General features: G+C 40.0%; 2 protein-coding genes and 2 long non-coding RNA genes across 4 annotated transcripts; 3 read left to right on the top strand and 1 right to left on the bottom strand.

Moving 5' to 3' along the window:
* The first annotated feature begins 10,921 nt into the window (after positions 1-10,921).
* On the top strand, positions 10,922-80,803 carry LOC117831694 (insulin-like growth factor 2 mRNA-binding protein 1). The gene is given in 16 exon segments (XM_034710488.1): positions 10,922-11,096; positions 12,177-12,237; positions 60,917-60,965; positions 66,321-66,350; positions 66,352-66,373; positions 68,277-68,340; positions 69,751-70,044; positions 71,055-71,189; positions 72,422-72,544; positions 72,969-73,104; positions 73,345-73,467; positions 73,610-73,726; positions 73,871-73,945; positions 74,842-74,973; positions 75,185-75,298; positions 76,985-80,803. Coding segments are annotated over 16 exon segments (1,791 nt in total). The 3' UTR covers positions 77,126-80,803.
* A 4,180-nt stretch (positions 80,804-84,983) lies between these two features.
* On the top strand, positions 84,984-89,033 carry LOC117832933. Its single transcript, XR_004635285.1, has 3 exons — positions 84,984-85,089; positions 87,959-88,041; positions 88,562-89,033. It is a non-coding gene; the product is annotated as an uncharacterized LOC117832933 (long non-coding RNA).
* LOC117832932 (proline-rich protein 15-like protein A) lies at positions 86,543-100,950 on the bottom strand. The gene is made up of 6 exons (XM_034712263.1): positions 100,576-100,950; positions 98,980-99,064; positions 97,053-97,112; positions 95,415-95,606; positions 93,296-93,421; positions 86,543-88,010 (listed from the first exon to the last, which is right to left on the bottom strand). The coding sequence occupies exon 6, from the start codon at positions 87,995-87,997 to the stop codon at positions 87,647-87,649; it is 351 nt and encodes a 116-aa protein (XP_034568154.1). The 5' UTR covers positions 87,998-88,010; positions 93,296-93,421; positions 95,415-95,606; positions 97,053-97,112; positions 98,980-99,064; positions 100,576-100,950; the 3' UTR covers positions 86,543-87,646.
* LOC117832934 lies at positions 100,675-110,832 on the top strand. The gene is made up of 3 exons (XR_004635286.1): positions 100,675-101,021; positions 101,473-101,528; positions 110,683-110,832. It is a non-coding gene; the product is annotated as an uncharacterized LOC117832934 (long non-coding RNA).
* The last annotated feature ends 21,765 nt before the right edge of the window (positions 110,833-132,597 follow it).

Raw genomic sequence — 132,597 nt, 5'->3', positions numbered from 1 at the left:
ATTAGTTTTCCCTCATCATGCAGATACTTAACACAAAAATGCTCACCGTATGCAGATGACAAATGAAACTCCCACAAACTCCCACTGGAGATGTTGTTGCCCAGTTAATTTAAATGTCTGTGACGGTTCTCTGTCATCCAGGTCATGGTAATTCAAAGCTTGATCCGTAAGGCAACTGGACTTGGTAAAAGTCCAGTTTCTACCAAGTCCAGTTGCCTTATGGATCAAGCTTTGAACTGGTTAATTTTGAGTTTGACACATAAATGATGAAACCTGTTCTGAATGTCGTCCGACCACAGCATAGTTGAATGTCATATCTGGGGCATAGCTGATCACAGGTATTGGACCACTTCTGTACTATCATTCAGAATATAGAGTTAGGGTATTTTTCAGTACTTTTATTCTTCAATGACAGAGTGATAACATGCAACAGATCTAGTTATACTCCAGCCAAATACTGAGTCCCCATAAGACATGGCATGGGGGCATATTAAAGTATTTTACATTATGTTTGTAACAACTGGCATATCTGGATACACTACATTACGAAAGGGAAATTCTGCTCAATAATTGTCCTGATATAAAGCATATCCATATTAAGTATAAGTATCATAAGTGCTCCAGGAATGATCCAGATTCTTGCAAGAACTGAAAAAAAGAGACAGAGAATTTCTTGATTCTTGAAGATTTTCCTCACTCAGGGTCTGTGGAATAACTTTTTTTTTTACCGTCACATTTTTATTTAATTTTTTTGGTGGGTATGAGGGGGAATTTGTGCCTTTATTGACAGGACAGCTGAAGAGAAACAGGAAATGTATGGAGCAGAGAGCAGGGCAAGACATGCTGGAAATGTCATGGTCGGAAACAGGGTCGATTTTAGGATCAGATTTTGAGGGATGCTGAGCCGGGCAAGATAAATTTCACTGTTTTGTACATTTTAATGTAATTTTATTCCCACATTTGTGAAAGAAAAGTACAACACTTTTTGGGATAGTCTGTGACTAAACCAGCAAACCTGATAAAGGTTATTTAAATGCTGAGCCACAGCAAAAGAGAAATGGATTGGAATCATAAAATAAACATTTTCTAATTTCTGGGGAAAGACAACTCATTTTGATACAGAAGCTCCTCAACATATACACCAAAAATTGACATTTGAGTTATTTTTTGGACTTTCATTTGGAATGCAATGCACAACATGTTAAACGAAGTGAAGCTGCTGTATTTTTGGTGTTAAAATATTACTTTTCAACCCAGTACTGTATAGTTTTGAAAAAATTCTAGCTTGTTAAAATGGACATACAGTAAAAATAGTTTTAAATCTCTCAATTTTAGGGTTGTTGGGATTCAATTTAGAGGTGCTTCAGCACCCCCAAAAATGGGCTAGAAACACCTATGGCCGGAAATGGAATCAGTGACCACTGCACCAAGGACCACTACCTCTGTACATGGGGAGCACCCTTGAACAGCTAGACGCCCCACCATCACATTTTTTCACTTTTAACCCAGAACAGAATTTAAGAGTACAACCTCACCTCAAGAGCTGTTTTAATGATAATAATAATAATAATAATAATAATAATAATAATAATAATAATAATAATAATAATAATAATAATTCATTTTATTTATAGGCGCCTGTCTGGACACTCAAGGTCACCTTACAACATAGCAATAATACAAACAAGACTCAACAGTACTAAAAAATACATACATTCGAATAAAGATACAATATTAGAAAAATGAAAGGGGGGAGGGGAAGTCATTCCAGTCCCAAGGAGATGGATTAGAGTGAGTATGCTCGGCGGAAAAGGTGAGTTTTTAGGCGGGATTTGAAGGTGGTGGGAGAGGTGGAATTTTGTATGTCCAGGGGTAGAGAGTTCCAGAGGCGGGGGGCTGAGCAGCTGAAGGCTCTTGACTCCATGGTGGTTTTGAAGTGTTCAATCATATCAAATGTCCTTTTTTGGAATATAGATGTTTGAATCCCCAAGAACAAAATGGACTTCCTGATGTTGAAGGTTATGTTACAGAATTGAAACCTCCAGGAGAAATTAATCAAGATGATTAAGAGTGTAGACATTTATTGAACTCAGATTGTCTGCGTTTGAAGTTAATGGGGTTAAGTCAAAAACATAAACGTGCATCAATGTGAATCAATTCTGGGCGGTGACTGCACATGTGCAATAAATACCGCCTGCTCTCACTCTCCCTGATTCCTGTTCACATGAGAGGAGCTTTAACATAATCTGCCACACTAACTGTTAGTTAAGTTTTATAATGAGAATGAGCTCCAAACACACATCTAACTGAAGCAGTAAATTCTGTTTTTTCATTTAAAGATTCAGCTCTGACTGTTAGCTGACCAACAGGTCAAACCGCTTCATTTCCAGCAGCGTAAACATGAAACAGTCTGTGTGTGGGTCATGTGATGGAGGAATGCCAGGGGGAGAAATAATGGGGAGAAAATGGACAGAAAAACATGCAGACACTAACAATGTGAGTCGGCTTTCTGACGGAGGACCTCATTGGTCTGGCAGCTAAACCTGTTTTGTTTCCCCTAATGGAGCAAACATGTACAGAAAACATTTGTATGCATACAATAAACATACAGTATATTTGAATATCTGAAGAGCTGAAAGGAACAGAAACCACATGACTGACAGGTGAGTCTAACTTTAAAGATAGAAAGCAGCACTGAATCAGGAGAAATTAACCTGTAATCATCCTGATCTGCATTACTTTGTGTTAAAGTGATGAGATATGTAAACATAAACTAATGTTTCTATTATCTAATGTTCCTTACATGAACAAGCATGTTTCAGCGGTGCAAATGTTGACATGCTTTGTTGAAGAAAAATAAGATCTGCTCATTGAGGTATAAAAACAGTCTGGATCTCATTATTTCATCTAAATGAGAGTTTGTCTTCCTTGTTCCTGTCTCAGCATCGTCGTTACTGTTCAGTCTGTCTAATGAGGACTGTTCCTCTCTCTCTGTGTTTGTTTCTGCAGGAAGCTATTGAAGTTACACAAGATGTTTTGTACCTGCAGGCTGCGGTTAGAAGAACACAATGCCTGCAGGAAAACGTCACAGAGAAGATCTGCCATGGAGTTCAAACAGTAAAAGACCACTTTAAAAAACATTCATTTTGCACTTTTTTAAATGATGGTGAAGGCTCATCATGGTTATTTGTTATTGTGAGAAATCGTTCCTCAGGTAAGTCTTACTTAAGTCTCCAAAAGAGCTCCTGGTAGAGGTGAAATTTTGGTCTGAACTGTAGCTTCAGTCTACCCCTTTGACATGTTTATCAATATTACATAAAACCACATCATGCCATCTCTTATCCTCTCTTACCATTTTGCATCGTCTTCTCAGCTGTCTCAAATGAGTTAAACTGGATCGTAACATAAATGAGTGCAACGTATCTCATTAAATCCTGTGGTACAGCAGTATCTTAATGTATTAAATCGTATGGTATCATTCTATTGTATGATATATCACCTCCTACCTTATTGAACCACACTCTTCTTTTATTGCATTGCATTAACTGTATGTAATAGCTTCATATCATATCCAAGCATTACGTACCATGGTACCATATCTCAGCCTACTACATTCTTTTTGTTGTATTTTATTACATTGCATAGAATTATATATTCCTGATTGATCTGTTTCTTGTTGTGTAAAGGCAAATCACATCCTACCGTAGGTATCATGAATCCTATTTAATGGTATCATATTGCATCCTCCCATATCATAATAAAGTACTGTGTTGTATGGTATAATAATTTCTTATTGTGCTGCATATCATAGGATAATGTATTGTATGGTATCATATTGTATCCTGTCATATGTTTAAGTATTGTACTACTACATCTTTTTTATACTATATCGTATTTTATTGAGATCACATCAGGCTCGGTGTTATCATATTGTACTGTATGCATCTTACTATATTGCACGGTATTGTATAGAATAGTACAGTACTAAATAGTGTTGTTTTTTCTGATGTTTTTTGTTTGTAGCGTTCAGGTCAAAAAGTATAATATTGTATGACGTATCGTATTGTAAGCACTGCATGGCATCGCCTTCTATCACATCATATTGTAAAGTACAATATTGTCTCATAATGTACATTATCGTATCGAATCGTATGGCACAATATCGTATTGGAACAAACAGAATCGTATCGTATCGTACGGTATCGCATCGTACAATATTGTTGATAATGATATTGATATTGTATCTTATCGTAATGACAGTATTGTATCATACAATATCGTTGATATTGATAATGTATCGTATTGTAATGACCGTTTTGCACACTATAGTATCTTGCAATATTGATGATATTGATATTGTATTTAAACGTAATGACGGTATTGTGCAGTATCACATCGTACAGTATCACATCGTACAGTATCACATCGTATCTTATCCTACAATATTGTTGATATTGATATTTTATCGTATCGTAATGACACTATTGTATAGTATCGTATCATACAATATCGTTGATTTTGATATTGTATTGAAACATAATGATGGTATCGTACAGTATTGTATCTTAAAATATCGTTGATATTGATATTATATCATATCATACAGTATCGTACAGTATCAAATCTTACAATATTGATGGTATTGATATAGTATTGTAATGTAATGACGGTATCATACAGTATCGGATCTTACAATATTGATGGTATTGTGGTATTGATATTGTATCGTAAAGTAATGACAGTATCGTGTCTTACAATATTGATGGTATTGATATAGTATTGTAACGTAATGACGGTATCGTACAGTATGGGATATTACAATATTGATGATATAGATATTGATCCGTATTGTATCGTTAAGACAGTGTCTGACAGTATCCTATCTTACAATATTGATGATATAGATATTGATCCGTATTGTATGGTTAAGACAGTGTCTGACAGTATCCTATCTTACAATATTGATGATATAGATATTGATCCGTATTGTATGGTTAAGACAGTGTCTGACAGTATCCTATCTTACAATATTAATGGTATTGATATTGTATCGTAATGTAATGACGGTATCATACAGTATCCTATCTTACAATATTGATGATATAGATATTGATCCGTATTGTATGGTTAAGACAGTGTCTGACAGTATCCTATCTTACAATATTAATGGTATTCATATTGTATCGTAATGTAATGACGGTATCATACAGTATCCTATCTTACAATATTGATGATATAGATATTGATCCGTATTGTATGGTTAAGACAGTGTCTGACAGTATCCTATCTTACAATATTAATGGTATTGATATTGTATTGTAATGTAATGACGGTATCATACAGTATCCTATCTTACAATATTGATGATATTGATATTGTATAGTAACGTGATGATGGTATCGTACAATATCGTACAATATCGTATAGTATTGTATCTTAAAATATCATTGATATTGATATTGTATCATATCCTAATGACAGTATCGTACAGTATGGTAATGTGCAATACGGTGTGGTATCGTACCGTATTGTATCGTAATGTTAGTCATGAAAACGCAGATGAGAAACATGGAGTGGTTTTACGGCATGCATCAATTGTTTCCAACTGGCACCAAACCAGCGATGTTGTCATGTGACCACCGGCTGTGATCTGCTCTGCCTGCAGCTCATTGCAGAATCTTTTGGTTCCCTTTAACTAAGCAAACCTTCAAAAATATAATAAGAAAGAAAGAAAGAAAAGGGAAAAAAACTTATAAATGCAGAGTTCCTGAAACAGCTGCCCACTGTAAGACACTAGAGGAAACAGAACATTCATCTAGACTACTTTCAGGGGCGTGAGATAAACCAGTGTGTTTATTGCGTCCTCCAGTGAAACGCCGAATTTACATCCTCCTCTGATTCTTCTGATTACCAGGTGGGGCAGTTTTTCTACCGACTTTGGGTGTGTTCACAATCTTTTCAGCAGAAGCAACATCGATGCTACTGATTATTTGCTTTGTATTGCTTAGAGAAAATCTACATCACTATGCATGTACTGTAACTGAAGTTTACAACTTCATACAAGATTAGAAATTATAATACTTCTATGCAATGTTAACTTAATATTTCCTCAGACTTTTAAAGGTGTAATTTAGACTTGTGGGACATTGCAGATATATTTGTTGGGTTAATTGAAGTAGACTTTAGTGACTTTAAGAAAGTGCAGCTCTGTGGGGCCAAGTAGTAGGGTGTAATTAGCTTAGATAAAAAAAACTACACGTGTTAGTAGATCCAATAAGTGATGGCTTGATCTACCACAAACATACAGATATCCATGCTTGTTCCAGGTGAGTCTATCTGACCTCTCTCTCTTGTAATAATAATTCAAATACTGAGAATCAAATAATAAAATGACATTGATTGTTTGTCCAGTTTTCAAGCAGTTGTGTGTTTTGAAACATTTCAGTATTAACTCATCATGCATTGTTTCAGAAACACATCAGAGTCAGAGTGAGAGAGAGATAACATCAGAACACAGGGATGGAATGACGACCGCAGAGGAAGAAAACATTAACATTAACCTATTTGCATTTCTCAAGCACTTTGTCTCCTCCTCCTGCATTCCCGCCCGATTCATCCTGTTTCTCTGCAGCCTTTGACCTCACCACCCCTCCCCCATCACACACGAACAACACACACATGCTCACTACCATGCATACAGGGGAAGGGTCTCATGATGCCGTTTGTTTAGGGAGAGCATGCGTACAAGACAAAAGAAATCACATTCTCTGAAGTGAGCCTGGGATGATGTAGTGAGGTGTATTTACTTGTGTTATGCAACTAAACTGCATTTAATGTGAGATACCTGCACTTTATACAGGGTTTCCATTGCAAGCTACTTTTACTACATAACATATCAGAGGGAAATACTTTGTAATCAATGCGAGATTAACCTGCAGCCAATGAATGAAGATATTTCTTTATTTGTATGCCAAAAAACAAAACAAGAGAGTTAAAGAAAACACTCTGGGGCTAAAGTAAGAAGTTTCTTGTATTTATTTTTGCACACACTTCAAAGTAAACATTTGTTGCATTAATCAATCAAGATATAAATCTTAAGTTGTTGCTTAAAAATTTATTTTCTGTACTTCCAGCTGCATCATTACAATGCTACACACACAAACTTCATCAGTGATAAGTTACCATACCTAAACACACTCATGATTACCTTTACTTTTCACACTTTAATTACATTTTGACATTACATGTTGCATGTACTTTAGAGACGTTTTTTTTTTTTACAGAGCAGGACATATTTTTTTCTTTTTTAAAGTGTATTTTCGCAACTTAAAGAGCTTTGAATTCCCTGTAATAAAAACCAAAACATTTTTCATATAGCACCTGTACAACAAAAGAAGAGGAGGGGGAACTCCCCATCACAAACTCCACACACATAAAGAAAACTGTTCATGCCCTGCAACTACATGGGGAAAATATTTTGCTTACAGTACTATAGGCTTCATTGACTCATAATTCTGATAAATCATGATGCTAAAAGTGAACATTTTGCATCTACATTTTGTTTGAGGTCTTTAGGTATCTGTCACAGTGAGGAGTTTGGAACAGTCAGGGCATGTTTGCAAAATCAAAACCTACAGGAATGAATAATCAAATCAACCTCAATCATTCAACTGAACCATACTTTATAGCAAACTTAACAACAGGACAAATCAGAACAGAAATCTTTCCTCTGCAATTTAAGTTTGAAAAGAACAGCAGAGGTGAGCAGGCGTGAGTAATCGAGGAGAAGTTGAGATTAAATCATGCGTACTTCTTCATGACTTAATTGTTATGACTGTCATGGATTAAATACCATATCAAATTCTTGAGATGTTTCAGCATGCTGACAAAAACAGAACATAATGAAGTAATTTTAAACTCCACTTTTTTCTCTAAAGCTTTTAGAATTAATCTGTTTGATTAATTTGTTTGTAATTTATACTCCTATCCTGAATTCTGCTCTTTGTTTATCTTACATTTTTTGTTTTGTATGTCTGTTTTGAGCCCATTATTAAAAATAAGTAGTACTGAGAAGGGAAGCTATTACTGGTCAAGAGATACAATTATTTGTAAATGGAATATACAGTGAGGCAAAGTAGGACCAGAAGAGATCTGTGACTACAATACAAACAATTTAAGCTTGGCATGTTTGTGGAAATATTAGTCCAAAAGTTTTGCTCAAAACATTGTAGAAAATCTTTTCGCATGTGATCATGTAAAAAATTAATGTGCAAAATAGTTAGGTAAAAAAATATTTCCAAATACTGCATAAAGAACAGCGTAGGGCTGTGCTCAGGTTAGAATAAAATTCATATTTTTGTTTTTAATTTAAATCCCTGTTTAATTTCATTCAAACTCATATTTACTATTTTCAACAGTCAAGAAAAGTCGCTCAGAACCAAACTATGTTACAGCTTTTGGGGTTATTTGACCCCTGGAAACACTAGCATGTGACCTCACCCACTGTGACCTGTGTGTGTATGTGTGTGCGTGTGTGTGTGTGTGTGTGTGTGGAGAAAGAAATAAAGAAAGGGGAGTTGGGGAGAGGAGCTCCAACCATCTCAGGAGAAAAAAAAGGGGGGTAGGACTTTAGGGTGGGTAGACGACATGGCGGGGGGGAGTTTCATAGTGGACATGTTATAGCTTCAATAGAACACGCCGTCCTGCAGCTATGATTATTGAATCGCCTAATTAAAGAATAACTGTCTTTATTCATCTAGCTGTGCAATCTAATTGTGACATTCCTGTATTCAAACATGCTGACTATAAATCAGATTAATTTCAATTAACTTGATGTAAACCTTTACACTCCATGTTGTCTCCTGTCTTAAACGGGCGTTATGCGCTCTCGGGGCTGTTACGCATGTACGCTCATGCAGACATATTTAAAACATTCTCATGATATAAAACAAAATGGTAAATCATGGCAAATAACATGGTCATTCAAAAAAAGGACACATCCACTGTTTTCATTCATGCCGTGGAGGAAAAGTTAACTTTTCAGGATAATACGTCTTTTTTGGTAAAATTCACCACCATGGGGGAATGGTGGGTGTGCAAACAGTTTGTATCCATTTTGTGCAGAGGAGCCATTTTCTAACCAGGCGAGCACACCACAGTGCCACGTTGGCTGTGGGCGTGTGGGTTTAGTGTGGCAACAAAATCTGAACTGCCTCCAGCACATGGGAGTAATGGGTGTACTAGTAATTCAAAACCATAATTGTGGAAATTTACACCAAAACAGGACTTAAAGGCACACGCTCCACACAGTCAGTGTATGTGCGGGGGGGGAGGCAGGCCAATATGTCAGCCTCTGCCTCCATTTTGAGAAGTCTTCATCCACGCGGAGGGGCGCGCAGACTGCGTGGTGCAGTATCCCAGCGACTGCGCCATTCTGTCACTTCCTCTGCGCCCCCTCTCTCAAATATGATTAGACAGAAGCTAACAGGCGGCCGGGTGGTGCGTTCATGGCTCAGTGTGGCCTGCTAAAAACCGTGACCTTACCGAACATGCCCCACCACCACTTTTTACGCTTTATGTCCAAAATAGATCCCGCTTGGCTGTTGTGTAGCTGTATCGCCGCCATGTTTGATTCATTGTTTCAGTTAATGGGGAGAGCTCTGGCTGTAGGCAGCATTCAGTGGAGGGTTTCCGCAGGTTCCAGTAGCACTACCCTCGAGGCCCCTGAGGCAAAATGGGGCCCCGGACCTTTTGTTCCCAGTTCCAAACACCCTGAGGTTCACTATAGGTCATTTATGTAACATCATGACATGACTAACTTTTCCACCGCGCACCATATTCACCCAGAGGAGGGGGCGGTAGATAGGCGGGGGTGTTGGGCCATATAGGATAAGGAGGCGGGGTATTATTTAAATGAAGTTTCTACTTCAACTAAAGGCCCCAGCAGCTCTGTGCGTAAATGATCATAAAAACATTCTCACATTTAAAAACTCCCCTTCTTTTAGATTCAGGCTAGCAACTCATGTGTGTCACGTACAGACTCCTTACTCCGCATATACACTTATCTAGGACTGTTAAGCGCATGCGTAGCTGCGTCGTGTTGCATAAAAACGCAAAGCACTGTACAGTACAGAACAGGGGTCTCTGCTGGTGTACCCACGCGCGTGCACATGTTCACGCGCTCATCTGGTGAATACCCTAGGATGAGAGGGGGATGCCCCTCCTCTTCCCTTCCTCCTCTCTAACCTACTCCAAACAGACCACGTGGTTTCCTCTGTGCAAAAAAAAAAAAAAAAAAAAAAAAAAAAAAAAAAAAAAGAAATAACGGTGAATTGGAGTCGGTGGAGGGGCGGCGTCACCCCTCTGCCGGCAGCAGGCGGACCACTGACTGAAAGAGGAAGGGTAGAAAACTAGAGAGAGAGGCGGAGAGAGAGGAAAACATTTTCCCGACCTGATCCCGCCATAGTTTTTCCTACTCTTCCACCACCACAGACCCATCACCAAATAATCCACCCAGTACACCGCACCTCCCGCACAGCGCGAGACAGAGGCCACAGGCTGCTGCTGCTTTACTCTGCTGGAGCCGCTGCAACTCCACGGATTTCTCCTCCTCCCGTTCTACATATACAACTGGATTTAAATTCAACCATCATCTGCTTTTACACTTTTAAAAAAACTCATTTTTCCACTTTAGTTTGCGCACAAGAACCTACATTTTCTTAGTTTCGAATTAGCTAATCCAGACATATTTTTCTGCAGTTTATCGTGAGTCCACTTTGCGTTAGTGTAGCAAGTGTGACAATATCTTGTTGCGCTATTAGCGGATTCACGGGAGAAACTTTTTGCTGGCTTCGATCTGAGATATTCTGGGCTTTGTTTTTTCTTTTCGTTTTTTTTGGGGACTTGGACAAACTGTTCCAACATGCACAAGCTGTATATTGGGAATCTATGCGAAAGCGTAACTGCCGAGGACTTAGGAAAAACCTTTGAAGACGAAAAGATTCCGTTCTCCGGACAGTTTCTCATGAAAACCGGCTATGCATTTGTGGATTGTCCGGATGATCAGTGGGCCATGAAGGCCATCGAGACGTTATCTGGTGAGTTAAGGTGGCCCTGTGACCGCCAAAGAGCCCCTACACCCCCTTTAGTTTCATTCATTCTAAGGGAGCGGTAGTCGCCGGTGTAGAGCCGCGGCTGCATGCACACCTTCGGCGGTGTGCCCCAGATTCACTCCCCGTCCACCGCCGAGGCTTCTGCATGAACACTCGGGATTAAAATATATGAGAATAATTATTTAGTTGATAGCAGCTGCATGCTGTGTAGGGAGCTGTACGCCCTGGGGAGCCATTCAACTTTTGCAGGGGGGAGGGACACACGTAGTGTAAACGTAAAGCTATACCGTTATGCCTGAGCCCGTGGATTAGTTACTATGACACAATAATGCCATTTAAAAATAATAGAAATTCTTAATCTTCACACAGAACACTTTTATAATTAAAGCGCATGTTTTAAGCTTACATTTGCATGTGAGTGACATTTTGACGCCTCGTATTGGACTGAGTGTGATATACTGAAGCTGGCTCCCCTCCCCCTTTAAGCCGGCTGCCCACTATGACAAAGATAGAAATATCTTACCTTGTTTTTTCAACCAAAAACATGCCACATACACTCAAGAACGTAGAATCACCGAAGAGTAGATGAACAGAAGTGTTCCGCCGGTGCTTTTCGGATGTTTATTCAGCACATTTCTCACAATTTGCTTCATTTGTAACGTGAGGAGGCAAGGTCGCCATGCCTGCCTTCTCCTTCTGCATGAAACCCAACTAAACACAACCTACACACACTGAGCAGACTCCACTGAGCACAGAACAATTACATTCATAGAAATGTCATATTATAACCCTATAACTGGATTTAGTGGCTTAAAACGCGAAAATTACGCACAGTCCACTTGAACCCACACTGGTCTGCTCTTTTTGGGCCTTTTGGACCTTCCACTCCAAATAAGTGTGGTTTGGGGTTTTTGTTTCAACACAGAAACTAAACTCAGAGGGGTTTTCCACGTTAGCTTTGTACCCACAACACAGCACAGCCCCCCTCTTCATAGGCCTGCAAGCCAGTAAACAGTTAGCATGTAGCATCAGTGTGATCTGAACCCCGTGTTTTTGTCCTTCCAGGTAAAGTGGAGCTTCATGGGAAACGTATTGAGGTCGAGCACTCCGTCCCCAAGAAGCAAAGGTACTAAACAGTCATCAGCACTACACCCCCCTCTTGCACATTCTCCCCCTCTCTGAAACCCTCTTTTTGTGTTGCATCACCTTGTCCAGGCCTATCTTTCATGGGTTTCTAACTAAAGCAACATTTCTCTGGTTGCTCTGCATTGAGTGCTTCTTTGACACACACATACACAGGTGTGTTTAGTGTGTGAGAAGCTCCCCCTTGGCTGTGTTCGTGGTGTTTGGTTGTTGAATGAATGTGCGGAGCCTCAACTTTGTCGGCCATTGCTGTGAAACTGAACTGTGACAGCTTTAGCTCTGTGCTGCCGAGCTGTGCAGCTCACTTCTGTTCTGTAGAAAATGCTGGTGTTGGTGAGGTGAAGCCTGTTAGCATGTTTAGATAATTTCTCTGCAGCTTTCTCACACAATGCTTCAAGCAGGTCGCACTGCCCTGCATGCATCACATTTTATTTATATTGAGCAGTTTGGACCCTGACAGGGACGAGTGTCGTAAGGACAACCAATGTCGTGTGGACGAGTCCTGAGTTTTCAGGCCTTTCAAACAGTCCACGCACACAGATTTAGTTTAATGAAGTTATCTCATTAGAACAGTTTCACTAATTTAAACTTACACACGTCTTAGTCTGAAAACAAAACAACTATTTAATAAATTACATTCATCATGGAGGATTTATGTAAAATACTCTATGAATTATTTATTTACTATGGCTTAAAATATCTTTGACCTACATGATAATGTGTATTATTTATACTGAATACTGTAGTTTTTTTATGTTAAGAGTATAAGTCAGTTATCATAAGCCTCCTGCTAGTATGTGTGAATTTATATTTTTCTTGCTTTATTCTTGATGGTTGAACAGTTGTCTTTTCTGCTCTTTTGTGAAGGAAAAATAGGACCATTTTTTATAATGTCCTGTTTGCATGACACAAGCATTTGCTTTAATCTCGAGCCTAAAGCTCTGAATAGGAAAACTAACCTGTGGCTCAGACACCAGTCTGTGGATTAAACTGGGGTCTATCGTTGATCAGCTGCCCTGTGCTCAGAGTCAGACTTGACCTGATTTAACAGTATTATGGAATCCGTGTATATACCATTATTCATGCCTGTAACCTTTGGCACAGATACGAGGTGAGCACAGCCCTCCATGCTCCGCCATTACAGGCCACATGTGTGCGTATTTCAGGATAGAAAGAAACCCAAAGTGCAAAAGCCTCCTGGTGATTTATTTTTGGCTTCAAATAAACTGTTATATTTTTTGTAAGTAGTCTGGAGGAGATTTTGCGCAAAATTAGCGACACAATTTAATTAAAGCGAAATTCGGTGCGCCCGTATTTCGCCACGAGCGCAATCGACTCAGAGCTTTTGCATTAAAAGCACCAGTTGACGTCATGTGTAGGTGGGGTTGTGTACTAAGTGTCAGTCAGCGAATTGGGACCCCACTTATTGTAAATCTGCACAGTCGAGGAGCTCGCCATGCGTTTAAGGGGACCAACATGGCTGCAGCGGGCTGAGCTGCCTCCAGAGCCCCCCAGCGGATCCTATATTCTGCTGGAGTTGTGTTTTTCTGTGCCACACACCTTCGCTGAGCTAACACTGGGCAGCCATCATGTTAAAGGTGATTTGTGAGGAGCAAAGGGGGCCCCTGTGGGCGAGCTGAGGCCTACTATGGCTCTACAACACGTGGTGCGCCCACGCAGCTCAGAGTCACTCCACGTCAGGCTGTGAGGGCAAAATGGCGAAGCTCGAAGTGACTATACAGGCTGCCGGGTTTTTTTTCTACACTGTGTGGAGTTCCGGGTCTCCTCAGAGGCCCTGTACACCCTACAGTGACACAACTGGTCTTATCTACCGGTCAAACTGCTTCAGTGTGATAATAAACACATGGGAGCGGATTAATATCATAGAAGGCTGGTTTTAGGAACCCTTTCTTAAAATGGCCGGTCATTTGTTGAGCCAGCGGGAGCCCAATTATCCAAATTACGCATCAGATTATTGCGCTTCAATTAAAATCGTGATCTACTGTATCTATACGATGTTTAAGGTAATCAAGATTGACCAAATTACCATTCATATGGTTATGACCTAGCTTTTTGTAACAGTGTTGATGTATTTATTAGTGAACGTTGATTGTTAAAAAAAAAAAAAAAGACGCTCAGTGTTTTCACGGCGTGGGTTATTCTGAAATATAAACTGATCATGGAAACATGTTTCCCCTCACGCTACATACAGGCAAAAGCTGCTTCTGTGTTTCATGTGTGTGTTCAGGGCAGTCTGCTATCTGTTTGAAACACACAGTAACGGTATATGGAGCAGATAGTTGCTCTCATGCAGTTTGTCTCTGACATGGAGCCTGTGTGGAGGTGTGTTTGCGTGGGGAGGGGCGGATATTCACAGGGAACGAACCCTTTATCCGAGGGGGAGGGGTCACTCTTGTAACGGGGACTTCTAGGGTTCAGTCCTTTTTTTCTGTTCTATAAGTGATTAGGCTCAAACCCTCGTATATGCTACAGGGGGCGCCGCCCATGGCCGCCCCTGACCCCCTGACCACGGCCACTGTGCATGTGTGTGTCTGCGTGGATTTAAAGTGAGCGCTGTAAGATGGAGACTGAAGGGTTTAAAATTACAGAGACAGTCGAAATATTCATCATGAAGTTGACTGAAATGTGTGTCAGGCTGAGGTCAGCAGGAGTGGTCGAGGAGAGGAGAGGGGGAGAGAGGGTGGAGGTGCATGAGTGGGGGTCGGATTGTGTTTGTGTGTGAGAGAGAGAGAGAGGATGGGGGGGGGGTCACTCAGAGGGAACAAGCCTTCCTCTCTGGAGAGAAAAATGTATAGAATTCCTGCAGAGAGGGAGAGAGAAGAAAACGCACAACAGCACCAAAATGTCTGAAACGTCCGCTTGTTCTGAGCCTGGATGATAGAAAGCTGCTGCAAACGTCCACCTGAGGAGTGTGTGCAGTTTCACTTAAATACAATAAAGTGGACATTGTTTCCTGTCTGCAGAAACACAGCAAATGCAATGGAAAAATGTAGAAAATTAAATGAATAGACACTGTAACGTGTAGTGTGGTTTGTAAAAGTCACACTGAAACACTCAGAAAACTAACTCCAGACTGTTTCACCTCCATGATGTTGGATTTGATTAGTTCAAATTTTCAACAGATTAAACTGATTTAGCATTTCTCCATCAGTCCCCATATTTGCAAAACTCCAAATCAAGCATGCTATAGCTCACACACACACTCCTTACTCTTGCTGTGTGTGTGTGTGTGTTTCGTAGTGTGTGTGTGTGTTTGTGTGTGTGTAGAGAGAACTGCATTGTGAACAGGAATCCTCTCCAGTGTTCTGGAGTTAATGATGGCACATAGAAAGGGTTAATCTGAGCATGCTCTAGAATAAGAACTTGCAGGTTTGCTCAAAATGAAGCACACAAAATTGTGTCGTGGAATTTTAGGATAATGTTTGCAGTATTATGGGATGTTAATATTAGTCATTATGTCTTAAAATGGCTGTGATAATCGATGCATTGCACAAAAAGTTGCTTTGAAGGCTGTAACATTTGCAACAAAGCGCTTAAAGAAGATATTTTTAGGGATTTGTTGTATGCATGCAATCTTCCCTGTGAGTATTTCTACTCCCTGCAGCTTTTGGACCAAATTTCCTATTTTTTAAAAATATTTATCCAATATCTGTTTGGATCGGACTTTAAAACATCATACTTTGACATTTCAAAGTTTTTCCATCACATTAATATACATTTTACGTGATTTTTTTTTATACCCCTGGCTTTAATGTGGTGCAATAGGTCTGTGATTGCTGTTTTAAAACCATCCTGTTGAAACAGAAACACCCTCCATGATGCATCTCTTCAGTCTCTTTGTTTTCCTCTGTTGGCCCAAAGTTTCAGCACAGCTCGGCTCCAGCAGGGTCACTGTGTGGGACTGAACATTTTTGGCAAAGCAAAATAATATTTTTCCGTTCATATATACGTTATGTAACATTTAAAACATGGGCTTTGTGTGTTTATTTGGTGCAGTCTGTGATTCACTTTCACCTGAGAGTGTGCTGACTTTTTTTTTACATCAGAGGAAAAGATTCAAATGGGAAAAAATGTTTTTTTTGCCTCTTATATTTCATTTCTATTGTTATCAGCTAAATGCATAGGCTGTGGAAGTCAGTGAGAACAATGTGGAAGTGAATGTCAGGCAAAAGTTCAGCATGTACCACAGGTTAATTTTTAAAAGCCTTGAAGATCCTCTTTCTGTAGCTGCAGTTTTGATCCAGATAGAGTATTTTGAATATTAAAAGTCTCCAGTGTACTTTACATTTGTTTCACTCAGCTGCAGAAGTGTCCAAGTGTTTAAACCTTGTTGAACCCTTGCATGAATCCGGTCTCCTTAGAGTTTAACCCATCACACTTTGGAGCTAATCTCAGCTTCAGTCTGGATTGGAGATTTATGGTATGGGTTCCTCTGCTCCAGATCCTGCTGTGGAGGGCCAGACCTCCTCTCCTCATGTGTGATCTGAACAGGAGCTCATGATTATTCCACCAGACTTCATTCAAAAAAATGTGTGATTTTAAACAAATAGATCAAATGTGATCACAGATTTAACATTACCTCATCTCAAACATGAAGAAGGAACGCGTTGGTGTTCAGCCGTCTTATGCAACCTCCTCTCATGTGTTAATCCTTGTGTTCTCGTTAACAATTCCTGCCCGCTCAGACAAAACCATGTTTTATTTAAAAAATACAGAGCAGATCTGAGAAGCCTGTGTATGAGATGCTAAAGCAGCTGAATGTCACTGTATATGCATAACTGTGTGTGTGTGTGTGTGTGTGTGTGTGTGTGTGAATCAGCCTTTTCTTAATGCCTGTGCACCCTCAAAGTGCACAGATGTCTTTACATCAGCCTGTGGTTCTGTCACATTCGTGTTGACACAGTTTTCAGACACTGTGCTCCGTCATCGCTCAGTTCTGTGTCTCTTGAAACGAAGAGGAGAGATAATTCTGAGGAGTAGGAGAAACGTGCAGATCGAGAAACCTGCCTGTTTGTGACTCTTCTGGAGGTTTTTGTGTGCACAGGGAGATTTGAAATGTTTCATTCTGACACATCTAGAGCCATCACTTCAGCATCTGAGCGTCTTTCTTCGTTCTTCTTCTTCTGTGTTCAATAATTGGAAGGTTTGTTCAAAAATAAAGAAACATGAGGAGGGTTTTCTGCAAACTGATGCATGTTGGTTTAATAATCGTCTCAAAACAAATCAGCGTCTGATTCTTACTCTTTAATTACATCAAACATTTCTCCTCTGCTCTCTCCACACGCTGACCAAATATTCTAGATATCCTTATTTTTTCACAATCTGGCCTACATATCTGTAATCTCAGTTTGAAATAGAGTTACTCAAAAGCATTTGACCCTCTACATTCAGCCAGTAAATCTGTCACTTCTAACCTTGTCGCTCCAGTATTAATGCCCACAGGTACTCTTGTGCAGATTTACTCAAATCAGCTGCAAATTAAAGAAGCACAGATATCCTGATCAGATAAACAGACACAGAAAAATCCCCAAATTGAATCACAAGCTACCTTGCATTACAAAAACAATGAGGCACAAAACAGACCTGAATTCCTCCTTTCATCCTCCAAGAAATACAGAAAACATAAAAAAAATGTATAGGCAAGGGCAAGGCAAGTTTATTTATAAAGCACCATTCATACAAAGAACAATTCAAAGTTCTTTGCAGAGTTAAGAACAAAAACTGAGTAAAGAGTAACAACCAACAAAAACATACAGCAAACACTTCAAACATTAACATTTAATATGCAGCCAGTTATGTTTAATCTACTCTCTCTCTGTGTACTTATGTAACTTAATGTACATAGTAAATAGTGTTGGGTCTTATTATTTATTTAAATTAGGAGGGATAATAATCACCCCCCTTCGCTGCTCTGAAGTCCTTAACTTGCAGAGTCTTACTGTCCCACCGGACACAGAATCACAACTGATCTTGTCTTAACCCTTTAATTATTCGATTCATATATCCTGGTAACATCTAGGGTACATGTTACACCTGCACAGGCATCTATCAGTTCATGTATCTTCATACGATGTGTAGCTGTTGATTTTATAAAAAAGAGAAGCTAAAGCTAAAAGTCTTCTGAACCTGAAATAGCTTTGAAAACGAATGCAGCGTCTTCCTCTCAGCCTCTGCTTACACCAGGTGTTACCACGACACATCCTCAAAGTGTGAATGAATCCTTAGGAGGTGTATTCACACGTGTCAAACTTTCAGAAAAACGTTCAGAAATTTCCAGTGTGAGAAGCATGTGTTTACGTAAACGGCCAAACCTTTCGTCCTGACTTTATTTGGACTTTTTCCCACCTACTGAAATATACCGAAGAAGTCAGGGTGCGTTGACGTGAGGAGAATTCACAAATTCAGAAAAATGTGGGGGGATGGCGTTGAAATCTTGCAGCACGTAACAGGACGAATAAAACCACTCAAAGTTGAAGGGGAAGAATCGTGTTCAAGATGGCTGTCACGTCTGTCTTTCATCATAGGTCTTTGTTGTGAACATTACACTGTGGCTTTCCCAGACTGATTCTGATGTCATGTCCCGTCCTCTGGGACTCATATTCAGCCCATCCCTCCCTCTGGTCCAACTGGGGAGACTTCAAACTGAGAGAGAGACATGTGTGAACAAACATCTTCAGGAAAAAATAAGGGGCAGAGCTCCTGAAAATTATTGAAGATCCAATCTCTACATCCCTTTTGCTTGAATATCAAAGCTACATGAGATTGGACACATTCAGAGTATCAACGAGTGAGTGGAAGAGAACGTGACGCTAGATGCATGAGATAGAAGTCACCCTCCGCACCTCTCTGGCTCGCAGTGAATTTTCCAGAATTCTCACATCGGCTCAACCTGAATATTGTCAGGAGTGAAGAGCCTGAGTGTGAACAGCTTTCGAAGACATTCAGAGCTGCTCTGGTTTATGTTAATGTGTAATGGACCAAGGGAAATACAGCACAGAGATTGTGGATATTGTGTAGTTTGAAGGATTAATCGAGAAGCGTCAGGTGACAGAACAAAAGATATTGTTTCAGTAGTAAGCCTGTTTTATGTCCTTTCCCTTTTTTTCTTCTTCATCTTTCTCCTGAGCCCCTCTGGGATGCTCCGAATGAAGCACATTTATTTTCAGATGCGATTATGATTTCATGTTTCTGGACGCTGAGATGGAGTTTGTTGGTTTTTTAAGTGTTGTGTTGGGAGATAAGTTGGGTTGAGATGTTAGCTGTGAGTAATGCTGTCTGCAGTCCTTTGTTAACCCGAAGAGCTGAAGTTCAAGAAGGAACATTTCTCATTACGGAGCGGGAAAACCCTTGAATGTTACTTTATTAACCTCCTTCTGCAGATGGTTGCTGTGTGGCTGTTTTGCAGATGAAAGAATGAAACAATCAGAAGAGATTTATTTATTTTTCAGCATAAAGTTATTTTTTTCTCAATCTGCTTTCTTACATTTATATTACATGCAGGGTAAAAAGTTCTCAGTCTGCTCAGAGGTCGTGTTCACATTCATCAGGCTCTTTTCACTGACTGCACAACCTCGTGTGTTTAATGAATAGTCAAGAGCAGATCTTTCTCAAACCTGTCTTTCAACATTTTTGGTGGACTAGTCTGACGTTTTTCTGGGTAAATTCAGGAGGAAATTCTTCTTTGATATCCTCGATGGATTTCACCTTTGCGTGTTCAGAAGACGGCGTGTGGGAGTTTTTTGCTTCCTGCGTCATGGCTGGATGCAGATGTGACTCTTGTGTTTTCATTATTCATGTTGCTCTGGCCGCAGCTTTGATTCAAAATCAGTTTGCACTTAGATTTGATCTTTTGTGAAGGTGGGGTTCAAATTCAACCTATTTTACTCCTATTATTAAGCATGAAAGAATAACAAAGAATGGGAAAGCCTCTAACATGTTTGTGAATAAAAACATCAGGATGTCCAGCTCTATTTGATTCTTGTTTCTGGTGCATTGATTTCACCGAGCTGTCAATCATGTAGCTGTAGTTTCAGCTGCCATCAATATTCACATTTTTCATTACACAGTGCCCTGCTACAGATGTCAGAAACAGAGGGTCAGAGTTCATTTATATAACAAGAGGGTTTACCAAATGTATGCACACTGTATGCATGGTAAGAAAATAAAAGGACTCAACTTGTAACTGTGAATCTGATATATCAAAGACAATGAGAACAAAAAGCAGCAGGAGTAGATGTTTGCTGCCCCATAAAAACAGGACAGGAACATCCTTACCTTTGCAACACAGCGCAACCAGATCTGCCGACATGTAAGGCTGCAAGGTTTGAAAAATCACAGCTGTGCACTCCTATCCCTGTACGCGTTTAATACATAGACTGTATAAATAATGGACGTAGCATTCGTGACATCACCCATCTGTTTCTGAAGCGCTGTTTTGAAGCAAATCATCAGCGGGGCCATATTGGAAAAGCTGAACTCAACCTAACTGCTGTCCAGCGATTGTGGCGTAAAGAGGCGGGCTTTCAGCCTCCTCACCAACAGCTACAGTATTCCCGCCTGTCAATTAAGTCAGCTGTGCCTCTTCTAATGGAAAACTCGTAATCTTATTATCTTCAAAATTGCGGTGTTATGAAAAAATTCAACCCACGTACTGTGTGTGCAGATCGATAAATGAGCTATCCAGACTACACTAGTTTTTTTGGACCAGGCTGCAAACATGTTTATTTCTGCAGTACAGATCGGCTTTTTTAAAATTTGTGTGTATGTGGTTTCCGGTTCTCTCAGAGCCAGCCTCAAGCGGACACTCAAGAAACTGTAGTTTTTAACACTACCTCATTGGCTTCTATTCTCTCAGCTGGAGGTTGCTGCTTGGTTGACACAATTCCTACACTTTTGTAAATCTAGATTCTGAGTCAAAAAGCACAGTCTGAAGGCGACCAATCATGTGGTGGCAGGCTAGAAAGACAAAATGCAAATTGATGCAATGCAACAATGGAATCTTGTTGAATTTAAACATTAATGAAACAAAAAATCTGAACTAAAACAGAAGTTTCTACTGGAGGTTCTCTATCGCTAACTTTCGATGCTCGCGCTGAAAAGTAAGCGTTGCTCTCAGAGGCTGTAGCTTCATCAAATCAAGGCTGATAAGTTCTAATAAATGCAAACAGAGAATGAGCATCAGAGACAAACTGTGTTTGATAATGGAAAAGAAAAAATCTGACATAAAGAATCTTGAAGAAATCATAACCTACAAACATGTAGTGCTGATGTTAGCGCCAGCTCAGCTTGCAGTTCCTCAGCAAGACAATTTTTTACATGTAATTTTGGGGCGAGGGAGACCTGCCTTTATGGGCAGGACATCATAGTAGCGACAGGACTTGTGGGGAGTAGAGAGTGGAGGAACACATGCAGGAAAGTGTCGTAGCATGGAGTTGAATCTGCGTCAGCTACAATGTGGACCATGACCTCTGTACAAGGGGCGCACACTGATCAAAACCAGCAACCCCTGAAAGCAGACTGTCGATGTGAAACCACTCTTGAATATTCCAGCTAATTCAGCGGTGTATGCTAGCACTGCACTGGTTTCTATTTCATGCACACGACAGAAAATCCTCTCAGAAGGTACCTGAAGCAGCAGTAAGACCTCCTCGGTGAAAATGCAGAGCAGTTTCTTCTGCAGATTTACATTTTGAGGAAAGAGGAATTGAAGATTTGTCTGATTGTTGCATGATGTGCATTCTGAACAGAACCCGTCCTGTGTTTTGGGCGGTGTCAGAGGCATTTCTGATCCTGCTGCTGGTATCAGAACACCTGAAGTCTCTGCAGGTAGTCTTTGGTTATGTCAAAGTTGTGTCCTTGTGCACGTGCATTAGTTTAACACAGTTAGTTATTTAATCATGCATCATCTTAAATGTTTGTAGAAGAAACACTGACACACACAGAACTACACTGACATGTTTTCTTGACCCTCACTCTTTTTTTTGGATGATCGGCACGCTCATCCTCATGACTCTCATTCAGTGTGTGATGCAGACTGCTGCTTTCTTCCTCCCCTCTCCTCTGAGTCTCTCTCGTCCTCTGCTGCTTCACATTTCTGCTCCGTCCCTCTTTCTCCTCACATTTCAGCTTCCCTTGTGTTTCCTCTCTCTGTTGCATCCTGCAGCCGTGCTCTGTCTTTTCAGCTCTTTGTTTTATATGGAGTGTGTCGCTGCTTTAAATGCACTCTAAATGTATGATGCATGCGAGGAGCTGTGTGTGTGTGTGTGTGTGTGTGTGTGTGTGTGTGTGTGTGTGTGTGTGTGTGTGTGTGTGTGTGTGTGTGTGTGTGTGTGTGTGTGTGTGTGTGTGTGTGTGTGTGTGTGTGTGTGTGTGTGGCAGTAACAGAGGGAGAAAGAAAGAGGGAGAGTCGGGGAAGAAGCACGCCAGGGTTTGTCTTCCTCGCCTCTCATGGCTGGCGAGGAGGAGGAGGAGGTGGAGGAGGAGGAGGAGGAGAAAGAGGAGGAGGGGACAGTGGGCGGAGGGATCCAGGGGGGTGCGACCAATCGTCTGGCAGCGGCACCTCCGAGCAGGGAGGGCGGGGGAGAGGGAGGCGGTCGCTCGGCGCAGACAGGAGAGGAGGTGATGGGTCCTCCCCCTCCTCCCTCCTTCCTCCCTCCCTCCCTCCTCTCTTGCTGTGGTCATACTTTGATTCTCTCGTTGTTTTCTTCTCTCCCTCTCTCTGGTACAGTATGTCCACTTCTCTCTCCCTCTCCCTTGTTTTCCCTCCCTTTTACTCCCTCCCTCCCTCCCTCTCCTGGCGTGTTGCCATCTTCTCTGCACCATTCCAGTGTTTTAGAGAGCGGCAGACTGAAAGAAAGAGACGGAGAGATGAAGGGACAGAGACGTTAATGCATGTGTTTGAAATTTTACGTCAGAGTTGGTGCTCTGTGTTTGGCTGATATCTGAGCCGGACTCTGTCTCCATATCTCGTCCTTGTTCTGCGTGGTTAATGCATCTTTTTAGTGGTTTCACTTTGGGTCCTGCATTTGCATCAAATCATTCATCAAACATGTGAGACAAAGTGAGAGGGATGTGGTGGATCGGTTCTTTGCAGCTGGTTTTTGTTTCAGCTCCAACAAAAGATCTTTGTGTGGTCTGAGGAGACTTAAAGAATGAGTCTGGATATTTTAAAGTCGGGTTCAGTGCAGCTATTTGAAGCTAATGTAATCCATCCTGAAGAATAGAAGAGCTGAGGAACAAAATCCACAGTCCTTGTCCTGCTCTTGCTCACAGTTTGAGTGAATCATGCAGGTATTGTTGTGTCTCCAGTGTTTGAGTGTTCATTTTAGAGAAGGTCTGCAGACTACCTGTTACTCAGGACCGGAAGAGGTTGAATTAAAGTGGAGAAACTTGCGCCTTGTTTCCACTTATGTATGAAGGCCATCCAATGGGAATCTGTTGAAACTCCTCCCCTCTGTAATATTATTCCTGACTGTGCACCAAGTTTGTTCTGAATTCTTAACTCCTCAGCTAATGAGCCATTTCCTTTAGTTCAGTTGGTAATGTTGACCGTCCAGTGAGTTTTTATGACTAAGAAGAACCCGTTTATGTAGTTTTAACACCTTGTGAATTTGAGTCCTGTTATCCTTGGTGCTTCTAAATGACGTATTTCACGAAACATGCTACATACCTGCTGGGCCAACATATTTAGGATTGGTCCTTCTCTGTCGTGCTGCTTTTGCAAGCCCATATATATATTTTTTTAAGTTATGTTTTGGGGCATTTAGGCCTTTAATGGACCGGACAGCTGAAGAGAGACAGGAAATATGGGGTGTAGAGAGTGGGGGAGGACATGCAGTAAATGGTCGAGGCTTGGATCAAACCTGCGACCTCTGCGACGAGGGGCACACGTTTGGACCGCTGGGTCAACAGTGCCCCTTGCAAGCCCATATTTGAGAAACTGGGTGGCAAGAACAGTCTAAAATAGCATCTTCCCCCATTGTCTTCCACCAGTAAAGAAATGCATTCCCTGTTGTTGGGCCCTAGAGGCATCATCCTTAAGTTTAAGGGTGTGGAAGTGGAAACAATGTGCCCCTTAGACACGCCTTGAATACCTTTTGTTTTCCCCATTGAACTAGTTTGTTGGACTGATATGCAGGACGTCAGGGGAGAAGTGAAGGGGATTGGAGCCACATCACTGGGTGAGCTGGTTGCAGCCAGCTAGTCCCAAATGTCAGTGTTAACGTAGCCTGAGCTAGATTGCAAACTCCTCAAAGCTCGACTTTACTGAAGGCGCTGGAAATCGTCAAACAGGGAGACAGTTTCAACCACTAATAAAGTCTAATAAACCGCTGTGACTTATATTCCAGGTATTACGGTACAGTTATCACATAACTGAACAGTGCAAGTGCACATTACATTTTTGTCTCATGCCTTGTAACAGTATGATACCATCAGCATGTTATTGTTTTGATGGTAAAGTCTCATAAGACCAGTTTGAAAGCTGTTGATGGATCAGAGACAAGCCAGTTTTTTGGGGTTTGGCTCCTGATGTTAAATCTAAACCTCTTGTCCCAGTTCCTTAAAAAAAATTGTTCTCAAGAGGTCAGCTGACGGCTTCTACTCTTGGTTTCCACACAGACTAAAATACACTCCTTTTAAGTAGTATTTTATAAAACATCTCGTTTTTAGTTTGAGTTCTTGATAATTAAAAAAAGGCAAAAAATGACTTAAACTATTTTTAAAATCTTGCTAAAAATAAGTTTTCATAGTTTTGCATGATTGCAAAGATTCAAACTACGAGCTAGCCTTTTCATAAATGAAGACTAACTATTTTTGAATTACATGTACTAGTACAACTCCAGAGGACAGCCTGGGCAGTAACAGGATGTTCAGTTTGTGGAAACACAAAGAGGAACTTTAATCCTATAAAGACAGAGAAAGAGACACCTTATCTGTCTCAGTCGGAGGACTGAAAGATGGACTTTAGGCCTTTGATTGATTCCTCTGTTCATAAAAACTCATGGATTTTATGATTTATATTTTTTCACCCTAAAGGTTCTTAATTTTTAATGAGTTTTTTTACCTTTAAAAAAAAATTAATCTCACAATTTGTAGGAAAATATGTGTATCACTGTTTTCTGAAATGTTAAAAAATAAACAATTAATCAAGTTAGTAAATTTAAAGGATGAAAGTTTAGTTTTGCTTCTTATTTACTCTCTAAATCATGTCATTTATTTTTTAAAGTCACTATTATATTGCAAAATAATTCTAATGATTGGAAAACAAATAACACAAATAAAACAAAGCAGGATTTTAACTCTAGCTGACACTCCGGCACTTTTTGCTTCTCGTGTTTGTGCAGCTTTTACTCCTTTCACTAAAGGAAAAAATCAAATAACTGCATAACTTTAAAACCAAACAGAGAATTTATTATTTTGGACTCTTTTCTGTTCAACACACTCAGTAACTGGATTATTCACGGACTAAATGTCAGAGTGTGTTTTCACACTCATCAGTCAGCTGTTGGTTTTGTCTCACTGACAGCCTGGGCTTCAGGGTCGGTTCTTATTCTGTAGTTTCAGTTTTTTTGAGACGTCTGTCCCATGCTCTTGTTTTTTGTCACTTTAGTTAAATCATTGTTTTTCCTCATGAGGAGGAATTAAATAATCTGAGCTAATCTGAACTCCACAGGGGCTTGTATCTGTCTTTTCTTTAAGTGTCTATAAATGCAGCAGGACTCTACAGTGTAACCTGTAAGTTTAAAAGCCACATTTATTTTAACATGTTGACATCAGCAGACACCAAGATGAAGCTGCAGACCAGAGTCTTCACTCTCTGCTGCAGGAACACTGAAGCCTCCAGTTCCTTTAGCTGCTCGTGACTTGCACAGGGAGGGCTGGATGATGGTCACTGTACACTATACACTTCACTTTATTTACAGGTTTATTGATTTTAATGCTACTACTGCTGGCTCCTGGTTTGGCAGGTGTTTGGTGCTGATGCTGTATTATGCAGCTCATAGAAACACACTTCTCCCCACTCCTCTGTGTGTCTCTGTTTGAGGGGTTGAAATAAAGAAGACGTGCTGCAGATGTTAACTGTATTTAGGAAGCACGCTCATGATGTCAGTCTGCACGTTTATATAAATTCTGACATCTTTACTGTTCTGTTGTCGTCCTGAGAATGCCCCGCCCACTCACCCTGTGTGAATTCTTCCTGAATACTTCCTGGAGCATTCTCACACCAGCTCAGCCCTTCCTGTAGATTTTTTATCTGTGGAGCTGGCAGAAATAATTGTGGATAAAGTTAGGGGGATTGATTGGCTGATTGCATTCACACATGCAGCTCTTTCTTAAAATTTCTGGACATTTTTAGGAATGCGTATGAGAGTAAAGTTTATGTTTGACAGTCAAAAGCTGCTTTGGACATACGCCACAGCGGACAGGGACTCGTCCAAAGTGTTACTCAACTGTTGAGAGACAAACTTAAGAGATGAATTTGTTTTATTTTGAAGTTATTGATACTTTGCTTTATATTTTTCATTATACAATTTAAAAACGGCGTTAAAAAAGCTGCATAGATGAAACACTACATTGAGAAATATGTTGTATAAAGTGCTCTGAGGTTCTGCAGGATGATGTCAAGGTGATGTCAGTGCAAGAGCAGAGTTGTAAAGATTGGAATCATGGGAAATGTAGGACACACTGGACTTAGAGTTGGAATATAAGTCATGATATCGCTACCTGTGCTGCTTTGATTTCAACTGTAAGAAATGAAGAAACAGCATCATCCCGTTCATGGAAAACAATAGAACCAAGAGGTTTTTTAATGTGTGGTTTAAAAAAAAACTTCAATGTAGAAAGTGATGGAGAGTCTTTTATAAAAGGGAGTTGGAAAGATGTAGAGAGGAGTGACTGTGTGAGAGGAGAAGGGAAGGGGAGAGGAGAGACGAGATGCAGGGAGGCCTTATGTAGGTGAAGGGGTAAGAACGCCCTGTCTCTTTAAGAAGATCCCCCCCCCCCCCCCCCCTCCCTCAATTCCCCTTCCTCCCCCTCTTCCCCTCCCCCTCCTCAACCGCCCCATCTCTCTGATTGTTTCTTCTCTTTGGTTCAAACTATCTGTCCTTTCTCTCTCTCCCTCTTTCTCTCTCTCTCTCTTTTGCGTTCACTTAAAATATATGTTGAATACACACAAATTAATGCACACACAAATCTGGGTTGCACACACACACAAACACACACACTGCAACCGCTATACATTTTGAGCAATGAGCAGCGAGTGGGGAAGAAGGAAAGAGCAAGAAATAAAGAAAGGGAGAAAAAAAGAGGAGAGGGGGTGTGGAGGGTTGTTGGGGCCCGGGGGAGGGGCCTGTATGGTGGATGGGGCCCTCCTGCACACATATATATATGTATATATACATTTATATGTGTGTGTGTGTGTGTGTGTGACTGTTCAGGAAAATGTCCGCATGTACATGAGAGAGAGCAGCCAGTTACATCAAAGACGGTTCTTTTCACACTTCTCGGGGCTTTTATTTTGTTAAAATTAAAATTGCTCCCTCATAAATCAGCAGATTGATTTTAAGCTTTGTCACAGGTTTTGTTTAAAGGTGTACAAAAATGTGAAGTGATTTAAAAACAAACATAAAACCACCAAATTGAGTTTGAAGGAATTTTAATCAAATGAGAGATTTAGAGATCTTTGGGGTGCAGGAATTTGTCTGCTCTGAGGTTTTCAAAATCAGATTTTCACATGTAGAATATAATGATAACATATTCTCTGAATTTGAACAACTATCTGAAAAAAAGACATTTTTATCACTTATTTTGTCAAAAACTTTAAAATCAAGTTTTATTTATTTTTAACAGCAACGCATCTTTTTTTTCTGAGGGGGCCACACTTTTCTAAAAAATTAAGGGAGGGGGGGCGCTACAAGGAAAATAAGTAAAAAGTGAGTCCTAGTTCGTACAAAATCTTGTGATATGAAGCTTTCTACAATTTTTTTTACTAGGGCGCCGCTTTGGCCTCGTGGTTAAGGTATGTGCCCCATGTACAGAAGCTATAGTCCTCAAGATGGGCATCAATCTTTTCTGCAGCTCTTAATCACACGTCATTCCCATCTCTCCCTCATTTTCCATGCTCTGTTCACCATCCTACCCTCTACATAAAGGGAGAAAAGTAAAAACTAAAATATGAATATTTATTTCACTGAATCTTGTCACTGATCAGATGCTTAGCACAGGCAGACTGGCATTCAAAGGGTTAATAACATAAATTCTGTCACATACTGATTTTGGCTCTGTGCTTCAGTCTGAAAGAACGTGTCAGAGTCGTGTAGAAGTGAGGTGAAAATGTTTTACGCCTGAAGAGGTGAACCTCCAAGGACTCTCATTTTATGTTCAAAGTTCACTCCAGAGGCTCCGATAAAGGACCTTGATTTCACAACAAGGCCTCTCTGATTTATTGAAATGAAGAATTCACGCAGAGAAAGAACCAAAAAAATCACAAACATTTCATGTTTTAGAGCTTGATCCTTTTCTGTTTAGAGAAACTTTTCTTTTATGAAGTAAACAAAAGGGTTTGTTTATCCACAGCGGGGACGTTTTCTGTGAAACAGCAGCAAAGAAATGACAAAAATAACACACCGTTCATAATTCATCAAACAGTGAAGAAAAAAATGTGACTACCATATGCAACAATCAAATCTCTACAGTAAATTTGTTACATGATAATGTTTTATATTTTTTTAATAGTCATTGTGTCTTTAGAGTGTTTACATTTTGCACTTTAATTACCTTTCTTTGAAGGTTTGGCTTCCCTACCCTGCCCATTTCATTCAAATCATGAACTTGATTATTATGGTATGAAGGATGTATTTTCACTTAGATAGGGCCGGGAAATGGATATTTTTTGGGCTAGTTGACTACAGTACCAGTCAAAAGTTTGGACACACCTTCTCATCTCATGGTTTTTATGTATTTTAATTATGTTCAACATTGTAGGTTAATACTGAAGGCTGTAAAGTAGTCACTTTTTTCCTTCATGACAGCTTTGCACACTCTTGGTATTCTCTGCTTCATGAAGTGGTCTCCTGGAATGGTTTCTAATGAACATGAGCCGTGTCAAGAGTTCATTTGTAGAATGACTTGCCTTCTAAATGTGTTTAAGACCATCAGTTGTGTTACAGGATTAGCACACAATGGATAGCCCTATTTGACTACTGTTGTAATCCATATTATGGCAAAACCAGATTATTTCATAGTTTTGATGTCTTCAGTATTAATCTACAATGTTGAAAATAATTAAAATAAATAAAACCCATTGAATGAGAAGGTGTGTGCAAACTTTTGACTGGTAGTGTAGCTGATAAATAAAGGCTTTTAATTAAAAGGCCACAAAAAAGTATATCCACTTTATCTTTTATTATTGTAAAAAATAAAAGTATTCACAGTTTAGGTAATAAACAGGGAAAATCCAAGGGCTTCATCCCTCACTAACAACCAACCCATCAACATGTTGTAGTTAAAGACTTGTATGAAAAAGTTAATTAGCAGCTTTTCGATCTTTAAATGAATCCACGAAATGTTGCAGATAGAAATTTATGTTGGGATCCTTCCGCTGGCTTCCCAACAATCAACATGCAAGACATTTTACTGATTCTCTTTTAAGAAGATTTTAGTTTAGAGCTGCAGATTCTTCTCTCTATCAGTCTGTCTCTGACCTGAAACTTTATTTTGGCGTCAAGTTTTCCCTTAATATTTCTGTTCATCATCATCGATCTGCAGCAGACAGAGGGATGGGTTTAGAAATGATCAGACTAATCAGAAAACATACAAACCAATATGATGTGAGCTTTGAGGAGGCTGCATTCTTATTGGTTGAACCTAGTGAGCAGGGTGGGATTGTTGTAAAAATCCAGATGTTGTAATTGGTTGGAGTTTTCAAACTGAGAGTGAGACGTGTTTTATAGAAAGAGAAATAAACAGAGTAAACAGAAATAATCCTTTTTTAATGTGCCTTAAGGTGTAACAGTGTAAAAACCCGAGCAGAGAATACTCAGACTTTAGATGTTGATTTTTCAGCAGCTGTCAGAGTCTTTTCAGGGATTTCTCGTCTCTTTGGATCCTGTTTGTTTTTATTTGAGCGTGATTGAGTTGCAGTAACGACCTGAATCATCCTGTGGATTCTGTTTACACGCATAAAACACTCCAGTTAAATAATTCACATCATTACATTATTTACAGTGCAAATAAAACTATTATTTATTCAGCGTGTTTGAATGTTGCAGAACAAACAAGACATGTTGGAGGACCATGTTGTCCTCTAACAACAACTTTAAATCCCTGACTGCATGCACAGATAGTGTACGACAAGAAAAGATTAAACTGAAAGGGTCGAAGCTTTTCTGTTTTTTAATATTGTAATATTATTTTTTTAGTATGTTTTGGATGTGGGGAGTGGAGCGTGGGTTATGACATGCAGCAGAAGGTCGTGACTGGGATTCAAACCAGCAGCTACTGCAATGAGTTCTGAAGCCTCTGTATATGGAGTGTGTGCCTCAACAACGAGGTCGATCCTGCAGCGCTATAGCTTGTTAGAAGCTTGGACATTTCTTTTAGGTGCTCCTCTGATTCTCCTCCTCTCTCCTCGATCCTCCATTCTCTCTCCCCTGTGCAGCTTTAAGAGCTTTGGGATGCTCCTTGACATAACACATCCAAAGCTAGTTCTGCTTTGACTGAGGACTCAGGTATTATTATTTAAGAGCTTTGGGATGCTGGGCAAGTGTGCTCATATTTCAAGTCATGTTCAAAACACATAAAAATTCAGCGCTGTTATGACTGTTCTTTAACGTTTCATGTAAAAACACAGCAGCAACATGCACCAAACCTCTATGTGCATAGAGGTGCAAGGGTTGTTCAATGCTGCTTGTAGATTTAAAACTGCTGCACAAAATGTCATAATGAGCACTAAATAAATGTTACTTCAGAGAGATATTTTCTTGCAAGGTGAAGGCCTTTCTTCTTAATTTCTTTAACATAAATTTAGGAAATAAATGCCTTAAATCAGCCTCCTGTAAAGAAAAAGCACTGGTTACAACAGGAGACTTTTCCAGAAAAGACATACCAAGTTTTGAAGTCTCACATGGAACTTTTTATTTACCCATGAAGAGATCTATTGAATTTCTAACTCTTGTTTTATGAGGAGTAATATCATACACTAATAAAAGCAGAAGGACATATATGAAGGCTAAAAAACCTACTGCTTTTTTGACAGTCAAAATCTTTTCTCTTCTTGTTTTTTTAATCCGTCCTTACTGTTTCTTTGTTTTTATGACCTTTGACCCTTTACCTCTCCCTACACTGGACAAATATAACACTCCCGGCGTTTGTGTGTGTGTGTGTGTGTGTGTGTGTGTGTGTGTGTGTGTGTGTGTGTGTGTGTGTGTGTGTGTGTGTGTGTGTGTGTGTGTGTGTGTGTGTGTGTGTGTGTGCATGTGTGTATGCGTGCGTGCGTGTGTGTGTGTGTGTGTGTGTGTGTGTGTGTGTGTGTGTGAGGGAGAGGGGGCGGGGCGAGCGTTGCACCTTGGACCTAAATTCTTGACATTTTTTCAGCTGTAATGAGAAAGAAAGTGGAGATTAAGGAGCCTATAGAGAATTCTGGTTTTGGATTGGCTGGCAGTTGTTCTGTGCTGCACTCTGATTGGCTGGAAAGAGTTTCTATAGTTGGTCTTTCGCGTATAGAACTTCCTGCTCCCGTTCCTTGTTCCTCTGTGAGTGTGTGCGTGCACAAAGGCGCGTGTGTGTGTATTTCTGTCTTTGTTTGTTTTCTTTGTCCATTTTTCTGGTGTATTCTCTCTTCTCTTTTGAGCGTCACAAATTAAATTCACCCTTCACAACAGAGCGCATCAAAAAATCTAGAGTTTTCCTGTAGTTTAAAAAATAATTCCATCACAAGAACCTCTAAATATTACAAAAAAATATATGTCATCTTTTGCATTAAACTGATCAAGTTTTATTTTGAACTTGAGAGAGTAGTTAAACATAATGATAATAATACATTTTATTTAAAAGCGCCTTTCTTAACATTGAAGGCTACTTGACAGAGGGATTAAAACACAATAAATAAAATAACACAACAAAATAAATAAAACAAGCAAAGTAACACCAAGTTAAAAATGAAGCAGTGGAAATTAAATAGAGAATGCGACTTGGAACAGATGGGTTTTGAGTTTTGATTCTAAGCATGCACATTTTTCACGTGTTCTGCAGATTACATCAGTATCTCTTTTACTTTCTGCATGACTCAAACTCCTGAAAAGACACTCGCACCTTTCACAAAACTGTATCGCAGAGGGAGTTTAATTTAATCCTCATCCTCATAACTTTTTAAAAAAGCGAGCTCAAGAAAATACTCTGAAAGAACACCAGCATATTAAAATGTTTGCACTTTTCTCTTTTAACCGTCCTGTGACCCTCAGACATATTTTATCCTTGGGGTCAATTTGACCCTAGCATTTTAAAACTTCAGAAACTGATGTTACCCAGGCTTATGTGTCAGGTACTTTATGTTTCTTTGTTGACTACCTAAAGAGCCCTTTAAATAAAATATATTTTAAACATAAACACAATTTAAAGCAATTAGAACTTTATTTGCACAAGTTAACATCAAACTGCTGCAAGTCTGTCATGCTCTCTTCGGCCCTGCCTTGTTTCTATGTTATCAAATCATATAACACAGGACACATCATTGAATGTCTTTAGAGACATGGTGGCTGGAAATATTATATCTCAATATAAGGGTTGGCGGTTCGATCCCAGCTCCTGCAGGCACATGTGGAAGTGTCCTTGGTTATAGTGACCTCAATATCATCCAAAACAAATGTGTGTAAAATTTTGATATTTCTTATGTTATATACAGCTAAAACAGCGTGGGGTCAAATTGACCCCAAGGAACACCGATGCGTAGGAAACTAGAACATATCAACATTTTAATTGTATGGTTTCCAGTTGTTCCCATTAAATTAGGAACATTCATGAAATATGAAGCCAAAGAAATGATGTTAGTCATTAAATTAGAGACGTTAAACATTGAATGGGGTCCACTTGACCCCAAGGATAATAGGAGGGTTAAATATTATCAGTCATGCACACCAAATGTTGAAACCAAACGTATTTCAGGAAAGTTGAGGGGTGTAGAAAACCTGCTGCCTCTCAGTCATTCCCCTCAGAGTGAGACACCCTAAATGAAGATCTATGCCAACAAAATCTTGATGAGTAGCGGAGGTTTCATCTGAAAAAAACTGCATAAAGGTTAGTTTAGTGTTTTTGTCTTATCAGACAATCAGGTCACAGTATCTTTGAGACCCGACAGTCCTCTGATGTGGACTAGGACATTTTTTTAAATGAGTCAGACCAGCCCTGAATGTCTTTAAAGGCTGCTTTCACACATGCAGCATACTTCTGAAAATTTCCTGAGTGAGCTGCGTGTGTTAACGCTGAAATTTCCATCCTCATTAGCCCGGACGTTTCCTGTCAGCCTCAGTAAAGTCCTGTAAGGAGTCAAGGTGGGCTCATGTGAGATCACAGCAGGTAAATTCACTGCAGGCGAGGGGGTGGGGGTCGATGACATTTACATCATGTGACCGGTGTAATCTTTGAGCACGCAACAACAGCATATTCATTCTACTCATGCTTTGGTTCTGTGAATACATCCCGGTTACTAGAAGCAGTAATAAAAAGGCAGAAGCTGTCTTGTAGGGTTTGATTCTGCCTCGCCTACCATCATGGATATATTGTAAACATTACACAGGGACGGTTTTACATCCTGTCCTGCATCCTGAGACCCCTCACCTCTCCTCTTCGACAGGGAAGTCAGGGAATGACAACACTGGAAAATTTCAGGGGCAGGCTGTCCTGAGATTTTCAAAAGAGCCTCTTTCACATATCACATATCACATCCTCCAGAGAGTGAAGTCTTTCCTGTTGTTCACACATGCAGCTCAACCTGAATGATCTGGAGTTTGCAGGAGTTTTGTGCATGTGTGAATAAAGCTTTAATCTTGAACTTAAAGGTCTGTCTCAGTAGTGAGAGGGAAAAAAAACAGAGCTTTAAGTGGATTTCTTTAGTCTGGGAACATTTGAGCATAAAAATTAAGTTGCAGCTTCACAGCCTGTTCACTGCAGGCCGACAACTTCTTCCGGAATCAGTTTTTTGGAGTGTTTCTTTTTTGCGTATTACTCAACAAAGTATGCAAAAAAGGACCAATATGTCGTAAACGGTTAAAGAAATCCTGCAGACATTTTAGTTTCCGTCTTGCATTCTTGCATTAAAGTTGGAAGTTAAAAAAGATTGGGAAGCTCTCTCTGGTTTTACTGCCCACATGTAAAAGTATTCTGAGCGAAGCACTGAGCCTCAGATTTCTGCCAATGTGTGCACACAGGAGTAGAAAATATTAGCAGCAGTAATTATACTGACGCAGTAGGAGGAGATGTTTTATATTTAGACGCAGAATTATTGGTTTATTCTGTCCAAAATGGTCCCGTAGTGTTTTCTGATGACTCACTGACCGAGTGTGTCTGCTCCGGTTTGGTTTGAGTGTCCGTCTGTCTGTCTGTTTGAAGCTTCTTTCCTCTGCTGAGCGTCTGCAGCAGCGTGAGGTGCATCAGCTGCACTTTAACAGGAAGCAAGATGAGAGGAATATCTGCTATCACTCTGTCTGAGTACGACACGCTCGACATGTTTGTGTTTATCACCCGAGTTTACTCCTGAATGTGAGCGCGCTGTGTGTTTGAGTTTTCAGAAACACTTCAGTCCTGGCGTGTGGCTGTTACTGAGTCGTGGTGTCTGTGTGTGTGAGTTAAAGACACGTCATGAAGAAATAATCCCAACAGCGTGCCTCAGACTTAATGCAGGATGTAGACTGAAATGCTTTACATCAGTTTCTGAGGATCTGCAGAGAGGGGAGCTGAAGGAGGATGGGATTTCATTTGTCAGGGAGTTGATTAAGAGATATATTGAAGCAAACACTTCCTTCATTCAAACATTGACCCAGTTGTCTTTTTCATGGATGTGCTGTTTTATGACACTGAAAGGTGCATTTTAGAGATGTAAAGATGTAAAATGTAAAGGAGGAAATATCTTGATTTTAAGCTCCAACTGCTTCCTCTAAAAAAGACAGATCCTACATTTCCCATGAAACACCTGAAAAGTGTTGTAGCATTGTGGTAAGACCCTTACACAACAAACACTTTTCAAGGTTGTATTGTGGCAGCTTGATCTACTTTTTCTTAACATAGTTTTCCAAAAATGTCAAGTTTTTTTTCTAATTTGTTTTTTTAATTAAAATTTTTTAATCTTAACTTTTTTAAATACTTTTTGGGGCTTTTCCTCCTTTATTAGAGAGGAGAGGAGTGGGAATGGTGCTGGAAACTGGGAGAGAGTTGAGGAATGACACACAGGAATTGAACCTGGCTGGCCACTATATGGCTAAACCATGTAGGCTAAACCCACGCCCAATTATCAGGTTCTTATCTCAGAACACATTTTTATGGCGTTTAATTGAGTTGCTGGTCTACCAATGACTCTCTGGTAGGTTTTTTGTCCCCTTGTTTCCAAAAAGAAACTTTACAGAACAGAACACTGCAGATCACAAACAAACTCTAGCACATGGAGCTATAGAAGTAGACCAGCAACTCCTGTGTGAGGTCAGATTGCTGATAGTTTCAATGGAGTCTAGCTGTTTTTTGAAGAATTATGTTACGTTTCTAGAAGGAACAGAAGCAGCTGTAACATCACTGTTTTTCTGACAAATCCTATCTGTATAGCAACACACATGAGTTGCTGATCTACCAGTGCTAGAGGCTGTGTTGGATCTGAGCTGGTACTTGCTCAAAATTAAAGCAGAAATAAAGCAACAAATTAAAGCAACAGTAGATCAACAACTCCCGTGTTTTGCAAGCTAGAATTTCCTTTTTCCTGAATGTTGTGTAGAGTGATTTAAAAGTTGTTTCTGCTTAAAATTCTTCTTTTAAAACACCAGACTTTATTTTAAAAGGCTGTTATTTAACCTATCAGTACACATGGAGCTGCTGGTCTACTTGTGACGACTTTACCAGGAAGGTTTTTTGTGTTATCTTTTGTCTTTTTGATTTTAAAATGATACTCTAAATCCAACAGGGCAGTTTTAAATCATAGAAACAGTAGCACTTAGAGCCAGAGGTAGACCAGTATCTCCTGTGTGCAATGTGGCTCTAAAGAGAGCAGTAAAACAGCGTTTTTTAAAAACGCAAAATAATCTTCTGCTTAAACAAAAAGGTCCAAATCTGATGGGATCCATTCTGATTACTTCAGGTTGTTTTTTATAAGCAATCTGGGATTTATTAAAATTAGAAATAGTTCCTTAATCTGCCTCTGATCATTTTATTTCAGGCTGTGAAACAAATCACTGCTCAGCCCAATGCCTCCATCCTTCGACTCTCCTCCCATGATCCTCCGCTCTTTCCTTCCCTTCCTGCTCTGAGATTCTCAAAGAGTTAAAATGGAGGCGCTGCCTGCGCGTCACATGTCTGACACAGGTCTGCGGCTGCGCACACACATACACACACACACATGCACACGCTCATGCACACACATGCAGACATGTATGAGTTGCAGAGGAAGAGAAGATAGGGAGAGAGAGAGAGAAAGAGAGAGGGAGAGAGAGAGAGGAAGAGGGAGAGAGAGAGTCCCCTCCCCCATCGCTGTAATGTGCTCTACCTCCCCCCCTCCTCCTCTCCATCCCCCCTCCGGCCCCTTCTCTCTCTGAAGTGGGTGTGTGCTAGCCGGGGGTGTGCCATATCACATCCACTGCACTGGCTCACGTGGTCTGCAGCTTAGTGTGTGTGTGTGTGTGTGTGTGAGAGAGAGAGAGAGAATGTATTTGTGTGTGTGTGGAGGGAGGTGTTGCAATCTCTGTGCATTGTGATGTGGGTGTGAGCTTCCAGAATATCCTGTGCATGTGTGCGCTTTAATTTGAAATGAAAATGAAGACGCTTGTGCAAAAAAGAAGGTTCATGTTCACGAGCGGGGATTCAAACAAATACAATCCTCTGACTGACAAAGTGAGAGCACATTACAGGCTGGATCTTCTCCACGTTGGCTGTTTCTGAATCCTAAATTTCCAACATAGGCTGACAGCAGAGAGATGAGCTGAGCTGTGGAGGTGTATCTTCTCTGTGTTGGCAGAGCAGCGGTGGATGAAATGCTCCAGTTCTGTAGAAAAAGGGGAAAGCCTCTCAGACCCAGTTGCAGCTGAAAATAGCACTTCCTGTCACAGATTTGAAAATGTCATGCATGATGGAAAACTCACTGCTGTGGAATTCTTTCTCTGTCTTGCTTTGTGGGATGACAGCTTTCTCTCACTTTGCATGTTTAGGTTTTGTTTGGTATGTAGATTCTGCTGGAGGGCGACATGAGAAGGAAGAAAATGTGAAGGAAATGATTGAACAAAAGAGGAGCTTACCTTATTTGTCTTAATTTGTCTGCATGTTTTAGGGACAACTTCTTAAATTCTCATGTTCTTTTTTGACATCTCATCTGCAGCCAGCTTTTTCAAATTAACTCTTTTGCTTTTTACAAATTCTTCCACATCAAAATAAACGTTCTCATGCAATCAGCGACCTCTTTCTAGTGCAGGAATCAATTATCTGATATTAAAAGTAAAACAAAAATCTGTTAGTGCTTAAAATTACCAAAAAAAAATCTTTGAAGAATGTATTAAATAAAAGATATGACTCTCCAGGAAAGATTGAAGCTATGTGCTCAGTTTGAACCAGGTCAGAATGAGGTACAGGTTTTATTCATCTTACATAACGTAGAAATGTGGATCCTGCTGTGCTCAGTCTGTGAGCATGGAGGGTCTTGCAAATATCAGAGTCCCTGCAGATCCTTCACAAGTTTCAAATTATATTTTTTTAATTAAAATCTATTTTAAAAGTCTGATTTTGACTAATGAGAGTTCCTTATTTCAGATTGAACTGTGACTGAGGCATGTCTGAATACTCCATCTAATCCTGACTTTCTAAATGTAGATTGATTCTAGGATGTGTTTGTATTATTATTTTTCTGGATTTGCTTGTTTATCTGAGAACTCAAAGCATCACTCTGAGTTTTAAAAAGTCTTACATTTAATTTGTTAATTGAAAATATGCTTAAGTTATAATTTGGGGCTTTTACACCTTTATTAAGGGAGGAGAGGGCAGTGGAGAGTGCAGGGGAAATGACATATGGGAAATAGGCTAGAGGCTGGACTCAAACCCGGGCCACCTACTAAACCATCAGGCTAAAACCACGCCCTTTAATTACATTTTTCAAAGTGTGCAGCATCCTTGATTTTGTGTGGTTTTTTTTTACAGAGCCTGGAGTAACTAACATTGTTTGAGTCTTTTTAATGTGGGTGTGGATGTAGATGTAATTTTCAGGACTTCTCTTTTTTGTCTGATTTTGATTTATTTGATAAAAAACAGAACCCTCATTCAACCCTGAATAATTTTTTGAAAGTCATAAAAACATTTAAGTTGAGGGTTATAATTTATTTTTTACATATTAATCAATGAAAAAGAATTCTGAGGACCACACCCTCTGTTTTGACTCTACAGCACACATGAAACTAAGAATTACCTCTTTCATTGAACCCATCGTTCTGTGTTTGAGTACAAAAGAGATGCATGCATCAGAAAACCACTGCTATCTGTAAGACAGTAAAAAGCTGAGCTGTGCTTCAGTGAATTTCTTGGTTTTCTTGCAGAGTTTGACTACAAAGCTCAATAGAAAAACAGAATATTTAGCCTGAAATAACACATGCTTTGTAATAAAGTGTAACTGTACACTTGTGGCTGCACACTTTCTGTGCATGCCACAAAAAAAAAACAATTGAAATTTAAAAAGAAACAGATCTAAGAGGAAATGCAAAGTGTGTACCGTGGAAAACCCCCTGTGTTAGAAAAGTTGACATGCTGCAGGAGGCCGAAACTTTGATATGATGGGACTCAAATCTCAAACTGAGAGTTGAGTTAAAAATATAAAAATTGTTCATCATCATTCCTTTAAATGTGCTCACTTCTTTCTGCCTGTAGATTTGTTTTCACCACATTTTTGTAAGCCTATAGTTTGTATATTAGCATTCTGGCTAACTCTGCTCTGGGATGTGTTGATTCTGGAATTGTTAACTTTTTGTCTCCAAAAAAACCAAAACGAATTATTAGAAATAATCTGTCACAAGGATTAATCAAAGTGGTAAGAGGCTGAAAGATGGAGAGGATAATATTTCTATGTCTGATTTTAGAAGAAGAAGAAAGATACTTTATTGATCCCCAGGGGGGAAATTCAATTTTTTCACTTGTGCTATTTTGGACATGCTACACATACAGTGTAAAGGAAGTGTTTTTAGAGAGTCCATGATCATAAAAATGCTAAAAATCAACCAAAATCTGCAAACAGCTTTTTTTGACCAGTCTTCAACTATGCAGGGGGATTTTATTTATGTTAAATATAAACATGAAATCTGTGTCATTGTCGTGTCAGGAGGACGAGTAGTTATTTTGGGGAAGTGTTGACCTAGTAGTTTAACAGCATCTTGCACCAGTTTATAGTTCAACCACAGTCCACACCAGAGAGAACTTCTAACCTGTTTTTGTGTTTCATTAAAAATTCAGCTACAAACCTTTTAGGGCCACAAAAAGAAAAAAAAAGGTGTAATAAACCCTCCTGTTATGTTCGTTTCTCTGGAACATCAATAATGTTCCTGGGTCAATTTGACCCAGAGTATATTCAATTAACCAAAAGTGTCAGAACCCCAAAAAATCCCAATACAGATTTTTTAAAATCAAATTTTTAGCTCCATCACTAATCATTTAAATCAATATTTGGTTCATTGGTGTTCTTTTATTCTCACAGATCATCAATGAGGATAACTAACTCGTTTTTATGAAAATTAATGTTAAAACTTGTTTATTGTACTTTGAAAAGCCCTAAATATAAATACAATAGTTTTACATGACACAGATTTTTGTTTATTTTATTTTAAATTTTAGATTTTTTAAGATGTGATGTTAATAGATTAACATGACACCTCTTCTGTCACATGCTGCCCAGATTTTTATGCTGCATTTAGCTGGTTTGGAAGGCATATATTGCCTAAAAATAGACTTTTAAAAGGGTCAGTTTGACCCGCAACATAACAGGAGGGTTAAATATATATTTTTAACTCTCATAGTAGAAAACATAAAATTCAGATACTCCAAATTAAAATATTCCTCGTAGTGTGTTTGTCCTCAGGGAAAGCCCAGATAAAAATAAATAAAAAATACTAACAGGAATTTAGAAGATGTGAAGTTGTGTGATGTTTGGATAACAGATATTTATTTGCAGATGTTTGAAGAACTCACCCAGCTGCTCTGTAAACACTACAGCTCGCTCATTAACACTTTTCATTTTCAATTTTTGGGTTACAGTTCCTAAAAACTCAATGAACTCAATCGAGGTGTATCAGAATGTTTTGCTCCTTTTTTAGTTAAGTTTTGGAGCACATCTTCGTTTTAAGAAATTTAACCGGCTTTTCCAAACATTGTAGAGGTTTCTCCTCTTTGTTCTTAAGATTTTTACAGTGTAGTTTCTCAAAACTTTGTGTCAAAGATGGTGTCCTAAAACTGTTTCTTGTGTTAAAAAGAAAGCAGAAAAACAAGGTGTGCTCCAGATACTTTGAACCCAGGCGGAATTTTCTGTTTTTGTGTATCTGGATTTTATTGTCTTATCTAGTTTTTAAATTGTACACCTTGATTATTTATTCCTCCTTTATCTAACCTTGAATTATAAGTACTTAATGTTTCACCTGTTGCCTGCACAGCCCTCGACCTGACTTCATAATGTGCTGCTTTCAAACTGCGTCTGCTTCAGTGTGGTCTGAGTGTCTTATTTTTGTATTTTTATCCTGATGTGCTTAAAATATTTTCAGTGTTGCTGGCTGCAGATCAAATCTCCTTCTGTATAATAATAATGATAATAATAAAGTTGAGGCATCATGTGCAGAGACACAGATCAGTCAAAAGAACATCATCAAGCATCAAACACGCCTACACACTTACATGCAACGAAATAATCTAATATCACAGCGTGTTTGTTTACAACTGAGGTGTTTCTTCACTCAAAAAATTACATTCTTTTGTTTTCCTGAATGAAGCAGATTCTGGTTTCTCGAAATCCCAACAGGAGCTCTCATTTAGGCAACTTCAGGAAGCAAACACGCCCCAGCTGTTCAGTTTGATCCAGTTTTATTTTGGTTTGGGGCAGTGGGAGATCCTCATGTCTTGAAGTAACATGGTGGTGTTGCTGTTGGTTTGAGTTTGTGGATTTTGCGCTGATGCATCAGGACTTTTTTTGTAGGTGTAAATCTCCTTCTGATGTTCTGGACGTTGCAGAGTTTCTGCAGGATCAGCTGAACTGATAGAACTGCGTCAGAGATTTAAAGATGATGCATCTGAAATGCATTCAGGCCGGGTATGTGGTGACTTAAAGACAATCAGGGAAATGCTTTAAAATACTGGAAGAGGGAAACTGAAGCCTTGTATCTTAAATCAGAGGAACAGAGCAGATTTGAGGTTTTTTTCCTCTGATTATCAGTTGAAAATTTTGAAATCACACCCTCACATGAGGAGAGATTTTACCAACACACAAGCTGCAAGAATATTAATGGAAATATCCCCACAAGCAGTCTTCATCTCCTGCTCTCAGAACATACAGACAGTTAGAGAACAGAGGAGGGAAGTTGTATTGATGGGAACAGATGTAGACAGATGTAGACATTACTCTGTGGAAAATGTGAACGGATAAAAGCAGTGAGGAGGAGGAACCAAAACTAAAGTCAGCTCAGAGAAGAGTTGGTTTCTTTTTTATGGTCACATTTGTGAACAGTTGTGAGTTTATGTTGTCCTTGTGTGTATGTTAGAACTTCTGATGCATGTGAGGTTTCTTTGTCTGCATGCTGAGGGAGACACGCTGAGGGAAACCTGATTGGAGATATATTTTCATGTCAGAGTTAATTTGGAGTTAAAAACCCGCTCTCTCCTCGATCTGCAGACAGTTTGTTCAAAGTCACAGAGCAGAGTGACTCAGGCGGCCCTCTGCTGTTCAAACTGCAGAGCTGTGTGTGTGTGTGTGTGTGTGTGTGTGTGTGTGTGTGTGAGCGTGCGTGCGTGCGCGTGTGTGTGTGTGTGTGTGTGTGGAGACGGGCCCCTTTCCTCGCTGCTCTCCTATTGGCTGCTGTTGGTCCCGCCCTGTTCCTCAACGATTCAAAACAAAGTAGAGGCTGACGTCACACGCACGCACATGTACACGCACGTACGCACACACTGGCTCTCATTTAGACAAAGCAGGAACTCCTCCCTCCTTTCCTTTCCTTTCCTCCCTCCCTCCCTCCCTTCTTCCTTTCCCCCATTTTTTTTGAGACACCCCCCTTTTTGCGCTTTCTATTTCGTCTTTCGAGGAAAGACAGCAGCTCCATTGTCTTGAAGGAGAGGCCGTCATAAGTGAGGAGATAAAGACGTTTTAATGAAACCTGACAACATTTTCATGGAGCTGCATGATATTTAGGACAACAGTAAACCTCTAAAATGTTTAAGAATTTGACTAAGTCAGAAAACAGACTTTGTTTGGAGGGTTTTAGTTGCAAATCATCCAGTTTAAACGAATCAAAATCAGTTATATCTGGATAAATATTCAGTTTATTCTGCAGAAAATGACTCAATGTCAGATATCTGTAGTTCTTTTTGACTTCATTCAGTTTCCTTCTTCACATAAACATTTAAATTAAGACAAAGACTGACATAAAAACACAGTTTATTTTAGAAAATTCAATAAACCGCTCTGCTTTAACTCATCATCAAATTTCCATAATTTCCCTTTCTAAACTACAGAATATGTTTTTATCTCATTTCCTGAATTTGAAGCTCAGAGCTCGCCATGACCTCGTCACAGGAGGTAAAATCAGCTGACGTGTTAAAAATAAAATCTGCACATAAATGAGCTTCTTCTTCTCATTTTTCTTCACCTCTCTCTATTTCCTGCAGCTTCTCAAGCATCAGAACATTGATTTATGACTCTCTCTGTAGATTCAAAACTGATTTAATGAACATAATATGAAGAAAACTAAAGTGTTTTAATGGAAAAAATTTTAAATATCCTCAAAAATGGATCAGTGTCTTAAAAAAAGTATAAAGGCATGTGACAGTGTTGAGTGATGAGGTCTGAATAGTTGCATACATGAAGAATAAGAAGACAGAAATCATTTTAATAAAGAACAACAAGAAAATATTTAAGTCTCATTGTATTGATTCAAGATAAGGTGGCTGTCCTTTGTCGTGCAAAATAATCTTAAAAGACTCACTTCTTTAAATACAGAGACAAATTAAAAGTATCACAAAACCACTATATAAACACATACGAAATACACACTTTTTGCAGCCAGGGACAATACTTTAGTATAAACCTTTTATTTTATGTGCATTTCAATATTGAAATCATTTTGTGAGTTTCAAAATTAACATATTTCCAGTTTATCTTGCTTTAGCCTGCATATTATACAACAATCACGTTTACAATATATCTTGTGTGTAAATTAAATTCTGAGAAATACAATCAAAATGTTTTAATTTGAATAGTTTTTAAATAATTAATTTAAATTACAAAACATCAGAGACACAGATTAATTTTCTGTGAATGCAGATCAGAAAAAATGTTTTCACTAAAGAAAGAAAATGTTTTTCTACACATGTAGTTATTTTTTGGACTTTTTCTTCTCCTTTTGGTAGCCATAGTTTCTTGTAATTGATTGTAGGAGATGAAAACAAACAGCCAGGCTTCCAGCAGATCAAGTCTTAGAAGTCTTACATTAGAATAGGAAATGGAAGTTCAATAAATGTCAGATTTTTTACCTGACAGAGGTCTTAAATTTAGACAGAAAATGTATTTAGTTGTGTGGGTAAAAAGAAAAAGGTTTTCTCAGGCAAACATGATGCCACTTCAGCGATATGCAGAAATATAGAACTGTGTCAGGTGTGTCTTTGTTCTGCTGTACAAAAATGATAAGTATTTTTTTCTGTTTGGGTCCTAAAATGTATTATAAGTGTTAGATTTAATTTAATCTCAGAAAAAGTTAGCATCCTGGCACTCAGAGCTGTTTCTTCTTCTTCAGGTTTCTTTTTTCTACTAAGTTTCCACTATTTTCTTTTCTTTTGCATCCTGTCTCTGTTAGATAGCTTCATATGTTTTTAGATAAGTCATCTTTCTCTTGTTTCTCTTTAGCTGAGCTGTGCACAAAAACATGTATAAATATTTGCAATAAATTAAAGTAGTTACAAAAGAATAGCATATCCTAATTATCTGTATTGTCTTTGCACCAGAACAACGAAATTCAATCAATGCAACATTAAATGAAATAAGAAATAACAGCAATTAAAGAGACAAAGAGCAATAAGAGCAACAAAACAAATAAAAATGACAAAAGGAATCCAAAAACAGAACTACATTAGTCTGTGCAAATGTGCAAAAGATAAAGGCAAATGTGCAATGACCACTTTTGCCTTTATGATTGCACATTTGCAAATTTAAACTGCAACATAAAATCCTTATCAAAAGAAGAAAGTCTGTGAATGTTTGCTTTGTGAGGAGTAAAATGCTCAGAATGCTCTTTTTATAAATCACCCAGGACTCTAATGTGAACTCTTTTTTTGGTCAGAAGTGTAGCCTAAATAAATGGATCATACAGCCATTAAAGAACCCTTCTCTTTGTTTCATGTGGAAGTTTTCGTTTCAGTGATGGGTTTGGTATTTTTCCTGCAGGGACAGATCTTTGTGAAAGACTGCTCACCTTGTTGCTTTAATCTCGAAAGTAGGCCTGCACTTCTGATTTATTTCAGGACAAACGCTTGTAAATTGTCCATCAGGAATTAACTGCATCTTATAAAGTATGCTAAACCTGTCCTGCTGTGAAGGACATATGAGAGCCCACACTCTCTGATAATGTTATTTATGTTAGAAGAGTGTAATATATACGGTCCTTATAGTTTGTTAGACCCGCTTCAGATTCAGCCGCATTCCCTCCTCTTTTGTTCATGTTCCTCTTTTTCACAAACTTAGTTTAAACTTAAGCTTTAAAATAATTTCCGTATGATTCGATTAAACACTTTTGATGTTTAATTATGTCTTATAAAAGGCGCTTTGTCTTTTTTTTTTTAATGTCTTTTAACCGTCGGAGTTTAGTGCCACATCACATCTCAGTCGGCTGTACATGAGAAACAAAGTCTCCTCCTCCTGCAGAGCAGAGGCTCGGCTTTCATTCGACCCTTCGTGCTTCATAATGTGAAAATAAAGAGTTAATTTAAAAAGCTTTATGTTCCTTTTTACTCCTACACCTTTACCTGCGCGTGTTGAAAGCAGCGCGGGGGGTTTAACCGGTGAGCGCGCGGGGAAAGCCCGACTCTTTTCTCTCAAACCACCGGGAGAGAATATCCAGATTTCTGTCTTTACTTCAGTGAAACACAGAAACCCCCAACCAGAGCTATATGTCAGCCCGCATTCATGGCACACATTCTATAGAATAACACCCCCTCCCCTCTTTTCTCTCTCTATCTCGGAGAGCTGGGAGCGCGCCCCGCCCACCTCGCGCACCGTTATAGTAATGCTGCATTCACGTGCTGCTCGGGATGGTCCAGTTTCTTCGGTGTGTTCATGAGCTGAAGGTCTTTATGAGGAGAAAACATGAACTAACTTCAAGTTGTAACCTATAAAATTGCTTATAACTAATACAGATCCCTCAATGTGCTTAACAACTAGTATTTCCAACTAATAACAAATAAAAACTTTGAAAATGAGCCTAATGTAAAATAAGATAAGATATTACTTTCTTGATCCCCGGGGGGACATTCAGTTGTTGCAGCAACCCAGACATAAGTACAATCAAGAAAAAGTTCCAATTAGTAAAATAAAATAAGTAAAAATAAAGATAGAATACAATTTAGATATATACAATGTTACAAATGGATTAAATAGTAGTAATTACAGGCAGTATTAAATATGTTTCAGTAGTGACAGGTTGACATGGTGTGATAATGGTTGGCAATGACAGATTAAGCACTATAATAAATAAATATGGATATATAATATGTATGAGTCAGTACGAGATGAGATGAGGGAGTGTGACAGACAATGCAGGGATGGTATGGATCTGTTCATGGTGGGTGCGGGGATAAAGATTATGAATACTGATAAAAAACGGCTAACTGTTAAGCTTTCACGTTTTTGTCCACAGCTATTTTCGGCTGAAAATAAATCTTAAAAGAATCTTGAAAGCAGACTACAACTTAAAACATGGCAAACATGTCTAAATCGAAAAAGACAGACAAGAGTCCTTATTTGTTTATTATTGTGATATCAGCAGCATATTGCTGCAAGTTGGTCTCTGATGAGTCCATTGGGACAATAAAAACCCATATTTAGAGGGAGAAAAATGATATTCAAGAACAATAAATTATTTAATAACATGATAGATTTAGATAGGCTACTTATAAGTTTAAGAAGACGAAGAAGAAAGCTGTATTGCCAAGTGAGCTTGCACACACAAGGGATTTGACGTGGTGAATGGAACACTGGTACTTAATAACAAGACAGTAAGGACACAGCAAGACAGTAAGGACAATAAATATATAAACCTAAACACAAATCCAAAAATTCTAAATAAAAATAAGAATATTATCTGTACAAAGAAAGGTAAAGAAGTACGTTTAAAGACATGAAATAAGTTAAATTAGCCTAAGCCAGAGTGCACATGTAGTAGAGGATTATAATAATGAGATATGTTATAGAATCATTTACAATATTGCACACTGATATTGAGGTATTGCACTGGAAATTAAAGTATTACACATGTATGTGATCTGTCACAGGGGTCTTTAGTGGTTTAAGAATAACTAGTTAACAAGTAAAATCTCTATAAATATACAAACATGATGGAATACACTATACATGAATTTTCTCTGAATTCCGAGCTACTGTTTTTACATATGGGCGGGTTCACGGTCAGAAGCTCATTTGTCCGACAGCACATGAACGCGCAGTAACTCTCGAGTAGTTTTTACGCACTTTGTGAATGGAGAGACGTGCTCGTGCTCGTGTCCTTCCTTTAAACATTCAGACAAACACGCAGAGACAAAAGCACAAGGCTTGCTATCATGAACGCACACAGTTCAAAGACGCCAGGGTTTTTAAAGAGTGTGTTGTAAATCTAAACGAATATAAAGGTTTCTTCCTCCAGTGGTGGAGTCGTCGGAGAGGTGTTGTGCGCGCGCACGGAGGGAGGTGTGTCCCTTTCGTTGTAGCGCGTGGGCGCAGGATCCTGCAGCTGCGACTTCAATATCATATCCAACACTTGTGCAGCTCGTTATAGTAACTCTATCTTTATCTTTATAAATATTATCCGCATGCATCACTCTGCGAACAGTTGCACTGTCAGCTGTCAGAGTAAACAGATGCTTCGGGTGGAGGAGGTGGAGGTTTTATTGAGCTGTAGCTCTGACTGAACAGACACACAGCAAACACACCGCCTGCATCATACCATGTTCATGTAATGGCGCATGTAGTCTTTCCTCCTCCTCTTCCTCCGCCTCCTCCTCTTCCTCTTCCTCCTCTTCATGCACTGTTCTCCGTCATGTGACTGCACACTCATTGTAGTAAATGGGCGTTGGTCAAGATGGCTGCCTACGGGCTCTCACATGTCAGTGTGAATGAGAGAAGGGAGGAGATAAGAGATGACAGCGATGGAGTTAAAATGCACCAGAAAATCTGGATTGGCACTCACGTTGTGTCTACACAGAGAACATTCTGGAAACACAACAAAGAGGTCGGTGAATGTCCTCAAACCGGCCTCTAAAACAGCCTTCTGCGCACGATTGAGACATCCCACCTGTGTAGGGCGGAATAGGCTGATCGAGCATCAATCTTCAGCATCATTTGGTATAATCTATTGTTCAGCACGTTTTTTAAAAGTCGGTTAACAAAGGAAGTTGTATGCAACCTGCACATCACATTTTCTATCGTATCTCCTCGTCTTTTGCAGAGGAAATGGAAAACATCAGCGACCATTTTAACGTTTGAACTAGTATAAAGGATATTTATGGGATCCTCTCTTACTTTACGGGGCCTATTCTGAATTTAGAGGCAATTCTAAATATGTCGAGGACAGTGAAACTAAGAGGTTTTGACTATGGCTGGTTCTTGTGCACAAATTAGTTCTACTTATTAATATAATGATACATTTTCTCGAGTGGCTCAATTCAAAATGATGTTCAAAGCCTTTACAATTAAGTTTAATGTTTATTTGGGGGTTTGTATTACAAACATAGATAGATAGATAGATCTTTATTTATCCTTAATAAGGAGATTTGTACAGATGGTGACAACAAATCTCCTTATTAAGGACAAATAAAGATCTATCTATCTATCTATCTATCTATCTATCTATCTATCTATCTATCTATCTGTCTATCTGTCTATCTGTCTATGTTTGTTATACAACCCCCCAAATAAGCATTAAACTTAATTGTAAAGGCTTTGTGCAGCTATTGGCTGATCAGTATTTGCTGCACAATAGGTGACATTTTTAAAGAATTTCGCCTTACAAAAGTACAACTCAACTTGTTTTATAGATTATTTATATTCAACTTTTATTGATCCAGGTAGTCCCATTGAGATTAAAATATCTTTTTTCAAGAGAGATCTGGCCAAGCTAGAAGCATCAGTTACAAACATACAAAAAACTACAAAACACCATTTGCCATTTGTAAATCCACTTATTTAGTTGTGTAGGCCTATATAAGATATGATTATTATTATTACCTCTTTATTTTTAATTGCTAATAACTTTTTAATAATTGCTATATATACTATTGTTTAAACTGTTTTGCACTGTCTACTTTGTTGCTGTAACACTTAAAACTCCCCGTTGTGGGCCGATTAAAGGATTATCTTATCTTATCTCTTATGCCTCTGTTACCTCATTCTTAGTGCAAGGAGACATTCATAATTTGATTTGAACGTTACAGTATGAAATAAATTGGGCATATATGTTTGCTCTATGGTAGCCTAACAAAACCTCTCACCATGCTCTTTGCAGAATGAATCATTCTGGATTGATTCATTACAGAGATTCACCCATTCTTTCTTTCTTTTTTCATGCACATACATTGATAAATAAAAATTGACCCTCGCACGGGAACACGCGCTCGCGCCTCAGCACCTCAACTGGGCATTTAATGCTGAATGTTCACTTCAGAGGGTCACGACTCGCCTGTTTTACACGGACGTGGCATTACAGTCATGTTTCCAGTGAGCACCACTCAGACTCATACTCAGCCTCCATGTGGGCCTGCTGCTACTCCCCCGCCCAGCTCTGTGGACCAACAACGTGAAATGGCTATGAGCTTCACAAAATGGCGAGTAGAAGGAGGGGGATGGGGGCGAGGCAGGAGCTGCTGAAGGTGATGAATACGTCACTGAAAATGGGAAATCAAATTGTCTTTTCTCGTTTCCAGCATAGAAATAATCTTTACTTCCACACAAGTTGATTAAATTACAGTTTAAAGAAGTGAGGGAGCGTGTGTGAGCTCAACACGACATTAATGTGCAGATCTCTAATTTGCGGCGGCCTCGTGGTTACTCGCGTGGGAATAACGTCCCAACATGAACCATGAGGTGGATTCCTAATTTTTAAGTTGATTAAAGTCACTGTATGAATTCACATTGGCTGTGGGGGTGTGTGTCTGTTCTCAAAATGGAGACCTCGCTGCTCCAAAATGGAGGTCTGCCTCGCAGCAGGCGGGGTCAGAGTGGAGAACAGAGGCTGAACTTTGACCCGCACAGTTGCACCCCCTCCTCTCCTCTTCTCTTTTTCTCTAAATGAATTCCAGGACTGAGGCTTCCCCTGTCCAACATGCAGCCAACACGCTCATATCACCCATTTTAATAACTGAAGTGGTGCGTGGCGTGATTCTGCAGAGAAGTCGCACTGAAATCAAGGCACATCAGGATTTTACGAGCGTGGAATTCTAATTTATTTCCATGTGTTATACGTATCGAAATGTGCGTTTTTAAAGAAAAGCATCCTGACATTTTCTCTTACGGAGCTGGGAAGACACTGCACATTTCCCTGATGTTGCTGGTGGGAGTAACAATATATTACACAGATTTTATTAGTAACCCCTAAAAATACTGATAAAAACGTAACGTACACATGCTTATTTGGTGCAAGACAAAGCTAGACATGAAGATAAATTAGCTTTAAGCATAAAATGTGAAATAAAGCATTACAGCATTGCACAGAGATCATCAAAATACACTGAAAAATCACAAAAACAACTTGAATAGAGAAATAAAGAAACTTGAGAAATAGAAGGATAGAAAGAATATTTAAATCAGTTTAATAAGTTGGAGTTTCTATAAATAAGATGAGATTAATTTCTGAAAACCTATACAATAATGTGTAAAGTTACATGTAAATGTTTAAAACAAGTTGAATTTGCACAGTAAGGTAAATATAATGTGAGATCAGAGTTATGGAATGTGCAAAAGCTTTTCTAATATTAGGCCACACTGAAAACCGTACAGCTTCAATCTTTTATTGATGCAAAGGCAATGAAATAATAATCCTAAATGTAGTTCGATGCACAAACAATAAGTTAGTGGAAGTACAGAAAACATAAGTGAAGGATATTCATGATTCATACACATTAATATTGTATACTTGAGTGCATTTGCAGATAGCAGCTGAGCTGTCAGCCTTCTTGGTGGCATCATTATTAAATTTTGATTGGATAAGATTCAGCCTTAAGCAGAGGTTTTGTGGACCAATGAGATTGAAGCAAGAGCGAGATGACCTTTCCCCCATTAATGTTGGCCAATCAGAGAGAGAGGGAGCCATGACTGCTCTGAAGGAGAGCATCTCTGTCCTCTCTGGTATTTCCCACTCATGCAGAAGAGTGACATTTCTTGCACACGGCAAGGTTTCCTACCTTTGGATTGACTGAGTGTGTTTTATATATTTTGGAGGTGAAGATTGAGATGCAGGAGGTGCAGAGGAGCTGTCCGAGTCATGTAAGATGGATGTGGGATAAATGGTCTAACAGGGCAGCAGCCAGGTGTGCTTCATTCCTCTTAAAGTCGTGACAGGAATTGTGGAAAAATCTCTCAATGCAGCTGTATCCTACGGTGCACATTTACCCCTTAAACACACATGTTCTCCTCCCACTCCTTCCTCACATTCATGCACACACACACACACACACACATTTCGATCCTGGTGCATCCTCACTTCCACAGATGAGCAGCGTGGAATCTCTCCTCCTGCTTCAGTGACTTTTCCTCCCTTGCACCTCCTCCTCCTCTTCCTCCGGTCTCTGGTTTTCCTCCTCCTGCCTGTGCTGTCTATTTAAAGCTCTCAGACACTGTTACATCTCCTGCAACTTTGTCTCCAGCCTTCAGGGAAGCTTTGAATAAACTGCAGGGGAGGGAGCGGAGAGGTGTAGAGATGACAGAGATTTGATGCAGTTTGAATCCTGGACTAGAGGAAAATAAAGTTCTTGGTTGGGCAGCAACTCTGGTTGTGTTTTTGTAGGGTTAGCTACAGGAAGTGTGATGCATGTTCTCCTTTAATTTACCCATGAAAATGTTAAATCATACGAGCACTTTTACTTCTGAGTCTTCAGAAGGGGGCGCAAAAAGATCACCAAATGACAGAAGAGTTTTGCCTTTAGCTGGTAAAACTTTTCTTCTGGTGACTTAAAAAGGACTTCCGCTTTATTTATATACAAGGCTTGTTTTTCATGTTTTATGGGAACATTTTCTGAAATTTCCAGGAGCTCTGCCCCCTAAATTTTCAGTTTTCCCTGTTGCTTTTTTATCAATGCTTACATAAACAGACTGACACTGTTCTCGTCTTGAGGATGATCCTCCATCTTTAAACCTTGATGCTTTTTCTCATCCTGCTATGTGTCACTTGTAGATTTGCACCGGTTAGTGGTTGCATCATATGTACGTCATTGTCACCCCTGTTCACTTGCTCACAGTGATTTTTTTTACTGATTATCTCCTTCTGCATTCACGCATCAGCTCACCCTGACTTTATGTGAAAATTTTAAAATAGGGACTGTCAGGAAAAAGTTTGGATGAAGTCCGGGTGATAACTTCAGCTGTTTGTGTCTGCACATTAAGCCCAATCTGATGATGTCGTGAAGTTTTCAGGATTGTTTTTGCAAGTGTGAATATTGCACATGACTTAAAACACATTCTGAAATTGCACCAGTAGATTTCTTCGGCAAAAACGGGCTCCAAAGGCTGCAAAAGTGATCATTGAGGGCAACCAATCAGAGAAGAGCCTCTAAAAGTTCTTGTTCTGGTCTCTGACTGCATCAGATTATTATTCTAATAATGAATAAAGGAGAATAATTGTTACTCTTATACGTTCTGAGCCTGTCAGTGGCAAAAAATGTCACTTTTAGTTGCTTCGATTGAACCTCTGAAATTGTCTATTACTTATAAGCCACTAAAGGTACAATGGGTAGTATTTAGCAACATTTACCAGAACAGACTTAGTAGAAGTTTAACATTATTTTCACTGGTATGTTTGAATTGGTGTATAATTACCTTAAAATAACAATTATTTGGTGTTTGTTAACTTAGAATGAGACTTTTTTATCGACATAAGGAGGGGTCCCCTTTCACGGAGGCCACCATCTTGCACTGCCATGTTTCTTCAGTAGCACAAAACAGAAAAAACTAGTAACATACTAGTTTTTGTATTCAGTGAGTGTCACGTGAAAGACAGAGAAGAGTGGTTGTTGTGCGCCAAAGAATTTGTATTTATTTTCATCTTGATGGTAAAAACTTGACAAATAGAGAATACTTAATAAGCGTCCAAAGAGTTTTTTGTCTCTGAAGGCCACCGTCATTTCACGGACAGCAGGGATGAGTAAGGGAAGGTTTAAATCTAGAATCTGACTATTAGATATTGCTAAATATTTCCATTCCTACAAACTGTACCTTTAAGATCCCTAAAAACATGCTCAACTGTACTCAACAAAGATCCTTGAGTCTGCTCGTTTCACCTGGTTCACCTGTAGAAGAACCAAACTGAGGTCTTTGTATCCTCTTGTCTTTACCTGACGTCAGCTCTGTCTCTCATGCACAGCTATCCACTCATGCAGTGTTTAATGTCCCTGCTGAGATGTCCTCCTCAGCAGTGCAGACACCACCACCATGGAGGTGGTGTTCTCTGAAGGGGGGGGTCTAATATAAAGACAGCTGGTCCAGATTAGGTGATTAAAGGCATTTGGCCGGTAACGAGGTTAGTAAGTAAGCAGGCTGGATGTCGGTGTTTGGCCGTTCGTTCTTCATGATTAGCAATAAAAAATTCATCTGAGATTTTCTGCTGGCTAGATAGCTCTTATAAAATATTAACCCCCTGCACTCTGGGCTGCTGCAGCCCGCATCGCTTCATGCTTCTGTGCTGTGGGGGCTTTGTAACCGCAGCAGGTACTTGAAATGCTGGACATCCTGCTCTCTGCATGTGTTTTATATGCAGCAGAAATCAGTCACTAGTTATTTAATGACTGCTTCTTTTAAGAGCAATAATCATAATTTAGATTAAGGTGTGCAGGAACAGTTCAATGTTTATTTGTGTGCTTGCACAGAGTTGAGGAGGATGCATTAAGCCTAAGTTTTATACCCCACAGTCCTTCTGATGCATCCTGGCTGCAAAAAGGCTGACGGAGCTGATCGCAGGGACTCTGGTTACTACTCATGATCCCAGCAGATGAACCCCAGGGTGTTCCAGAGGTAGCTTTCTGATCTGCTCTTCTAAATACCTGCACCGTTTCTATTTTTGACCGGCCATGAAATCAGGTGTGAAGCTGGAAAATTTTGAAATACATCCTCATCAACACATTGCACATCACTGCATCGATATTACACAAGACGGAGCGGTGCAAAAGCACAAAAACAGAGAAAAATGACAAAAAACAAAAAGATTTAAGCTGGATTATTGAATCAGGCATGCAGGAAAGAGGCTCCACTTCTGCTCTCTTTGGAGTTTAAAGTCACGTAGAAGATAAAGACGTGCCTGCAGAATCCCTGCACAGTTTGAGCCTGCAGTCAGCTGGGGAAATGAGAACAGCTAACCTGACTTGATCTCCAAAAGATTGCATTCATCAGTGTGTCATTGCTCACAAGTTATCATGTAATATATTGTTTGTTTTATTTATACAAAGGCTAAAAGTGTGCAAAGGAATGTTTGAAACAATGCACAAAAAGTATGTTTCATTTTCTTTCATTGCATCTTGCATCATTTCTCATATTTGATGTTTTTAGGGAGACTGCTGCTGCAACTGACTGCGTGCTTATCTAGAACTGCAGGTTTTTGATGGCTCCTTTTTCCTGAACCTTGATTTTGGACCTGAGAACATTATAAAATATATTTAGCACTTGCAAATTTTCTTCTTCTGCTGTCTTTCACAAAACTCATGCCACACTGGTGGCAGCTTTAACCACACAGTGTCTCTCACTGAGCTTCCTGTTGTTTTGATTTGTTTGCTGTGGACTCTGTGGTTTATCACTCTCTTGTGTTGGTGAGGTCACTTGAGAGTTGTGCAAGGAGCAGCTAATGCTCATTGCTGTGAAACTCTGGATAAAAGGCTTTGGGATGTATTGATGAACGCTTGTGTAGCTGTCAGTTGGATCAGTGTTTATGCGTTTTGTTTTATTGCGAGGTTACGTCTCAGCGTCAGTCCTGTCCGGCTGCTGCGCTATCTTCTTGTGTGAAAGGATTTGAAACCTGTTTTCTGCAGACTAAAATAAATAAATGCGTTTGCACTCTTAAAATATGTTTAGGCTACATTTTGAAATACTCCTGTAAATTTCTGTAGCTGAAATGACTGAAAGGGACTCTCCTGATCACTAAGAGGTCTTGTTTGTGTTGCTGACAGGCTCAGATTATTATTCTAACTGTCGGACAACATCACAGAAAGGAGTCCTACAGAAATAAGCCTTCTAGTTAAAGAAGAGGATGGCTTATTTAAACTAGAAACAGCTGTTTCATTACTCTTCTCAAAGCCACCCAACTCCATTTAGAAAATCATTCATTTTACTTTAAGGAACAGAGGTGTACCTGATCTACTTATGCCTTGCTTTTTAACTGTTTTTTAAAACTCTTATCTCACTTATTTGGGTGTTTTGGTCTAATTTGATATTCTTGCTTCAAAATATTACACAAATGCAGCAACCAATGAGACAAAGGTGCATCCTCAAGCTCTGTGTACTTGGCGGTAAAATCACTGTTTCTGTCAATGGAGTTTGGTGGATATGAGAACAACAACGGCTGTTTATGGTTCTTTCAGATATTTCCATAACTCAATGAAACATCATATATCAGTGCCGTTAGTCTTGCTGTTGCACTGAGTGCGTGAGTGTAATTAGCCTTTAATTGCATATTCTTATGTCACTGTGGTACTGATATCCTCAGGTGAAGGAGTGAGTGACTATGAGCTGGAAACTCTTCAAAGATCAAACTTCTTAAATTTGCATCGCCGTGTTCCTGGCTATGAAAGTGCAGCAAGACGTCCCTCTCTCTCACACTCTGACCCGCCTCCCTGCATGTGGTCTCTTGGCCCCCTCTGTCTGGACTGAGAGGCTCTAACCCTCGCCCTCTGACCTCAACTAGGAGCCAAAGCCTTTCTCTCCTCCACCTCCTCCTTCAGGGCCATGCTCTCTTTCATTCTCTCGCTTTCTTTTTCTTTCTCTCTTCTCTCTGGTCCTTTGTGGGAGCTGAGTGTGGATTAAATGCCCTCACAGCTGAGGGACCCTCAACAGATCCGATTTTTATGTTTGACTTGAGACATTTTCAGGCTTTAAAGGTCTCTGAACAGATTCCAATTTTTTGGGGGTATTTTAGATCTATTTTTAAATTGAAAAAAAAAGTTCTATTAGAGTCCAATTATATCAGGACAGGATATAAAGGCATTTTAATATGTATTGATTAAATCAGAAAATCCTCTTGAAATATTGATAATTCAACATGGCGAAATTGATACTTGGCCAAAATCAGAATGAGGGCTCTTTTGTCAGGAAATAACACAAATAAAAATGATTTCTCTCTGAAAACTTAAATAAGAAGAAAATAAGCATAAATAAAAAAGAATACAAGTATCAGAATAACCTTTTTAGGAGTGGTATATGTACACTTACAATACGAAAAGGGTTTCAGTCAAATTTATTGTGAGTCCACCACAGCACTGTAATAAAGCCCAATCTGTTGATATTAGAAATCTTGCCCCTTCTGTATTTTGATTGGTCATTGAGAAAAGAGTGTGTTGAACTATTTTAAAAACAGCTGACTCCAGTTAATTTTACACCAAGGGCAGTGAATGTTGAACTGGGCTGAACATGATTTTGTGCTAGCATAAGAAAACGCCTTCAGTGGACACAGGCCCTAAACATTAACATTCATGTTGATGTGCATCCTCAAACTTGGACATTTTAAACATGAGAAGTGATACACAAGAATTAGACATTATCTGTGATAAGAGAGCTTAAGTTTTTGCAGTATTGTGCTTCATATTTTGTTCATTTCTTTCACAGATAAATCATCAGTTGTGGAATTTTTAGCATTTAGGATTTAGCTCAGGTCGACGCTTTGGGAGGCCCAACATGGTGCCTCACTCTGATGCAGATGAAAGACAAAAATATTTTAAGTAGAAAAAATGCCACGACTGAATTGGGGGAGTAAGCAAATGTGGAGCGTGTTGTTTTGTTGCCAGTCTGCCCGCCCATTCCTGACTTGTTGCTATGGTTTCAGCCAATCAGGGAGGTTGTGGGATGGAGGATAGGATACTCAGTCCGGGTCAAACAAGTTCACTGTTGGTGGCGTGATGGGGGATGGGATGTGTATTAAGAGTTTTTGTGTGTGTGTGTGTGTGTGTGTGTGTGTGTGTGTGTGTGTTGGGGTCATGGAAGTTCTGTTGGTGGAAGTTTTACGTGCAGAGGTGTGGAGTTTTTGTCGCCGTTCTTTGGGGGAGGAACTTGTGATTGTAGCCGAGTATCGACAAGGATCAAAAGGCTTTTTTTGGGGGGTGGTGGGGGACGTCAGGTATTTTGGACGCACACAAAAGACTATTCATGCATGTTGCAGCCTCCTGGGGGGTGTGGGTGGGGTTTATACGGGAGGTGGAGGTGGGGGGTCGGTTGTTGTTGGAGTTTAGATCCATTGACACTGAGGTGGGGAGGGGGTGTGGTGTCGGATAAGGAGTGGTTAAGACGATAATGGGTGGTAAAGATGGAACATCGCTCTGTTGAACATATCTACATTTCAATACAGGCAGAAGGCCGGGGTCAAAGGTCACTGATCCTGCATCAGATCGAAAAATGGTTCCCTGTAGGGCTGGGTTATTAAGGATTAGGTAAATATTTTTAATCAGATAGAGCATCCATCAGAGAGTTTCGATACAGGCATGGACGAAATGAAGACGGTCGTGGTTGTGTTTAAATGCATTCACGGTAGTGTAACGATGAAGTGTCATGTTGTTGAAGAAATGGATTGAAAAGAGGATAATAGCAGCTTCAGTAAGAGTGTCAGGGTCAATGGCTCCCCAATGGCAAAGCTTTGAAATGGTTCTGTATCATGGTGGGTTTTTAAGAACTAGATATACTCTCTTGAGTACCAATACACTGCAACTTCAACTTTTCAACCGTCAAGCCCACAGTTAACAAAAGCTGTGCTCACACATGCTCACAAAAACTCCTGGAACTTCCTGTAATGTTTGGGGTGGGCTGCATGTCCAAGTGCAACAAGCCAAGAACTTTTCACCCCAACTTTCCCTTCAACTGCCGTGTAAAATTTCTGTGTAAAGTCACAGCTGGAAATAACAAAGGACTTCTTCATTTTGGAGATTTGTTTGATGCTGTATGAACGCCAGTGTCATGCTGTGGATGCCCGTACCCAAGAGTAAATCAGTCAAGGTGAAAACGCAGCCAAGAAATCAATCACACAATCAAAAATCCCCAAACTGACTCAAAACATACTGGAAAAACAACAGAATAACCTCCATTATGTGCACACTTGCATGTGTGACACCCATTTATATGCCCCTACTTGTGTGTTGTGTGTTTGGGCGGTTGGTTGAGCAGGATGCTGTCCCGCTTCTTGCTGGTGATTCAGATGTGTTCTCCAAAAACTGAAGCTAAAGCATGGCGGTCTGTAGACATTAAAAGATTTAGGGTGGAAAAAACGCTCCTGTCTCCCACATACTTGCGGGGAAGTTGTGTAAGATTTGGAATCTGTACAGCTTCCAAGAATGAGTCGTTTCAATCCGGACGTTTGTCCAGGTCTGAGGAAACACCAGATGGTGTTCCAGAGAAACCTGGACCTCATGGTCAACACATCGCAGTGGTTTGAGACAGATCTCTCAGAGAAAAATGAAAATCCTTCCAAACTTCTCCATCTATACACAGTTGTTTCTAAAAATATATTTGGGCTTAACTCTATGAACCCCAGCAGCAAAGTGAAAATAGAGTAATTGGTGAAGATGGACAGACTGAGGGTTGAGCAGGAAACCCTGTTTGGCTTTGAGCATAAATGTTTACATTGAGACATGTTTGGATATTCGCTTGAAAGCCTTAATACTGAGGTGTTGTACACATTTAAGCTGCTCTATCAGTACAGCTGGATTGTGTATGTAAATATGACACGACTTTGTTTGGCTTGAAGCTGACAGCTTTTTTATGTAAGTGATGTAATTTGCTGCTTTGCACCATAAAAGTGTGTTTACTTTAAACATATACGTTAGAATGCATGCTGACTGTAGATCAGGGTGAGGTCATTTGGACCAGAGGATGCTCTTCTTAATCAAATAATTATTAGAATGATGCTTTTCTGCATTATAGTTGAGTACTCTGATGCTTTGACTTGATGCATAAAAAACAAGCAGATGTGCAAAATACAGAAATAATGAGAGGTGTCAGGGGTTAACTATCGTGCAGTGCAATAACAGTGCAGAAATGTCATGCGCAATAACAGTTGTACAAAATTCTTATTCTGTACATATATATTTTTATTTTTTTTATGTTTATTTTTTAAACACTTGTACTTTTTAATTTCTATTTCTTGTATATTTTTTCCAATTACATTTTAATTTTTTTCAAAAAAATTTTGCTTGTATTTTATATTTTATTTGGATGACTTCAATTCGCAAAAATTCCAATGCACTCTTACTGTCCTGTACCTGTGCACATGCATGGTTATAAACATCATTAACTTATTTTACAAAAATGTAATTCCATAATCTGATCTGACATTTGAAGTTTAGGGTCACAATTAAATTTCAGATTCAAATATAGCTTTAAATATTTACTTTAAATATAAACATTCCCCGGAGAAGTCAAGGACAAACCTATCAATTTATGACAATGGGTCTCAAACATTTCCTGCATGGGTCCCTGTTGGTAGATGAAAATGTTGTCATCTTCCCGCCACTGTACATATCGACATACATCTGTGAAAACACACCATCAGATAAGACATTCCTGTCTAGAATAATTTGTGATATTTGTAGGAACAATAAAGAGCTGCAACATCGAATGAAAACCAAATAGATGCTGCAACACTGCACGCAACTCCCAATGTGTGGAGATGGTGGAGACCAAAGCAAGAGTGTGATTTGACCTCATAACTTCTCGTCTTTGTTTTAGTAGTCATGACTTTTTGTGTAGACTCATGTTAGCCTTACATTTAGCTTGCAGCCCATATATAAAATCATCCATGCGTTGCCTGCAGTACAGAAGTGTGTGCATTATTTTTATTAAACCTTGCTGCACCAGTTTGGGAATCACTGACTTGAGATCTTATAATCCTGAACCGTCTGCAGCAGTGAGTAAAAATAGCTGCCAGTAAAATGACCTGCTTCTTTTCTTGATATAAGATGCTTTATCTGGACTTCTTTGGTGAATGTGGCTTATATTTTGTGTCATGAGACAAATACAGGAAGTAAGATTGGACTTTTTGCAGGTTTTTTTTGCTGCTCAAGAAAGAAAACTTTAAGTAAAAAACATTTTAATGACCGAGTTGGAGCGCAGCCTTCATGGATGCAGCGTTGTATTTTGGCCGATTGGTCAGCTGCGTTTGCTCTCATGCTCAGCAGCTGTGTGTGTGACTCTGAACACATGTGTGATGAAGTCGAGTCAGTCAGAGCTGATGGAGTTTGAGTTCAGTGTTTCGATTTAGTATCAGATGAAGTCTCATCAAACAGACTCTCCTCTAATCTGCTCCTGTTTGTCTCTCAGTGCACGTTCAGGTCTCATTCAGAGGCCTCCTCTTCCTCCCGCTCGCCTTTATCCCTAAACCCTCACACAGACACACACACGCACACACACAGAAGCAAACGCACACAGTATGGTGTGTATTATGCTGCTGATATGTCATGCTTTGGATGTTTTACTTCTTCTTTCTCCCTGACACAAAAGACAAAAGTTTGCAGCACTGATGTTTCTCTCTTTTGAAGTTTCTAATGTCCTTGTCTTCTTCTTCTTGTCTCCTCAGGACCAGGAAACTGCAGATCAGAAACATCCCACCTCACCTGCAGTGGGAGGTCAGTTCCCTTCTCCTCTGTTTTACATGCTCTGTAGCTAGGACTGCACACACACGCCACACTCCCGGCACCTGTAACATTACTCTTATCCATGTGTGTCATGGGCTGTTTTCTGTGCGGGTGTAAACTCTCGAGTCTCTCTCATTAAATCATTACTGAATGTCCTGAACCTCTACATCTTTGAAACGGAACAAAAAGGAAAGATGGAGGTCGAGTCATGCTTGTGTAAATGTTTTGAAGTGTCGTTTGGATTAACTCAGACCTTCAATCATTTACGTGAAGAGGTATGCTGTCAGAGGAGACCAGGGTCATGACTGTTTTCATAGAAACCTTTCTCAGTTTGTGGATTTTATTTCTTTCATATTCCTGAGCAGGTGTTTGGAAGCCGACGGCAGGTTTGGACTTCATGGCCTTTAACATGAGAACAGGAGTCATAAATCTCTGAGAGGATATGTTGAATAAGTCTGAGCATTGAGTGAAAGATGAATCTAACAGGCGCTCAGTGATCAGACATAAACCTCCTCTAATAGTCACTTATTGATCTAATTATGTGCAAACTGTTGTGCGCTCCAAACTATCGACTGATGCTCGCTAATCGCTGTATAGTTACGTCGCTCCGCAGCAACAACAGAGACTTTTAATGAGCAGATGATGCTGATTGGGCGACACATGCACACAGCGTATCAGGGTGTAACATTATAACAGCACTATAAAGATAGAGGCCAACAAAGCTAAATGAGCAGCAGCAGTGAAACACATGAATGCTGAAGGTGACACTTTCAAGAAATAAGACACTTAACTCCAACTATAGCTTCTTTTTCTCTGCACTTAAGCGAGATGACTGAAAATGGGAGTAAAGGAGGATATTTAAAGCTGACGTTTGTCTTTCAATTTAAGAATGACTTTATTTCTGCAATCACAATTTGACGATAAATTGAAATATTGGATTAAAATCTGGACATTTCCCATTGTTTGTGAACACACTTGAAGATATTTAACTCTGGAAAACACAGACTGCATATGATGGATAAAAATTAGCTCCAATAAAAAGCGTAATAAAAGCTGAAGACTATGTTCTTTTAGCAGCAGACAGAGCTAAGACTTTGAACTTTGCCTGGTATGTTTTGTTGAGGGCGACATTACTTTGCTTTAAAAGTCTGAAAACATGCAGTAAATGTGCTTGGCAGCAGAGGCAGGGATCTGACTCAGGATTTTTGTTCTGAAGAATTCCACTGAAATAAAATTATGAAAGTTTGAAGTATAAAAACATTGTTTACACGTTCTTAGGCTCTTTATTTGAGGCATTTGAAGACGGTCACAGATGTGTTCTGATAAGTGTAGGCCCTGAAGTACTTCTGCAGCAAAAACAGACTTGTTGCTGTTCCTTTCTGCTCCTGATTGACTGTGGTGATGTTTTATATCCATGCATCCTCTCAGTGCCTTCACTCTCTGGAGCTTTGAGGTTCATTATAAATCTAAAAATGAACTCCTTCAAGTTCATAGTTCTTTTTTTTTTTTTTTTTTGAGTTAAGTTGATGGTCCAAAAAATGATCTATTTTATGTTAAATTTTTTAGCTACACTTATGATATTTATTTTTGCAGTCACCTCCTTGCAATTTTTTTTGCTTTAACTTTTAGTAATTGTCTTCCTCACATTTCTCTTTTAATGTCTTTTAGTTTCTTTCCTATTTGTAAAGCACTTTGTAACCCTGTTTTGAAAAGTTCTTCTTCTTCCTCTTCTGCTGCTCTTCTTCTGTCTTCGTCTTCTTCTTCTGCTTCTTCTCTTCTTCTCTTCTTCTCTTCTTCTTCTTCGTTCTCTTCTTCTTCTTCTTCTTCTGCTTCCCTGCTGCTTCTTCTTCTTCGTCTTCTTCTTCTTCTTCTTCTTCTTTCTTCTTCTTCTTCTGCTTCTTCTTCTTCAGTAGAGCCTCCTATACTGCATCCCCAGCCCTCAGAGTGATTGACGTTTCCTAAAACTACATGAGCTAACTGTGTCCGACTATAGAATCATACACAGATATTAAGGGGAAAAAGCAAGAAATCCCATTTAAATAAAAAAACAATCTGCAGCTTTGAAAACTTAGCAACACACATAGAACTATAATCTGCTGGCTGAATATTGGTCTAAAGGATTTGACTTAAACACAAGGAACATACCCTAACATCAGATTGATAAGGGTAAAGAAACACTGAACAACCATGTGAACTATTCCTCATTCTCAAAAAGCTTTACCTCTCTAAAACCATAACAGTTTTAGTTTGTAGGGATCTGTCCTGACTCGTTCATGAAATATCTGGATTTCTAGAAGCACAAGCAATGCCGTATAAATCTGACTTCAGTGACAGTAAACACAGCGCTCTGTTATATCTTGCAACTCTCAACATCTCTCGGATCCTCCTTGAGTGTGAGCGGCAGTTCTCTGCTCCAGAGAGCGTTCACACACAACACTGATCTTAAGTCCTACCTCAGCTCCCTTTATGACTGCTTCTCTCTTTGTGTTTATGCAATTGCACTCATTTGAAAAGCGCTGGAAGCTACAGTTTTCGCTCTGTGACCCTGTCACAAGCATGATCACAAGACTTCTTTTGCTTCTTGGTTCCTTCTCTGAGTATCTTCAAATGGGGGAAAAGAGTTTGTGGTAGGCTGATCCTGCTTCATGGAATCTCCTGCAGGAGGGTGTTAAGCGTATTTTGGGGCTTTTCATGCTTTTCTTGAGAGAAAGGACGGTGGATAGAGTGGAGAACTGGGACGAGAGAGAGGGGAATAACATGCAGCAAAGGACCACCCAACTTTTTGGGCTCAGGTTGTTCAGACTCTTTTTAAGAGACTCCTTTATTTACAGAGGAGAGGACAGTGGATAGTGTAGGAAACCAGGAGAGAGTGGGGGAATGACATGCGGTATGGAGGCCACAGGCTGGATACGAACCTGGGCCGCTCGATACATTGGCGCGCAACTTAACCATTAGGCTAAAGGCTGATTTATACTCCTGCGTCTCCCCTATGCAGCAGTGCCTGATGCAGACATGAGACCACACACCTGTGCATCGATGTGCCTGTGTCACACAGCATTCTCTGCCGAAACGCTGGAGGGAAGTGTGGTCACTCTGATAGCCGGTCGCCTGTTTCCGGACCTGCTATGATCTCTGTTTACTTTTCCACAGAGATTCAGAGCGTGTTATGTTAATCTACAGCTGATACATGTTGCTGTTTATCATACGACATGATTACAGGGAAGAATAGAGAGGAGGAGATAAAATAACGACTGATGTGTGGGGATCCCGGAAGTGTAAATGCTGGCAATACCAAGCCGCCAACTTGACCAGTCACAGGGTTTGCAGTCAGCGTCGATTCTACGTGGTAGTTACATTTGGAAGAGGGTGCACGGCCGCTAACGTGTGTAGGCTTCTGCGTAGGGACAGGAGCTACACGGACCTCCGGCGTAGGCTACGCCGTCGATTCAACGCAGAAGAATAAATCAGCCATTGGGCTAAGTCTGCGTTCAGTTGTTCGATTCTGAGGGTTTAAAAAGCATTTTACTACTCGCCTTTCTTACTGATCTTACTGCTGTGTAAGATGCTGGACTCTTATCGGTCTAAAACCCTTGACCAACCCCTTGACTATGGTTATTAACTTTCACAAACAGGAGCAACACTAGAGGCAAACTGATCACACGTTGTGTCAAATCAATTTGCGGAAAAGAGTTCCGGCACATTTGATTCTGCTTGTTGACACCATAGATAGACCGTAAGGTGAGGTAAAACCATTGGCTTCCATTCTCATCAAAACAATGTGGCTAAAATGTTAGTTCTGGTTAGCCACGCTAATGATTTCTATAAAGAAACATAAACAATGAGTGTGGTGCTTTGGTCTATTTCCCATAACCACCTGCTAACCAAACATTATCCCTTACTTAAATGGTCCATAAATCACAATAAGCTAAATAATCAACGTATGCACTTATGCACCATTTTATATAGATTTTCATTTAGATGCTGTGTTGTGTCATAAAGGATTTCTCAGAGGTACATTTTTTTTATTGTTGTTGCTGAAGCTCAAATCCTGAAGTTTGAGGAATTTAAATGAATGAAAAACAGAATAAAAAGGCTCCATGGGCAGTACACAGACAACAGTGCTTAAACAGTTGGAATAAATAATTAAAAAGCTTTCTCCTCATGACTGCAGGGCAGATTCATGTTGGCAAAACAGAAACCTCAGAAAGCGTCTCAAACATTTAAATTCATCTCAACATAATGAATTATTTTACAACAAACTCACAGTGAGAGGAATCTCCTGTGGACACTGTTTCTCCTCCCAGTCTCTTCTCTCATCTTAATCTGTTCATTCTTCAATTTAGATTTAAAGATGAGAGAATCAGTTAGCTCCATGCATTGCAGTGTGTGTGTGTGTGGTGTGTGTGCCATTATTGTTCAGTGAGGGTGTGGCACAGTCCCTGGTTCCTTTTGGCAAGCTCCTGCCTGTGGGAGTGGCTCAGTGTGTGTGAGTGTGTGGGTACCAGATCATCTCCGCTGCTCTGTTCATACCGTCTTTGTCCACAGGAGGGCAACATCTCTTCACACAAACAAACATACTGCACATTTAGAGGGTCGGATCGGATCCCAGCATCCGTACAATGAATGAATAATTGTCAGAAATTCAAAGTGCTGACTGTGAAGAGGAACTCACATGAGATGGTTCTGACTAGATCGCTAAGATTTGAGTTTTTTCAGTGTGGAAAAAAAAAATCTTCCACTTCAACAAACAGATTTATCTCTGCAGAGATCCTCTCTGTAATGTGATCACACACTCAGATGAACAATCTGACTGATGCATTTGCTCTGAAACTGTTCACTGCAGCCTTTAGGTCTCATTTCAGAACCTCCTCCTGCAGAAAACTTCCAGGGCAATCCCAAAATCTTTTTGTACCTAATTGTCATTTAAACCCCCAGAGAAGAGAAAATCCTGCACTCTGCTCTGGCTCAAGCTTCACCTTTGATAAGAAAGGGGTTACGGTTAGTGATGCCGAGGTACAGCCGTGTGCCCTATTCTCTCTTCTCAAGGCTGAGTCATCCCCTCTGTGCACATAGTTTTATAATGTAGTGGGATGTGCGAACATGCTCTTTGATTATTGACCCTGAAATATGTAAAAAAGAGAAAAGGGCTCTGGCTTCAAAAAAGTGGAACTAAACTTTAATGTGAGCAGGATTTTAAAGGGTCATGTTGTTGTTTCTTGTTGGACTTTCCCTCATAAATTAACAGCTGGCTTCTCTCTCTCTCTCCTCCTCTCTTCTCTCTCTCCTCCCTCTCCTCTCTCTCTCTCTCTCTCTCTCTCATCTTTCTTTTTTCGTTCTTTCTCTCAGGTGTTGGATGGTCTGTTGGCTCAGTGTGGAAACCGTAGAGAACTGTGAACAAGGTAGACATCCTCACCCTCCCTCTATAACTTCTGGTGGTCTGATCTTTTAAGAGTTGCAGACCAGCTGCAGAAAAGTGTTCCATCCCCTTTGTGGTGATGCTTACAGCAAATCACAGCTTCTCCAGTCGAGAAAGAAGGAATAAGAGTTTAAAGAAAAAACGCTGTTCGCTTCTGGCCTTTAACTCATATTTATCTGTAGGAACAGCATCAAATTATGGAGAGATATCACACTAAACACAAAATCAATACTCTTTCTAGCAAGTTACACAACACACATGTTGTAGTTTGACACTGTAGGCTCTGGGTAATGCCTCTGCGCTGGTGCAACAGATACATTTTGGATTTGAATGCATCCAGAATGAAATAAATTATCACATTCATATCACATTTCAGCGCCGCTTGTGGTAACATTACAAAGAGCTCATGCTGGAAAAAAAACAGTAGTTTCAATAAAAAACTGAGACAAAGTGATGCAGATAGTTTGCATTAAACCAGACTTTGTTACTTCTTTATCTATTAATTGATTAACATCTCTTGTTGTTCAAAATCAAAGAGTTGTTGTCGACGTATTTGCACAAAACATATATGAAAACAGCGTCTAGTTTCAGTGGTTTAATATTTAAAAGTGTCCTTATTTATTTTATGTGTACTGTTAAAATCCATCCTGCCTCTATACTGGAATTTGTTTTATTTCTATTGAAGGAAAAAACATTGTTATTGTTGAGTCACAAGCTGAATTCACACTAAGAGGAAAACTCCTGAAAAGTTCAGGGTGGCTGAAAACAGCCGAAAAAATTTGCAAGCAGGGGGATGATGATGTTCATGTCATGTGACTTATGTGACTCAACTCAGTTTAATTCAGCGCCTGTCATACACAAAATGATACAAGACTAAGACAAGATGGAAGGAAGTGATATGAAATACTTAAAAAGAAAAAGAAACTAAAACCATTACAATAAAATCAAATCAAACACCAGAAAAATTTAATAGACAAAAAAATGAATTAATAATACGTTATAAAATAACATTAAATAAGATAGAATAAATTAAAAATTAAATTGGTGCTTAAACAGTAGTAATAATAGTAATAACAGTCCAGAATACAAATAAATTACTCCAAATTAAAAGCCAGTAAAAAAAAAGAAGTCTTAATTACTTTTAAAAACACCCAGAGAGCTCAACGTTTTGATGTCCAAAGGCAGAGTTTCACAGTTAAGGGGTACTCAAACAGAACGCTCCCTGGCCGCCACTTGCGAGGAACATTTAAGAGGGAAGCCGCAGTGGAGGACCGCAGTGATCAAGCAGGAACATAAAATAACAAGAGATCTGTGGTGTATATGGAGTGGCATGGCTGTTAAGGCTCACAAAGAGGGATGTGTAACAGGATTAATTGATCATAAATCATGTTCAAGATGAGTTATCTGCGTGTGTCAACAAGTCACTCTGGAATATTTTAGGGACAAAGCTCTGGACATTTTTACAAATGCATGTATAAAAAGGGGGAAGTGTATTATTCAGTGATAACGCCTGAGTTTGGGCTCAAACATTCAGGGGTAAAGAAATCCATCCAGGAAGTCCTAATCATCATGTGTCATATTCACCACCAAAGATAATCTCACAAATAACAAGTGATTAAATCAGCTTTAGTGCAGCAGTTATAAAACAAAGGTGTAGTTTAAAGGAGTTTGTAAAGCACTGATGTGCAGCAGTGATCAGAGAGGACCAACCCTCTCACTTCTCACTCTGACGTGTTCCAAGCTTCTTTACTGTGAGGAGCAGATCTCTGCCTGCTGAGCCAAGAGAGGTCAGGGCTTCGTTTGGACGCATCAGAGTTGATATTAGCAGATAATCAAACCTTCATGTTCTGTGTCTGAATGTCTGTTTTTTTTTCTGTTTCTCTCAGTGAACACGGACAGTGAGACTGCAGTAGTGAACGTCACATATGCATCCAGGGAGCACGCCAGACAGTAAGTTCATACGTCCAGCTTTATTATAGTGTTTGATTTCTCTTCTTTCTAAATTCACTGTTTTTCTCCATACCTTAAAAAGTGCATCCATGTTTGACTTTTAACTGAAGGTGCTGCTTTTTTCTGTGTTCAGAGTAAGAAAAAAAAGCCAATCATATGAAAAGATGATATAAATTAAATTATGTTCTGATAGAAACTAATTAGTGGTTAGGAATTAAATTTCTCACTCAGAAATAAAAGATTTCAGCTGTTGCATGTTCCACGCTCCACGGGTGACATCTAGTGGTCATTTGATGGAACTACAACTTAAAACTTTCGCTTCACTTGTGACTCATGTCTCATTTCTTTACATTAATTAAGAAGTATTTCAGTCCATTTAAAGACTAAAGTAGCATTTTGATTATGAAGATGAATAGAATCCTCTATTATAAGTAACCCTCCCGAGAAACCAGAAGTAAAAGAAGATAGATATCAGCAGCAATTAACAAAGTGTGATTTATTTTATGATGCTTTATTATTCTTTTTTTTTAAATGTTTTATTTTGCTTTTTCAAATTGTAAGCACATAGACAGAAAATAGACATATGTACATCAAGGAGAAAAAAAGAAAAAGAAAAGAAAACTGCTGAATGACAGAAGTTATTATGGAATAAATACAGACAGTAGGTGGTGATTGATTATTCTTACTGGTGCATGAAGTAATAACTATTATTTTTTTGATATGCATTCTTTCTTTTCCTTCAAGTCATTGTAATTATTGGAAAATTGAAAGTAAAAAAAGTAGAAACAATTTGCTAACTAGTTTCAAATTAGCTGCTAAGCAAATTAAAATCTCAGAGCTTTATCCGACAATCATTGTTCACACAGAGTATCACAGAGAAAGACTTTGGATAATCTAAATCTGTGAGTCTTTTCACATTCCAATGAGTGAGATTAGCTTTTAAGATTTACTTATTTATTTCAGAAATGTAAGTTATGTGCAAAAGGTCAGTTTGGTACGCAGGAGTCATGCAACCACTCATGGGGGGTGAAATCAAAACACTGCAGGTAATCTACCAATCAGAGACGTGCAGCATTGCAGGCCCCGCCCTCGAAAGTTCTGGGCCATTTAAAAAGTACTACCCCCGAAGCAGTGAGGAGATTAACTACCCCAGAACTAAATTTAGACCCTGGCCCCTCCGGTCGAAAAGCACATAGTTCTGTGGTAAAGTCCCTGCGGTGGAAAAACCTCATGATCTTATTTGTGTCAGTGTTTGTTATATTTTATTTACAACTTATGATGGATCGCCCCTGATTATAACAATAACTGTGATGACAACAGAGACTTTAACTCTTTAAAATGAGGCTGAAACATTTAGAATTCAGGGCCTTAGCTTCTTAACACATTGTTGCTCCTGTCTTCTCCTCTCAGAGCGATCCAGAAGCTGAACGGTTATCAGTTTGAGAACAACGCCCTGCGAGTGTCCTACATCCCTGACGAGAACTCAGAGATGGAGGGAGGCCAGCGAGGGCCTGATAACGGCCGGCGCCCAGGGTACGGTTCCCGAGGTGGCCCCCGCGGAGGCTCCCCAAGCTCCGGGATGCCTCCCAAACCCCCGCACGCCGACATCCCTCTTAGACTGCTGGTGCCAACACAGTATGTCGGAGCCATCATCGGGAAGGAGGGTGCCACCATCAGGAACATCACCAAACAGACGCAGAGCAAGTGAGTCTACCTCTGTGACAGGATGCTCTCTGATAGCTCCATAACTCCATAACTCAACCCGGGAAGTCCCTGATCAATCAATCAATCAATCAATCAATCAATCAATCTTTATTTGTATAGCGCCAAATCACAACAAACGTTATCTCAGGAAACTTTTACAAACATAGGAGGTCTAGACCACTCTATGTCAAATTATGAACAGAGACCCAACTTCAAGACAAGGTAGGACTCAGTCTGACCCCACCTTAATCCATCATGAGCATTGCACATCGCAGTATTTAGCTAGTTACAGTGGTGAGGAAAAACTTCCTTTTAACAGGCAGAAACCTCGAGCAGAACCAGACTCATGTTAGACAGCCATCATGCCTCGACCGAGTTGGGTCTGGAAAGACAGATAGGGGGAGTAAGAGAGAGAGGTGATAGTGATGAGACGAGTCGTAGAAGCTCTGGCCGCTGGAGTCCAGCACGTCAGTCTCAGCTGGAGTCCAGATCGTCCACAGCAGGAGGACGTCTACGGCAGCTCAGAGGACTCTACGAGACAATGGAGCTCAGGGACTCCAGAAAGGTCTATGGTTAGTAACTTTAATGGGACAGGCAGAGTTAAAGTAAGTGATGAGGGGGTTGGGGGAAAGGGGGTAAGCTAGGATCCCATGTGTCAGTGTGCCAGTTCCCCTGTCAGTCTAGGCCTATAGCAGCATGACAAAAGCTGGTCCAAGCCTGAACCAGCTCTAACTATAAGCTTTGTCAAAAAGGAAAGTTTTAAGCCTACTCTTAAAAGTGGAGAGAGTGTCTGCCTCCCGGACCCTGACTGGTAGATGATTCCAAAGGAGAGGGGCCTGATAACTGAAGGTTCTACCTCCCATACTACTTTTAGAGATTTTAGGTACAACTAGCAAGCCTGCATGTTGGGAGCGTAGAGTTCTAGAGGGGTAATAGGGCACTATGAGCTCTTTAAGATACGATACTGATGGATTCATGAAGTCACTCTGATCCTTTTTCTTCTTCTGCAGGATCGACGTTCATCGTAAGGAGAATGCAGGCGCTGCAGAGAAGCCAATCAGCATCCACTCCACCCCTGAGGGCTGCTCTGCTGCCTGCCGCATGATCCTGGATATCATGCACCAGGAGGCCAAAGACACCAAGACGTAGGTTCAACAAATCAGTGCAGCAGGTTTTAACTGCTGCTAACATACCATAACCACTGACTGCTTATTAAAATAGATGCCACATGAGAGTATTAGCTTTGAAGACAAATGATTTAGAGCTCCCTCTGCTGACTGGCTGCAGTATTGGTCATAAAGCTACCTCTGTAATGTAAACAGAGGGAAAAGAGGCCAAACTATAAAATAATATACATGTCAAATTATTTTTATTTATGTCATTAGAGTCAGCCCCTATAATGTTGATTTATGTCCAATTGTTAATTTTTCTGACATGTTTAGTTCTGATTAATTATTTAATTTTAAAAGAGCAGATGTGACGTCATGATTGAGAGCTCTGTTGACGTACTGCACCGGATTATCAGAGTAGAGGAGGAACAAAGGTCAAGTTGAGTCAAGTCAAAGTTTAGAATCAGCGTCAGAATCTGAATCAGAAATACTTTATTTATCTCGGGAGGGAAATTCGGTCATTACAGAGTTCTTATAAACAGTATGTAAGAAAGTCAAAATATGAATTGAAGAAGGAATAGAATAAGATATAAATATGAATAAAATAAAATAAAATAAAGATCAAATAAACTTAACTTAACTTAACTTAACTGAAATTAACTGAAATTAAATTAAATTAAATTAAATTAAATCAAATTAAAATCAGATGAAATTGAATAAAATAAAATAAAATAAAATGAAATAAAATGAAATAAAATAAAATAAAGATCACATAAAATAAAGTATATACAGAAGAGCAGAATAGTTAGAATTACCTATGTACAAAAAGAATCAGAATCAGTTTATTGTCACTTCCAAGTAAGTGTGCCCAGAGAGTGTTCAGAGCTCTGATGGCTTGGGGGAAGAAGTTGTTGCTCAGTCTGGTTGTTTTAGCCTCTTTCCTGATGGCAGACGTGCAAAGAGGTGATGTGATAAGTTTGATGGGTCAGCCATGATTTTTCCTGCTTTCTTGATGCATCTGTTGTTAAACTGTTACTTAGGGATAGGATGAGAGATGCCAATGATAGAGGCTAGATAGCTTAAAAACACGATACAAGTGAAAGCAAATATGAGTTAGAAAGAATAGATATGAGGGTGAAATATAGTTAACACTAACACAAGAGTGATTGAACTTTCCTAAGCCATAAGAGTGTCAAGAGCTTCAAATCAACACAGGAAAAGTTTCTCTTTTCCCTACATGACTTCTGTGTGTTTCCTTTTTATTTTAGTGCCGATGAGGTTCCTCTGAAGATTCTGGCTCACAACAACTTTGTTGGACGCCTGATCGGGAAGGAGGGACGCAACCTGAAAAAAGTGGAACAGGACACAGACACCAAGATCACCATCTCACCGTAAGATTCACACACACGTCATTCTATTTTGTAGAGAATGGGAGTTGCTGATCTACCTTTGTCCCGATTGTTCAGTTTGTTTGTTATGTTTTTTGACTTTGGTGTTTTAAATAGTTAGCTCACATGTAACATGCTATTTGTGTAAACCACAGCATGCAAACAAATGTAAGGATTTACACAGCGGTAGATAAGCAGCTCCTACCATGAAAATGACTGGTAATATACATGGAGTCTGGTTAACCGGTGATAGTTTCAGTAGACATGCTTAGATCAGCCCAAAAAATGACATTGCAGCCTGTTTTCCAGCTGCCAATTAGAGCGATGTAGAAAAATATTAAGTATGGAAAGATAAAAGCTGCTGATCTCTTTGAATAAATAGATTATCTTTGTGCACGTGTAACCTCTCTGCCTCTGTGCCGTGCAGTCTGCAGGACCTGACGCTGTACAACCCAGAGAGAACCATCACTGTCAAAGGATCCATCGAGGCGTGCTGTCTGGCCGAGGTGGAGGTGATGAAGAAGGTCAGAGAGGCGTACGAGAACGACATCGCTGCAATGAATGTGAGTCCACGCAAACACAAACAGCTGAAGTCATTGAATGCCTGAGGCGTCCTTATTATTTTTAAAACTGCACAAATCAGATACAAAGAAACTGTGTAATTCTCTAAACAATGCAAAGGGTCATGTGTGTTAAAAACTGCAGCAGAGAGCGATCAGCCTCTATGAGCGCTGAGTTGTTTGCATAGTTTCAGATCAGCCTATAAGCATGAGACTGTTCCTAACTCTGCATCTTCTCCGCAGCAACAGACTCACCTGATCCCCGGGTTAAACCTGGGAGCACTTGGTCTGTTCCCCTCCTCTGCCAACATGCCGCCACCTCCACCTGGAAATGCATCTTCTGGCGCCCCCTACGGGTGCTTTGGGGTAAGACAGACAACACTTCATCCCTCTTTTCTGCTCACCAGTCTGTTCTTATCACTCTTTAATTGATACTGTGGATGCATCCATCGTACATCGTGCATTATAGTGTTCTTTATGATAATATTTTCTCTCTGTGTGTGTTCAGGCTCCAGAGCAGGAGACGGTCCATGTTTACATCCCAGCTCAGGCGGTGGGAGCCATCATCGGAAAGAAAGGACAGCACATCAAACAGCTGAGCCGCTTTGCCGGGGCCTCCATCAAGGTGTGTTTGACAGGAAAAACTCATTTTTCAAGCGTCTAGGAATTAAAAAAAAAAAGGGTGTTAGTTGGGTAAGTTCAAAACCACATCAGTCTTTGATCAGACTGCAGTAATGAAAGTCATTGACATGTGTCTGCTCTCCTGTAGATCGCCCCCGCTGAAAGTCCAGACAGTACAATGAGGATGGTGATTGTGACCGGACCCCCTGAGGCTCAGTTTAAGGTAACCGATGAACATTCATACTATTTGTTTTTACAACAGCTGTTGTGATCGCCTGACCAAGATGTGATCTTTTGAGGGTTTTTGATATATTTTATTAATTTAAGTTTTGCTGGAACTAACAACATTTTTAATATTGAATGTTGAGGATGTTAAAAGGCTGTGGGTGTGTGTGTGTGGGCATGTGTGTCTTTGTATGTCCAAGGGTAGCAGCAATACAAGAGTGGTTTGATAGAATAAAAAAGTAACAGATGGACCAAACATCAAAGGAAAAAATAAATAGATCAATAAATCAATAAATCGATTGATAGATAAATATGTAAGTAAGAGATATAGTAAATAAGTATGAAAATAAACAAACAAATAAATAAATAAATAAACAATATGTTTTTGAATTCCTTTACCCCCAAAATCTGAACAACCTCCTAAACCAAAGTTATTTTACTTAATAAACCAAGAAACTGATCAAGAGTTAAAACTGTCATATTTCAAATAAAATAAAAAAACGTCTTTTTTATTCAAATTATGGCAAATAAAACACAATTTACTTTTCATGAGAAATATTTTGAATATAGAAGTATGACTTATGAATGTTTCTTAATAATTGTTAAGTTTTTTGATTCACCCACAATCATTAACTTTTTTACAAACATTCACTTTTAATCAGATGATTTTGAGTTTTGTTCCACTGGTATTTTAAGTGCCAATACTGGAAACGTTGTGTATTCTGATGTTTATTGAAGTATTTCAAAACCTGTACAACCTAAAGGTTAAACAGGTTGTGCTCCGCTGATAATGGTTCATGCTTCGATAAATTCAAACAGGATGATGTAAACAATGAAAAGTCTATTTTTAGAGTCTTAAAATACATTGTTTTCTTTGATGTCTCTCTCCTGCAGGCTCAGGGCAGAATCTACGGCAAACTGAAGGAGGAGAACTTCTTCGGGCCGAAGGAGGAGGTCAAACTGGAGACTCACATCAAGATGGCAGCAGCTGCTGCAGGAAGGGTCATCGGCAAGGGTGGGAAGACGGTGAGCAAGACATGCTTTTGGGTTCATTTATGCTCCCCTTAAATGAAAATAGGTTTGAACCTTTTAAAGCAACAATCACAGCACTCATATATCTGAGTCCTTTATGTTGGAAAGGACGTTAAGCAATACATCTACCAGAGGGTGGTAACCTACAGTACATTCTACCAAGAGGTCATCACTTCCTCCTGAAATAACCAGAACTCGTGTGCAGGTGAACGAGCTGCAGAACCTTACGGCAGCTGAGGTGGTCGTCCCACGAGAACAGACGCCTGATGAAAACGACCAAGTCATCGTCAAGATCAACGGACATTTCTACGCCAGCCAGGTACATTACACTTTAAAACAATGCTAGTAACAATTCTAATTTCATTAACCCACCAGCTCTGCTGTTGTAACCTCTTGCAGGACAGGACTTATTCTGTAAATATCCTCCATGTTGTTAACCCTATGATATATAATTCTACCTTAAGCAAAGCTTTTTGCCACAGTGTCAATACAGAGGTGAAATGTTGTGGACTTCTTTCAGTGGGTTGATTTGGTATGACATGTGTGATCAGGTTCTCCCTGGCATTGCCTTTGCTATTAATGAGTATTCCTGCTGTTAAAGGGTTTTGACCAATCAGAATCAGGTATTTAACAGAGCCAGGGGATCACTAACGAAGCCATGTAATCACATGTGGATACCCGTTTTATCTGGCCTTTCAAATTTTTTTTCCTTTTGGTACACTCTAAATTTCTTTGCCCACAAAATGTTCTTATGGTCTGCCTCTAGTCCAGTCATTTCCTTTATACACATGTCGCAAAATGTGTTGCGTATGACATACTTTTAGCACACCCTTTAGCTGCGCCCAAGAATTGCAAGTGGTCACTTCACTTTGTAAAACTTGTTGGGATACACGGCAACATGGACTTGGCTGGCAGTGCAACTTTTTTCTCTCATGGTGTCATAATCTGCATTTAAAGAAAACATTGGTATTGCTAGTGACCACAGGGGGGATAGTGATCCTTGGGCAGTAATGCGTTAGATCCAAGCGGCAACCTCCGGTCTCAAACTATGCGGTTATAAACCGCAATTCATCGAGAATCCACTTGAGGCTGGCTGCAGAAACACCGGAAACCACATAGACAGCAATTAAAAAAAGACGATCTTTGCAGCATTAATAAACATGTTTACAGCCTGGTTCAACAGCTTGGCTCTACGTAGCTAATTTCTCTACCGGCACACACTGTACGGGGGGTGAACTTTTTTCTAAACGGTTAAGAAGATATTAAGATTATGAGTTTGTGATTTACGTCACACTCTGCCTGGTTGAGTTCTGCATTTCCAATATGGCTGCCGCCGTCGATTGGCTTCAAAGCAACGCTCAGGAACAGATGGGTGACGTCACGGATACTGCGTCCATATTTTATACAGTCTATGGTTAGATCACATTGCAGTTTAACAAAGGACCTAATGGGACCCTAATGGGGATTGTCTCACTTTTGCAGCCAGCTTCAAGTGGACACTCGAGGCACTGCAGCTTTTGCACTTTTGCAGTGACTTAATTTTTCCACACAGTAGGCTTAGCTGCAGAGTTAACTTTGGAGTCCCAGGTGGTGCCAGTTTGGCCTAGTTGTTAAGTCGCGCACCCCATGTACAGAGGCTGTAGTCCTCAAGCAGGTGGCTTGGGTTTTATTCAAACCTGTGGCCCCTTTCCTGTACATCACTCCCCCCCTCCTCTTGTGGTTTCCTGCTCCACTGTCCTGTCTCTGTAGTAAAGGCATAAAAAGCCTGAAAATAGAACTAAAAACACTTTGGTGTCCCAGTTGTGTCTGGATATAAGATTTAAAGTACTCACTCTTGTTTTAGTTTGGGTTTGCTATTCAGAGCTCTTATCTGTCTTTCTTGCTCATCACCTGCTTTTTTCTGTTTGTATTTTTTGGTGCTTGTTGGTTGACAGGTTATTTTAGCCACAAATCCTCGCCGTTACAGCCTTTCATTAAAATCTCTCATCTGCTCTTCATCCTCCAGTTGGCTCAGAGGAAGATCCGGGACATCCTGACCCAGGTCAAACAACCACAGAAAGGCGGGATGGGCACGAGCCCCAGCTCAAACGCCGGGGGCTTCACAGAGATGGGACTCAGTCAAGAGAACCAGCCTCGCAGGAAGTGAGGGTCCCAGTACCCTCTTCACATGCTATGGGGCATGACGGACAGACACACAGACAGACACATGCGCGGACGGATTGACCAACGGACAGACGGATACAGGAGAGCGACACACGGACCCAGCGGTAGACAGGGAGAGATTTAAAGAGGGGGGAGTACGCCCGATAGCCAGAGAGAGAGCGATCGGCGATTAGAGAGACAGAGAAGAATAAAATCAAAAAGATGAAATGAATAAAAAAAGAGATAAAAAGAGACACACCAGATGCCAGGCCAGAAGAGAGACTGATTGAGGATGGAGGGATGAAGGAAAGGAGGGATGGTGAGAGGCATGGGCGGTGTCCTCCTGGTGTGAGTGGGGCTGCAGCCCGACAGGTGTCAACAACACAGCCGAGCTTTCGCTCCGGTGAAGAAAGGAGTCTGTTGTTCACACCTGTCTTCGTGGGCTCACATCGACCGGCTGAACAAAAACACTAGAGGGGCCCGTTTGTTCCTCCGTCGCCCCCGACAGACCTCTCCAGCCATCTGCACTCAGTCCTATATTTTAAGGGTGGTTTTTTAAACATAGAGATATATGTATAGAAATGTTTTATTCAGAGCTATTATTGATAGAAATGCAGTGAGGTGGAGCCGGGAGAGGGAGCAGGGAAACTGCTGCAGCGGCACAGGGGGGAAAGGTCACAGGTCAGGCTTTTAGCCTTTACCCACTCCTGACCCTCCTGGCCAATGAAAGTCTAGTAGAGGGGCCGCAGATGTTAACACTGCTCTTTAAAGACCCTTCCGAGTAGCGGAGGGGTCAGAAAAAGAAAAAAAGGAGAAAATATGAGGTTGTAAATATAATCTTCATGTAAATGTTAAGAAATGCTGTGTCTGACCGCCTTGCCTTTTTATGAAGGGGTCTTCTGTTTATCTCCCAGTCCCTTGTCTATGACACGTAGCATAATGTAGCCTACACAGAGGCGGGGGCTGGGGAGGCACTGAGCTTCCCCTCCACGTTTAGCCGTGTGGTGGCAGACACAGCAAGAGACAGTTAGGAGAGCGAGGTCGCAGCTGGTCCTGCAGTTCTATTGCAGGCGCTTAGCTAACACGAGTGAACCCTTTATAAACTACAACTTTATAAAACTGCCAGCAGCTATGCTAGCTGGCTAGCGACCCGCACCTTAAATGGCATATTTTATATATATATATATATATGATATGTGAGTTAGCCCGGCCCCTCGGGTGAATGTATTGAAGGCAGCGAGTCAGGTGTGAGGTTTTGCTACACCTGTTGAATGAGTCCTGCAATGACAGACAGACAAGGTGTGTCTAAGACTTTCTGTTCATTGCCTTCTCTCAGTGCCCGGACACTCGAGGCCAGTCTCCTCAGAGGTGCTGAGGTATAAGAGACCGCTGTGCATTAAAGTCATCTTTGCTCCAGTAGGACAAACATGGCCGCTGAGCCGTGTTAATAGAAAAGGTTCTCAGACTGGCCTCGTTCGAGCGTGAGAACCAAAAAAAGCAAGTCTTCCAAAGCTCCTTGCCTTGAGCTCAGTGAAGGTAAAATCAGACTGAAGGGGAGTGGCTTCCTCGTCTCTCTCCCAATCTGCCAAAGGCCTGTGGGCGGAGCCTCCAGACCCCGCCTGCGTATGATAATGAGGGCGGGTCTTTTGCCTGGACGCTCTCGCCAAGATTAGAACAGATTAGAGAAGTAATGAAAAGGAAAAACCTACCTCAGGTAAAGTTACCTCAGTATTCCTAACTTTTTTTTTGCTTGCTGGTGTTTATATAAGAAGAAAAAAGAAAAGAAGAGCTGATAGTCCTGAATATTTTTTATTTTTTTAAAGAAAAAGTATTTTTTTTTAGGTATTGTCTTGTTGCTTTGGTGATTTTTTTCTGTTTTTTTTTATTTTTATTTGGTGTGTTGATGGTTGAATGAGCTCAGGATGATGAGTAGACATAAGTGCTGGTCCAGAGAGGAAATGGGTTGAGTTCCATTTTGCCTTTTTTAGGTGAGGACATGCTCTCTGTCTTCCTGATGTGTGATTGGAGCAGCTGTTGTCTAGAATGGTTCATTGGCCATAGGGAGAGTGAATTGGATAGAGGGGGACTGAAGTGCACATGGTGATGAGGTGTAGAATGGTGCACTCTTTACTAAGACACTGACTGCGGATGTGTTATAAAGGCCTGGGTACAAAACCAAATGTCACCCTGTTCACTTTAACGAGTCAGCAAAAAGTTTCCTACTGACTGTTTTAACGCCTGCTATTCTGCAGACTTTGAAACAAAGATCTGTGGAGAACAGACTGATGTGAGGCTGTAGGGGATCTTTTGAGGGCTGCATGTGTCAGCTGATTTAGTGAACCCTCTGACTCATCCCGCAAATGAGTCAAATTCACCTCCAACCTCGTTGCTCTGATTTTCCTCAGTTTCTTTTGCTGAAACTGTTGCAAAATGAGTGCTCCCTTTGTTTCAGATTGGAACGCACCCCCTTCTCTTTATACCACATCCATGCTACTTGCCCACCCTGTACACCGAAGCCCCTCCCTCTTCTAACTAATTTGATGACATCATCATGAAGCGCCAAACTTTATGAGAGGGCTTTAAGTGTTCAAGAGGTTACAGTTCTCAACCACAGAGAAAACACGTGACCCGTTCAGCGTGTCTTTCTTCTCACCCGTCTCACCCTGAGGTTGGGAACTTATCAGATCAGAGTTGTGTTGAACGCAGCAAAGTGTGACTGAAGACCGGAGAGGGTATTCTACCTACACACACACAAACAAACACGTACACCTGAACTAGCTCTGACTTCTCTGAATGTGAATATTTATTACCTGTGCACTGAACCACGACACCTCAGAAGCTCCCTGTTGGCTACAGGTGTGCTTGCTGTGAGTGTGTGTGAAGGAGAATGTGTGTGAGTGTGTGTGTTTGTGTGTTCACTGGTTTTAAATGTTCATTTCTGTCAGGGGATGTGGTTGGGTGAAACTTTAAAAAAAGCAGAAAAAAGTAGGACGAGAAGCTATGGCCCTCCGTTTGGGTTCCATCTGACCGAGGAGGGAAGAGTTTAAAACCGAAAAAATGGGAGCAAAAAGAAGAAAAGCAGTGTTTAAAAGTGACATCAACACATCTGAGTAATAGATTAAACCTGTACATACAATGTTAAAAAGGTGATCACCATACTTTTGTATTTTGGAGAAAAAAGCTTAAAAATCAAAGTGGGAAAAGCCGTGAGAGGAAAGATTGCACCAAGTCACTGAAGGTCACTGCCAGATATCTTTTTAACGTCTTACCCTCGGCGAGAAACATCTCCCACCAGCTCACCGACAAACAGGGACAAATCTATTCCACAGTGTCTGTGCTTCCATTTTTTGTCCAGAGGTGGAGACTTCACAGTCAAACCAACCTGTGTCAAGTTTCCACCTTTTTCCAAACCATAGAACTCGGTTCACAACCACCAAGACATGTGATTTAGGATTCATTCTTCAGCCTGCGGATCTGTTAGGATTCATTTCTTTTATTTGGTTTTTATTGAGTTGACAATACAGCAAGCTTTATTTGGACGTGACATCTGGGGACGTACTGTTGCACTAATTGATGAAATATGTGGACAACGTCCAGCTGTAAAAAATGACCGAGAGCCTCCTGTAACACCTGATGCAATTCTTAATGAAGAAAAGGTGAGGAGTGAAGGGAAGAGGAGGAGGAGGAGGAAGGAGGGAGGGAGGGATGTCCTTCCACTAAACAGTTTTTTTTCTCCTTCATCCTCCCTACTGTGCTCCAGAGAAGAAGGAGATGTTTGATTTTGTTTTATCTTAAAAGAAAAGATCATTTCATTTTTGGAGCGGGCCGGGAACGTCAGAGTCCCTCGCCCTCTCTTGCGCTGGTCTCCATCGTGTTCGTTTCGCTCACTTCTGTTCAAGAACTTTCGATTTTCTTACATTACCACCTCTTTTTTTTTTTTTTTTTTTTACAATCGATGTTCTGACTCTGAAATAGTTGATTCTGTTTTGTTCTTTTGTTTTTGAATGCACAACTCTATTAACAAAACAGCTACTAAATACTCACTAACCTGTAGCTCAGTACATGACAGTCACTGTGCCAAACACACAGGAGGGCTCGGTCCAACATGCGGAGTGAAAACCTGTAACACTCATGGGAAAGCTCTGAAGATGACTTGAGTAAGATTTCTAGTCGCAGGCGGTAAAACCTTGTCTTTGAACTGAAGTCCTCGTCTTGTTTTTGTATGTACAGTAGAGACAAAAGAGACATTTTCTGCTCGTTGTGTCTCCACACATGATAAAGACGAATACACACACACACCATGCTGTCCCCTGCTGCAGCTCTGCAGCTGCAAGAACAGCCTCCTGACCCCGGACAGAAATCCATTCATACACACGTTTAATCTGATTTTCATCAGATCCAGATCATCTGTGCCCCAGACTGAACCCTCTGTCCTGTTTTATGCAACTTTTGTGATGAGTATGTTTCACAGCCAGGACAGAGTCTGTCTGTGTGAGTGCCACACGGTGAAATGAAATCGTTTCCACACACTAAAATGTATGCATCAAGCTTTCATGTTGAATTAACTTATTCAAAGACTGTTCAAAAGAGCACACTAGAGTAAGTTTGAGCCCATTTATCCGCTGAGCATTTTCTAAAGCATAAGAGACAGATGACATGACACGACAAATCATCAGTCAGACTTTTTACGAATCTACACCGTGATGTTATTTCAACATCCTTTCAGCCTGTTGTCGTTGAAATACAGTAAAAACAGTTTATTTTGAGTTCATCGCTCTGTAGTAAGCCAAATGCAGCAGTAAAATTAATCCTGATCTAATTCTAGGAGTAAGAGGGAGGGACTATAACCAAACTGCAACCTGAGAAACGAAGCAGATGGAGGGGTCCCAAAAACTGCAGTTCCTCCAGTGTCCTGAGCGGAAGAAAACCCCTTAGGTCCCATTTTAAAATGTCACACACACACACACACACACACACACACACACACACACACACACACACACACCACACACACACACACATACAAACACAAAACACAAACACAAACACAAACACAACACACACACACACACACACACACACACACACACACACACACACACACACACACACTTTTGAATGCTGACAATTGGCTTCCGAAACTAATAAGTGACATCATAGAGAGTACATCCATCTTTTATACTTTCTATGATTTTAACATGGGACCTAATGGGTTCCTTGGCTTCTACAGCTAGCCTCTAGTGGACACTCGAGGAACTGCAGTTTTTTTGCACCTCCACACTCGCTTCATCATCAACACTGCAGGTAGCTGCTCTGCTGCAGTACGAACCTGGAACCCATCAGGTGTCGTTCAGGATGATAAAGTTGTTGTTTGTTCACCAAAGCTCCAAAGAATTGGCTTTTGCTCAAAGTTTGGTTCCCCCCCAACTCTTGTGACGGCTTAATGCCTCACTTTAGCCGTACGCAACCTGCTGGTGAGCAGTTTGTGAGAGCGAGCTGCCTCCTGTAGCTGAAAAACATGCTTCAAATCTGTGAGGGTGAGCTAAAGTATTAAAGCTGTGGCTGTGAAACCAAAACAATGAGCTGAAAAGCGCTAAGACGCTCTGAAGAGTCATTGCCAACTTTTTTTATGTGGAAGAAAAGGCATTTATCAGAGCAGGTTGTCTCTGCAGTCTGACACTGTATGCAGGTCAGAGAAAAGCCCTTAATGATGCTTCAGAAAATGCTCAGTTTTAATATCGGGGCAGTAAATGAGCCTAAAACTAGCTCGTGTTGTCCTCGTATTTAAAGCGTGGAAGAGTTTTCGGGTAAACTTATCCAGCCTGGCTTCTTGTTTGTGGTGGCAAAGCTCATCGTGTAGCTCAGTGCTGACAGACGGAGAGACAGACGGACTCACAGCTCTATGTCGTCTCGACAAATTTTGAAATTTAACGAGAAAAACCTACGGAGGACGAAACAAACAGACCTCTTGTCACATAACTAGGAACGCTACCTCAAAACAAAAGCAAACTCAGCCAGAAGATTGTTTCTTTTATTTCCTTTAATGACAAACAGACAAGAGCAAACAGTCAGTAAGTCAGCCGGTCAGAAAAAACAAAGACCGTCGCTTGATGTTACAGTCACGCTTTTTGTTTTTATTTTCCACTCTTCGACTTTATTTTTCAGTTTTTGAAATTTGAACCCTCTCGTGCTTAGAGATGGGACTGTAAAAATAAATGAGTAAATAAGAAAAAATGACAAAAAAAGACAAAAAAACTCGGACACATTGTGGCGTGGGGCGGCTTGGGCAGCCGGGCGAGGATTCACTGTTAAACTTACGCGACCAGGTGTTGACGTTTGCTCTGAAAACAGCTTCTTTTACACGTTTCGCTGGTATCATCAGCCGCTCACTGTGAATCAGAGTCTACCACCACCGTTTATTTTATTTTAACACCTGCGTCTGACCGCATTACCCACATCCTCCTCCAGCTCCGCCCTGCTGTTCCACCTCCCCTCCCTGTGGTTTCACCTCCTGAATCAAGGGGCACGACACCTGTAACCATTTAATTGTTTGTTGATCTACCTCTTGGGAAAAATAGGTAATGGTAATTTTTTTTGTTTTTGGAAAAGGACACAAAAATGACAAAAAAAAAAAGTTGCTCGAAAGAAATATAGGTAAATGAATAACTGGGTAGCGGCATCTCCATATACTGTAGTGGATAGTCTATTAAAGGAAAAACTTTTACTTCTTCCAAAGATGATTTTTTCTTTCTCCATTCTTAGTTTATATTTCAGAAGATTATGAATTTGAATCTTAAAGTGGGAGACAAAAACTTCCCACCTGTGTTTAATTTTCTTCTTTAAAAACCCAACATAAATGAGATTTCTTTATTCAATTTGCATTTTTCTTTGTGTTCATTTCATTCAACTTACACTTTGTAACTTCAAAACTCTTCTTCATGTTTGATTTCGGTTGATTATTTTCTCTCTTTTTATGACAGCAGATTGTATCTCTTGTGTTTGGGTGCATTTAGCATTTTCTTTCTCTCTGTGAAAAGCCTACATGAGTTAGAGCGCCCTGCGAGGACCTTCTTCACTGATCAATGATCTATTTTCACTTCTGATGAGTCGTTTGAAAAGCAAAAGGACCTGTTGTTGTTTTTAGTGACTGTGGAGCTGCAGGTGGGAGGAGGGACCACGCTCACCGGATCCGTCCTCGGCAAACAAACCGAGAAATTAAGATATTCTGTTTGCTGAGACGAGCTTCTTTCTTCTCCAGATGTGAGGAGTGTTCCTCCTTCCACCAGGTGGCGCTCTTGGTCTTTACAGTATATGGACTTTCACCCTCTGCCTGCCTGATTCCTTTAGTCCTCATCAACACTTGTTTTAAACTTCTTGTAAACAAAACAGAGCATAGATATGAATGTGTTATTAAAGATGAGAAAACGGAAAGCAGCCTCCTCGTCTTTCTGTGTGAGTTGTTTCAGTACATTTCTTTGAACCTCTTCCAACCATTAATCTTTGTGTGGCACTTTTTCTCAAAACAACTTTAAAATTTCCTCAACAATAATTATGCATTCCTCGTATTTATAGGTAAAAAAGATATCAACATATTGGATAACCTGCTGATCTGCAACCTGCTGAAAATCCCTTGTGTTTTTCAAAAGATACATTTTTATAAGATAACTTTTTTTGTTTGGAAAATGTCAACAAGAAACAGCGTTCCATGGTCGACCGTGGAGGTGCAGACTTTCCTCACATTTTTCTTCTTCGTTGCATTTATTAGCGGGGTACACTGTGTCGCGCTGCCATGACGTCACACTATTACGTAGCTTACGCGGCTATAGGCATCCGGCTTACACGCCGTTCATCAAGTAGGGCACGGTTGGCTGTGAAAACGCAGACAGGATCAGGCGTTACCAATCCGATCCATACCATACTGTACTGGTCCATACTGGACCGCTTGGTGGAAACGAGCCAAAAGTATCAGTAAGTGTTATCTGATGTTAAAGCTCCTGTGAGGAACTTTAATTTGTGGCAATTTTGGTGCCACCTGTGGTCAAAGTGGTCTGTACCAAATGTGTCCAGTACATGTGTAATTTACGTATTTTGACCGAAAAACCTCATCCTGGTCGAATGTGTCTTATCATTTCTACCACAGAACATGTAAAAAAATGCTGTATCAGCAGCATGCTATTAATCACTTGGTCTGATGCCTGTGAAAAAAAAAAACACATGGGCATAGTCGCTCTTCTTATTGACAGTCTTGTTTGCTTTTCTAGGTCATAAAAATATACCAGAATTAAAGTTTGTTTCACAACCAGCGTAAAACTCCTCACAGTAGCTTTAACTTTAAGTTTGAACTGCGCAGAATTTAGCCTAACTCTGCATGGCGGGGTTATCAGATATCTTAACCATAAATGAGCACATTGTGCTGATGTGTCTTTGCCTGCACTCACAAAATATTGACAAAGATAAACTTTTCTCAAGTTTTCTTATTCAACAGCCACTTTTTGGATTTCTTGTTTGAAGAAACCTTAATTCATGTAAAACCCTCCCTAAGAAAAACTTTGCTTTCACTTTGTCTAAAAGCTACGTTTCAGTAAAATTTAAGCTTTCTTCATTTTGTCAGATTTCTTGGTAGTATTGTTCTCTATATTCAGGAAACAGCTTCAATTAATATTTTTTAATGATAAATTCCACCTTGAATTAATTCATGTTCAGTGTGTATGTTTTTTGCATTGTCTGAGGTGGCAGCTCTGTGTTTATGAAATCCTATGTAATGTCAGCATCATGTTTTTAACAGTGTCAAAGGCCCAAAGTGTCTCCAATCTGAGCGTCTCCACATTAGACAGAGTGATGATGCCCCCTTGTGGTCTACACTGACCACAGCAGCTCTTTGATGGTACTCTTAGTTTGAAAGTGATAATACACATACACTACCAGTCAAAAGTTTGGACATTATTTTGATTATTTTCGACATTGTAGTTTAATACTGAAGACATCTAAACTAGGAAATAATCTGGTTTTGTCATAATCTGGATTACAACAGTAGTCAAATAGGGCTATCCATTGTGTACTAACCCTACCTCTGAACAACACAACTGATGGTCTCAAACACATTAAGAAGGCAAGTCATTCTACAAATGAACTCTTGACAAGGCTCATGTGAAATAGAAACCATTCCAGGAGACCACTTCATGAAGCAGACTGAGAGAATACCAAGAGTGGGCAATGCTGTCATGAAGGAAAAAGGGGGCTATTTTACAGAGTCTAAAATATGTGTTTAAAATAATTAAAATAGATACAAACTCTTGAATGGGAAGGTGTTTCCAAACTTTTGGCTGGTTGTGTATATAGATTAAAATGTCCTTTTATAAAAGCTGCTCTAAGGAGGTATTGATCTAAAGTAAAAAAAAAAGTATGAATGCAAGAACATTCATTTACTTTCACAATCAGACATTTTATTCACATTTATTCAATTATTTTTACGAAAAATAATGTACACAAACTTCAAAGGTTTCTCAAGATCGCAGCTCTGTCAGGTTGAAATGATTACAGTCAGTCAGCACCTGAGCAGTGAGGAAGAATTTACATTTTTACATGATGTCACCCAAAAATTCCAGCTGAAAAATGATTTAAAGAGACAGTCTGTGATGTGTTTGTCAATACAGACAATCAGTATGATAGAACAAAACGATTTTTATCCAGAAAAGGAAAAATAAGAGAAGCTTTTTAACCAACTTTGTCACCTGAATAGACCGTTAAAGGAAGAGATGGCTTTTATGAGCAGTGCTGCCCTCTGCTGGCTGACACAGCCCATTGTCAATAAACCGCACACATTTAAAAATCCACAGTTCCCTCTCGTGGATAAATAAAGCAACTACGGCTACAATTCTTCCTGCACAAAAAATACCTCTTGCTTTGCATCAAGTATGATGAATTTTCATAAAATAAACTACTGTTTATGTGCTTTAGTATCTCTACTTATCAGAGTGGAGAATGCTGCTATATGAAATTAGAAAAATAATCCAGCCTTAAATACGATATTCAACCCTGAAAAAGAGTTCCAGCTGGATCTGCAGGATAAAAAGAGCTGAAGTAAAAGTAAAAGTTCTTCAAAGATCAGAGGATACACGAGTCATGGTCAGATAACTGTGTTCACTTATGGTGCATGGTTTGTGCATTTGAGTGATAGTTCACTGCTGCATCCACAGTGTTTCCACAGCAATTTGTTTCCTAGCACTGACAGGACTCTCATTTTTGTCTTTGCAGAGAAGCTTTTATGCAATCGACTAAAGCTGTCTCCATATTAGACACTCAATCTCGATGGCAACCATTCTCCTCCAGGGGGAAGCTCAAAAGACAAAATCACATTGCTGTATTCCAATTTGCAAAGTTAACAAATGCCAGAAACCGTTATGATTTAACAGCCTCATTGTGATCCACAACTGAAAGAGCAGTTGGATAAGTCCCTGAGTTCATTGAGCTCAATTCAAAGTTAAAACCTCACGTCTGAGCGACCTGAACGTTAGCACGTGTCCTGTCACTTCCCGGCCCTCAGGTTCTCGTCTGGCTCTCCTTGAAGCATCTGAGGGTTCTCCGTAAGTGTCGCACGCACTTTTTTCTTTTCCTTAAACCTTCCTGAGTGAGACACCTTCATGTGGCGCCCTCTGCTGGCTGTGGTTTTGTCCACAATCTTCTCCAGGCGGGCATCCATCTGGGGGTCGTGCCCTGTGTCCTCTGAGTGGACGGAGCCGGACGCTGTGCCTGACCCGGGGTGACCAGTGGAGGAGTTGGAGACAAACTCTGCAGGGATTTCATACAGAACTTTGGGCTGTGACTTTTTTCTCCTCAGGAAGGTGAGCTTCCACCAGCCGGGAGACGGGTCGGCCATGATGGATAGAGAGCTGAGGAGAGGGGAGAAAAGAGAGGCATGAAGTAAGTACACAAAAGCTTGATCACATGACCCCTCAAAGCCTGAAGTCCCCACTGCAAAAAAAAAAAAACAACTACCCCTTTAAAAAAGAAAATGGTTGAATTGAATTAAGTCACTTTTAATGTCTGAGTTGTCCTCAGTTGAGTTATTGCACACTTCGATTGAACGAAAAATGCCAGTTTAGTTTCAGTATTGCACCGTTATTACAAAAACTATTGTCTAGTTTAGATTCAGAGCATTAACAGAGTCACCACAGACTGTTTGAACATTCTCACCTTGACTCACCTGGTTAAACTCTGACCTGCAGCTGGCGTTCAAACCTGCAGTAGGTCAGCACCAGATTACCTGGAACCCCTTAGGCGAGTTCTGAATGCAGCTGAGCAAACAGAAACTGAACCACATTGTTTTATTGTTTCTTTTCTTCTCTCTGTGTCCCATAAAAATGTGATCTCAGTTTACTGATCATTGTTCTGCTCTCTTTGTTCCTTTTCATGTCCATTTTACTTGTGTGCAACTTTGAAGTGACGGCGAGTATCGACTTCAGGAGCGCTCTGTGTTTGACTTCCAACAGTGAAGGGAGGAGGAAGAGGAGGAGAAGGAGGAGGAGAGTCTGTTTTAATGCTGGTGGTGCAGAGACAAAAATCAAATTAGAATTACGCATTTGATTATGTATTTTAATGCCTATGTTTTCTAGTAGTTCTGCAAATTTCCTCTCTGGGAAAATAAAGATAAAGTTGAAGCTGAACATTTAAGATACAATCCTTAAATCATAGAGAGAAATCCCTTCAGCGTTGCAGTTTTATGCTTATCAGAAGAAGCTAAATTTCATGATTTTAAAAGATTCTGCACATCTATTACATAGGACAGGAGTAGAAGACGAGTGAGACGGTCCTCTCCCACAAAGGTACAAAACTCATGGCAGAACATGAGTCTGGTCCTGCTTGAGGTTTCTGCCTGTTCAAGAAAGTTTGTCTTTGCCACTGTAACCTGCTGTAACTTGCTAAATCCTGCAAAATGCTCTGCTCATGGTGGTTTAAGTTGAGATCAGATTGAGTCCTGTCTGTAACATGGGTCTGGATCTTATCCTGTCTTGTATGGAAGTTGGGTCTTTGTTAATAATATAGCAGAGTCAAGACCTGTTCCCGCTGCCACCAGGATGAAGCCACTTTGTACCACTCTTTTTTTGGAGCTGCCCCAGTCTTATGCCATTCTGGTCGGCCATCTTTGTGACATTCTCCACTATTTGTAGTAAGGAGATTCATCCTGACCCTATTATTGCATTAATTGGAGTTGTTCCCAGAGTTTTCGCACTTACAGGCGCACAGGGTGACGCTTTAGCCTTTGTGTCCCTACTGGCCCGACATCTAATTTTGACTAACTGGAAATCCACAGAACCACCATCACACAGTAAATGGGCGGCAAGTGTGATGGCCCATCTCAAACTTGAAAAACTCAGACACTCCATCAAGGGAACAGCTGAAATATTTTTTAAAGTCTGGAAACCCTTCCTCTTTTACTTTGAACAAAATTTAACCTCTAGACAGTGAACATTGTATCAGGGTTCCTTGAACCTCTTCCCCCTAATCTCAGAGTGCGCCCCCCCCCCCCCCCCCCCCCCCCCCCCCCCCCCCCAAACACACACACACACACACACACACACACACACACACACACACACACACACACACACACACACACACCTTTTCCTTTTCTTATTCTGCAGTCTTGTTTTGTTTTGTTTGTCTTGCCTAAAATACATATGTTGTTGTACTCTGTATATTTTCTTTTTTACGTTTGGTAGTTTGTTAGGCTTGGATTGCCTTGTTAAGTTGTTTTCGCTGTTTTTTAATGTCTTTTTTTGATTGAGACATGTTGTGATGTGTAAATTAATGTATAAAAAAAAAAAAGGAAAAAGGAAAAAAATCCAATAAAAAGATTTCAAAATAAAAAAAAATAGCAAAGTACGATCTAGACCTGCTCTGTTTGGAAAGCGTCTTCAGATAACCTTTGTTGTGATTTGGCGCTATATAAATAAAGATTGATTGATTGAAAATTCCTGCACAATATCTAACTTAAAAAGATACATATACTGGCAACAATTTGGTCTCAGACCTTTATCAGGCAAACCCAGGTGTACCTGATGAAGGTCTAAGAAATGCATTTTTCCAAGTTATAATAGTTTGCAGGAGCGTTACATTTTTTTTATGGTTTCAACATTACTCACATTTTGTCATTTCACATCATCTCTCTCTTTTAGTCTGTAAGAAGTTTTCAAGCTCTGACTTAAGACTTGATTGCTTAATTGTCCAACAACTTCAGGTGACTGTGCTGCAGGCTGACATCAGTGTGTGTGACTTGTTTTGTGCTGTCTTTATATAAATAAAGATGGACGGCATGACAGCTTCCCAAAAGTGAAGCCAAAACATTTAGAGCTCCCCCATCAGTTCAGAACCTCACTTTGTACAATATTTTAGTTTACATTGAAGTGCTCGCAAACACAAAATGTTAAAAAGAGAAGCCTCAGCTCTTCTGTGTTTTGTCAAATCACCAGATGTTAAAGCAGCTGATATAGTTAGCATTCTACCTTCTCAACATCAGCATCTTACTGCTGTCTCTGTTGACCAAATGGGGTTAGTGTCTGTAAACAGCTAATGAAACAAGACCTTCCAGTTTCCTCTCGTTCACATGCACAGGAGGGGGTCAGACGGGGAGATGGCTCATTTTCTTTTCAAATCCACAATCTCACAATCATCCACAAAGGTCATGTGTTTTTACATAATTAGTGCTTATGTTACTGCACTGTCACACATGCCTGCTAAACGTATTCAGAAACAGCAGCTTTGGTTACAAGGAGGCATTTGATATGTTTGTGAGGGAGAGCATTTATCAGTTCTTTATTGTAGAGCCAACCTGATACAGTAACTGTTTCATAAATATAACCTCACACCACACCTTGTCTGAGCTCTAACGGAGAGGTAGCTATGTGAAAGAGTCTGAAACAACTGAGATTTCTCCCTGAACTATGACAAGCTTCATATTTTTGTATTTCTAGTGGCTGTTTTTTGCAAACTAACCGACCTGTTGTCTTATTTTTATATCTTGCTACTTCCTGGGCCAGAGAAATAATGGCGGTGTAGCCTTTCTGTCTTGTCTGCAATGAAATGGCCTGCTACATACTCAATAGAGGTGTGAAAAAATATTGATACAGCAATATATCGTGATACTTCGACCTCCAACATAATATTGATATTTCAACCCTTTGTATAATTTTTTTGTAAAAATAAAAAATCGTATTTTAGCTGAGTTGGAACTAAAATACGACTTCAGTATTTCAAAAACAATAAAGTGGCAAAATTGTTTTCAATCAAATATTTTGACTTAATTTGTCCTTTTTATTTTGAGTAATATTTTGTGATTTAAATGTAAACCATCTCTACTTTATTCTTAGCTAACTGTGTAGAATATCGCAACATATCACAATATTGTGATATCGTAATATATCCTGATACTATTGTATCGTGACCCAAGTATTGTGATGCGTATCGTATTGGGCTGTTCTTGCCAATACTCACCCCTAGCACTCGACGAATGTAGTAGGCAGTTGGTACTGCCTACTACATTACTACATACTGCGTTTGAATTTAGTATGTAGTGACCAATCTGATAGCAAAAAAGTTAAGAAGTGGTTTACATGGAATTTAATCATTTTCACAGCACTGAACAACACTGAGTGCCCCCCATCATATATGGAAAAAAGAAGAAGCTGAACGATAGCACTGTGCATTGTGGGGAAAATTTCATGAGGGAGACTAGTCCGTTGCATATCAGTACGGCTTCTGGGTGGATACTACAGATTTTGCCCTTGTTCACATATTACTTACTACATACTGAATTTTGGCCAAATCAGTACGTACTGCTGGTATAGTCTATGCCTCCACACGTTTGGTTTTCCCCCTGACTGCCTGCTATTAAAGGTGACATATCACGCTTTTTTCATCAATATATATTGGTCTAAGAGGTCCCCAAAACATGTCTTTAAAGTTTATGCTAAAAAAAACACTTTGAAATCAGATTTTGGCATGCCTGAAAAGCCCTCTTCTTCAGTCCTGATAAATAAAAATCATCCACTAGATCTTCAAATCTGCAGACGTGGGGAGTAAAACCGACCTCTGCCAGAAAGGCAGCGGGACCTTTTCTGAAGGATTGGTCACAGATTTAGTGTTTCTTGTTGTTTTATTTGTCAGTATGTCGACGTGTGTCTTGGTACACAGCTACAGCTACAGCTACGAACATGTAGCTATGTGGCTATGCTAATTAGCGCTAGCACTTATCCATGACAAATACAAATCATCCACTAGATCATCAAATCTGCAGACGTGGGGAGTAAAACCGACCTTTGTGTTTATTAAGACAGCCTACAACTAGCATGCCTCCCTCCTAAGCTCCTTGTTACCACACATTTGTGCAGGTATTGAAAAACGGAGGGGAGATTCAGTATTATTTTATACAGTCTATGGGCTGAACAAGCTCCGAGCTCTGACTCCGTGACAGACCGGATATTGTTGTTACGTAACAAAAACATGGAAGTCTGAAACGGCTCGTTTCACACACATTTACAGAAAGGTGGAGAAATCAAAACAGGGGCAGAATAGATTTTTTTCATTCTCGGGGGGTTTGTAGACATGCCAGGGAAACATATTTCAGGTAGAGAACCATTAAAAAGTCCATTTAGCATGATATGTCACCTTTAAATCAAACCTCAAGTATCCTTTTTTGATCCCTTTTTCCTTTCCTTTTGGTCACTTTTACACTATATTTTATCCCATTGTTTTTAGCTGATCAAGTATTTGAATGTGTTGTTTTTATGTTCTGATGAAAAGCACTTTGGCTGAATTTTTTTTTTATAATGAAATGGTACAAGTTGGTCTTTTACAACTACAACAATAAGGAAAAGATATTTAACTGAAATCTTCCTTTCCTATTACGGACCAAACGTTAACAATTAAACTGCAAATCTAGATTAGTATGCATAAAAACAATGCAGGACCAGCAAGCTTTAGCAAAAACCCGACTGAAAGACTGTTATATTTAAAGACACTGTGTGAATAATGAAGCAGAGTAGAAATGTAAGGCAGCATGAAATAGAGAGTGAAGTAAAGTGAAGTATGAGCGCCCCAGAGTACAGTCACTTAACAATTCTTGTCTGAATGCATTCATTTACTTTCCACCACTGGTTTTACAGTGCTGCAGACTCACCTGCTTGCAGATGTTTTTTCTCTGCGCAGGTTTCAGGATCGGTGTCTACCTCTTCACTCCAATCTTCAGCCTGAATTCCCTCAGACTGCTTTGTGAGTTCAACTTTGTGTGTCCTGTTTGTCTCTCCTGTAACAGATGGGACGTGTGTTAAATCTTAAAAGTATCACTGGCTTCCTGCGGGTCAGTTAATAATAAGCTACCCGACATTAATGTCTCACTTGACAGTTTTTAATCCCTGTTTCTTCACAGAGGAGAGTCCATAATCCATCGCCCTCATACACGACTAAAGCAGAAGTGGATGAGGAGTTGAATCAGTGTGATGAAGTCAGTATACAAAACAGTACAAACAGTACGATACAGCACGATACATTACAGTATAATACGATGCGATGCGATGCGTTACGATACGATACGATACAATACAATACGATACGATAAGATATGATACGATACAATACGGTCTGGTGCGATACAGTACAAAACAGTATGATACAGCACGATACATTAAATTATGATACGATTTGATACGATTTGATACGATAAGATACGATAAGATACGATACGATAAGATACGATAAGATAAGATAAGATATGATACGATACGGTCTGGTGTGATACAGTACGATCAATACGACACGACACAGCACAACACGATGCAATACGATACAATACGATACGATACGGTACGGTACGGTACAATACGATACAGTACGATAAAATACAGTACGATCAATATGATACGAGATGATACGATACTACACGACACGGCACGACACGATACGGTACGATACAGTACGATCCAATACAGTACTATCAATACGACAAGACATGATACGATACGACATGACACAGCACGACACGGCACTAAACGATCCGATCAATACGATATGATATGATACCATACAGTACAGTAGGCTACGATACAATACGGTATGATACGATACAGTACGGTACAGTGCGATCCAATACAGTACTATCACTACGACACGACATGATACGATACGACACTGCACTAAACAATCTGATACGATACGATATGATACCATACGGTATGATACAATACAGTACTATCACTACGACACGACATGATACGATACGACACGGCACTAAACAATCTGATACGATATGATATGATACGATATGATACCATACGGTATGATACAATACAGTAAGATACAGTAAGATACAGTACGATACAATACAGTACTATCAATATGATACGAGATGATACGATACTACACAACACGGCACAAAACGGCGCTTAACGATCTGATCCGATCCGATATGATATGATACCATACAGTACAGTAGGCTACGATACAATACGGTATGATTCGATACAGTACGATCCAATACAGTACTATCACTACAACACGACATGATACGATATGACACGACACGGCACGACACGGCACTAAACGATCTGTTACGATACGATATGATACAATATGATACCATACGGTACACCACGCTACAATACATGTTACGATACGGCACGAAATGATCCGATACAATACGATATGATACGATATGATATGATATGATACCATACGGTACGGTACGATACAATACGGTACGATACGATACAATAAGATACAGTACGGTACATTACAGTACGATCAATACAATACGACATGATACGATACGAAACAACAAGGCCTGACGAGATACGATATGATATGATACTGCGCGACACGATGAGATGCAATACAGTAGGATAGGGTATGATTCAATACGATACGATACAGTGCGATACAATACCATGCAGTACAATACAATACAATACGACACGACATGACACGATATGATACAAATACAATACAACACGATACAATACGACATGATACGATACGACACGACACCATACGACACAATCACAATATGATACAATATGATACAGCATGATGCAGTGCAATACGACATGATACAGTACAATACAATACGACACAATAAGACAGGATATGATATGGTACGATATGATATAATACGATATGATATGATGCAACATAAAATACTTTTATCTACTCTAGCAATATGTTTGAAAGAGATCAGGCAATGCGACTTGAAATGGTACATTTCTCAGTTTTGTCCACTCCTCTGTGGGTTTAAAAAGCTTCACCTTGAACAGCAGAATTGCAGGCTAAGGAGTGTTGATGTTCATCCACAGCGCAGACAACATCCCATTCATTTCTAATTATTCCGGTTCATCCTTCTGCTCTATACTTCCTCTGTCTTCTCCGTCCGCACTCTCTCCTCTGTCTGCCTCCTCTCAGGTGCTGCCTTCCACCTGTTCTGTGGTTGGCCCCTCCCACTGACCCACAGAAACACACACACATACACAGATAACTATACTGGTGATGACATTGGTTTTACATTACAGTACTACAGTCAATGTTTTTATCATTAAACTACCTGAAGTAACTTTCTAGATTACCACAATTAAGTATATGTAAGGGAGGGAGAAAGATGCTTAATTCAAACTAGACATCGCTTTTTAAACAAACACCAGACTCCATTGAAGAATGCAGAACATTGGAGTTGAAGGTCTACAGCTGCCTCTCTTCCTTAGTACACTTATGTTTTATTGTGTCACATAAATTTTGTGTTGGACCCGAATTTACACAAGAACACATTCTGACAAGAAAAATAATGGCAGGTGTAGACCAAAAACTCCTGAATTCTGTGAGGTTAAATCACTGTTTTGTCAATGAGATTCACTCTAAGCGTTAAAATAGCCAGCTCAGGTTGAATCCCAAATCTTTCTTTGTTGTTATTTTTGTAAAAATCTAACCACCTATGGTAGAGGTAGAGGTAGAAAACCAACCAAGTGGTGCCACAGCCTATAATCTGCAAGGTGAAATTATTTTGTTTTCTTAAAAAAACAAACAAACAGGAAATAAAAGTAAAAAGGTGTCAGGAAATGTCACAATTGTTGTTCCAAGTTGGAACCAGCATAACCCCCCCCCCCCCCCCCCCCCCCAAAAAAAAAAAAAGATTAGCTCTCACTGTTGTAACTGTGCAAATATTTTTATAACACAACAATTTAAGGAGTTCAAAGTTTCACAGAGTAGATTAAGCATGGACATAGACCTGTTGTAAGGAAGGTGATAGACTTTTTTTATCATACCTTTACGGACACTCACTCTATAATGAGATCATATTGCAGGAAACCCAGCGTTAAAACCTTGCAGTAATCCTTCACACCCTCTTCATATCTTGGAGAATCAGACTCACATCAAGGACTTTGGAGTTGATTGTTAACCAAATTTTTTTGGCATTGTCTTTGACTAAGTAGACGCCACGTGTGTTTTTTCTGGCTGTAAATGAGTGACAGTGTTTCTGGATAAACAACCCTCTGTGCTGTATGAATTCATATCTCTGTGACTGTTTCAGGAAGTAGGACAGGAGCTAATGAGTAACTGAGTTAATATCTGCAGCATGAAAACACACAGACTCCACACTTACACACATAATAGAATTCCTATGTTCAAATCTTTTTCTGTTTATATTTTTTTTTCTTTGTTTTTACTGGGTAAGCATTTAAGGTTAAAATAAAACAAGAAAATACACTTTTGAATTCAGTGTTTCTTAACTAAGCAGAATCACAGCTCTGGAGCAAGGTTACAGGGGATGTAGGTCATCCCAAAAGGAAACTGCAGTGTGCCCTTGTGCAAAGTGGTAACACTTTAGCTTTACAATGATTTGAGGAGAGGTGGAGAGGGGGAACTTATCTAAAAAAAACCACACTGTATTAAACCTGTGAATCCTTTGCCATGCAGGAAATCCGCCCGGATTGCCGATGGAGGGAGGGGCTAGCCTTGAGAAACACAAAAAAAAAACAGTTAACTAGATTGTAGATGTAAAAACACACACATATATATATATATATATATATATATATATTTGTTCTATGTATTATAGACTTGCCATTCCTTTTTCTGTCTTTTCATTTCACCCATTGTTGTAGTTGTAGAAAAGCACAGCTCAACCACATTGTGAGCAAACTGTTTCGTTGCCATCTCTCATTGGAAGCCCTTACTGGGATTTGAACCAACAACCATCAAAGAGAAAGGTAGCACTCATATCCAAAACACACCAGAGCTGCCTGACAGTGATTGCCTTTTTAGGTCTTTTCAGTCAACCATCTTGTTGGAGTTGTTTAAAAGCTCCCTTACTGGGAGATGAACCCACAACCATCAGACTGCAGGGGCCTTGTACCGCCTTGTACCGCCTTGTACCGCTTTGTAACGCCTTGTACCGCCTTGTACCACCTTGTACCGCCTTGCTTGAATGAACTTACTTTTGTAGGTATTTCATTTAACAAGTAAGTTCGTCCAAGCAGCCCTGTGTTGCGATGGAAAGGGCTGCTGCCTTTCACTCTGATGGTTGTGGGTTCATCTCCCAGTAGGGAGCTTTTAAAAGCTGTACAAGGCCCCTGCAGTCTGATGGTTCTGGGTTCAAATCCCTGTGTTAGGTGGAAATGAAAGAGTTTCCTCACAACGTGGTCAAACTGTGCTTTTATAGAACTACAATAAATTGGTGAAATTAAAAGAGAAAAAAAAGCAAAGACTACCAGGCAGCTCGGTGGTGTTGAGGATATGTCAGCTGCCTTACAGTCTGATGGTTCGGGGTTCAAGTCCAGAGTAGGGAACGTAGAAGTTTGAGACAGGGATCATGCCAGGTTGAGGCAGGGACCATACAAAGATGCGGCAGGCAGTGTGGAAGTGATGGAAGAAGGATGAGGCAGGGAGGTGCAGGACAAGAGGCAGTGAGGAGCAGGACAAAAGCCATGAAGTCCGGGAAATCACCACAAAAAGGGGTAAAAAGCACACAGGAAACTTGCAGGAGGAAAAATAAACACAGGAGGTGTAAAGAGGTGTAAGAAAGTGATAGTGATGAGCCGAGTAGCAGTTCTTCTACTAACCTGTGTTTTTAACTCTGTAGCAAATAAAAGAAGAAGTAACTGTCACTCTTTCCTGCTTGTTTCCAAGTGCACAGTTTCTGTCCTGTCTTTAATTGAAGACATCCAGTCACTTAGTCATGATCATTTCATCATTTTTGTTGGATTAGGTTAAAACCTAAAAATCTACGACTGAAGCAACAACCAAAAGTAAACTGTGCAGTGACTGTCTGCTGGTTTTCAATCTTCAGTGGAGTTAAAACTGTTAGATGTGCTGATAGAAAAACAGAGCTTTATGAAAATCAGGAACAATAGTCCAGCTGTGATTTTAATCAGTATATCCTCATCTCTTTACCCACATCACTGTGACAGACAGTATTCTGTATGTCAGGGCACAGAGCAGTTTGCTCTTTTTGTCTTTCTTCCTGTATTAAAATGAACCTGGGAAAGGATTTACAGATAGAGATGACACCATGAAGAGACTTATATCAGAGACAGTGTTTCACAGAAAGTGAAAACAGTGATTAATAAGAGCGACAGCTTCAGTGGACTGAAGATGAGAGGAAGGGAAGACAGAAGCTAGAAAGCTGAAAGAAAGAGGGAAAGCGGAGAGAGGGACAAATAATAATTTGTATATATAATAAGATAGATAGAGGCAAAGAAGGAAATAATAAAGTAAGAGAAAAGAAAGAGGAGATGAGGGAGATGAGGGAAAGGAAGGAAAGATGAGACAGAATAAAATAAAGTATCCTCATTTTTATAGTTGGTACCACTTCTGTGTTACCTGGTGAGGTCAGTAAAGTGTCACGTTTGTTGGTCAAACATCCCCATCTTGTGGTGAATTTCATGAAGTACCTCTCCACCACCTGCTGGATATAGTGTTAAAAATCATATATATAAATACATATCACAGAAAGGGTCAGAGCATACCAACTCAAATAAAGAGAAAAACTGAAAGTATTTTTAGGATACAATTGAACTACAATCATTTTTTTTTTTTTTACTTCTATACAGGCAGGAGTCCGTTTTCCTGCCTTTTTTCTTCCTGATTAAATGAAGCATGGGATAAATTGGTCTTTTTGGGGACTTTTGCCCACATTTATAGGATTAGCTGTTTATTTGTTAGATAGTGTCCCATTGCTCTGTACAAATGATCTGTAATGCCCTGTAAACGCACACAAGCACACATGCGATGAAATGAAACGAGAGGAGAGAGCAAACGAGGAGATTTGTATTAAGAGAAATGAGACGTCCTCTCCTCCGGAGCGTCAGGTGAAAGGAAAATATAAACCATGCAACTGTTTTCAAACCCCGTGCTCATTAATAATCAGCCTTATATGAAACTTTATTAACCTGACTGGAAATATAACAAGTGTTTCTACTAACAGACAAACTCTACTGTCAGACTTTAATTCTCTTCATGAAGAAAATGAGAACAATAAGGGAAACTAACAGGAGAAATAACTGCTCATGCATATATATTATATCTGTTATATGTTATGTCTCTATTTCGTTAGACAGTGAATCTGAAATAAACAACCAGATAGAAAACTCAGGAGTGATCCTGTTATTTTGCTTTTATGTTCCATATTTTGTTTTGGAGATTGGGTGAGCAGGCAGGCCAGTTCATGAGGTGTTCCTCTTTTGTATTTTCCTCCATGGAGGAAAAGATATTTTAAAGTGAAAAAGACGCTAATGTTAACGCATGAGCACAGTGCACCGTCACATGCCTCACGTTATTCCCAGGACAGGATGGCATCTCAGGGCTTTAAAGAGGATCGCCTCATGAACTGGCCTGCCTGCTCACCTGATTTCAACCCGACTGAGAACTTGTGGTCAATAATAAAGGAGATAATTTACAGTAATGGCAAGAAATACAGCTCAAAAGAGCATCTTTGGAAAGCAATACAAGGTACAGCTCACAGTGCCAGCAGAGAAGACATCAGAAACCAAATCAGTTTACCAGTGACCTCTGACCCTCACTGAAAGAAAAGGAGGTTATATTGGACATTTGAGAAACACTTTTGATTTGAAATGTTTCAGAGACATTAACAGTTTTATTTTGTATACAAATGTAAAGAAAACTGTTGTTTTTGTTGAAGTTTGAATACAGAGTTAGTAAATATTATTATTTTCAATCAATAGAACGTTTAAAATGGTGCCTAGTTTTTAATTTTCACAAATTATATACTCTTATCACCAACTTGCATAATAATTTGGCACACTGATTTCTGCAGATTCTGCATTTATTTAAAAATACAGCCGAAAAGCATCATTTTAACTACACAGTTGAAGAAATACATTCAATATCTGACTTCCTTACAAATTTTAAAACGACTGTTGATATAGTTTTTGAAATAGTCACAAAAACGCAACTTACCTAATAATTGTGCACGCAGTGTATGACTGAATAAAGGGCCATGGAGACCTGGCATTGTATGGTCGATGTTGTTTTGTAGTCCTGTTGTCTGACCTGCTATCCTAACCGCTAAAGCTGTGTGTGGCTAGCAGAAACACACTTCCTTGAGCAGAAGTGAATAAAGAAAAATGTGTTTTGAATGAGAACTAAATCTACAAAGCCCTGTCAGGCGGTTCTCTCCACACAACCTAAGTTTTGTGTTGTTGTGAACTGAGTTTCCCCGCTTCCTGGAGTAGTCATTAACATTCTACTAGCCGAGCTAACAGCTGATGCTCCTGACCTGCTCCTGACGTGCTGAGCTAACACCTGATTCTCCTGACAGCTTATGCTCCTGACGTCTCTGTCACAACCATAGACTGTATATAAAAGTATATATTACAACCAGTGGCCATAATTTCCCATTCCAGGTGAGACACAATCACTCAATCATATGTTTTAAAAATACCATCACTAAAATATATAAATACTTGTACAATGTGTCTGCAATTCAATTCATATTAGGTCCATCTGTGTTGAGCTACTTAAGTATGCCATGCTATGTTTTTAGTTTATTTTTGGAGCATGCATTACCTTTGAAGATGTTTTGGAGAATTTTCTGGACAGTGTTTGTCATTGTATTGGATTATTGCAATAATAATAATAATAATCAAATATTTGCATAATGCAAGAAAGCATATTTGTCCACTTCCATGTTGCTAAGAGTATTAAAAACATGGAAAACATCCCTTCAAGTTACATTTTCAACAGATACAAATGTGGATTCATTTGCAAGTAAACATTACTTAATTATGGACAGTCATTTGATTAAGCATGATTAGCATTATAATTGTTTGACAGCAATACTTTGTTTACTTTCAGAGGAGTAGCAGATCATTCTGACAGCTTTATCCAGCCTGGACATGCTGCAAACACAGGTAGGAACATGGAGAACAGCATAGAGACATAGAAACTGTGAGTTGTATCTTGTAAATGTATTGTATTTGTTTGTATGACCTCATATTGTTATAGAAACTCTGAACAATGTAATGACACAACACATATTTCTCTCATACCGTGCAGGCTTATTGTTTTGTGGCCGTGAAGGTCCCGCTCAAACATTTCATGACTGCAATTCACTGAACACAAAAAAACATTTCCCTGCATAAATATTCAATGGAACATGAAAACAGACAGTGGTTTTTGTAAGGGATTTTAAGTCCATGCAGTGATTTCCACAGTGCAGCCTGAGGGTCTGAAGGGCACAGCCAACCAGTATTGATTTTGGGCCTTTTTTGTCCCGAGATTTCTTCATACTCTCTGAAACTTATCATGAAATTAGGAACTGTCTGATGAAATCCAAAAATTCTTAACAATCAGAAATTGTTTAACTATTTGCTTACACAGTCTCTCAAAGGATGGTGAACCTCTTTCTCTCTTTACTTCTGAGAGACTCAGCCTCTCTGGAGTCCTCTTATTCAATCAATCAATCTTTATGAATATAGTGACAAATTCAAGGATTCAAGGATTCAAGGTTTTTTATTGTCATACCAATACAAGCTGTCACATGATATGGAACGAAATTCCGTTCCTCAGGTCCCGTATTAAGCCAAAAAAAAGAACATACAATTAAGGGAAGACATAGTAAAAAAAATGTAAAAATATAAATACAAATATAAATAATGTGCATAGTGCAATTGAATGAGCAAATGTACAGTGTGCAAGTTTTGAGGTAGTCCGTTTTATTGTACTGTTCATGTCAGAGTCTGTATGGCTGGGAGCGGCCGAGACTACAGAGCACCACCAGAGTTCAGCAGTCTTACAGCCTCAGGAAAGAAGCTGTTCCTCATTCTGGTGGTTCTGCTCTTGATGCTCCGCAGCCTCCTGCCTGAGGGGAGAGGAGCAAACAGTTTGTGTGCAGGGTGGGAGGTGTCCTTCATAATGCCAGAGGCCCTATTTCTGCACCTGCTGGTGTAAATGTCAGTGGCTGGTGGTAAGCTGTTCCCTACAATCCTCTGTGCGGCCTTCACCACCCTCTGCAGAGTCTTCTTCTCTGCAGCAGAGCAGCTGCCATGCCACACAGTGATGCAGGAGCACAGGACGCTCTCCACCACACATCTGTAGAAGGAGTTCAGAGCTGAGCTCCCAAGTCCTGCGCGCCTCAGCTTCCTAAGAAAGTAGAGGCGCTGGTGGGCCTCAGAGACTCAGCCTATCTGGAGTCCTCTAATTCAATCAATCAATCTTTATGAATATAGCGACAAATCACAATAATTGTAACCTCAAGACACTTTAAAAACAGAGCAGGTCTACACCGTACTCTATGTTCTATTATTAACAAAGACCCAACATCAAGACAGGATAAGATCCAGTCCCATCTGACAGGTCTGAGTCTGATCTCATCTTAATCCACCATGAGCAGAGCACTTTGCAGCATTTAGCGAGTTACAGCAACAAGGACAAACTGCCTTTAACAGGCAGAAACCTCCAGCAGGACCAGACTCGTGTTAGACAGAAATCTGCTGAGACTGAGTTGGGTTTAAAAGAGGGATAGGCGAGGTGAAGAGAGAGATAGTGGTGAGACGGATATTAGTAGCTGTAGCCGCTGGAGTCTGGCACATCTACACCAGTGACTCAGAGGAACCTACGACACAAGGGAGCTCAGGGACCCCAGAAAGGTCTGTGGTTATTAACTTTAATGGGACAGTCATGACTTTAAACCCAGTCATGTCACTAATCTGTTTCAAACGTATGTACTCAGTGAGATGTTCCTCCAGGTGAGTTTTTGTTAGCATAGGCCTTTAATGATTTTCAACACATCAAGTTCTCTTTTAATGCGGGTTGTAGTTTTTTTAACTTTTTACTCACACCTGCTCTCTTTGATGTCATCTATGACGTAACACTTTCACTTTGGCGTCCAAAAAAAAATTTAACTCGAGCGCATGTCTTCCATCCTTTCCCCTCCTCTGTTTCTCCTTTCTCTAATCCGTTCCTCTGCTGCATCTTCCCTCTTGTGACTCCTTGTTATCTCTCTCTCTCTGTTTCTTTCCCATCATCTAACTCCTCATCTCCCCCTCCCTCCCTCCCTCCCTCCCTCCCTCTGTCTTTGTCATATTTCTCCATTAGGCAGGATTTTTAACCACCTCTTGTATCTGCTATTAAAGAAAGTTCTGCATCGTTCACCTGGACGTGCCATCAGTCACTGTCGCAGAGCTATAGCCTTTACACACATGCACACACACACAAACACACACAGACCATACATGTTCTCATATGCATACATGCCTAGATAGATAAAGATATAGTAACACAGGAGTACCACACCCTTCTTATAGCTTAAATCCACCCTATATATTACTAAACACACATAGCGACTTTGCAGCATCCGAGGATCCATTTGTCACTAACGCCTGGCTGTGTTGGGGGAGAAAGAGAGGGAATGGAGGGATGCGGATGGAAAGGTAGAGAAAGAGGGGAGAGAGTCAGAGGAGCACAGAGGAGGAGGGGGGGTCAGGGGGTTAAGGATGGAGGTGTGGAAACAGCGAAGGAGAAAGAGGATGGAGGGAGGACTGGGAGGAGGAGAGAGACGCTATCATTAGTCCTCTTTAGCTTCCATTATGAAGATTAAAGGGAAGACGGCCTCGGCAACTTAACCCTTTACACACCAGACCACAGCTCGCTGTGAGTGTGCTGGAAAGACTCTGATAACACTTTCAGGTCAAACAAATAAAATGATTCTGGAAGAGTGGGAGAAACACTGCCATTTTTTACTCTAGCTGCTCTCCTTTTTAAAATGTTTTTGTTTTTTGGAGGTTCATGCTTTGAAGAGTAAATACACAAATTACAAATACTGTTCCTGGTTAAAGCTATGATCTGTCAAAAGTTGAATTGAACACAAACAGAAAAGAGCAGAGGCTGTACAAAGAGTTACTTGTATTCTAATTTTTGATATCTGACAGGGACTACTGCTAAACTTCATCGCTGACAGCTACAAACAGATTTTTATGTTAGCTAAGCGTCTTGGTTTACAACACAAGAAAATATCTGGGTGCTACAGTGGGGCCTGAAGTGTAACCCTACAGTTTGTGAAAATTTAACTGTCAAGAAAAAGTATGAGTGAAGTTGGTGCGAATAATTTGGCCAATTGTGTTCACACATGTAACTCACCCTGAGAATTTAGGAACATTTTCAGGAGTTTAATAAAGGTATGTACGTGTTTAGTCCACTAAACGAGCCATGTAGCTTAGCAAAGTGAAATTTAAAACATTGCTTTAAATGTGTGTTATATTTTAAGTATGTCTTCACTGTTTCTCTTTCATGTCAAACGACTTTTTCCTGTTGTTAGAGGTGAATACACACTATTAGTAACAGGAGTACACAGAGGAGTACGCTTTGCAGATAATGGTTAGCCTCTTGGGTTATTGTTGTATAATCAATCTACAGGCATGGTGTGTAGTAATGGGAATGGTTAGCACTATCCAGCAGCCAGATTCCAAATTGAAACCCTCTCTTACTCACCCCTTTTGTTGACAAATCAACAGAGGCATTCAAGGAAAAGACGCTCCTGTTATGCATGATAAATATGATAAGATAAGATAAGATAAGATAAGATAAGATAAGATAAGATATGATATTACTTTATTGATCCCCATATGGGGGGAAATTCAGTTGTTACAGCAACCCAGACATAAGTACAATCAAGAAGAAGTTTCAATAAGTAGAAATGAAATGAAATAAAATAAGATAAAATAAAATAAAATAAAATACAATAAAATAAAAATAGAATAAAATAAAATAAAGATAAAATACAATTTAGATATATACAATGATCCACCATTTGTAAAGTTTATACCATTAATAACATCAAATACAAATTATTTTGCACACAACAACCGCGCTCTTCTTCTTCGTCTTCTTTGTCCTCCAACTGATGCATTTCGTGCAGCCACTCACTAAATACAAAAACACTTACAGTCTGTTATTAGTACCACTCTTTGCTACAGTAGAAACATGGCAGTGCAAGATGGCGGCCTCAATGGAGGGGGACCTTCTCCTATGGAGATATAATAAGCTTGTTTTATGTTCACAAAAACAAAACATTTTTATATATTATGAAGATTATACAATAATTAAAGCACACTTATGAAAATTATATTCCATTCATACCAAGTCTGTTCTGATAAAAGCCACTAAAAATGACACACTGTACCTTTAATTACTACACACTATCTTTCAAATACGAGACACTGTACCTTTAAATACTACACTGTACCTTTTGAATACTACACACTACATTTTGAATACTAAACAATTTACTGTTAAATACCACACACTGTATCTTTAAATACTACACACTACATTTTGAATACTAAACAATTTATTGTTAAATACTACACACTGTACCTTTAAATACAACTCACTGTACCTCAAAATACTACACACTGTACCTTTAAATACTACACTGTACCTTTTGAATACTACACACTGTGCTGTAAGATACTACACACTGTACCTTTGCATACGACACACTGTACCTTTAAATACTACACACTACCTTTTAAATACAACACACTGTACCAAACACTACACACTACCTTTTGCATACTGCACGCTGTACCTCTTAATAGGCCCCCCCCTACCACTAAATAAAACACACTGTATCTTTGTTCTCGCCCTATAAAGTGTATTCTGTGTATTGATTTTATCCAAGCACAGAGAAAAACGGTCAGACCCTTCATTTTGTATTCACACAGACCCTCCCAGGATCCACTTAGCTGTGTTTCTTTGGGTGTCCTGTTCTTTAATTTCTCCTGTAAGACGTCACTCATCTGGAGATCTTGAGCTACTCATTCTGCACTCCTGCAGGCTGCAGTTTACCCACCAGAGGGAACTGTTGAGGTAATTAAATTCAGTGTTCCAGGGACTTCCTCTGACACTTTCATTCACTGCTCACTGACCCGTCCTCTCTCTGGAGGCTGAATAAAACATCATCCAGGATCGTCCTTGTGGAGCCAAAACTCTCAGAGAACCAGAGAACACAGACGAGTCCTTTAAGTCTGAAAATGTGAGATTCAGCCGTTCATGTTTCCCATCTGTTTCATGTGAGTGTGTGCAGACTGCTGCTGTGATGTATTGTCCCTGTTATCAGAGTTAGAGCATCTCATTCATTCTCATCAAGTTGTATTCATCCTCCTTTATTCCTCGGTGTTAGAGTTAATACATGACATCATGTGGATATCAGAGGACGAATTCAAACAGTCTCAGAGCAGTCTTTTTGGAGCTGGTTTTTGATTTTAGTTTTATGTTTAAAAATGTAATCTATAAATGCTTCAAGCAGTATAATCAAAATTCAATTTACCTCCACTGAAGTGGTTTACAACAAAACTGCTTCAATGATACACGATAAATGGATCTCAAGATAAGATAAGATAAGATATACTTTATTTGTCCCCCGTTGGGGGAAATTCTTTTGTTACAGCAGCTTACAACACGGGACAGGGGAATACAACAATGTACTAACATAGTTAAAAAATATGATAACAATAGTAATAGCATATAATAAAAATAAAATAGAATAAAATAAAATAGAATAAAATAGAATAAAATATGGCAACTATTACGGATGTATACACACTATGTACACTTCTATCTGATAAATACATAAGGTAAAGCTTAAATGCAAGAAGAACAAAATTTAGAATTTTTTATATTATCTCAAATTTTTTTTTATTAGCATAGGACAATGTAATAAAATGTTGCCATGGTGAAATGAAAAACAAAAATGAGTACGCCCTCAAAATGTTGGTTGAAATATCACGCTGACACAAGGTGCTAATTCCCGGTAAAAAAAATAGAATGAAGAAGAGAAGAAAATACGTTACTCCCTCATAAAAACTGCCTATAATGAGTTAAAATTAAGTGCGAGAAAGAAAAATTTGAAAATAAAAAAAAATAATGAATTCCGATTTCTACAAGTTAAAATAGTACGTTGGCCTGGAAGGTCAACTAGACACAAAAAATTAGATGAATTGCAAAAATGTTTTGATAGAAAATGAAAACATTTCATGAAATGCGAAGACAATTCACATAACGTAAAAACATGTCACAAAGTAAATAAATATTTAATCAAATTCAGACACAATGAATAAAAAGCAAATATTCAGTAAACATAAAAACATCCAAAATTTACAAAAATATTTAATCAAACATCAAACAGTTTCATAGTAAGCAAAATTAAGAATTTGAAAACATTTTTGTTTTTCATGAAATATTTTTACATGTTTTTGTGAAAACAAAACAAAAAACTGTTTCGTGTTCAGTAATGTTTGCACAGTTTGCCTTTTGGGCCTCCATATAATAGACCTTTTTTTGTTATTAGTAAAACGTTTAAAGATAATTAGCTAAAAGCTTTACCTACTCTGACTCAAACATTAAACATTATATACTAGTTAGCATGGATATTTTTCAGAAATCAATATTTAATTTGAACAAATTTAGAATACTTTGATGTTTTTGGGATTATATATTAATTATATTGAACACGTTTGGACTCCTTTTCAGAACTGTCAGTGTAGGAAAATTGGATGTACATTTAAATGTTAGTAAACAGTATTGTTGTCGTATTACTCGATCACTTTTATCACACAATCACTTGAACACCACAAAGACTGCTTTTAGTGTTCATCCATTCATTAGTGTACACTCAGCTTCCTGAGAACACTCACATGTGCACACATAGAGAACAGGCTCATCTGCATATGAGGAAAAACAGCAGATTTTACACACACACACACACACACACACACACACACACACACACACACACACACACACACACACACACACACACACACACACACACACACACACACACACAGACAGACTACACAATGATGAACACAATACATCTTGGGTATGTGCAGCAGATTGAGATTTAGATCTCTCTCTCTCTCTCTTTGGACTCTTTCCTGATTTGTCTTCTGTCTGTTCCTCATGCATGCAATTACAAATGCCTGCATGCATCCATAAACAAAAGCGTTCACACACACACACACACATGCACGTTCACACACATGCTAACGCACTTGAGGTCCGCACTTTCATGTAAATCAAATCTCTGTAGGCTGCCCAGCTTTGTCTTTGTAGCTTTATGCAAATGAGCGGTTAATAAATGCTGCCTAATGAATTCATTACATGCTATCTGACATATGCACACACACCTACACACACACAGACACGGACACACACGGACACATACTTTCACCTGATGTGATTTGCATAACAATAGGCCTGGTTTGGCTCAATGTTACACCTCATTTAAAGACATGGATAATACAACACAGTGTTATACAATGTGATGCAATATGACTTCATATGATATGATGTTATTATGTCAAAGATGAGAGTCCTGTCTCTGTAGAAAGGCATTTCTCTGGGGTAATTACATTAGCTTCATGATGTGTTACACAGCAACAGTTTTTTTTCAACTGTGTTTTTTAAATTCCAAATGTGTTAAGTGTTATTTTTTGTGTCAATTAAGACTTGTGTGATGTCTGGAAGTAATGTTTGATTTACATATAAAATAGGTTTAAGTGGAATATTTAAATTTAAAGTTTAAGAAGATAAGCACACATTTTATGTTTAAAGGATCATGGTAGATTTTATGTCAGTAACCATGATAAACCTTTGATTTAGGACATGGCGAAAATTCAATAATTAAAATGATATAATTTTGAAAATAATAACAAATGTTCGATAAAAATGTGATGTATTTAAACCTGTAAAACAACCCCCAACCACTGGAAAGAGAGGGGGATGCTAATATGTCATAAACACTAGTTTCCACCATAGACTCTATAAAATATGGACGTAGTATCCGTGACATCACCTATCTGTTCCTGAGCGCTGTTTTGAAGCCAATCAACGGCGGCAGCCATATTGGATTGCAGAAATCAACCAGGCAGGTGACGTAAAGAGGTGGAGTTTGAGCCTCTTAGCCAACAGCTATGTGTTCCCGTCTGGGAGTCAAGTCAGTCATATCCTTATTTGGGCAAAAACTTGTAATCTTAATATCTTCTGATCTGTCGCATTAGAAAAAAATTGACCCCCCGTACAGTGTGTGCCATTAGAGAGATTAGCTACGTAGAGCCAAGCCGTCTTTTTGAACCAGGCTGTAAACATGTTAATTAATGCTGCAAAGATCGTCTTTTTTGAATTGATGTCTATGTGGTTTCCAGGGTTTCTGCAGCCAGCCGCGAGTGGATTCTTTATGTATTGCATTTTATAACACTTCCACATGGGCTTCATACTTTGAGACCGGAGTTGCTGCTTGGTTGCCACCCAACATTAGACAGAAGAAGATCATTTGTAAGAGAACTCATACACTTTCAGGGTGTGGGTACATAAATCTGATTATGCACATTACCTCAACCTGAGGAAAAATAAAAATCTACAAACTAAAAAAAAATCTCTTCTTTCACAAAAGACTTGCTTCCTGTTAGCGCTGTCAAAAATGATGGAATCATATCAGAGAACTAAATTTAGTTACAAGCTAACAAACTGGTTTCTTTGACTTGCACTCAGGAGCAAAAATCTGCCTTTGAATTTAAATGAAATAATAATTAGATTTTTAGTATAATAACTATCGATATCGACTGATGTGAAAAAAATTATTGTGATAACATCTTTTTTAATATCGCCCAGCTCCAATTTGAATATTTTTTTAACTCATTGTAGATCAATCTAACACCCTGACACAAACACGACAGTCTGTCAGTCAGCCAACACAAAGAGAAGCTGTTAGTGGACACAGGCCATTAAACCTCAGACATTTGGAGGTTAGCAGAGAAATAAGCCGAGCTAGAGTTAGCAGCAGCTTGCAATGTCCACAGACAGTTATTATGTTTAATAAAAAGCACTGAGCTAATACTCCTAGTAAAATTATCTTCTTCTTATTGTTCAGCCCTTAGCACCATTTCAAATGTATGTATTTATTTATTTATTTTTACCATAAATAGAATTAATCCTCTCAGGAAAGTAAACCAGATTTGAGAGTATACGTGTAATATATTATGAAGTGAGTTTTGGTTTTTACAGGTCAAAGGTCGTAATAGATGATCATGACGGGGACAGAGGACAGGAGGGACATTGGGATAAATGCAAAGGAGGAAACGAGAGCGAAGAAACAACAACAGAGAAACAAATTACCATGGTGAATTATCATGGTAATAGAGACGCTGCAGGCGATATCACACGGGAATACATTTATGTAGTTTCTCTGGACAACAATATGTTTCAGGTCAGTGTGTGTGTGTGTGTGTGTGTGTGTAGGCTCGTTCCTAATGAATGTGATTTTTCATGCTTTCTCTTTGTGTTGCTCCTCACCTCGTTGTGCATTATCATAAAAAAATAACCCCTTTGTGTCCGCGGTTTCATGCATTTCATTTTTTTATTTTCTGCTCTCTGAACAGAGGCACAGAAGTTATTTTCTTTTTCCTTTAGAAGCTTTATTTAGTTGCAATTGATTATTTGCACCATGCTGTCACATGCTGACACTTAAAATGTAGTTTCAGCTACAAGGTTCAATCTTTTCTTTAAAACATTATTTTAAAAAAGGCTCTCTTGATGATTTAAACTGATGTGAACAAAGGAGCTGCTTGTCTAAGATATCCTTCTTGTTTTAAACTGATACACAATTTTGTGTTGGATTTAAACTTGTAAGTTAGAACACTACAGTCTCACAATAACACTAAAACCCAGCAGATCAAGGAAGCAATAGAACAACCAGTCCAGTTTCCTGTGGCTTAAAATTGCTGTTTTTGTCAGAGGAGTCTGGGGGTTTGAAGAGAGTGATGTAACAGCTGTTACACAAACATCCTGGTAATCTGTAATGGCACTGGGAGGAGTTTTTAACAGATTTTGATAAGTCTCATTCTTTTATTGATGCCTCTTCATGACCTACAGGGTAAAATTAGATTATCAGCGATATGATTGGTTATTCCTTTATACTGAATTTAGTGCTTGTGTTCAGGTCAGATTTTCATGAAAAAAGCTGAGTAGATATTCCTCACTCACCCTGAAGTGTCTACATTTAGACGTTAGCAAGCACACCATGTTTTGCATACATGGCTGATTCTGGAGCAGGATTAGCAAAAAGACGTACATTTTCTGTTGTAGTATTGTTCTAGGTTGTGAAACTCCTAACAGAATTAAGTTGCGTTGAACATGATTTAATGTTTATGCCACTGTTTGAATGCTTCACTGCTCTTTGACGACTAAAGAGTTATACTGTGGGCATATTTACATTTTATTTAAAGTTATATTTTTGGGGGGCTTTTTGCCTTTAGTGATTAGTACAGCTGAAAAGAGACAGGAAATGTGGGGAGTAGAGATCGGGGGGAAGACATGCAGCAAATGGTCGCGGCCGGGAGTCGAACCGGCGACCCCTGTGAGGAGGACTTTAGCCTCTGTATGTGGGGCGCTTAGACTCGCTAGGCCACCAGCCCCCCATATTTACATTTTTAGCACAATGCGTGACAGTGCTCATGGGAAATACAGTCTTCATCCCTGAAAACACTACCGATTTCATTCAAAGAGGGCAGCAGAATCAACACAACATGAAAACTCCTCACAGAGCCTTTAATATAAAGATCTCTGGAGCTTCTCTGTGATGTTGTCCAATGCGCAAAATAACAATCTGAGCCTGTCAGTGGGAAAAACGCAAACTTTTACAGGACTGATCCTGAGCTTTTGCTTGCAGGGATTGCGCTCGAGTGCATGCATGAAATCTGAAATGGTGTAAACAAAAAAAAAGAGCAGGCCATATAAATTCAAAACCAGTGAAGTACACTTAAAGAAGTACACTGTCCTGTGATAATAAAACTCTCTACACTAAAACTTTCAAACAACCTCAACCTGCTATTTACGAGTGTTTGTATCTCCGAGAAGTTTCTCCAGATAATGTCACTAGCAAAAGAAGAAAGTGGTAGCTGTTTGACCCAAAAGAACAGTGTTAACATTACAGTCCACAGTCTGTTTTTATATGTAGTGTTTGATTTAATCTACTTGTTATTTCTAAGTCTCACCATTTAACCCCACTGCATGTTGGGAGCCCAGAGGGACGGGCCAATCAGGAAGCAGGAGGGCCACAGGCACTTCCTACGAGCAATCAGTGTCACTCAGGTGTGATGGATGGATATGACACACACACACACACACTTACACACACATATAAATCTTTAAACACACAGAAACACACATCTGCAAAGTACTTTTGGACACACACTCTCACACACTCTTGCTGTGCAGAGTGGTTGAAGTTAAACAGCGCTCAGTGTGTGTGACACTGCCATCCATTACGCTAAAACAGGAGTGTGTTAGCCAAAACCTGAGACTGCACAGGCCTCCTACGTGTGTATTTTTTTATTTCGTCATTTGATTTGACTTGTTTAACTTCAGCTTTCTCTACTCCCTCACACTCTTTCTTCTTTTTCTTTTCAACTTTTCTGTTTCACTCTCCCCTTGTGTGCCTTTCCCTTCTCTCTTTGGGATTATAAACATTCCTTCATGTATTGATTTAACAGCTATTTGAGAACTGGACAAAACCAAGCTGTAAGCCAAAAACTGCAGGTCCTCGGGCGTCCACTAGAGGCTGTTTCCAAAAGTGAAGCCAACTTTAAAGTGTCCGACTTCACAGCAGAAATAAATATGTTTACAGCCTGGTACGAGAGGAGATACTGCATTATGGTGTAATTCGATGCCCTGGGCTGAAGTTCTTAGCCATGAAATAATTACATTTCTCTTCCTCTGTATCCTTTGCTTTGGTAAAATGTCACCAAACTTTAGACCTCTGCACGTTAAGACATTTTATCATCTGGTGGTCTTTGCGACCAACTGACCACCAGATGATAAAATAGTGCAACAGTAATTGAATTTACACAACATGACTCAACTTGATGTAACTTTACATCAAATTTCTCAGTGAAGTTTAAGGTGCTGTGTCCACTGATGCCATTTATTTTGAGATTGGAGTGCCCTCAACCTCAATTTCAGAGCGCTTCTCACCAGCGTTTACTGTTGCTAGATTACGAAAGTCATCTTGCAGCACTTCCGTTTCCCATAGTAATGACCGTTGGGTACATTTTGAAAATGCTCTGTATGCTTCATACTTGCGTTCATTCAATGGCATTTCAACAAGAAACTGTAAAAAACTATTGACTTTCTCTTCCGTCCGGACAGCCGCCATTGTTGTTGACAAAGCTGATATCAGAAATCCCGCCCCTTCTTGATTCTGATTGGTCGGTGATCAAGAAGTGACATGGATGAGCGCAGTGGTGTTCCAAAAGTTGAACTGTTTTCAACTGAGAGTGCTGAGGGTGCTGCGACAAAACCATAGACTGTATAAAATATGGATGTAGTATCCGTGACGTCACCAATCTGTTTCTGAAGCACTGTTTTGAGGCCAATATTCAGCGGGAGCCATATTGCTGCTGTCAAACAATTGTGACGTAAAGAGGCGGGCTTTGAGCCTCCTAGCCAAAAGCTACTGTGTTCCCTCCTGTCAATCAAGTCAGCTGTGCCTCTCATTGGAAGACTTGTAATCTCAATATCTTTGAAATTACCACGTTAGAAAAAAGTTCACCCCCCTCACAGTGTGTGCCGATTGAGAAATGAGCTATCCAGACTACACTCGCCTTTTGTACCAGGCTGTTATCATGTTTATTTCTGCTGTAAAGATCGTCTTTTTTTTTGGTGTGTATGTGGCTTCCGGTACTTCTGTAGCCAGCCTCAAGCGGATCCTCGATGAATTGCAGTTTTTAGCACTTCCACATTGGACTCATATTTTTAGACCGGAGGTTGCCGCTTGGACAAAACCAAGCCTGACCCTGAGGGCGTTTTTGCGCTGAGTGCTTGAAGCGTCGAATCAAACTAGGTTTCAATAGGAAAAAGCTGCTACCAGTGCAAAATAGGGCAGCAGTGGACACAGTGCATCATTCTGAAGGATTTATGTGGCTATAAGGGACTGAAAAGCGCAACCGAAATTCACGTGCCTAGCACGGAATCCACATATCTCAGAAATTCAGAAACAGTTACAAGCTGAAACAGGTTCTTGATACCCAAACCTATTTGTAAAGATCCAACCACTAACTGATTAATGACCACATATGAAGGTGACCTAAATCTGAGTTGAAAAGATTAGATTCAACGTGACCTGTGCTGCTCAAACTGCCATAAAAACATCAGCTCTGAGTCACATGATGATGAGCAAAATATCACATATGGGTCACTTTTCTCTGCAGTGTGAACACGTCTTCATCTCCTTTTACAAAAGTAAAGTTTTATTCAATCACCTGTTATTAAAATCCAACAGAAGCAGCCTTTTCTTTCGAAAGCACTTTGAAGTAAAGCTGGCGTGTTAAGGATTATGAAATACTTCATGTTTCAGTCTGATGTATAGATCATTAAACAATGTGACACCAGACAAATACAGCTGATTTTTCATCCTGTCTACGAGAACGAACATTATACTTTAACTTTAAATTATGAACTTAAGCTCATTAATTTCTTTAATTTGGTAAGCAAACTGCTCACATAAATATATTTGAGCTGTTAACCTGCTGTGTGTGTTTGATTACTAATTAAAGAAAGCGGTGAGCGATCGGGCCGGTGTGGAGCGACGATAACACACACCTCATGTTTCTCCCTCTGCTGTCATTTATATGAAACTCTGATGGTAAAATTAAATTTAAATTGTACCTGCATTTTTTAAAGTCTCCTTTCTTTATAAAGATGGAGGTGTGTGTGTGTGAGAGAGGAGGAAGAGGAGGAGGAGGAGGAGGGGGTGTGTGAGGCTGTTAACACTGCGAGCTGCTGAATGAAACGGCGTGGGGAGTCGGTGAGTGCAGATAAAGCCCTGCTCATGTATCAGCCTGCTCACCTGTCTGCAGCCAGACCGCTGTAATGGATCGACACGAGCTGCAACCATCACTCATACTCACACGGGCTGCTCCTACGTGTGTGTGTGTGTGTGTGTGTGTGCGACTGTGTGTGTGTGAGAGAGAGAGTGAGAGAGAAAGAGAGGGACTGTGTGTGTGTGTGTGTGTTTTGGTGGGAGTGATTATATGTCTGCATGGTTGCATGACAGAGAGAGACAGAGACAGAGTGTGTAGCTGTGTGTATGTGTGTGTTCATGTGTGTGTCAGTGTGTGTGTGTGTTCCTGTCTGTCTCTCTGTCATTTTGATTGATATTTCTAACACTGACACCATCTTAGTAAAACAGTCTCTCTCTCTTTCCATCTTTTCTTCTGTTCTGCGTGTGCGTGTGTGTGTGTGTGTGTGTGTGTGTGTGTGTGTGTGTGTGTAGGAGGAAAGGGTTATGGGAAAGGGTCATCGTTTGGAGCTGAAGTGACGGACAGCTGGCAGGACATGTAGAGCTCTGTAGCAGTAGGGGGGCTAGTCGAGCTGTCAATCATGGAAAAAATAAAGGGAAGGCTTTTATTGTTGAATTAAATACCTTAAGATCAAACAGAAACCTCTGGTCTAAAAATATGAGTCCAATGCGGAAGTGCTAAAAACTGCAGTTCATTGCGGATCTGCTTGAGGCTGGCTCTAGAAGTACCAGGAACCACATACACACCAATTAAAAAAGACGACCTTTACAGCAGAAATAAACATGCTTACAGCCTGGTTCAAAAGGCAAGGCAAGGCAAGGCAGCTTTATTTGTATAGCGCATTTCATACACGAGGGCAACTCAATGTGCTTTACATTAAAACATTAAAAGCATTGGTAACATTCAGACAGGCATAAAAGAAAAAATGAGCTACGATAGTAAGGCAGTGACAAATAAAAAAGTCTTAATCTTGGATTTAAAAGAGGTGAGAGTTGGAGCAGACCTACAGCTTTCAGGGAGTGTGTTCCAGATATGTGTTGCATAATGACTTAAACGCTGCTTCACCATGTTTCGTTCTGACTCTAGAGACTGAAAGCAGACCAGTACCTGATGACCTCAGAGGTCGATGTGGTTCATAAAGTAGTAGCAGATCAGCAATGTATTTTGGACCTAAACCATTCAGTGCTTTATAAACCATCAGCAGGATTTTAAAGTCTATTCTCTGACAGACAGGAAGCCAGTGTAGGGATCTAAGAACTGGAGTGATGTGGTCTACTTTTTTGATCCTTGTTAGGATTCGAGCAGCAGCATTCTGTTTGAACTGCAGCCGTCTGATGGACTTTTTAGGGAGTCCTGTAAAGACCCCATTACAGTAGTCTAGTCTGCTAAAGATAAATGCATGGACGAGTTTTTCTGTATCCTGCTGAGACGTAAGTCCTTTAATCCTTGATATATTCTTAAGGTGATAGGCGGACTTTGTAATTGTCTTAATGTGGCTGCTGAAATTAAGGTCTGAGTCTAAGACTGCACCAAAAGACGAGTGTAGTCTGGATAGCTAATTTCTCGATCAGCACACTGTGAGGGGGTGTATTTTTTCCCACGCGGCAATTTCGAAGATATTGAGATTACTAGTCTTCCAATAAGAGGCACAGTTGATGCGATTGACAGGCAGGAACACTGTAGCTGTTGGCTAGGAGGTTCAATGCCCGTCTCTTTATGTCACAATCGCTCAACAGCAGCAATATGGCTGCCGCCAACGATTGACAGTGCTTCAGAAACAGATGGGTGATGTCATGGATACTACGTCCATATTTTATACAGTCTATACTTAAGATTCAACATCGTCTTGACATGAAAGACTTCAATACAGTGCTGCCACAGTAAAGTCAACACAGCCTCTGATTTTCAAAGTAAAGCCAATGCAGATACCGTAGACCTGCATTTTTATGTCTAATGTCCAGCAGGGGGCAATATTCTGGTTGATAAAGAGATCTGATTGACTAGAAGATGCGTCTAATCGAACCCGAGAGCAGTTTGTTGGCAGCGAGAGTGCAACATACCCAGCAAACAGCTGCTTGACTCGTCACTCTCCAGCAGTAGGTCAGGTAGTCAGCCTAAAAAAAGCAACAGTCTAACGTGACTCACCGTCTTCATCCACCAACATCACAGGACTCGACAACATCCCTGGTTCAACTATTGGTTTGGTTCAGAGAGTTTAGTCCAACAGGTTGAAATAGGAGATCACTGGAACCTCCACTCTCACCGAGCTGGTCTTGTACTTTTTCGTACTGCTGTCAGAGTTTCTTAGCCTTCGTGCGACTCTGCTTGGCGTTGTGGTGAAAGCCCCCCTCGTTCATGTACTGACTCACAAGTTTGTTGACTTCTGTATTTTGTAAGTGTTGTCCAACATCTGATAAATATGCTCCTTGCTGTTCCAAGACAACACACAGCTCACTTTGTTGCTAGATTTACCGGCTAACGTTAATTAGCGTCTTGGTTATGGTCTTGTGTTCACACAGCAAGACGTTGATGGTGTCACCACAAAAAGACCAAAGGGTAAGATATGATGGATTATTTTATCATCTGAAGAAAACAAATGAGCTACAGGTGTAAAAGCTTCCTAAACAAATGTGGCATGAAGTCAGAGTGAGTGGATCCAGTAGTTTAGAACTTTAGAGATCCATGTGCTTCTTTACGACTCTGTAAGATGGTTTGGATGGTCGATCACGCAACAGACGGGTGTACTACATAGCCAGTTTAAAATGCCCAGGCTTAAGTTGTTGTAGTGCTCAAACTGAGCTAACCATACTTTAAGAGAAACAGGAAGATGATGTTGATTTGCATTATGGGAAATGTAGGCTCTATTACGTCTGAGGATGTTACTCGGAAAGAAGAAAAGAGAGGACATGCAATGTTCGGCTGATGTATGGCGTTCCTGAAATGATGTACCAATCACAGGGCTTGTGATCTGCATAGTTCGATGCGTACGAACATTTTTGAGGTGGTGTACGTTAGGCCACATGCATAGGCCTCTTTGGAGGCACACATCTACACAAACCTACAGCATATACTAGGTCATAGCATCGACGCAGGACTATAAACCAGGCTTAACTTTCAGCTACAGAAACAGACAAAGAGATGGAGCTGAGGTGGGGTGAGTGAATCTTGGATGCTAACCATAGACTGTATAAATAATAGAGGTAATATCTGTGACGTCACCCATCTGTTCCTGAGCGCTGTTTTGAAGCAAATCATCAGCAGGAGCCATATTGGTAAAGCTGAACTCAACCAAACTTAGTGTGAGGTAAAGAGGCGGGCTTTGAGCCTCCAAGCCAACAGCTACGTGTTCCCGCCTGTCAATCAAGTCAGTCATGTACTTATTTGGGCAAAACTGATAATCTTAATATCTTCTGAGCTGTCGCGTTAGAAAAAAATTCACCCTACGGCGGGTAAATTAGCTACGTAGACCCAAGCCATTTTCAACCAGGCTGTAAACATTTTTTTTTCTGCTGCAAAGATCGTCTTTTTTAATTGGTGTGAATTTAGTTCCCGGTGTTTCTGCAGCCAGCCTCAAGCGAATGCTCGATGAACTGCAGTTTATAACACTTCCTCATGGGCTTCATATTTTGAGACTGGAGGTTGTCGCTTGATGCTAACCCACCTGTCAAATCAGCCATGCCACTGGATTTGCTATGCCTTATTATGGATGTTAGGCTGTAATATAGAATAAATTATTAATATATCAAAGAGTGGAGTTTTAGAAATTTGACATTCCATAGAGAAATGGGATATAGAGACAAAAACATTATTGTACCAGGCTGTAAACAAGTTTATTTCTGCAGTAATAGTAATAGCATGGGGCTAACATTTCAGCATGGGGCTCTTATGCAGTTCTTTCACTTTTGGAGTCGGCTTTAAGTGGACACTCAAGGAACTGCAGTTGATCGTATCACTTAGTAATAATTTTACTTCATCTTTAATTCAGTAGTTTTCTTTGATGTGGTCATTGCATTAAACTGAGATGTGTTCCATATATCTCATCACAACCATTTACATTCATGAGTGGGGCAGACTAATAGAAACACCATCAGTGTAATGCAGCAGTACACCACCCTCCATAATGACCTCAATGAAGAACAGATTAGAATTATGACCTTATTTACATTTAATCATTGATACATGGAGGATATTTACACGCCTCCATCCTGGAAAAACACAGCAGACAGACCCTCCTTGTCTTAAGCCAGATGCCCACATGTCCTTTTTTTTTTCAAACAACAGGGATCGTTGCCATGCCGACCCTTGGGACCTGACCTCCCGAGGGGTGAGAGGTCATCCTCTCGGCCTGCTGCTGTTGCCACAGTGATGAACGGCATCCTGAGCAGTGAGTGCGAGTGTGTGTATGTGAGGGGCGAGAGAGAATCTATGCATCTGCCAGAACCTCTGTGCTATTCTGTGTGCGTGTGTGTGTGTGTGTGTGTGTGTGTGTGTGTGTGTGTGTGTGTGTGTGTGTGTGTTTGAGAGAGAGAGAGAGAGAGAGAGTGTGTGTGTATCTTTGTTCACCATCAGTCATAATCTGGAATAGACTCCTGATAATTTCATTAGAATATTACAATCTGATTATAGGACAGCAGCAGGTCTGTGTGTGTAGACAGGCCACACACAGAGCACACACACACACACACACACACACACACACACACACACACACACACACACACACACACCACACACACACAAGCACAGATACACTGCTCCTACAGGACTCCCTGTACACATCTGACACACATACAGAACAACAGAGGGTTCCTGTATCTGAGTCTCCTGGGGGTCAATTTGCCTCAGGCCAAAGGAATGACATCACCAGGGGAGGTCAAAGGTCATGACACCGTGGGTAGCAGTGGGTTGTGTGTGTTAGTGAGTGTTGTGCAGAGAAAGAGAAACAAGAGAGTCTCAGTTGGATGTAGAGAGAGGTCATTTTTTTTACTGTCTGGTCTCTTTTTTAATTGGTTTAGAGATATGCCAGTGGTTGTAACTATAAAAATTTTAAATAAACATATGTAGGAAAACTTGAGAGATTATTGCGAGCAGCTTTCTCTGACTCACTTTCAGAGAAAGAAACCTTGTTACGACTTGAAGCATCAATACAATAAACCAAACACAGTACCATTAAACTTTGATTTTAATCATTGGGTAAAATCTGAATTAAATTAATGCAAATCAAAAGAGATAATGTGCGTACTCTAGCTTTTCCAGACCAGAAGCAAAGTAAATTTCACGATGAAGTTACTGCAGGATTAGCTGCATTTTTTGTGGGTAGGTAAATTGGATTGCTTCAATTTGAAACATTTTTTTCTGAAATAAAAAAGGCAAGGCAAGGCAAGTTTATTTATAAAGCACCATTCATACATAGAGCAATTCAAAGTGCTTTACAGAGTTAAAAACAAAAACCAGAACAGTAACAATCAACAAAAACATACAGCAAACACTTCAAACATCTAAATCTTATATGGAGCCAGTTATGTTTGATCTACTCTCTCTGTCTGTGTACTTATGTAACTTAACGTGTATATAGTAAATAGTGTTGGGTCTTATTATTTAAATTAGGAGGGATTATTCTAAATAATCAGCCCCCTTCGCTGCTCTGAAGTCCGTAACTTGCAGAGTCTTACTGTCCCGCCGGACACAGAATCACAACTGATCTTGTCTTAACCGAAATGAAACTTTAATCACTTGATTCATCTCAGAACTTCTTCCCAAGGATTAAGAAGCTGGCTCACCTCTTGATACCCCCGCAGGGTGCCAGTATGCCCAATATCTAATTGTAGATCCAATATCAGGTTAATTCCATAACGCCATACCTTATCAGAAAATGACAAATTTAAAATACAAAGAAATGAAACCCACTTAAATTCATTAAAGACATGACTCTGCATATCTTGTGTTCTCTGGCCAATTAAACAGGTTTATAAACTTTGACTTTGCACTTCAGTGTTTTTGAAGTGGGTTTGTGTGAGTTTTAAATCACTAGTAATTGTACTAGCACTCATCTCGGTGTAGTTGTACGCTGTTCTGGGATTTTTTTCAACACTTCACTTTGCCATCAGAAGGCCTGTTTGTTTTTTGGGGACTCAACACAGACGTGTTCTTCCTCCATGTAAACATGTTGCAACCATAGACTGTATGATTAAAGGACGTAGTATACGTGATGTCACCCATCTGTTTCTAAAACGCTGTTTTGAAGCCAATCGTCGGCGGATATTGGAAATGCTGAACGCAACCTAACTGCTGTTGAGCTAGTATGAGGTAACGAGGCGGGCTTTGAGCCTACTAGCCAAAAGCTACAGTGTTCCCACCTGTCTGTCAAGTAAGTCATGTCCTTATTTGGGCAAAACTTGTAATCTTAATATCTTCTGAACTGTTGTGTTATAAGAAAATTCACCCCCGGTACAGTGTATTCGGATAGAGAAATGAGACATTCAGACTAAAGCCGTTTTTCAAACCAGGCTGTAAACATGTTTATAAATGCTGCAAAGATTGTCTTTTTTAATTGATATTTATGTGGTTTCCGGTGTTTCTGAAGCCACCCTCAAGCCGATTCTTGATAAACTGCATTTTATAACACTTCAGCATGGGCTTCATATTTTGAGACAGGAGGTTGCTGCTTGGTTGCATCTCGTCTTGTACAGAAAGTTTATCATCTTGCGAACCAACTTTTGCAAATCACCTGAATATTTTGATATGGGTGTTGCAGAAAATGTTGCTGCAACAATGGCTGCAACTGAATGTGGTTCTGCACCTCTGATATCTTGTGAAAACAACAACAACAGAAAAAGAAACACATTTATTCTGCTCAGAGGAACTACCTCACCACCTCCTCACCATCACTCATTCATAGCCACGGCCATTTTGTCTGTCAGGCTGCCTAAATGCATTGTGGGAGCAGGATGAATGTGTATGGTGATATGTGTATTCTGCATTTGGTGTGTGTGTGTGTGTGTGTGTGTGTGTGTGTGTGTGTGTGTGTGTGTGTGTGTGTGTGTGTGTGTGTGTGTGTGTGCAGTCAGCAGGGGATGTAGAAAACAGCAGTTGGCATTGCAGAGACACACGGTGGGCTTGTTCACTAAGAAAATAGATATCATTAGCTAGCTGCTGCACACCCACACACACACACACACACACACACACACACACACACACACACACACACACACACACACACACACACATACATAAGAAAAGATATCATTAGCTGGCTGTTTAGTATTCATACCCATCCACACTACCTCTGCTGCACACACACGGCGAGGCAGAAATTAGCCAGCAGCACCTGACACTCCATCATGATGTCACAGCGGGATTTGGGTGTGTAGGTGTCCATCTGTATATGTGTGTATGTGCGTGTGTGTGTGTACCACATTAGAGGCTGGGAGGAATAAAAGCCTCCAGCCATTAGCTTCCTTACACACCCTCTGCTTTCCTGGAGGGAGACACAGAAAGAGGATGAATGGACATCTACAGAGAATAGTTCCACACACATCGAAGAGGACGAAATTAAAAAAGCAAACCCAAAGCGAAGTGTTCGCAAGGTCTAAACACTTTGCAGGGTGTATTTCTAAACCTGGGGCCTGTTTTTATATACTCCAAATAACGAATGAATACAACAAAAAGTTTGAATTCCTGAGATTTAGAGAGGGAGATTGATTCAGGCTGCAGAAGTGAAACAGAGCAGAACACCCGAAACGCAATCCTTCTAGGAAATAGTGTGTTCAGTGAAAGTTCTTGTTTTGTCACTTAGAGGCTCAGGTTGTTATTCTAAGTGTCTGAAAACATCACTCTCTAAACACAGACTCCATAGACGGAATAAATTACCATGCCTCACATGATAGCACAAACAAACAAACCAGGTGAGGTCAGAGTTAGATCAGCAACTCCTGTTTCAACAAGGTGAAATGACTGTTTCCTTCACTGGAGTCTGGTTGCTTTGTGGTGAGCAATGTTAAGAATGTTCATACTGAGAAAAAAAAAAGAAGGGACAAAGAGACAAAACTGCTTCAGAAAAAGAGACACTTTTAGAGGACATAGTTTGATTGGGTGAATGTGTCCTCAAGGGTTATGTTGCAGCCTTACAGCCCATGTCATGGCTGAGAAATCTGCTGCAGCCCTTCCAAAACTATTTGTACCAATTTGTAGGAATGCACCGATCTGATCCTGGTATCAGATATCGGCTAGATTGGACTAAAAAAGCTAGATCGGATATCAGGGACAAGGGGCCGATATATAGTGCAGATCCATATGGCAGATCTATTCATCTCAGTTATATGCTTTTCTGTGTTTACAACAGCCATGTGCGTCTCCTACGTCATCAGCGCAGGCCAGTCTGTGCATCCTTGCCTGGTGGAACATGATGGAGGGAAGTACAGAGACTCTGCAGTTTAGGTGCATGACATGCTTCTTTTGCTAACAACTCCGCCAGAAACTTGCAACATGTGCAGTGCTAATGTTTCGACGGATGGCAGTCGCGCTGAAAAATATGATGCAAGCCCAAAGGAAGAAGTTTACGTCAGCTGTAGCCTACTGCAAAGAAGTAAGATACCTTCTATTAATGGATTCAAAGTGTGAAAGAGCAGACAGATTATTGGATTAATTTTTCCGGATCCTTGACATTTCCAGCCTCTGGTTTAGCACTTGGAACCCAGGTACAGTTCACCATCAAGTCAGAAAAGCCTGAAGTTGCCAAAAAATGATTCTATCCTCACATTAAAGAATAGAGATTGTTAAATCAATACCAGGATCAGATTGGCTAGTATTGGTATTGGCAGATACCAAAGCCCAGGTATCGATATCGGGACTTAAAAAGTAGGATTGGTGCATCCCTACCAATTTGTCATAAAGGCTCCAAAACTTGAGACTAAGTTTTTAGGAAAATATTCACAAAGCAAGATTGGAAGCTGACTGAAGAAGGAAGCACAACAAATGCAGCCATGCTGAGGGTAAACATGAAGCATAAAGTTTGATGGAGGACTGACATGTTGATTTGAGGTAACAACAGAAGTGTTTACACACGAAACACACAACAATCAAACTGACATTTCCACAGCAATGAATTTAGCTTGACAACCTTCCTGTCATCTGCCATGTTTGTTTACTCTAAGATCACGTTTGACCACAAGAGATTTTCGTCAGATTTCCAGTTTAGAGAGTTTGGACTCTGATAAGTGAGTCTGTTAGCGTGTGGTGTGCTGTGTTGGTCTCCATACACTGTAAAAACAAACATGTTGAATCTGTCGTTATGTGTCGTCATGTGTGGTCTCTCTCATGTTTTCGAAAGTCTTTTAGAGTGGTCCGGGCTTTAGACGTGAAATAAAAGCTGCTACTTAGTACATCTACCCTCTTCCTGATCCAACCTGAAGCTTGACTATTGATCCTGGTGTGAAGCAGCGACCTCTGCTCATAATCAATGATCCCCTCTTTAAAATCCTCCATGCAGAGAGGAGAATTGACATGTGGGTGGAGACCTAATGACATAAATGTATTAGTAATGATATTGTAAATCAGAGCGAGGGAGGAGGAGGGGCATCGAGGAATGGAAAAAGAAATCGACATCTCAGGAAGACCATCGACACCTCCCTAAAACAAATGGCTTTAATGTAAACATAACAATATTATACTGAGGAAGAGTTAAACACAGAAGAAAATGCAGCTTTGCAAGGAAGTGAGAGCCTAAATGCATCAGTAATGTTATTACAGCAGGCTACAGAGGAGGAAGGTGGAGAAGTAACAAAAGTTCAACTATCAGTAAAAGTGTGTGGACATCACAACATAACATCTATAAGTGAAGATATTTAAAACTTATGTCTAAAATAACATTATATGTCATTGCAACAGATTACATGTTGCAGTAAGAATATTTCACTTTATTGAAGCTAAGTGGATGAGATAAAAACAGAATCATTTAGTCGTGTAATGCAACTTTATCCCACACCTGACAGTCAAAAAAATCAAATAACAGTCTCTGTCAGCTGAGAAGAAAGTCACTAAGAAAACAGGCTCCATGATAAACTGTTATTACCCGGCTTTCTTTATCATTACCTGACTGTGTCAAATACTTGATTCTGATTGGTCAAAATCCCCAACAATGGTGATTTATTCCCAACAACAAAGCAACGCCAGCAACAACCTGATTACACATCATGTCAAATCAATCTAGGGAAATCGGCCTGGGAGTTGGTCTTGAGAGTGGGGAAATAATAACAGTTAGCAGGAACAGATGTAAGAGCAGCCTGAGGAGCTACTGGACCCCAACCATTTGTGATAGGGGAAAAGTGGAGCAACATCCTGTCCTTCAATCCAGGCAACGGCAGCAGAGCTGGTGAGAGCATCTCTAAGCTGCTGGTCTCTACAAAGTAACTACAACCGTAAGTGGTAGGGATAATAACAACAATTTTCAAAGTTGTGACTTTTGCCTCATTTATGGGTAAAGGGGTTTCATTGTCAAAGGTCGATATATGTTCTCCTGAAGACAAGACGTTCACCTTTTCTAACGTTACATTCAATGGAAATGTTTAGTTCAATGTGAATTCATCCTTCAAGGTGGCTATTAATCTGCTGCTAAGGAAATGATGGTGTGGAATCAGAGAGTTATCTGAGACTTTTTTTTTTCAACTTAAATGAATTAAATCATCTTTAAATTAATACTTTTTGTCTACTTGTTAATTTATTTGGTTGGTAGCTAGGTTGGAGATAATGTAAAGTGAATGACTTAAAAATTCCCAAAGAATGAGACAATACCCTGACATGTAGGGAGAGATGTGATTCTACAGTACTTCCTGTCTCATCATGTCTGGATCCTAATTCACTTAACTACCCTCTCACTATAAATAATCCCTTACACACTGTATTGTATTTTAACAAACTGTTATGGGTCTTCTAACAGTTTATTATTAGCCTCTTTCTTTGTCCCACAGTGTCTCTCTCTCTCTCTCTCTCTCTCTCTCTCTCTCTCTCTCTCTCTCTCTCTCTCTCTCTCTCTCTCTCTGTCTCTCTCTCTCTCTCACACACTCTGTCTTCCTCTCTTTATCATCCCTCTCTCTGTATTTTGCAGCTGAAGACGAAAAAACGAATGGGACAAGGATGACTGAAAAGTGTTGAACAAGATAAATACATAAGAGAAGAGAGGAGGGAGGAGAGTGCTGCAGGGAGACATGGGGTTTGTTGTTTACTCTGCTTGCACAGAGAAACAATACACGCTTAGATTTGCATATATACACTTGAACAAACACACAAACGTGCACAAACACTGACAGGTATGTGTGGAGATGCACACAAACAGACTGCACAACCACAGCTGCAGCTCTGGGTGAGGGTCAGACACTGTACTGCCTAAGGGGAAACACTGCTGCTGCTGCTGCTGCTGCTGATGTGTGTGGTGTGTGGTGTGTGTGTGTGTGTGTGTGTGTGTGTGTGTGTATGTGTGTGTGTGTGTGTGTGTGTGTGTGTGTGTGTGTGTGTGTGTTGAATTGCTTAATACAGTATTGTGAGTGTGCACACCAATGTGCATGTGTGCGTCAGTGTGTTTGTGAGTGTGTGGCGGCTCTTGACCTCCATCAGTCTCACTCAGGACTCACTTAACAGAACCAGAGGGGGCCTCCAGCAGCACCAGCAAGAGGTGTGTGTGTGTGTGTGTGTGTGTGTGTGTGTGTGTGTGTGTGTGTGTGTGTGTGTGTGTGTGTGTGTGTGTGTGTGTGTGTATGTGCGTGTGTGCGTGCGTGTGTGTGTGTGTGTGTGTGTGAACGATAGGTGGTTGATAAGCCCAGAGGAGATACCCATCTCAGTCTTCCTGGGATTGGCTGCTGAGCAAGCATAAGCAAGCACATAAACACAATCACACGCATAACACACAGCTCGCCAAAACTAGAATTGCTATCCTGCCATGAACACTTTTAAAAGATAAAAGTGAAAAAAATTCATCCCATGGTGCGATTACTAACAAAGGCAGTACAAATAATGCGTATTCTTGAAGTGTGATATTTTGATTGCAGCACAGGATTCAGTGTTGCAGTATCATAGAAGCCCATCAGCTGATATTTCTAGAGGATGTCTGGCTGTTGCATCATATACGATTGAACCAAACCTCATTAAAAACAAAAACGTGTGTATATTATCAAATTTTTTTCGTCTAATTTTGCAGAAAAAGCCAGATAAATTACAAACCTTCAACACATTCCTGCACCCTTTAGGTTTACTCACTGAGAAGAAAAAAAACATACAGCTCTCTTCACGACCACTGTACTCAAACCTGAGTTTACCTGGGCTCTAAATGCTGACTAAATCTAGTCTCACTTTAAGATAGTGCTCATCCTGTCAGGTTTAGAAGTAGTTGCCTAATCTAAGACTCTAACCACCAATCTAAAGTTTTATCATCTACAACAATCCTCCATAGTGTTTTTACCACAGTGTGAACAGGCAAAAGTGAAATGTGCCGGACTCTTTTTGATGGATTGATTTTTGATGGTTGTTTTTATGGGATGTTGACCAAGCGGCAATATGAAGCCATTGCGGAAGTGTTATAAACTGCACTTCATATAGAATCCACTTGAGGTTGGCTGCAGAAACACCGGAAACCACATACACACCCATTCAAAAAAGACGATCTTTGCAGCAGAAATAAACATGTTTACAGCCTGGTACAAAAAACAGCTTCAGTCTGAATGGCTAATTTCTATATAGGCACACACTGTACAGGGGGTGATTTTTTTTCTAACACGATGGTTCAGAAGATATTAAGATCACAAGTTTTGCCCAAATAAGGCCATGACTGACTTGACTGACAGGGGGAATACTCAAGCTGTTGGGTAGGAGGCTCAAACCCCGCCTCTTTGCCTCACACTTAGTTTGCCTCAACATTTCCAATATGCCTCCCGCCGCCGCTTGGCTTCAAAACAGTGCTCAGGAACAGATGGGTGACATCATAGATACTACGTCCATTATTTATACAGTCTATGGTTTTGACAAGGATTGTTCATGTTCAGTTGCTAAAATAACCGTTGTCACCTAGCTAGTTTGCCTAAATTACTAGTCGGTTGAATTATCATTATTTTTTGGTTAACGTAGGCCTGAAATACCAGGAGGCTGTTCAGAAAATAAGTCTACAAGAGACCTTCAGAGGATGAATAGATTCAAAACTTTGCACCAAACTTGCACCAAAACCATACAATGTCTGTAATTCTTCATAAATCAAGTGCATGTGTAAAAGGGGCTCAGGAGTCTAGCTACCACATCTGGCAGTATTTATTACTACTGTTTTTCTTCTAATACTGCCGAATCCCAACTACTATAAAGGTTAAGAATGAAGATAAAGCAGCTTAAAGTTCAGTCTGCAACGTTCTTCGTCCTGTTTTCCATCCAGACCTCACTGCCCACAGTGTGTAATGTGATATTTCTCATTAAAGCGGGCAAAATAAGTCAAACAGACAGCATGAAACACAATGTAGGCTCTGTGTGTGTGTGTGTGTGTGTGTGTGTGTGTGTGTGTGTGTGTGTGTGTGTGTGTGTGTGTGTGTGTGTGTGTGTGCGCTGTATTTGTGCTGTGCTGCAGGAGTGGGTGTGTTCTAGCAAGACAGGATATTCATTAATTTGGGAATAATTGATTATCGGCTTGTAACTTGTATTACTTGGTTTGAGGGTATGTGTGTGTGTTTGTGGTGTGTGAGACACCAAGGCGTGCAAAACTGCTTTGGTATTATTAATTTTACCTGTGAAACTCAGGCTATTTGTTGCAGCAATGAACTATTTCCTTCTTCTTCCTTTAAGCGTCTGTGACCTCTGACCTCTGATTGTTTTCTTGTGACTGACCTGTGTCTCATGTTGACCTCGGTGTGAGTCTCTGTGGATGTGTGAGACCTTATGAGAATGTAAATTGTGAATTTCCATCCAGAAGCCCTGCGGTGTGCAGAGGAAAAGAAAACACAGTGACTGAATAAAGAATGTGAGAACGAAGCGTTGCAGCTCTCGGTCTGAAACCCCTGAAGAGAGAAATAACAGCTCTGCCGGTTTAAAAACATTCAGCACGCTTCATTGAGAGGATGGATGCTGTTTTTGAACCTTCAAACAGCCCCACATATTTACAGCTGGGTGTTTCCCTGCTAAACCAGACGCTGCCACACACAGGAGTCCTGAAACATGCAGTATTTCATCAGGATGGGTGTGGGTTTGCAGGACTAAGTGCTGAAGGCTTCAGTTCTCTCTGGGACCTTAACTCAAAAGCTGTTTCATTTTCACCAAGGAGACCACTGTGAAACACAAATGCAACATTCGTATTTATCCTGAACGACCATCATTTATTTTAACCAAATCAAATTATGACAACCAAAGGCTGAAAATGTATCAGTGTTTACGTTTTATTGTCTTACATAACACCAAGTAAAAGCCCCCTGTGCTAAGAAATTAAGCCAACAAATGATGAAACTTAATTTCCTCAAGTGGCCCCTCGATGATTGATATTCACATTTCCTTATTTTTTAGGACATTGTTACTTCCAGCTTATTTACTTTTACTTACTTTACTTTTATAACCATAACTATAAGTTAATTATATAACTGTGACTATCTTTAAAATTTGTGAAAATGTCATCGTGTGCATCAGCAGGGTTTGTGTCAGGACACCTTTCTCTGTAACCACTTTTATCAACATGGATGGCACGCCACCATCTCCACTGAGAAGTGAAGCCAAAATACCATCTTGATGGGAGCTGACATGTTGCCCTGATGGTTACTTCTAGGAATGTAAATTTCAAGTATTTTCGGGGGTTGATCTTTGGAAATGTTAACAATCAATTATTGATTAATCAAAAAAATAAAAAAAAACAAAAAAAACGTAAACCTTTGCCATGTCAAAAACAATGCCAGATGCGTTTTTTTCCCTGAATCAAATTTTGAAACGACACAATGTATATAACTGACTGTATTGAATAGCTACAGATCATATTGAGGCATTCAAAGTGTTAAACATGCTTAATTTCAACGTGTGGAGCAGGCTCATAATCTCCGCGGACATACAGTCATAAAAGTGAAGGTTCAGACTTCAACAAGGGAACTGAACATTTCAGACTCACAGTGTCAAGTTTTCTGTCTCCTCGTTCTTATTGTGAAAAATAAGCATGTGTACATGGTCAGGTGTCAGCCGGGGGCACAACCGAGTCATTATCAGTCCGAGCGTCAGAGAAAAAAGCACTCGTGGAGACCTGTCACTCAGCTGCAGCCCTCAGCTGAGCGTCTCTGCTGTGTGCAACACCTTCAGTCAGCTGAATCACATCGAAACATGCTTTAAACTTAAAACACCTCCCTGATAGCTGAACGAAATATGAGACGTCATGATGTTTGTTCCACAGGATAGAAAATCGAAACGAAAAAATGTGTTCGAGTAAGTTCTTAACATCCCTAGTTACTTTACACCCCTCCTTAAACCAAAACACACATTAAACTAACAGGTACAATATCAGAGCTCCCTCAGGTGGGTACAGTCCACAGCAGAACAGTATCTTGTGTGGATTTGAAGAAGACACTAACAGTTATTCAAAGTACAAGGACTCTTGTGTTAGTGTTTGTTTCGTTACCTCTCACGGTTCGTCTTCTACTCTGATAATCTGGTGCACACAGCAGCAGAGGAGCCTCATTGGCTAACAAAGCTGTCAATAATAACATCACACCCCCTCTTTATAACATCAAATAACTAATATCAACTAAACTTGTCAGAAAAATGAACACATGGATAATTCAGCATGATAAGAAGTAACTGTAACGACAGAAACCACCTTTTAGAAACATTTATTTGACATGTATTTTGATTTTATAGTTTGACCCATGTCACATCTGTTAACATGGAGGAGGCAGGCTTCGAGACATATACTGGAGCCAGTCACTAGTGGGAGCTCTAAATTTTGGATTCACTTTTGGTAGCTGTTTGTAGACGATAGGAGAGGGAGACAGAGAGATGATGATTAACTGATGTTGAACTGACATATATGATAGAAAAGGCCTCTCACTCTCTCTCTCTCTCTCTCTCCCTCTCCCTCTCCCTCTCTCTCTCTCTCTCTCTCTCTGTCTCTTTGTACTTTAGGGGGCAATCAAACTCCACCCATTCTCTTGCTCGACCATCCCCTCTGTCCTCCCATTGGTTAATTGACCCCTATTCTGCAACTTCATTGGTCTCTTGAATCGCTCTCTTTTTCTCTCCCTCACTCTTTGGCTCCGCCCCTCTCTCTCTCTCTCTTTCTCACCACCCCTTTCTCTTTCTTTCTCCCTCTATAATTCTGTCCAATCATTGTCTCGGCGATCAATCAGCTCTGACAGCATGTGGGGCCCTTACGGAACAAGAGAGAAAGAGAGAGAGAGGGAGAGAGAGCATCAGCAACTGTTAACCCCTCTCTCTCTCTTTCTCTCTTTCCCCCTCTTTTTCTCTCTCCCTATCTCTCTCTCCCTTTGTGTGTTGTTTTTTTTTTTCAGCTCAGTGAAAAGGTGGAGTGATGGCGGGCTGGGCATTAATCAAACCAACCCCCTGGAACGCTCCACTCCAGCAACAAACACACACACACACACACACACACACACACACACACACACACACACACACACACACACACACACACACACACATAGATGTGACCACATGCACACAAAAACACACATGTAACTGGCAGTAGGTTTGGCTCCTCATGGGCAGATGCTCTCTCACTATTTCCCCTTCCTCCAGCCCCTCTCTTTCTCTCTCTCTCTCTCTCTCTCTCTCTCTCTCTCTCTCTCTCTCTCTCTGCTTCTTTCGGAGCTCAGCTGGTGGTTGGAGTGAATTCAATTCCCCAAAGAAGAGGAGGGCATCTGGCAGAGCTCGGCTTGCCTGGTGTGTGTGTTTGTGTGTGTCAAGGGACATGAACCCATTCAGGTCTGGTCTGGCTAGGTACCACCTGACACACACACACTCACACAAACAGATAGATAAATGTGACACTAAAATGACGTGTGGAGCCGTGAAAGTGGTGCACCATGGGTGTCGTGTTCCCCTGCTACGCTCGGCATTGTGGGAAGTTGGAGTCATGGTGGAGGGGGAAGGGGGAGGATAAAGAGGAGAG

This window comes from Notolabrus celidotus, chromosome 20, assembly GCF_009762535.1.
Source record: "Notolabrus celidotus isolate fNotCel1 chromosome 20, fNotCel1.pri, whole genome shotgun sequence".
Classification (NCBI taxonomy): Eukaryota; Metazoa; Chordata; class Actinopteri; order Labriformes; family Labridae; genus Notolabrus; species Notolabrus celidotus.
This window is presented reverse-complemented; position numbering and strand designations above follow the sequence as displayed.

What these genes read in the sequence shown, in the direction of transcription:
- LOC117832932 (XM_034712263.1), bottom strand. Translation starts at nt 87,997, where the DNA reads ATGGCCGACCCGTCTCCCGGCTGGTGGAAGCTCACCTTCCTGAGGAGA.